The sequence below is a fragment of the Musca vetustissima genome, unplaced genomic scaffold (assembly GCF_032173495.1).
Source record: "Musca vetustissima isolate MV318-11 ecotype Yass unplaced genomic scaffold, APGP_CSIRO_Mvet_v1 utg14449, whole genome shotgun sequence".
In the NCBI taxonomy this organism is placed as follows: domain Eukaryota; kingdom Metazoa; phylum Arthropoda; class Insecta; order Diptera; family Muscidae; genus Musca; species Musca vetustissima.
In genome coordinates this window covers 300,619-444,797 of record NW_026883145.1, presented here as the reverse complement: position 1 = coordinate 444,797, position 144,179 = coordinate 300,619, and the positions used below count along the sequence as shown (strand labels likewise).

The 144,179-nt window shown below is 33.5% G+C and overlaps 2 protein-coding genes across 2 annotated transcripts; one reads left to right on the top strand and one right to left on the bottom strand.

Annotated features, from left to right (window-relative positions):
- Nucleotides 1-8,224: 8,224 nt before the first annotated feature.
- On the top strand, nt 8,225-9,589 carry LOC133329904 (homeobox protein bagpipe). The gene is made up of 2 exons (XM_061538363.1): nt 8,225-8,645; nt 8,763-9,589. The coding sequence occupies exons 1-2, from the start codon at nt 8,225-8,227 to the stop codon at nt 9,587-9,589; spliced, it is 1,248 nt and encodes a 415-aa protein (XP_061394347.1).
- A 45,579-nt stretch (nt 9,590-55,168) lies between these two features.
- On the bottom strand, nt 55,169-124,543 carry LOC133329903 (retinal homeobox protein Rx). The gene is made up of 3 exons (XM_061538362.1): nt 123,571-124,543; nt 55,822-56,000; nt 55,169-55,696 (listed from the first exon to the last, which is right to left on the bottom strand). Exons 1-3 carry the CDS (start codon nt 124,541-124,543, stop codon nt 55,169-55,171), a joined length of 1,680 nt encoding a protein of 559 aa, XP_061394346.1.
- Between the last annotated feature and the right edge of the window lie 19,636 nt (nt 124,544-144,179).

Here is a 144,179-nt window from a genome sequence, read left to right as displayed (position 1 = left end):
TTTATGCCGTACTGTGAAAGGTACACCATTATCTATTCAACGGTTTTAAGTCTATCAAATCTATTAGCAGTACACTTTCTGTATTAAGCTCCTGACCTACTGATATCACATAGTTTATTTGTTTGAAGAGGATAAATTATTTTGTTATTTATCTGGGTGTAAAGGACTCTTATTTACCATCAACATAAAATTGTTTTTAATGCCGCTTACAATATCTGCCAAAGATTGTTCCCCACATTTGAGTTAAAAATGTTTGCATAAGTTTTCCATTTGGGGTTCCTTACAATCGCATACATCCACTAAGAATCACTTGTTAGAATTGATGATTTGTTTGCGGAAAATATTAACTTTGTCATATTAAATTTCATTGAATCTGAAATACACTTGCAGTTATGAATGTTATTAAAAGCACCACTAAAAGAAAATATTTGGAGAATCAAAAAAGATAAAAGCATTTCAAGTGTACAATTTAGGGTGACATATGTATGTCGAGAGGGGCGGGATGGAATACGAGAAAAAGTGAAGGACATAAATGACACTCAAATGGAAAAAAATATTTACTTTGAGTTTTTTTTGTTTTTGGTCAAAAGTTAAAGACAAGTGCATTAATTGAAAATGATAATACATCATTAAGGAGCTACCGGATCCGGATATAACAAACAAACAAACAAACAAACAAGAAAATACAAACACACACAGTAAACACATTGATTGAAGTTTTGGGAATGAATTTACCCAAATGAAAACATTACAATGGATGTTTTGCGCTAAGTAGTCTTATTTCGAGTGAGTTGTAATTTGGTCGAATCGCGTGGATTACGGGAACATTTTGACATCCGTGTGTTTGTTTGTGTGTGTGAAAACAAAAAAACCGAACAAAAGGTCGACATACTTTTGGCACACGTCTTTATCGCATTAAATAGTGTCATGATTCCGTTGTAATCGGATTTACTGCTAGTTACTGAATTCTTGAAAACCCCCCAATAAAGGATAACATCAACACAAGTATTCAAATCAAGAGCGTAGCAAACACACACACATACACTCGTAAACGTACGTTAAATTTCCTGTTTAACTTAAATCAAGAGCCCTACAATCATCATCACCAACCAGTCATCATCACAATTTGCAACTAAATTCAGATTTGTTGGAATCAGCATCAAGTCATGTGGAACCGTCGTAACACGAATGTCGTTGGTCCGCGTCATAACTACACCCAATACCCAACTAATGCTGTTAAATTCATCTTGTCCTCGTGAGTGGTGTTCGATTGTGTGAGTGTGTGCCTGGTATAAAACAGTGTGAATTATAAAAATTCAAAAACAAAAAGGAGAGGAAGCTAACCTTAGCCACCGCACACAATGGAAATAATCGTATCCTAATTACTCAAGTATTATTGAGAGTCATTGAATTGTAACGTAATTAACAAGTAATACAATGACGGAGAATCAACACCAACATCAACAACTGGCACGCTGGTTGTAATAACACCAATAATGTCGACAGGAATCAGTAATAGTCCAAGGTGTGTAGTGATTAGAATAGATGGGTATTAGTCGACTTGTTAAGGCTCTTCATTCGAAACTAAAACTATAAAAAATAAAATAAATATTAGGAATAGTATAAACAGACCATTACGACTGTACATCATCCCGTAGAAAACATAATATCCAATATACAAATTGTGTATTTTTTCACAATATCCAAATTTATACATTATTTCAAGGCCAGTTTCCCTTATTCGTGTAAAATTTCGTGACGATCGTGTCATAATTGTGGCCCCTAAAACGACTAGAAAACTAATAAGAAATTATTTCCCCAAAAAATAAACTTTTAATACCGAAAAATATGTGCAGAACAAGCTAATATGCTAATACACTGGACTGATTTAACGATTCATCAACGCCGAAACGACTAAATCCAGAATTAAAAAAAAAAAAAAATTGTAAAATATTTGGTATCATTTAGTGATTTTTGTTCCAATGAGTACAAATTAATTAACTACCTCAATTCAAAATTCCACCAGTAGTTTTATTCCAAAATTCTGGAGTCCAGCTCTATCCGTTCACACATAATGTACAAAATATAGTACCATTTAGTACTTTTCGTACACATAAATACGAATTTCCAAAGCTGTCTCTAAAGCTCAATCTTCAACTGTAATCTTAATTCCAATTTTTTCAAATGCATTACCATTAGTACTCTTCGTAACCATAAGTACGAATTTTCTAAACTACCTCAATCCTGTACTCCTGTAGTAGTCCTAATTCCTGCTTTCAGGATTTCACCTCTATACGATCAACTAAATGCAAATAGTACCAAATTTAGTACCATTTATTACTTTTCAACAAATAAGTACAAATTTCTAAATTTCGTCCAAATATTCGATACTATTTGAGTAGGACGAATTGTACTCTACTGCCTAATGTACCTCAATTTCGGCGGTCGTCACTTTATTGCATAGAGTAGAGAATATTTGTTTTACACTTGATAATGGGAAAAATGGGTTGGCTGATGTTTGGTGAATACTATGGATGCAAAGAATTTAATAGACCAATTCGCAGATTTTTGTAGTCATAAGTCTTAGAAAAGAAACTTCATATTGAACAAATATTGGCTATCTAAATACTGTAGCGTGACAATCATCTAGCATCACAAATATAAACTGTAACATTGAATCCTATTAAATCATCCCCTGTTCTAAATCGAATGGTACCGTAAAAAGGCACACTTCTCTCATTACATATCACAGCCAGCTACCACACACAGATTGTCGCACACAATAATACCTCGACAAAACAAACAACATTCACACCGTGCGAAAAGGTGACCACAAAATCAAACAAACAAATAAACTGAAAAGAAACGAACCAATAACCAACCACTCACTGTTGTGATCGGCCAACAATGACGATTCATTCAAAAGAAAGTTTCTTATTTTTGGCTTGTAATGAATTGATAATGCCTTGAGGCGACAAAAGTTATGTGTCCTCGCCACGGGATATCGGAGACAATCAAAAGCCACAAAAAGCATTCAAATGCCAATAAAATAAAACTTATTTTGCTCGAAGCAATGTAAGAATTCGAAATTTGCAACATTTTGTCAATTAGCAGCGGCCACCCGATGAGGTCCTTTTGTCCTTCTTTCTTGCTCAGTAACAAAATGACACGCGGCGGTTTATTTGTTCGTAAACCATATTATTTGTTGAGTTTGTTCTTTTCTGTTAAAGAGTTCCATGAAGTAGAGTAGTAGAAAGTGTTTTGCAAGTCGATCAATTTGAGTGGAATTGAAGCTCAGTAATGGTGCCGTGCAAAGATGTTTTTCACGCCCCAAAAAAACAGAAATAATTCCTTCCAAACCAAACATCCAGAATAACCTTTATATGGGATACACATATGTTGAACAATTGGGGGAAAAAATTAACCTTATATTGGGGATGTATCCAAAGATACCCCAAAGTACCTAATTTTGGTTAGCAGATTAGACAACCAATACAACTTAGTATTTTGTAGCCAAAAATATATTTCCGTTGAGAAATGTTTCCGAAATCCATAAAATACAGTATATTGTGATATGAAGATTTACCACACAATGGAATTCCATAATATCAAATTAGAGCAAATTCGGTTTATCGACATGTCTGAAATTCTTTAAATACCGAAAATGTTCGTTACTTATAAACACCACATACTTTTTAAGTGAAAAGTAACCTTTCCAGGCCACGTCTTCTTGGAGAAAACATGTATGCCATAAAATTAAACTTTTATAATATTGTTTGCAGCAGAACAGACAAAAGACAGGTGTTGTCTTAGAACCGAACCTATATGCAAAATGTCGCGGTGATAAGTCTTTAACTGCGGCCTGTAATGTGTTTACAAATTATAATGGACAGTCGCGGACACACAATAAAGAAACTGACAAAAAAATTGGATAGTAAGAAGATTTTGAAGATTTGGTGTACCTCTCATATAATGGGTCTTGAAATTTAACCAATTTAATGAAAAGTGGCTGTTTACGTCTACTTGGGTCTATAAAGCAACATAAGAACAAGTAAAAAGTGTCAGTCGGTGTTTGCCGACAGATATATACCTTCAACCTATGATTTGCTGAGGTCTTCGGAATTACACACAGCTTTTATTATTCGCTTTATAATAAGTATATGTTTTTATCACGGATGCTTATGATTTAATGTTGATCCAATCAGTTATTCAATTTTGACCCTTTGTGAGGGAGGTACCTGAAGGAATAGACCGATATTCCCATCTTCGAACTTGAACTAAGTTTGGAAGAAATAATAAGATGTGCAAAGTTTGGATGAAATCGATTACTCCCTTCGAGAATTATAGTGCGCACCAGCATTCCAGACAGACGGACATTTGTCGACTCCAAATTTTCTGAAAAGTTGTGCAAAATGTTGTAGAAACATTCAGTGTTAATCGGACAAACATTAGGAGTTTGATGCGCCATTTACATAAAATCGGTCGAAAATATATATGGGAGCTATATCAAAATTTAAACCGATTTTGAGGAAACTTAGCACACATAATTCCAGACTCATTTCAGTACGCTATGCAAATTTCGTGCAAATCGTATGAAATATAGTGGCTTCGGTGCACCATCTACATAAAAAAAATTGTCGAAAATATATATGGGAGCCATATCGAAAACTGAACCGATTTACAGGAAACTTAGCACATAAATGGGAGCTATATCTAAATCTGAACCGATTTTCACAAATTTAAATAGGGTTCGTCCTTGGGCCAATCAAATCAGTTGCACCAAATTTCATCCAAATCGGATTATAAATGCGACCTGTACTTTGTTTACAATTTAACACCAACATACATTTGAGTGTTTTCTATAAATTCTTATTCTCTGAGGTACTTGGTTTTGAACACATTTCATCAATTCGACTTGGATCGATAATTTTTTGTCGCTTTACAAACTTTTGGGCAATATCCTCACAATTTATTAATTTCGAATGTTCCGATACAACAAAGGGTATCTTTATTCGAAAACCGACAAAAATATGTCTTAAAATATACCATAACAAATCGTAGCGTTATGTCGGTGTTAGGACGTTGGTCTAACACTTATCTAATATCAGTTTCCTGTTCTTTCTTTAAATATGTATTTGTATGTTTTAATTGTCTTTTTTACATTTGAAGCTCCTCCCAAAAATTTTCAACTCATATTTTATTATTAAACTCGTGTTATTTTTTTGTAATATTAACCAAATTTCTTTAATGTCATTGTGCTAATTTAATTTTCGAACTACTTTAATGGCACACATAAGTATGAGTTCTTCAGCAAATAGTCGTTCTAAGATGTGAACTCAACGCATTACTTTTAGACAAAGTTAAACTCTCTAATAATAAAATGTATTATTCTTGGGTTTTACTAATTCCTACATTTGTTTACTCATTCTCATTCTCATCACTACTCAATACTCACTGCCCGTTTTATTGGCATTCATTTCCATTATTTTCTTTACTCTCTGTTAACACTTAATTTATATTAGCATGCCTCCATCCATTTTACGTTCCTCGGAAATGTTGTTGGCTATTTATCCAATCATCTGCTTACTTGTCTCGACACACTGCATTGCAGCCAATCATCGTCATGAGTGTTATGCTCATTCACTCATACCAACTCATATATCGTTGAGAGTTGGAGTGTGCGTGCGTCGGTGGAATGAGTGCTTGTGTGCAGCATCTTTGAGACATAAATCGTCTTCTTGAATGGAAAAATATTTGTGGGCAAGTGTTTGTTAAGCATGAAATTGTTGACTAATGAATTGTATAATGGCGCCATTGTATATAATGCGATTTTTGTTGTATTTATGAGGTATAATTTATTATTATTAGGAAGAATTTTGTACAAACACATATAGATTTTTAGTGAGATGTATTGTATGTAGAAGAGAAGTATGTTTTTAGTTTATATGTTTATGAAAATTAATTGACAAAATGTTAATTTATAAAATTAGTATTGTTTTTTATTATTTTTAATATAAATATATAAAGAAGTCTGCCATTAAAGCATGTAATTTGTTGACTTTTTATAATACTGCCCTAACAACTAAGATATTAAAGTTTAATTTTCAAATCTTTCAAACTCCCACAAAAATGGTCCAAATTGAACAGACGACATTTGTTTTAAAAAAAGATAATTTTAAAAGGTTTCGCTTCTTTTTGAAAAAATATAAAAAGGATTGTAATATTTATACATGAATATACATTTTTCACCATAACTTTGCGTTTACAAGTGATAGAACAGTCGAAGACAATTAGGCTCATTTCCGAGATTCTCTAACGTTTCTTCCGATTATTTTCCGAGTAATCTGCACGTACTCTGAAGGGAATTTAACTCTGTAGGCTTTTTACAAAAGCAAAAAAAAAAAACACATTTCATCTTCGATACTCTCTAGTTATGGAAGAAAATTCGGTTCGTTAAAGGAAAGATGAAATAAAAGCCCCCATTCCTATATGCTTAATTTCTTTATATAAATAGAAAACATAAGTGCTTGTGTTTATTTTGCAGAATTTCGATTCAAATATCCGATAAATGTCAGATTTTTTTTCGATTTTTGAAAGTATTCAGATTTCCTTCCGAATTACGGATCAAACACCTAATAAATTTACGCATTTCGGATCATACACCCGGTAATTTCCGAATTTCAGATAAATTGCACGATTTTTAGAACTTCTGAAAAAGTATGTATCGAATGTTCCTTTAGAGTTTATCCGAAATTGTAAAATTGTCTACCAAAAAAAAAAAAAAAAAAATGTTTGTAAACACGAGGCAAAAGGTTGGTATGACATCAATAAACTAAATTTAGCATCACATTTTCCATTAATTTTTGCATTTATTCTATTATTCGTTAAATTTATAAATTAAATTAAATTAAATTACATATTTCACTGATTTTTCCTATAGTTATTTGGTGTTCATTTTTATGAGCATTTGGATTTAGAGACATATGGATTAGAGACACTTCCACTTGCAATTGGGTTTAATCAGATAAATTGGTCTGTATAGAGACCACAGGCCTTTATAAAGATAAATTGCTCTATAAAGAGACCGATTGCAATGTATAGATGCCCCATGTCCAGATGTCTTTATAAGGAACAATAGAGAGGCATGATAACTCCTCACTAGAACATCGGAATCGGCATAAACAAGGATTATTGACTTCGGTCAAAAATTACCAAAATGGTGGATCTTTGAAAAATATTTTTGAAAAATCGACTACTTTTGACCACAAACCAATTATTTTGAAATTTTCACTAGAAATGTGATGGGGAAATTAGTTTAGGTTCGAATTACATTTTTTGAAACCGAAAATGGGGGGAGGATCCTCTTCGCAGGAAAATGTCACACTTTTTATAATTTTAATTTGTTAAATTTTAAATAATATATTTTAAACGGAATAGCAAACTGTTTTCATAAATTCACCCATAGTTCTGTATTGTGCATTTTATTTTTGAGATGTAAAACTGTACTTATTTTTTGGAATTTGATGTCAACAACTGTCCAACATTTTATAAACAATTCAATTGTTTTATAAACAAGTCGACAAGGATTCATATCCTTGTCATTTTTATTCTATGCAGTGGCAACAACAACAAAACTCTCTAAATTTGTGACATTTACTTATTACTCAAAAGAAAAAAACAAAACACAAGACTTAGCTTCTAATTAATCCCTTGAACGACTCAAATTTAATTTAAATGGCACTTGTTGACTTCTTGTGGCTACGACAACAAACCGCCACTGGGCTAAACGGCTAAACAACCAACCAAAATATTCGACTCAATGAGCAAAACACAAGGCCACCTTCCGATACGAATGTGCGCACACATGGCGCTCTTATGGCAACTCACTCGTTTAGCCATGGGGTGGATTTCGAATGCAGTACACGGCATTGCTGGTGCGGGGCAGAGAGTGGTTAAAAATAGAACAACCTCTTCGGTATGTGGAGGAAAATCTACATTTCATATGGCATTTCTGGCTCAAGAGTATGAAATGTTGAGTGTTTTCCACAGGGAGCCTGATCGCTATTTAAACTGTTCGGGGTCAGAGAAAAATCAACAATCGCAGTGTTCTCCTTGTGAAGTGAAGTTCGTTCACGGAACAACAATTTGGATAAACAAAAAAAAAAAAGACAATTTTAATAATTTAAACAAAACAAAAAAACATTAAAACAAAATGTTAACAAACATGGAAAGTGCAAACAGTGCCATATCCGGTATCGGTAAAGTGCTTACCACTCCCTTTTCGATCAATGACATTTTGACACGCAATCACGCCAACGAAAGACGTCTTTCACGTACCGATTCGGAATTGGAGTTGTCCGCCGTGAATATGCGAAGTGAAGAGTCGCGCTATAAATGCAATCTATCGATGTCGGATAATGTTTCAAATCCCAGTCCATCGGATATAAAAATTGAGTCGTCAATGAAATCCAGTAGTGGATACCGATCACATTTCTATGCAACAGCCGCTGGCAGTTTGGATAACAACAACCATGCGGATTATATGTCACACAAGTTGGGCTACTTTGGGGCAGCGGCGGCTGCTTTGGCCGGTGGACGTTCTGAATGTCCATTGGATATGAGACGTTGTGCTAGCAATGATTCCGGTAAGTTGAAATCGCCGAAAAAAGAAAAATAAAAAGGAAGCCATAATCGGATTCCGTTTTTTTCTCAAACAATGTTGACAGTATACTTATGATTTGTTTTCTTTTTTTCTATTTTAGATTGCGACTCGCCACCTCCATCTTCGGGCAATGCCAGTGGCCATTATACATCACCTGGAAATGATGGCTCGTTGTCACCTCTTCAAGATGACATGCAATCTGGAAGCATGGCCCGCAAGAAGCGTTCTCGTGCAGCCTTCAGTCATGCTCAGGTTTTTGAATTGGAACGTCGCTTTGCCCAACAACGTTATTTAAGTGGCCCTGAACGTTCCGAATTGGCAAAAACTCTGCGTTTGACTGAAACCCAAGTTAAAATTTGGTTCCAAAATCGCCGTTACAAGACCAAGCGTAAGCAAATCCAACAACACGAAGCTGCTCTAATGAATGTCGCTGCCAGCAAACGCGTTCCCGTACAAGTTTTGGTTAGGGAGGATGGTACCACCGCCTATGCTCATATGTTTCCTCATGCCGCTGCTGCCGCCGCTTACCCACACGGTTTGGATCCAACGCTATTGAATATATACCGCCATCAATTACAAATGGCCTATGGTGTCGGAGTACCACAAATGCCATTCCCCTACTTCCCCTATCCACATGCAGCACCAAATGGAAAAATTCCTCAACCCATTCCACCACCATCCGGCGGTCATGGTGTCCCCTCGCAGCCACTGAATAACTCAACCAGCCATTATGTGAATCATTCGTCAGCATCTTCATCACCGACCCACCTAAATCACTGCACACCGAGCTCAAGTCCCAGTGGCAACAACAGCCACTCCACCCCCAACAATACTTCCGCCGTCAAATACGAATTGTCATCCATGGACCAAGATAGTGAAACTCAATCGGGGTCCGAAGATTGTGAAGAAAATGTTGAAATCGATTAGAGAGGGATGCCAATCGAAGAGGGCTAGTAAAGTGAAATGGCAATGACATTTGTATTTGCATGTGATAGAAAAAGTTTTAATTTTATTTTGTAAATTGTTTTAGTTTTATTTTCCATTGTAATTTGTTAAGATTAGTGAAATTGTTTTTTTAAGGGAACCAACGTTCCTTGTTTACAGCTAAAGGAAAAAATCACCAAAGATTAGTCATGTAAGGTTTCGTTAAGTATTCAAACGCTGGCTTCGGTGTTTGTGAAAATGCAGTATTAGTTTATGTTTTTATTAGTATGTCATAGGATAGATATGTAAGAACAAAAAGTGTTAAAAGAAAAACAAAAGAAAAAACACGATTGAATTAAAACAACAATAAATATTGAAATCGAACATTAAATCCAATATGATTTTTATTGCAAGTTGCTTAACGTAACCATCAAGGTTATCGGAAGGAATGGATCCTTGGGTTCCATCTTCGGAGTTGATTTATGTTTGTAAAAAATATTACAATGTGAAATATATTTATTTATTTTTTTAATTTTGACTCCAAAGAGCGCCTAAATTAAAAAAAAAAAATTAGGAGTAGAGTGATGGATTCGGTGTGCGGCCTTAATCACAATTTTTGATAAAAAAAATGAATCTTCTGCCAACATGCCAAGATAATTGAAATTTATTGACCAACCTGAATATGTTTCTCAGTGAAACAAATCAAGATGATAAAGCCAGTTTGTCCTTTAGGTTTGGTAAATATATTTTAGGTTGAGCCAAGTTTTGGTCAACGTGCTAACTTTTTGGTATTTCCTTCGCATAATATTACAAGTTTTTTCTTCAGCTAAATGTAGGTACCAGAAGGTGTGGTCTGAAGATGTCTAAAGACATAATTCGATAATACACATTTTCTTTTAGTGAAGTGTCCGCTACTTCGTATGCGGATATGGAATATTCTTTTGTATTCCATAAATAATATTTTTTGTATGGAACTCGTGAATAGTGTATAATTTTTTGTACTATTATTCCGAATTCCACCTCTAGTCAAGTTTATTACCATTTAGCACTCTTCATACACATAAGAACTAATTTTCGCAATTTTTTTCTTATACGCAATTTCAATGATATTTATTTTAGGAAAATACCTGCAAGTTCCATATTTACTACCATTCAGCACTTTTCGAACACATAAGTACACATTTTCAAGAGTACTTCCATATATCAATCGTATCACTAAATTTAGTACCATTTAGTACACATTCTAAATGCGATCAATTCTACATTCGCGATCAATTCTGCATTCGAACAGTAACTTTAATCTCAAATTTAAGAATTCCAGTACTATCAGTTCACCCAAAAACAGATTGCATAATACTTGGTACCATTTATTACACAATGCCATCACATCTCAATTCTACAAATTTTATAATAATAAAAGGTAACAGCAAGTGTTGTTGTACAAAAATTTTGATTTTTAAAAACATAATTTGTCAAATTCATATTGACACATTTAGTACACAAATCACATCTGCAATTTACCTTTTATAATTGTACCCAAATCCAAGTTTTATTAAATTTAGTGCCGTTAGTACGTTTCGTACATAAGAATGATTTTCTAAAGCAGTCTCAATAGCTCAATCTTAGACTTCAACATTAACCTAAATTCCAAAGGCTAGGTTTTCAGATGTATCTGTTCACCAAAAATTAAATTGTACTTACTGTACAATGTTCGTACAAAAAAGTACGAATTTCCGGTAAACTTAATTGAAATTTCAGGTTTCCTTATATATCCGTTCAAACAAATTTCACACAAAAACGAATGTAAAATATTTTGTACCATTTAGTACTATTTGTTCCCATAAGCACGAATTTACTAAACTACCTCAATCCTACACCCCAAACATAATTTGAATTCCAAAATTCTGGAGTCCCGCTCTATCCGTTCATACATAATCAAGTTGTACCAAATTTAGTACCATTTAGTACACATACATACTATACTTCCATATCTCAATTCTATACTCTAACAGCTATCATAATTTCCAGCTCTCTCCAACTTTCTTTTTTTATACGCAATGCGTATTTGGTTAACATTCATTTATTTCACTTTTAAGGTGAATAAAATCGTACGCATGAATTAAAAATAATTTTATTAGTTTCAAAGTTTTTAACAGGATTGTACTGTAAATCAAATCGAAAAACTTTCTTGAAGTATCTTTGTTTTTTGTCAAAAAATCCATTTTATTTTTTGAATATAGAAAAATAAATTTTTCACAGAGAAATGGTCTTTGGTAGTTCAGCGTTAGTCGGTGATTTAGTAAGTATTGAAGTTTAACATATTTCTAATTATGTCAATATCTGTTATTTCATTTTTTTCAGCAATCAAATTCATACATGGAAGAATTATGCAAAGCAATACATCCCGATATGGATTTCGGAACAACGTGCGTCAATTGGTTCCGTAATGCCACAACGCATTGCACACATTTAATGGTCAATTTTAAGGAACCAGTTTTCTCCATGTGGCATTTATTCAAGGCATTCATTTTTCCAGAAATAAATACGGAATTGATTTCGAATCAAATACCAATGCGATTCCATCCCAAGCATTTAACCCTTGATGATTGCCAATTGCTGTTTATAGACATTGTCGAGGATTATGTCCAGAGAGCGCCGCGTTATGCAGCCGAAGCGAAAACAATTGGCATATTGTGGAAAATAGTATATGGCGTTGTCGGTATTATGTTCATGTGCTCGTTGCTGTTGTTTGTAAAATATCTACATGGCAAATATGCTTCACGCAAAGCAGTGATGAATTTTCAACATTCATCACAGAAGTCGCTAGATCCTTCAAAAAACTGTATGCAGGCCATTGCAAAACTAAGTTTAAATGTTGCCAAATTGGAATTGCGTAAGTTACGTGTACTTCCAATAGCCCAACCCGATGATCTTATTGCAACCGATGGTTCACCTGTATTGGTGATAAAAATTAAATCGAAATGTGAACTTTTTGGATCTACGCAAAATACTGTGGATGCCGAATGTAGATTGTATCGTGTATTCCGCCATGATGGCAAAATTATAGGAGAATACAAAATACAGTCCATTGTAAAAGCTTTAGAATTTTTGGGAAATTCTACAAGGAAATTAAGGTCGTTGATGGTTTTTGAAGACGAAGATGATGCAATCATGGAAAAAGACGAAGATAAACCTATAGACATTTGTGTGGAAGAAATGAGTCCAAGGAAGAGTAATAGTTCACAAATACCCAAAAAATTAAAATCTCCAACCACCAAAAGTAAGAGAACCACATTTTCAGCACCAATTACATCTGGTGTGGAGAATCTGGGTAGAAATTCGCCACGGAAATTCTCTATAGGAAAGACTACTGCTACTACTTTTCAAAAAAACTCACCAAGGAATTTGAAACGGTAAATACTATTTAGAATAAGTTTATTTTGACATGTAAGATGATGTTTGAGGGTTTTATTGTGAAAATTTTATACTTTTTGTTATATTTTATGTACTTGATTTAATAAAATTGTTGGATGACGCTTTGCGTTCACATGGAACTTTTGTGAAATTGGGATATCCTAAAACTTAAAATTTTATGATAGGGGTGATTTGTATACATAAAAAGTAATCAAAATTTTGAAAATATAGTTCTAATTTCAACTTGAAAAGCGCAAATTCTTCCTTTGTGGGGTTGATTATGGATCTTCGTGAAGTTTTGGGGTGGAATCACTTTCTGAGCCGATTCAAAAATAAGGTTCTCACAGGACCTCATATATATACCCGTCCGCCAACTTTCCATACAGGTTTTAAATGTGGCGAGATTTTTAACAGACCGTTTATCGGAAATGTTAGAATCCACGTAGGTTGTCAAAGGACCTTTACCATATTTCATATGGATGAGGATTTATCTTAATAATGTTGCAATTTGTCGTTTATTAAAATACTAAAATATGCCCTCTACTTCGTTAGCGAATGTTTTCACAGAAAACTGCATATGTCAGAAGATTTAATCAACCTACACTAATATCCATTTAACTGGGATTTAAGAAATATTAGATCGGCAGGGTCGAAATAAACATAAATGAATCCAGGTCTTACAAAGGCCTAGATTCAAAGGCCTTATAAAGGTCTTAAATGAATCAACGCCTTATATAGGGCCGGAAAAAATAATCTTAAATATATCCATGCCTTATACAGTTTAGAAAAAAATCCTTAATGAATCCACGCCTTATATAGGACCGAAAAATAATCTTAAATAAATTCTCGCCCTATATAAACCTTGGTACGCCAAATTCAAATCGTACCATATTTAGTACCTTTTAATATTTAAATATAGCTGTATGAATGCTTGCCATAAGATCGTACGGCCGTTAAGGGAAACTACCTGGAAGTTTTTTTTGCCGAAAACAAACTCTCTTCCTAAACCTGAAGTCACAGATGAAAGGAATAAGTTTACCTATGATTGGAAACCCCGAAGCAGGAGCTGTTTGATTAAACACGTTTTAAAAGAGTTTCCATGATTGGAAAGAAGGGAACATCGGCATAACTGCATCTGAGGGGTTATACCTTAAATTGTACAATATAGTAATTGATGGTTCTTGTTTTGATCGAATTTCATATTGACTTCAACTAAAAATATTTATTTGAATATTTCAACGTATTCATGTAATAAATTACCAACAAGAATCACCCGAATTGTCTTAAATTCCATAATTTTGTTCTCATCATTTCTATTGTGGCTCAAGGAACCTAATCCGAAGGATTGTTGCATATCTGTTTCCTAATATATGTATGTATGTCCATAGGTACGAGTGTTACCCTGCATTGGATGCATGTTTATGAACCGACTATTAGGAGATTTTAATATTTGCTGATTTGTCTGGTATTTGCACTGCAAAATGTTTATGTTTGTTTAGATAACTTGTTGTGATTTATGGAGAGAAAATGTGCGTGCGTGTGTGAGTTTATTCACACAACAAACTAAATAACAACAAATGTTGTAGTCTACAAAAAAGAAAACGGAAAAAAAACGAAATTTCAAAATAGAATAGAGAGATATTTTTGTTCATCTTAAGCATTCTTTAGATACTTTTCAAAAAAATATTCAAATTACTCAATTTCAAATTAAGAATGCTCATACAAAAAAGGAATGATTAATTTTTGCAATAGCACTTAAAATTGAAACTTTTAAGTGTCGCTACTTAAGAATAATTAAAGTGCTTTTGTGCTTCTTTAGAATGCGACTCGTTGCTACAGACTGAAAGCTAAATAGCCGTACAAGTGTGGAGAGGGAGTTTGATCTGCGGCAAGTGGACGATCATTCGATCGACCGAACTTGTACACGGCAAACAATAACAGCCTTGACCCATCCAATGAATGAATGCTCGAATGGAATGGAAACACTTAAAACGAACTAAAAAGCTACTTAAGTTGAATATTTTTTTTTTTTTTGGATTTCGCATAGTCTTCTTCAGGAGCCCTACAATCCATACCATTCATAATTAGCCATTATTAGATTCTGGACTTTTGTAAGCGCAATCGTTTGTGTTTTTTTTTTTTGTTTTTCCTTTATTGGACCTATAAGAGACACATCTGCATTTTGCAGTGGAATGCAATGCATTTTTTCAGTTTTTGTTGAGCAAACGACCATCATTGAAATGCCCAGCACCATTGATGTGCTCCATAAATCGTTTTTAAGATCTTTTGAATTTATTAGAATTTTTCCATTCAATTGTTGTTGCCGTTTTAGACACACGAGAAAACACACTCACACAAACACATGCTCAGCTACCATTCTGCCTGTTTGTTGCCTTACTGATGTTGTGAAAAGCTTTGTAATTTTGCACATTGTTCAGTGATTTAAGTTTCTTAGATTGCCTATTGTTTAAAGTGTTTTGATCTAATTTAAGTTATCGTAAATGTATACAGTACACGAATGTACAGATCGTTCAGGGGCGTGGAAATTGAAGGGGGGATATGAAGATAAAGGAAAATATGTTAACAATATAGGTTTTGAGATATCCAAGCTTTTAGGTGTGGACAAGTTCAAATATAGTTAAATTTTATTTGTTGTAATCATACCCTCCAACATGAGATTGGCATTTACTTACTTAGCTGGCTTGAAACAGAACATTTGTCTCATAATTCTCGTTCGGTATTGAAGGGATCCGAGAGGCCTTTTCCAACTTTAACTGCTGACCTTGTACCAGTTAAAGTTAGCCTCTTAATTATGCAGGAATACCGAACGCAGACATGGCTTTAAACAGCTCTGAGCGGATTGGGCCGTCGAATGTGGTTTTTAGACGACGAATAGATGGAATGGATCGATGGATTTTTCGTGGGTCTTTTCCAAGATTTGGAGCAGTGTGAAAATCTGGTCTATAGTGGATTTGCCAGGTATGAAGCCGCATTAAAAAGATCCAATAATATCATTGACCATTGGCTTCAGTCGTTTACACCTCATGCTGGATAGCATTTTATATGCCATGGGAAGGAGACTAACTCCTCTATAGTCGGCACATATCGTCTTGTCGCCTTTTTGTGCACGGTATACATTATGTTGAGTTTCCAATCATTACATGCATGCATTACCCTAGCCAAATTGTACTAATCAGTTAAACTTAAATAGTTTGGCACTTGATGCTTTATTGTTCTTCAGCAGATTAATTGATATTCTGACCTCATCTTGGCTAGGTGGTATACAATCTATACTGTCTTCTCTAATTGATCTTTGCAAAATCTTCTTTCCAGATTCTCAATACGTTGTCTGTATCTGTTTCCAGCTAGATAGGAATTTTTTGTCCTCTACTTCTGGCACCTCCCCTTAATAGTTTACTTAATATAGATTAACTGCAATTATCGGCTACATAGGTCCATCATCTCTGTTACCTTGTCTCCCTAACAAACTCACACAATTTCGAAAATATTATAAATAAAAAAATGGTCCAGATCGACACTAGACCTGGTTTAACTCTACTCTTATAATTATAATTGAGAATAGAATATCCTATCGTATAGTCGGATTCATCGGACATTGAACCTCTCCTTATAGTACATTATATACTCAGTAAAATATTATTTACTATTTACCAATTCCCCTCCTTGAAAATAGTTAAAATGTCCTACTGCCCATGTCTGAAATTGAAATTCGCATATTTTACCATACGGTCTGATCTGTTTTAATTATTTTATTTATTTAGTTATTATTTTCGATTGCTCCATAATACTTGGATAATATTCTCAATCTCAATGTACGAAAGCAAAAGTATCGATCGAACCCATTGAATAACAGCTGCCCCCAAAAATAAATAAATAGACAAGTGACTATGGCAAATAGAATTGTTCATTAGTACTTGTACTCGCTATTAATTGTAAATTAAAAGCAAACACTAGGCGAATAATACATACACATGTATATCAATGTGCACATACATATTGCGCTGGAGATGGCCATAAGAGCAGGAAAACATTATTCAAAAAAATAATGGCAAATCATAGCGTCATTTGATTGCGAGACAGCTTAACGGAAATTACCATTACACGATTTAAACAGACAACTAAAATTCAATTAGAACTAGAAATTATTCAATAAAAAAGTGAATGTGGTAGGGGGTAATTATTCAAAACATTTGTGTGGAGGTGGCCGTGTTAGACCACCCAAATAATGTTTCCGTTTCGTTATAATTCCGCAATATTTCTTACTCCGCTGTGTTGAAGTGCGATCCACGAGCCCTGCGCCACTTACTGTCTGCGCTAAATGGCACTTCAAACTGTCAAATAAGACGGCGACAATGTCTCGTTCATTGATGAATTCGATTTGATGTATTCGCCCTGCCCCGCCCTGTTAGTTTCCCACAAAACATTCGCTCAAGTGCACCTCATTAAGTCTGATTTGAAATTGTGTAAGGATTTGTAAGGCTAAAGTCCTTCAATGCCCAGCAGGGGTCTGGTGACATGCAATGGTCAATCCGCCAACAATGAGTGTCAAGTAGTTTGTGGCCTTGTTTGTAAAAAAAACATTCACACACACACACACACACAAATCTGTCTGTCCGGCAGCGAAAATTGTCTTTAATGTGTTTCAAAACATTGAGAATTAGTTTGAATAATTATTTTATATAAAGAAAAAAATCTTATTTTTTATTATGTGAATACAGTCTTCAAAATTTAATTTCATTATCTTATACATTGTGCACTATTGTAGACATATTTTAAAAAAATAAAGACTTTTTAGTCCACATACCGGAAAATTGTGACTTTACTTGCGACTAGGGTCATCATCCATTCTGTATTTGTTTATTAAAATACAAAATTCTATAAATATAGAATAGCTCTATTCAATTCGCCAGACTTATTGGTAGAGAAGGAAATAAAACTAGTAAATTTCTCAAAAAAATAATTTGTGTGGTCTTCATGCTTGTGCATCCCAGGAAGACCACCCAAACAAATATAACCGCGATCGTGTGTTATTTTCCTCCAAAGTTTCGCACTGAGATTTCGAGTAGCAACTATCTAGCCGGAACCACTTAATGTCTGCAAAATCTACTTAAAAGTCTGAAACTTGTCTGTGTCCAAATGGACTTTCCATAGAAGGATGGCAGTGCAATTCATCAGTTGTTCCACACCATTGTCGCATGTCCTTCACAGCGCCATATGTGGCCGTCTGGTGACACATTCCGACTGACCACTTAACCGTTTTTTGGAGTGCCAAGTGGGTGGGCCGTTGTTTGTTTTTAAAACAATTTGGTGTAATTGTTGTGTAAATATGTTTGTAAATAAATACGTATATTATAATATTGGACAAATGTAGTGTGTGTTGTTGTTGTTTTTCCACATATGACAATTCGTCACGAATTATCATTAGGTTCATTAAATCAGTTTGGTCCTGGAGTACCGTATCAAAATATATTGTTCAAGGCTTCTACAGTTTATTTAGTAGAATTGGCTATCCATTTTTCTGTGAAAAAAATGTTGCACAGTTGTTAGTTAAACTTCATCAGACAGAAATAAAATACCAACGGTGGGACGAATTGAAGAAATTGCTCATTTCCTGATAATTGATGTTTTGTTTAATATGTTGAACGAATATTGAAATCAAAGCATTATATTAATAGTTTGTGTAAAATTCAGAGTTGAATCAATCTGTTTGAGACAAATTTTAAATAAGAAACAGACAGCTAATATCCGGGATATAAGAAATTTCGGAAGCTATGCGGAATCCTAATATTTTTGCATTAAAATTTCCTAGCAGAATTTTAATGTCATGACCAGGGCAGCGATCATATGTTGTTTCTAGGCGCTCATCTTTGTCTTCGGCCGGAGCATGGGCGCAAATAAGACTGATGTAGGAGAACTTCGCTTTTATACCGATTATAGCAATTCGCTCATCTACTGGAGTGAATCTGGAGACGATGTCTTTTATTCTCTTGGTAACCATAAATCCGCAGCCAAATTCATGTCTCGTTTCATGGCAGCTATAATACAGTGCGCAATCTTTTGATTTACTTACGCCTCACAGTGGGAAAAAATGCATATCTAGCGCGCAGAAAATCAAAGTAGATGTTTTACTGTATGTTTATCGATATTTTGAATAATAATAGATTTATAGCCTAGACAGACGACAGCCTTAATTTGCATTAACAGCCCTAATTCAAATTAACTTGCACATTATCCTCATTTTTATGTGTTGTTAATGCACAAAATCAAAATGAATTTATACTGAATTAAGCAATTTCAGTATGGCAATGCTGTAGAAAATAAATTGATTGTCAAATTTGTTTACGTTTACGAAAATAAAAATTAAAAATAAAGGCAAAATTCAAAATTTCTTCAAATTTGGAGCTGTTTTATCTTCATTACGGCTGTTAGTTTTCCTTCCTGCCATGTATCAATTTCAAAAAGATGTAATCCTAAAAATATTTTAAACAAATGTCAATATTTTCTCCCTACACACGGACAAACAATAGTTTTGAAACAAAAAACTGGTTCATAAATGCAGAAACTCTCGTCTGTCAGGGGTAAATTTTAATTCCAATTAAGAACTTTTTAATGCAAATTAAGGCTGTCGTCTGTCTATGGTATTAGATGGACAATTTTAATTATTTTATGAAAAAATTTGGTAATTTTTTTTTATTAACCCATTAAGCGGCGATTTTTTTTTAGAAAAAACTTAAATTTTTAGGTGAAAATTACTATTTTGAAGCAATTGAAATATTTTATAATAAGCAACATTTTTCTTTATAACTAATAGTACTCCTAAAATGGAAGCTTCTTTTAAAAATTCCGAAACATTTGGAGGGTAAAAAGTGGGTTAAGGCCAAACACTATTGTTATTATATATATCTTTATTATTGTTAATATTACATATCTAAAACATTAAAATATATATATTTTACAAAATTTAGGCGTTACTTATTAAATACTAATCACATTAAGAATCCGAGTTTTGATCTGAATTAGTTGGTAGCATTGGATCCACCAGTAGTTTAAGGACTTCTTCAGATAATGGCTTACTATATCGATAGTTAAGAGATGTACTACGAGACAAACTTGATATTTTTGGATCAGAAGAAAATAGCAACCTATTGAAAAGATCTCTCATTGTTTCTCACGACTAATTTTTCTGGTGTACAGTTCCCTGTAGTTCCGAAAGTCCTTATATCTGGATTCCACGCCTTCTTCAGACAACATTCCTATGGGCAAAGCTGCACATTTAATTATATCAGCTCCATGCACTAATATTTTGTGTATGCTTGAAGGAATATAGAACCAAGAATATAACTCCACGAAAAGAATAAATGTTTCCTCAGTAAGTTTTTTAAAAGACTCTGCGTTAATAGCATATCCACATGACATGGTTGAAAGGATGATACTAAAATGTTTAATTAATTTTTCATCAACACCAGTTATCGACGATGCCAAGCCAGGTTGGCTAAAAAAACGCCTAGCAGTATTGCCATCGTTTGTTGTTCCGGATACTGACTTACGTGTGTCAACAATAATGTGCATTTCTTCCTTCAAATCATTATTGATACATGCCTTCCTTTCTTCGAAAAGTGGCCGATCGGAGCTATTAATTTCCCACTTTTTCAAAACCAGTAGGTATGAAAAGTGCAATATACATTCTAAACATCTAATCCTTGCATGTAAGGTAGACATGCCGTATTCGTATAAGTTGATGTTTGGTGTTAGTGACGAAATTTTGTTGTAATCATTCATTACTTTTGGTGTTATGTGCTTATAGCGAAAACCATAAATGTAGTTAAAACCGTGTATATATGAATGGTACACCAATGATATTTTTCAGGGTTCATAAAGTGGACCCTTTACCTGCGGTATTTTAGAAGACTCTTACGTTGTAATTTCAATTTTTATTTAGAAAGACATTTGGAATAAATGTATATTCAGTGCATGAGTTTAAAATCAACGTTTGGAGCAGCTTACTTAAATACCCTCATTTTCATACTCACACCCAGTACTCTGGAACCTTAGGATGGACATTTTGAACTTGTTTTTTTCTTATCTGCTATGCTGTGATCTATTCCAAGTCATATTTGATGAATTATATCAAAAAAATTCACAAATTTTTAATTTTATTTGAAAAAAACCTTAAAAAAGCTTCCTACACAAAATTGGCATTTTTTCAAAATTGCCATAAATCCGAGAGTCGCAGGAAGTCGCAGGAAAAAATTTAGTATGATGTTCTAGACAGACACACAAGAAAAATAAAACAAAAATCAAAGCTGAACTCGACTGCACTCCATACTAAACCCTTATTTTAATTGAAGGAATTAAAAAAAAACGGACCTTACATATATTTAGCCCGAAACGCCTAAATTAAAATAACTTATGTGTTATATAACTATACCATTTAATTAAATACCAATACTATATATCAAAAATGGACAAAATTTTATAATAATATATTCACAGAATGAACACGACTACCGCAATGTTATAGCTAAAAAATGGCATTTTTAAAATTGGAAAAATTTTCTATTTTAAATGTACCGTTATTCCTTTCTAGCTTATTAATTCGTATTATTTTATACGGACTTAAGTACTTTCAACACTCTACTTTAAAACTGCATTAATGTTATAAAGTTTCCTTCAACTTCATTTTTTGATTTTCTGCGCGCTAGATCGGTATTTTTTCCCACTGTGCGCCTGTCCCTTCCCATCGCATTTCCTGTAAGTCAATAATATCGGCTTTGTACTTCTTGAGTACATCCGCTAAAGCGAATACTTGTCACTTAAAATTGGATGGGAGTTATGCCAAAACGTGGACCCATATTAAAAATATTCAGCAAGAACCCAAATTGGTTCGGGACTTTTATATAACGTCTATGCGTCTATCTGTGCCAAAAATATATTTAATACCAATTACATGCCAAATCCTTCAACGTGTTTTTATATCCTTCACTTCATTAAGGATATATTATTTGAAAATCAATTAAGTAATTATGATGTATTGATAAACGAGTGATAAAAGGAAAATTGTCACAAAACAAGTGATTGTATATTTGGATCGCCTTAATGAAGATGGTGGGTGGGTGTGTGGATAAATGGCTGACAGCCAATAGAAAATTCAACTTTAATAACATCTTCTAGGATGTTTCTTTTTTCGCAACAAATTTTCTCTTTATTTCGATAATTCTTTTTTTCTACACGCTCAAATTGCTGTAATTCTCAGCAATTTCTTGGCAATTCACAAGGAGTTTTTTTTTTTCCAACAACAACCTGATAAAGAATTCCTCCCACTTTGTTAGCTTGTGTTTGGGGTGAAAAAACCCCCCCAACGTTGTCGTTACCGTCATCATCGTCGTCATTTCTTTTCACTAATAACTCTTCGAAAAGTGTAATCATTTCTCCACCTAACGTCCTTTAGTTATGCCAATGCCACGACTGGGATGGACTGGAGGTTTGACTTTAGCAGCAATTTCCAATTTCCTTTCTGATGAAGCACACTGCAAGAGCAAATTATATGTTTTCTGAGCAAAAAAGAAGAGAAGAAAAAAAGAAAAGATGAAGAAGAAGAAAAAAAGTAATAGAAAATTGTGTTGATTGGCCTTCTTTTCATGTGATTATGCTGAAGAAGTTTTGTCGTAGTTATTCTTTTTTAGCTCTTCAAGAACAAGACCAAGTAGTAACGAAGGAGAAAACAGTTTTGTTAGGTTTTTTGTTCTCTTTTTCCTTTTTCTCAAAAGGACACACAAGGACACAATTTAGAGATTGTTATATACCGCTTACGAGGTAATTTGCCAGAACTAAAGGAGGGGATTAGGGTACGGTTCATGAATTACTTTAACCTTTAACAATAGAGCATTTACAGCTAACGTTTAGATGATTGCGTTGAATGAACTGAATGATTATAAAAGGAGGGGAAAATGTGTATATTTTTGGTGGAAATTAAATTTTGTTGAAAAAATGTTAATGTTAAGTTAAAATATGGTTTATAATAGTCTGTTTCTTATGCAAATGTCGGTAACGGCGAAATATCTAGAATCTGTATTATTTTCAATTATAATAAAATAGATCAATATGCTTTGACGACATTTCTAGAATTTGTAATGAGGCTTATATTTTGCAATACATAAAAGCCAAATAACACATTATACTTTTCTACATCCCAAAAAATCGATTACAAATTTTCCATGGCAATTTCATTCACCCAACGTGTATGAAACGAAATCTACTTCCTGATTAAATCAATTTACAAAAACCCAAACTCACCACTTAAATATTCTCAAGTGATAAAAACGAAATCAATTCAATTACTTAAACTTTAATGAGATTTCGCTGCACGCGATGAAAATCACGCGGTTCGTATAAATAAATTTAAACAGAACCACAATTAACAACACGGTTGGATGGAAACTTAACGCCAAACAATTTGTTTATAAACTTGTAGTTTACAAAAAGAGAATTTTTATTGGAGTACATTGTCGACAGACATATAGACATGACATCTTCTGGTGATGCAGGAAAAAAGAAAACAAAAAATATAAATATTGGTGTGTATGAAAGAAAGATGTGTTAAATGAGTTAAACAGTGTGGTGCAAAACTGATGGAATCTTTATATAATAATTTCAGAATTAAGTAAATACAGTATTAATCTGAAATAATATCGGACTACATAAAACATTATCATTGCTATCGATGCAAAGATCAACGACAACACTGTCGGTATATATCCTCGGAAATTCACACAAAAGTCATAGTTATGTAGTTACATAGTTATATTGAAAATTAACATATGCCCGCTAACCCGTTAGCAAATGTAAGAATTATTTAAACACGCTTAAATATCTTTTTGTTTTTACAGACAACTGCATATCAGTCTACACACCAATATTGACCATAATTAAAATGTTAGTACCATTAGTACCTCATATAATACGTATTTCCAAAACTATCTCCATATTTCAACACTACACACCAACTCTGATCTCAACAGAAATTTAGGTCTATGCTAATTTTGGTGTCATTTGCTACATTTCGTACTTATTTTAAAAACTAAATCAAATTTCATAATTCGAACTGTATGGTAAAACAAATCTTAATTTTACAAAAATTCAGTATCACTTTGGTACATATTACTATAATCCAATAGAAATCATATTTCTCAATTTTAGGATTCCAGCCCGATTGAAGCAATATAAATGTATTAAATTTAGTTCTATTTAGAACACATTACAAAAACTTCATACATATCCCAATTCTACACTCCAACAGCCTAATTTCAAGATTCCAGCTCTATCATTTCACCCAACTTGGTACAATTTAGTACAAATTAGTTTGAGTGTACACAATTTCCTATATACCTACACATCTACAATGATCCTAACTACAAATTTCAGCTCGGTGTACCCAAAATTCATATTGTACCAAATTTAGTACACAACAATATCAACAGTGACCCTAACATAAAATTTCTTCCAAAGAGATTAGTACGAATTTTTAAAACATCGTATATCCTACTATCCTACATACAAAAAATGATCCTAACTCCAAATTTCAGGATTCCAGCTCTATCGATTCACCCAAAATTCAAATTGTACCAAATTTAGTACACATAAGTATGCATTTTCACAACTACCTATATCATACAACCATCGAAATCCAAAATGTATCAAATTTAGTACATATTACACACATTTCCAGAACTTCTACACATCCCAATCTTATACCCCAAAAGTTCACACAATATCAAATGTCATATATAAAATGTAAAATAAATGTAGCACAATTTGGATTTATTTGACATTATCAATTTCCATCCTACACCAGTGATCTATCCAAATTTCAAGAATATATAAATCCAAATTCAGTGACATTTAGTATACATTAGTATGCATTTCCTAAACTATCCATACCTCAAATTATACACTACAACAGTAATATATATTTTTTCCGTTTTCAGACTCTATCGGTTTACCCAAATCCAAATTGTACCAAATATTGTACCATGTAGTACTTTTCGTATACATGAGAACACACTTTCAAAAGCACCTCCTTATATCGATCCCACTTCTCAACCTCTATTCCAAAAAATCATTTGGTACATTTACTCTATTCTCCATCAGTGACCCTCATTCCAAGTTCCATGGTTCTAGCTCTACTGGTTCGCCAAACACAAATGGTATCACATTGTGAACTTTTAGTACTTTTCGTGCCGTTTTAGTACGAATTTCCAAAAATCCTGCCTTAAATTTCAAGATTCTAGCTGTAAAAGGAACGATAAATTTAATAATCATTTCACTTTATGATGGTGGGTATAAAAGACGCATGAATAGACCAAGTACAACCAATACTGGAGGTGTTAAAATATCAACGGTTTGAAAAATTCTTAATCGCATTTCGCACAATTTTGCTCCCAACTGTACTGCACTCCCAAAAACACAATTTTTTTAAATATATGCAACTACTTATGTACGGCTTACCCGATTATAGAGCGGTAAATATCTCTTCATGTCCTTATGCAACAACAACAACAACAAGAGCCAATATGTGATGACTTTGTGATTTAACCCTAAACCTCCAATAAAAAGAAGGACAAAAACAACAACGAAAAAAAAAACGATGTGAAAAATATCACAGTTTTTGTTTATACAAAACAGAGTTTTATAGTTAGCAGCATGTAATGGAATCCTAAAATTATTGTAACCATAAACCAGATACGCACACACACGCTCACATATGACTACGTTGAATAGCATCCTCATCATCTACTGTACTCATTATCCCATAGCTGCAGTCTGAATTGCTGTCATTTGTTTCTACTCCCTGCAATGAATTTGAATATCAGCTTCACAGAATCGTTCATTTGTTGGGTGGTGTGTGTGTTTGTGCGGTATCAACAGATTTCATCCTGTTGCTGGTGCTACTGCCTCCGGCTTTTCCGATTGTTTGGAAAATCATACGTGCATGCATACCCAGCTCAGAAATAATCAACAATTCGAGGCATATTTGTTTATACTCGCAACCCGAAGAGGTCCATGAATGGCTGAAAAGAGTTAAAGAGCCAGGCGGAATGGAGCTCATTTGTATGATGGAGATTTACTTCGGGGCGTAGAGTATGACACTTGGAGGCACTGAAGTGTTTGTTATGAATGAAGCATCCTGTAAAACGTGGGATTCGTAATCATTTATTTTTTGTTTCTTGTTCTAAAAATGTTTAACATACCGAGCGCCTGTGAGGTTAAATAATTTGTTTATGCTTTCAAAATGCAGGAAGGATGTGTCTAATTGAGGATGTGTGGAGAGGTGACTTTTTGAGAAATTATTTTTAAATTTACAACATAACCACAGAACTACTACTTTGAAATTAGATTTGTTTATAAAATACTGATTCAAATATCTGGTGATTTTATAAATTTTGTGGTTGTAAAATAAAATAGATTTCAAAATATTTAAAATACCCTTCACAACATCTAACATAAATAATGCATTTTTTATAAAACCCGAAAGATATCTTAAAGCTCCTTTACTATTTCCTAGTATTTAAATATTAGTTTTCTCCTGAAAAAAAGAAAATCCAACTCACAAGCATTTCACACAAAACACCTACAATTTTATTTTGGAGAATAAAAACACCATTTATTCCAATTAACAACGAGGAAATTATGGCAATTTAATGAAAATAATAGAAATGTTTCAACAACCATTTCAAATTAAAAATTACCACCCACCCACCATCCTCCTGCTGCCGCTGCTGTTCTCCTCTTCTCTCCCCCCCATTCAAATGAGATAGCAATTCATATTAATGCAATCGCTCACTCATAAACCCAATAGTGACTGACAGCCACGTATTATTTCCCCAAAATGAAAACAATCCGTTCGAATATTGTTTTTATTTTTGTTGTTGCTGTTGTGTTTTACAATCAAAATTGTGCGAAGAAATGAAATAAACGGCCATAAAAAATATATTTATCCAAGAAAACACCTACTTTTCGGAATTGTTTATACAATTTGACTTTTTCGAAAATTAATTTACTTTACTTTACCTCCAACGATGCCACCCAGCCATCATCCGCCATTACCTCCATTATCCATATGTATGGATGTGTGTTGCTGTTGTCTATTTATTTCGGCTCACTCGTCCCTGCCTCATATACATGCATATTCTTGTTTTAATTTATTTCACTTTAAGGCTTCCTTTGAAGAAATACCAGTGGCACCTCAGCAATTAGTCTCCGAGTTTTTGTTTTCGCTTAGAGAGAATAAATAATAAACAAATATGCTTGGGCTGCTCTTCTGATTGTTCTACTTCGTGTTCCTGTTCCACAAAACAATAAATCTATTTATTTTTCTTTTGTGTTTTCTAAATACAGGTATTTTAGTGTTTGTGTGTTTAAGGCTAGGGGAAATAATAATTTGGGTGGAGTGTGATTAGATGTACGACGTAGATTTTGTCGAAAAACAAGTCCACGTTCATTGTTTTTATTAGGTTTCTATGGTATTCTCAATTTTTAATTTCGAGCAATTTAAATGGACCAATTGGAATGCATCTATATAATAAAAAATTAAAGTGACTGATTGGTTAACTTAACGATACATCAACACCCAGACGAAAGGTCTAAAGCTAGAGTCTTGAAATTTGTGGTGAGGGTCATTCTTAGTCCAAATGTGTCACAAAAAGTACTAAATACTACTATTTGGAATGGGGATCACTGATTGAGTGTAGGATAGATGTACTAAAGGGGTTTTTTGGGAATTCGAACTATTAGTATCCTCAAAGTACTAAATTTGAAAAACTTGAAATTTGGAATACGAATCAAGGTTGAGAAGTAGGGCCGATATAAAGAAGTGGTTTTGAGAGTGTGTTCGAAAAGGACTAAAATTGGTACAATTTAAATTTGGAGGTACAACGTCAGAGAGTAGAACTGAGATATGTGCGTACTTTTGGATTTTTATATTAGTAATTAAAGTACAAAAGTACGTAGGAAGTGTACGACAAGTACTAAATCGTACTATATTTGGTAAAATTTGCATTTGGGTAAATCGATTGAGCTGGAACACTGAAATTTGGAAATAAGATTACTATTGGAGTGTAGGATTGGGGTATGGTTGAAGTTTTGGAAATGAACTCTTATGGTTACTTAATGGCACCAAATTTGGTAAAATTTGAATTTTCGGTGAACCGATAGAGCTGGAATTCTGAAATTAGGATCATTGTAAGATTGGCGTATGAAGGAAGTTTTCGAAATTCGTACTATTGTGCAATAAATGGTACCAAATTTGTATTTAGGTGAACCTGGAATCTTGAAATGATTTGATTTTGGATAATTGTTAGGGTGTAGAAATGGGCTACGTAGGAAGTTTTTGAAATTAGTACTAAATGTAAATTAATACACAAATTTGGATTTGTGTGAACCGATAGAGATGGAATCTTGAAATTTGGAATTAAGATTTCCGTTGAAGTGTATGTAGAATGTTTGGGAAATTAGTACTAATGTGTTCTAAATTATACTAAATTTGGTACTAATTTAATGTTATTATTGGGAAAAATTTATATTAATATGTATGTAGGGGAGAGGGGGGCACCTTTGAACACTTTTTACTTTCAAGCCTTATACAATTTTTTATTTTATAATTTTTGGTTTGTTATATATTTTAACTAATAGGTACATGTAACCTTTAAAATGAATATACATATGACATACTTTAAGCTTGATAAATATATTTTATTATTGTTTTAATGGACGAAGTCAAAGGGTTGGCATTTTTGAACGACATGGTTTTTTACAGTGTTTATGTTCAAATATGTATGTATTTTATTCATACATATCAGAAATGCATTTATTCATTAAAAAAAATATACAAAATTTTCAAAATTTAAAAAATTTAGATCTAAATTTATTAAAACATAAAATGACTTAAAAACAAAAATTAATATGGTGAAAAATACAGTTAATTTCGTAATCTTATTAGCCCATTAGAAATTTTGAGAAATCGAAGCCAAAAGTTCAAAATTCCGTTTTTTACTCGAGTTTAATGGGCATGTTCAAAGGTGCCCCACCCATGGCATTTTACGGAAATTTATAATAACTTTTTTGTAATAAATATATATGAAAGAAATTACATTAGTTATGTTTGAAATGATTGTTGGAATGCAAAAAATTTGTTTGACGAAAGAAAACTATCACAGAATTGTTCCTGTGCCCATACAACCAAATGAATAAAAGTTTACAATGACACTGCAAAAACATGGTCACCCATGCACAATTTGTCGACAACTGAAAAAGCAAGCCAAAGTGGTTTACGCAGATAGAGAACAAGATTGTCATATACAAAAATGTGGTTGCGGGTCGGAAAAATTTTAAACCAAGATTTTATGAGCGCTGTTCAAAGGTGCCCCACGTTCAAAGGTGCCCCCTCTCCCCTACTAAATTTTGTAAAATTATGATTTGTGAAACTTATAGAGCTCGAATCATAAAATTTGGAATTAGTTTAAAAAAAGTACTGCAAGAGTACGAAAGGTAGCAAATGGCACCAAAATTAGCATAGAGCTAAATTTCTGTAATCAGCATAGTTATCCAATATGTTCTCCGTACATATACATATGCGATAAAGGGTGTCATACCACTCATTCAATAAATCGGTTCATCAATAACCCAACGAAAAAGTCGATGCGATTGCACATCGTTAACAACGCAGTCTACTCTATTTAACACTTCCCTAACAAATTAAGAGCAATTTAAATGTCTTATTACATGATGACAAAAACAACAACAGCAACAACAATTTCCAACATATGGCTAACAGATTTGAATAAAGTTCAGTAAATCTTTCCGCGGCTCGCTTAACAAATTCCACAATAGCTGCCGCTAGTTCTCGTTGGTGTTGTTGCTGCTGCTGTTGTTGTTGAATTTATTTAAAAGGCAATTTGTGTCTAATTTAACAAACTCAACTGTTGTTGGTGATGGTTGTTGCTGTTGTTGATTTTTGGTGTTATATAAACATTTGTTTAATAAGAATTTTCACTAAACAAAACACTTTATGGTTGTTCTTCTTCATCATCATCTTCGTTTTTGGTTTTGTCTTTGCCCGAAGTGTAGTGCAGTGCAGTTCATTTACATGTGAATTGCTTGTTAACGGCATTCATTGGTCATTGGCGTATTAAATAGATCCAGCGGGTTTGGGAGGCCCCAATATGTGTTGGAAATATAATGACAATGTGTGCAACATCGAGAAATCCGACAAAAATATAGTTTGGCTATATCTATACTAATAAAAGTGTAAAGTGATTGACTGACTTAACGATTCATCAACGCCCAGACAAAACGACAGAAGCTGGAATCTTTAAATTTGGGGTGAGGGTCACTCTTAGTCCAAAGGTGTCGGATAAGACAGGGTTTTTGGAAATTCGCACAAGAATGGCACGGAAAGTACTGAAAGTGGTACCATTTGTATTTGAGGAAGCGAGAGAGCCAGAACTCCTAAATTTGGAATGAGGGTTACTGATTGCGTGTAGGATAGATGTACTAAACGGGTTTTTTGGAACATTCAAACTATAAGTATCCGAAAAGTACTAAAATGTACTAAATTTGGTACAATTCGCAGCGTATGAACGGACAGAGCTAATACGAATCATGGTTGAGAAGCAGGGCTGATATAAAGAAGTGGTTTGGGAATGTGTATTTACGTATACGAAAGGTACTAAAATTGGTACAATTTTAATTTGAAGGTACAGATGGAGTTAGAATCCAGAAACTTTAAATTCACATTACCGTCAGAGAGTAGTACTTTTGGAAATTTACTACTAATGTGTACGAAAAGTACTAAATCGTACTACATTTGGTAAAATTTGGAAATTTGGATTGGAACATTCAAACTATAAGTATCCGAAAAGTACTAAAATGTACTAAATTTGGTACAATTCGCAGCGTATGAACGGACAGAGCTAATACGAATCATGGTTGAGAAGCAGGGCTGATATAAAGAAGTGGTTTGGGAATGTGTATTTACGTATACGAAAGGTACTAAAATTGGTACAATTTTAATTTGAAGGTACAGATGGAGTTAGAATCCAGAAACTTTAAATTCATATTTCCGTTAGAGAGTAGTACTTTTGGAAATTTACTACTAATGTGTACGAAAAGTACTAAATCGTACTACATTTGGTAAAATTTGGATTTAGGTAAACCGATTGAGCTGGAACACTGAAATTTGAAAATAAGATTACTGTTGGAGTGTGGAATTGGGGTATATTTCTAAACATAGTATTGGGATATGTAGGCATTTTTTCGAAATTCATACTGATGTGTACTAAATTTGGATTTGGGTGAACTTAAATACTTAAATTTGGAAATATGAATTATTTTGGACTGTTGAGGTAGGTACATATGGAACATTATATTAATGTATACACCTAAGTCTGTTTTTACACGGTAGATTGGTCCCAGAAGAAGCCGTGTAAAAAAAACGTGTAAAAAAAGACATTGATCTTATACATAAAAGGAATTCCCCTAAATTAGAGCTATTCACATTTGCTTTGACCAGTAAACAATGTTTGTACGCGCTAAAGGGGAATTCACTTAAATCTTTAAGCTAGTATTCGCAAACTATCGATACTATCGATGGTTTCAGCCTTTTTACTTTCAAAAATACTTGTTTGTGATATGATCATACTTCGCAAAACTTAAATTTGACAAAAAAATTTAAGCACATAAAATTTCAAATCGTGCTAAATGGAATAAAATCGTCCAAAAAAAATTAAAAATATTCAATTTTCAAACCGTGTACAAAAAGACCGTGTAAAAACAGACTTAGGTGTACTAAATTTGGTACAGTTTGGTACACCCAATAGGGGTGGAATCCTGAAATTGGGAAATAAGATTTCTAATCACACATATGTGTACTAAATTTGGTGCAATTTGAATTTTGAGTGAACTGTAGGTGTGCTGTAATCCTGAAATTTGGAGTTAGGCTCACTATTGGTGTATGTAGAAAGTTCTGTAGTTATGTGTAATAAATTATAATAACATTTTGATAAATAGTACCAAATTTAGTATAGAGCTAGATTTATGTTGCGGTCATATGGAGGTAGTTTTGGAAATAAAATGTTCGATATTGGTGTGTCGATTTCTGTGAAAATAAGATAATATACTCTTACATGTTTTAATAATTTCTACATTGGCTAACGAAGTAGCGGGCATAGTATCTAAATATAGATCATCCAAAATTTTAATTTTTTCGTAGTAAATTTTAATAACATTGTTTACAAAAATACATGAACTGAAAGAAAACAAGACGGACGCGCATAAATCGACCCATAAGAGGGTCCGTCCAATTTGAGTTTTTTAAAGGCCCATGATCTATATTTGCCATAGTCCCATTTAAAGCATTTTGAAGGTCATCGATGCGATTTGCAAAAGAAGTGGATACGATTTGGCATATCGAGCTACGAAACGATGAAAATACCTCCTCTCAGAAAATTTTCAATATGTAAAGCACAAATTCAACGAAGTGAAATTTTTGAAATTCACAAACCTAATGAATTGGAACCTATAATAAGGCGCACTGATAAATTAAAAGTATACAAATCCAAATTATTTAACTTTTTTGGAATCGTAATAGTTTACATTGGCCCCATTGTGTCGGAGCTTCAAAATATCCCTTAATCCGTCAATTAGAGGCCATTGATTTTCGTTTATTTGCTTGTTGTTGATTGTTTACACTTGGCCATCTTGAATACGCTGACAGTTGCAATCGTTAATGTACTCTCAATATTTCGATGACTGTTTAATAGCTGCGCCTAAATACGCTGCTTAAATAGCTGTCGACATATTTCCTCTTTGCCGGGGCTGCCTTTTTCAGTGCATTCCATTTTGGCCATGTTTACACAATGTTCAGAAAATGTGCATTTTTTGGGTGCAAAAATGACAGCGGAAATTACTTTTTATTCAGTTGCGTGTCAAATAGTAAAAAAACGACAATAATAATAACAACAACTGGAATCCGTAGGAGAAAATAAGCAATACTTTTATGGAAGTGGATTGTTTACAGGCTATTGTGTGGATATAAAACATTGTATGGTATATATGTATTACAATTCTTACTATATTTTTGCCATGAAAACAATTTCAAATTTTGCTAAATTAGTATGAATATTAGAATTTAAAAAAATATTTCATTAAAAATACACAACATTACGCAAAAAATAAAATGTTGTACTTATTGGCAATAGAAACGATTTGATAATAGTTTTCAGCAAATATACTCTGCCACAACGACTTGTTTTTCCTTAACACATCCCCAACGATGACCTTTCAACGGCAATCGAACATTGGAATTATGATGATTTAATATGACGTATCCATGGAAAATTCATTTCATAATTCAAATTTGTTTCCCAAACAATGGAAATAAATACCATTTGTTTTTTCCCAAAATTGAACACAAATTATAACACATTAACAAATTTAATGACTTTTTCAATGATCTTTTTAATGCTGTTCCGATGTCGATGGTCTATAAGTGTTATGAAAAACGAAAAAAAAAATCAAGAAAGAAAACCTATTTGAACCGAAAGATAAGTTGATCTACTCCGCCACTTCAACGCATTGAAATGTTCGCTGAAGAACACATCAAGTGCGTGTAGGATGCTGCTGCTGCCGCCTTCTGGTCTTTTTAAGTTTTCACCAGACATCTTTGCTGACTAAGTTGAAATCTTTAAAATTTAAGAGTTCTTGTTTTTTGACTGGGGATATATATTTTTTATTTTGGTAAATTTGGTATTATCCCAAAGGTGTGTAGGAACACACCTGATTGTTTATAATTAATTAACTTTAATATCTTTCTAAACAAATTGGCCATAAATGCTTTTTTTTGAAAATGTTATTAAAAACACTCCATCTAGTTTAAGTATATGTTCCGTTGTTATTGAACGCTATTAAAATGCTGAAACATGAAATTATTATATTATTGCTAGGTCAATAAAACGTGTTTTTATTACGCTATTTATTTAGGGGACTTAAAATAGACATATTACTAACACGATGTTTTGAATAAGTACAACAAAAATGAAAAGAATAATTAAAAAACTATTCAATTTTCTATTTAAGGGCATTATATGATGCTGCTTTAGGTTTTACGGGAAACAATACGCAAAAAATATTCAATAATATTTTGGAATTATGTACGAAGGACGTGAAGCAGCCAAAACTTATGCAAGAGCTGTAATAATTTAAAATATATCAGTGGAAATAATATTTAATAAAACCAGTAAGGAAAGTACAAAATTCGGACGTATCCTTCGTCTAAGATTCTTATTGTAACCTACATCGATTTAAAGCAGGCATGCTCGGCCATATACGCTACCGTAACTGAGGGTCGATGGGTAAACACATTTTCTCTTTCTTTCTCTTTACGTCAGTCGGTTTTAGTGGTGAACCTACACACACTCTCTCAATTTAATTTTGATTTAAAGCAAACATAACAAATTTTATTTCTAACGCTGATGATCAGATGACATTAAATACACAATGTATATTTCCGTATTAAGATATTTCAGACTTAGGGTTTTTAATAATATATGAGAATCCGAACCGATATAAAGCAAAATTAACGCACGTGCTGTGGAAATTCATTTCAACGGATAAACATTCATCTACACCGATATCAAACTATATAAACGTCATACTAGGCTCAATATTAAGTTCTGTGAAAATTTTGGTTGAGTATTTGGTGCACAATTTCATGAAATCGGATGAAAATATATATATGAGGTATATATAAATATGAACCAGTTTGTGGTAAACTTGACATGTCATTCTACACGTTGTTTAGTACGCTGCATCGTCTTATTCGAACAAACGTTTGGTATTTGGTGAAAAGGAACTATATATAAATCTGAAAAATTTTAAACAAAACATATTATACGTCACTCTATACTCAATGGGGTACGCTATAGAAAAATTTGTCTGAATCGAAAGAGCCTAAGAACGAATTTAGCTTATATCTAAATCTGAACCGATTCCCTCTAATTTCAATAGGTCCAATAGGTTCGTCCTCTGCCAAAATTTCACAGTGAGAATTTGAGACTATAAGAGGCCACACACCGATTGCCGAGACAAAATTAGTTCTTCACCATGCTGAACTAGGAAAATCTCAACGGAAAATGGAGAAAATACTCAATGCTGTCAATATGTGGAAAATATATATTGAGGCTCAAAACCTAGAGTTGAGGCACAAATTTGCAACAAGCCGAAAACCAGCGAGATAAAAATATTCCATATAAAAGAGGAAAAGTGGTTGCTCCGACAATCCAAAGTTAAGAGCATATAAACTTGCTGAAATCGCAGATAAATATTTGGAAAAGATATGTAACCCAGAAACAATTCGAAGAATTTTGCGTAAGCTTGCTCTTAATGGTAGAGTTGCACTGAAAAAGGCATTCATAAACCACAAAACCCGAAAAATTCAATTGGAGTTCGTCCAGGAATAAAAAAAGGTTTTTTCCATATGTGTGCATTCTGTTATTTTTTGCTGATGAAGGCAAATTTAACTTGTTTGAGTCGGGTGGACCAAGTAAGGTATGACACAAGACGAAAAATACTGTGAACCCTAAGCACACAATTTCGACCGTAAATCACGGAGGAGACTCTATAATGGCATGGGGCTGTATGAGCGCTGTCGGGATTGGGGAGCATATTTAAATTTTATCAAATTCCACATCGGTCGATAATGTTTATTTTTTATTTTATTCCATTAATTATAAAATATACTTTAGACTGTGACTCACTGTATGTAAAACATAGCCAAAGCATACAAAATACCGAGCATGGTGCGAGACCTTTATATAGAGCATAGTCAGATCATATTAAAACATTTCTGGGAAGAAACTTTTTAGGAATCCGAAATATAAAATTACAGCCCCTTCGCGGCAACGACCTTCAAATTACAGGGACCTTAATTCGGAGGCTATAAATATATCAAAACCTATATCAAAAGTTTTCTGCAAACAAGGTTCTCATCCACCAATTTCAGCAACTTCGATGGGAAAATGCGGCCAATACCGAAAATATGAGTAACGTTATGTACCAAAACCTGGACAGATATATCTCATTTGCAATACCAAACCTCTTACAGGTATTTGTATCTGACATACGTCTGTGGTATAACTCATTTCATAATTGATTGATTAATGGGAAAGGTTGCTTTGACCTTGGTATAAAAGAACATTTTCAAAGAATCAAAGGTACTAACAGAAGCAAGACTAAACCAAATGCTGAGTTTAGATTGTAAACATTAAATCTCATAAATAATTTCCTTAAGCTGTCAATATCCGAAATAATAATACAACCAAGACAAAAAATATTCACATAGCTGTAAACAGGCGCAAGGATTTTAGGGTCGGATGAAATGCGCTCACAGATTTTTTACTTTTGAGAAGGGATATTATTTTATTAAAATTCACATTTCATTTTATAATTTTGATTTAATAAAAAAAATGTCCAAAATTACTATTGAAGCGGAAACCATACATTTATTGCCCCTCCCCTTTCATTAAAAAAAACAATACCACCCCCACATTATAATAATTTTCAATACTAAAGCATCATTTGCACAGCACACAAACGCATCATTTTTGTTTTTAATTTAAAGAAAAATAATCATTGAATTTCGAAATTTGTTGTACTCTTCAGCATTTTTCATTTTTATTCATTCGCAAGAAAATCATTGGTTTTTGTTGTTGTTTTTTCATTTGTTTATCAAAATGGAAAATTAAAACGTTTATATTCGGTTTTCATTTTGTGTTAATTAAATGGTTGCCTTGATTACACCAGTCAACACAAATTTTCAAAAAGAAAAAATAAATAAATGAAATGTAATAAAAACTCCCAAATTTCTAGCTTATGAGTTGTTCGATCGTCAATCATATCTGGTTCACAAATAAATATTATGTAGACCAGTGTTTGATGGTGTTGTTATTTTGCGTTTTGGCTCAACCATTTCATAGCAATTTGTTAAAGCTCCAATGAAAAGTGCAGATACAACAGAGCATAAAGAAGCCAAAAGCCATCGCAAACAAACAATGTGGGTGGTCCGTGAGTTGTTGGGTGGTGGTGGTGTAGTTGTTGTTATTGTTGACGATAGTGGTGGAAATTTCAGACATCCAGTGGTAGTAAAAGTTAGTTTGTTTTTGTTATTTTCATGATATTCTTCATTGTGAGGGAAACCACCACCTCAGACGACTGAATGATGTGGATGTGCATGAAGAACAAAAAAGCTAAAGATACTTGCACAACAAATAAAAACAGGCTACACCACAGCGAGTATCATTATTCTAATAAACACAGACACACATGGTCATCATACGTGTGTAATGGCATTAATTAAATGATACATTTAAATTGGGAGGGGAGGTATAGGGGTGTATACATAAAGCCAAAATCGTGTGTAACGAAAACAAGGTATCGGTTGAAACGACAGTATCAAAAAGTGCCGAAAAACGACCATTCCTTTATTTCACATTCCTTACATCGATCATTTCACCTGGTCCCGTTTGAGTTTGAAATATATTTATATAGATCTAGTCATTCAACTCTACAAACCGAGACAAATATTTTTGTTCAATTCCATGTTTGCTATGTATTGTAATTATCTTATTCTTCAACCTAATAATCTCCGCTCGTATTTGTATATTTGATTAATCGATTCCGAACTACCAATAAAACAACAATAGCAAGCACTAAATATCTTTTTTTGTGGATTCATTGGCATAGTCAAGTTATAAAAAACTTGTCTTGAACAAATAAATATTACCCAAAATCATTGAACAAACATATCAAAGTTTTAGTATCGACAAATTTGTTATTTCAAATCCACAACATTAACCGCACCTCATTACTGGAGATTGAGTTGAACGGATGGGCGGATAAACGGCCGGACGAAAGGAAGGTTAGATGAATGAGTCAAATTCATTCAATAGAGTTCAATTAGCCTATTTGTGTGGTCTCAGATAGACAGAATTCAGTGGCGACAATTAGGTCACTTTGAAGGACCTATGTGTCCTTTGGTCACAATTGTTGTCAAAACATAACACTTAACACAATTTTCGTGTGTGTGTGTGTGTTTGGGTGTAATGTACGCATGTCAAGTGCAATTGCGGCCAGGACCACCAATAAGTGTCTAGACTAGATGATGTCCACTTGTGGGCGTTGTCGAGGTGCCAATGTTTTCATAATTACAAGACACAACATTGTTTGGTGTCACATTTCAGTCGGCAATGGTTGGATGGACGAAGAAGAATTTGTTAATATTATATTGTAACTGCTCGAAGAATTTCATATCGTTTTTTTTTTTGTGAATTAGAATTAAAATGTCTGAGAACGACTGAAATGTCCCCGGCCTGAAATATACATTGAATAAAATCCTCATTATTTTTGTTAACCTTAATTTTATCAAATTTTCATTTTTTAAGCAGTATTATTTAATTCATTAATTATAATGCATTTAAAATAATAAATAAAATCCAGTGAACGCAGCAGTATAGTCGGACGTGGCCGACCATACGATACCCTACGCAACTACCACGGAGTTCCAACTTTCTGAAGATCTTTATTCCGAGCCTGGGCAATATTTCGTGATATTTGTACCCTCTTGACCGACTGTAGGTCAGCAGCACCTCTTTCTTACACTGACATATTTTCCGAATATTACTAACATTCAGATTACTTGTCCAGATTTCCTTCGCCGTGGGTTGTGTTGTGATGTTCGGCTTTCATTTGTGGCCTATATATCGACTCCAAAATTAAGTTTTCAGTCCATTTCATCTCAATTTCATACCTGGATCCTCATGGACATTTTCAAAGCGATCAGCGCTATATTTCCGCCCTCTAGTGTGGTAATGGGTTCCAAAATAATATCTAAATACGTAAGCACCTGTAAATATTTAAGTATAACTTCCACATCCGAGTACATACGAATATATAATTGGGATAAATTTAAAGGTCAACCACTCCTCTTGGATATTCTATCAACTTCTCGGGTCCATGCTTAACCCTAGTCTTTGGAAAAAAACATATTTTCAAGATTAAGAAAAACATACTAAATTATAAAATTATGGTCCTTGCAAAAAATGTTTTCAAGGAACAAAACAACCTTCTCTATTGGAAATCATAATTTTTAAACTAGTCCTTGAAAAAAATATATATTTTTAAGAAAACAACTTTAACAAACAACTCTGGACCTGTGAAGTAATAATTTTTTCTAATATAGCTTAACGATGTTTGTACTTGTCATTAGGTAGATTCCCTGTAGTGGGTATTCAAAATGCCTTAAATCGATCGTGACCATTACATGTGGTCTATACAGCTTGAGAATAAGGACAAACCGTTGACATACATTATAAATTACCAGTCACAATGATTTTTCACCTTTCATAAACTCGGAAAGAGAATTTAGATCACCTTCGATTAGAAAATGTGGATAAACCTTCAAAATACCAAAAAGTGTGGACCAATATATCCCATTTTCAATTTTAGTAATGCATAATAATGTTAGACAATCTCCTCCATGAAGGAGTTTAATTTTTCCTGATCGCTCCGCAAAATGAAATAAATCATTAAATTCTATATTTCCTTTTGTTTCATCATTCATTGAACTCCCCTGTTCGGTCAATGAACGAAGTGATCTAGACCCACAATTCGTCAGCAGTTATGTACTTTTGTTTCGTTGGATTTCATTTAGTAAAAGTTAGTTTGCAATTATAAAAATATTGGAATAATATTCGTGTTTTCTTCATTTGGTGTGGCATACCAATATTCCCATTTTATAACTCGGAAACTCTTGAAAATTGACCGGAACTTTCAAAATACAGTGTAAAAACAGCACGATTTTCGGACCACCCATGCAAACCAGTTTACAAAACCAAAGACCACAATATACCAGTTAAATGCCGCAATGTCAAAAAACGACATGTCCTGCGACATACCGACACATACCGCATCATTCACTTCAACACACTATGTGGTGACGACATTGTCGAGTGGCCGCGACTGTCTGTGTGAAGTGAATGTTTAGAAATCAATTTGTAACAAACAAAGAAAAAACAGGACATTAATAGCAACACACTGGTGACAATTTTAACACAATCCGACACATCGTATGGCTAGTGCCGGAGGCATTTGTTTGTTTATAAAATAAACATACATACATATAAACAAACTGCCCCTCATTTAAACTGTAGTTTGGAGTTAAATACAAATTGCCGAACTACTAGGAGCCACCGGTGGTAGTCGGGACATGACAATTACAAGAGTATTGAGGCGTCATTTCAAGTTGACTAAAATTGTCGTTTTTGGTTACAGTGGCAAAACAGTGGACCTCCCAAATGTAAACAAAGAAACAAAAAGAGTAACAATTTTTGGTTACAATTACATTCCCCCTTTTAATAGCTGTAATTGGATCACTTCTGTGTCTGAGTAGAAGATTTTTGTTTTGCTTTTTCTATAGCCTAGGTCCTACAAGCAGACGACTTAGGCAGCAAAAATAAATGTTGGAATATTTTTGAGACTGCAAATGTCAATCGCCATAGAATTCGTTTATTTGTTCAAAATGTCAATGGGTTATAGAGTAAACAGATTTTCCGCTACACATCTGAATAAATAATATTTTGTAAACTGTGTACAGTTAGTACTCTTAGAATGGAAAATGAAAAGTTTTTGGAACCAATAGAAAAAAATGTGAAGAAATGAATGCTCTTATTTTAGAAATATATATTTATACTAATAAAAGAGTAAAGTTATTGACAAACTGACTGACTTAATGATTCATCAATGCCCAGACGAAAGCGCTGAAGGTAGAATCTTAATGTTTTGGATGAGGGTCACTCTTAGTCCAAAAGTGTCAGATAATGTTGGGTTTTCGGGAACTCGTCCTAGAACGGCACGAAAAGTATTAAAAATAACTAAATATGGTTATATTTGTGTTTGGCGAACCGATGAAGTTAGAACTCTGAATTTTGGATTGAGGTTCATTGGTGGAGTGTAGGATAGATGTACCAAAGGGTATTTGGGAATTCAAACTATAAGTATCCGAAAAGTACTAAAATATGCTAAATGTATTACAATTTCGTAGCATGTGAACGGATAGAGCTAAAAATCTGAAATTTGTAATTTGTAATGCGAATCAAGGTTGAGAAGTAGGGTCGATGCTTTTGAAAGTGTTTAGTCACGTACACGAAAAGTACTAAGCGGTACTAAATTTGATAAAATTTGAATTTGGAGGAACGGATGGAGCTGGAATCCTGAAATTTGAAATTAATATAAATCCTTCGGAGTGTAGGATTGGGATATGTATGTATTTTTGGATATCTGTACTTATGAATACGAAAAGTGCTAAATTGTACTATATTTGGTACAGTCTGAATTTGGATGAACCGATAAAGTTAGGAAATTTGGAATTTGGAGATTTTAAAATTGGGTAGTAAGATTTCCATTGGATTGCATGACGTAGGTAGTAATGGAAAGTTGCTTAAAATTGTCTATAGAATAATCCTAAGGGGTGGATTCCCCAGTGTGTATGTTTTGACGTACTCCCCATATAATCCGGTCCGGTCTATTTTCATTATTTTCAAGGTATTTTGAAGTTCGTAACCCAGATTTCTATTGTAAGTGCCTGTATTTTGGTATTTAATTTTATCTGTGCTGGATCCTTTAGTCTATTCCTATTTCCCTATTAAAAAATGCATTATCCAAGGCTTATCTGTACACCCTGATTATCGCCGATTGTTTTCTTTTTCGCTAGACAAACATATAAAAAGCTACAATTGCCATTTATGTAGCGCGAGTGTTTGTATGTTTTTGTGAGCCGCGTGTTTGGCACGCAGGCATTCACAATATTCACTTAGAAGCATTAGAGGGAGCAAGCAGCAGCATCTGTTTACATGTAAACGTAGCTAGATTTATTTGTTTTATTAGTTTATTTCTGCTCCACGGGACATGGAAATTAGAAAATTGTTCGAATTTATGGCGCTTACTCGAACTAACAACAATTTCTTTGCTATTTGACAAATTTAGGGCGCTTAAAAACAATTGACATTTAAAATGATTTAAACAAATAGACAGTCACACGGAAAAGTAAAATGGAAAAACACTTCCAACCACATTTCCATTGTTTGTGGATACTTTTATTTTAAAATGGCTTTTACTTGGATTTTAGTAGTGGTTTTACTCAAAACAACACAGGAGAGGAAAACAATACCAAAAATATTGGAAATTGATTTTAACTATGTAAACAATGTTAAAATTAGTTTTTTGTTTCGTTGCTACCCTTTATCGTTTCGTACATTTAAAATTAGAAAATACCTAAAAACGTACTTGCAGTGGTTCAACACTCATTTATCCAACAAATATTCCACCGCCTAAGACTTCTTAAATAGAGTCATAAAATTGTCATAAACTAAAACATAACAAAATCAGGACGACGACGACACATGTTCTTGGGCCCTTGGCGGTAGCTAGGCAACAAATCCTTTTTTCTTCTACTTCACCCATTAAATGTTTATCTTTGATTTGCATTTTCATTGTTTATCCACCAGACAAGATGAATCTTCGTCGAAGGAGTTTTCTTTACTGTTCCTCTTCCAAGGCAAGGGTTTGTTTGCTTTGACTGCATTTTGTTGTTGGGCTAATGAGGGGAGGACGATTTTTTATTTGTTTTCGATTTGACTTTGATGCGGCAATGATGAGCGGCACTTTTGGTGTACTCTGATCCCCTTTGGTTGTTGGAGATCCACCATCAATTTATTTTTTATTTATTTTTGTGTTTTTCAAATTAGTTGGCGCACAATTGTGCGCTGTCCGTGTGTTCACTTAATATCGCATTACGAGGATTTTTTGCTTTCATTTTTTAGGAAAAGTGTTAAACATATTCAAAACTTGTAACTGGGTGGCCTAGATAGGGCTAATTATGTGCAGCAGTGGTATTTATAAAATAATTAGGAAATTTTTTTCGGTGTCCTTGAAGGTAAGTAAGTAATAGGTGGAAGCTGAGAAAATTGTATATAAATATTTGCAATATATGTTCATTTTTTCACAAAGTTCTCATAAAATAGCAATTATTTTGAAAATTCTTGACTTAATATAGTCCCCATAGATCCTCTATAGCGGCTATTTCACGTATTTAAAAGTCGAACTTCATGGTGTAGGGTATAATTTGTTAAATTTAAATTGACATATATTTATTTGAAGACCTATAAGTAAACTAAAAATAAAATAAGTAAACTAATAATGTTCCAAATTACAGACACATAGGTTAGAAAACTGTAGGTTTATTCTGTAACTTTTAACAACATTCGATATTGTTTAATTTTCTTTTGTTATTGTAAAAACAAACAAATGAAATTGTTGTAAAATAAACAATGTCGGTAAAAAGTTACAGAATAGGCCTACTGGGGTAGGAACTTCAACATACCGAAAATTAAAATTCTATTTTTAATCGTTGACCTAAATAATATCTGGAAATTAGTTTTTTATTAATCAGGAATCCAATGTGCCAAATAATAAAATTCGATTAGAAACCTAATAATATCGAAAATGTAGGAACTGCGGCGAGTGTATCAAAGCTTGGACCTAGACAATTTTTATATAAAAATGTTTTTTTTTTGATATATGTATGTCTGCCTTTATGTACCCTTTATACCAGTTTCAGCCATATTGGCAAGAAAAATATGTCATTGCGGTTGTATGACACCAACTGATATTACAAATTTCCGCTACGAACATTTTTTACCACATGATAATCACAAAAATTTATCTTAGAGTCAATTCTGTAGAAAAACCAGCGCAAACTCCCTAAATAGCGGATTAATTAAATGTGCCAGTATTCATAATTAATTGTTGGAAATTTTTCTACTCAATGGGAATCCAAAATAAAAAAATAAGAGTCAGTTTGTTTTAAAACTGCATACTCTCCAAAATCCATATATGGAGGTTATCCTAAAGAAGTGGTCCAATATTGATATTTTCTAATAAGAAAAATGTCTACGCTGTGTAAACCCAAAATACTACATTACACCTGATCAGGATGAAAAACGTACCCATAACTCTCAAGGCATCGTCATATGGGAGCCACCAAAATAAGTGGACCGATATATCCCATTTTCAATACCAAACATCATGAGAGTGGTCATAAAATGTCAGCTCTTTCTTATTACAAGCGTAGTCGAGAGTATACAGACGGACGGACAGGCATGTCTATCATTTATAAACACTGTTGGCCAAAACTAAACAATTGTATGAACTTTTTTTCAGCCTTTTCGTGAGCCTTTTTCAGAAATAAATAAGTAATTTATTCACTTTTAAAAAGCCCTACAAACAAATGCCACACTGAATTTAAAAACAAAAGTTTAATAAACACAAAATGTATTTTGTAATAAAAAACAATCTATGGAAAACTAAATTGACCCAATTTTTTCATGGTCAAAACGTTTTCTTTTAAATATTTTTTTATTGCGGCAGCACACCTACGAGGCATTGAATTTATAATACGTCCAATGTGATCCTATTCCTATATACTATTCTTCGCATCCTAATCCTTTGGGAAGAGATTATTTTTGTTAGTTAGATATTCCAAAGATTTTTCTATATGACGAAGATCTGATGATTGTGATGTCCATTATAAAACCCTAATTTTTTGCAAATGCAACCAAACCATTGACATGTTTCGGTGTATATTTGGGGTCATTATCATGCTGAAACATCCAAGCAAACTGTATATTTTCTTCAGCTAAGGGAACTGTTTTCAACACATTTGTATAAACAATCCGATCCATTACATCATAAATCGCGTGAATAGATCGAACTCCATAACACGAAAAATAGCTCAATACGATTATTGACCTACCTCCATGCTTCCCAGTACCCTTAAAATACAGAGACATGAGCCTTTCATTTTATGGCCTCCTCATGGTAATTTTTTCGTGTCTGAGCCTTTAATATTTTATTTTTTTTTATCGCTGAGTCGGATTCCAATTAATATGAGCTTTCGAGAACGTCGGATTGGCTTTCGGATTTCTTCAAAAATAAAAGATTTCTGGGTTACTAGATCTGCTGCAATAGCTCCTTTGTTCTTGGTTATATGCAAATGACCCTCCCAACAATTCTGTTGAACTCTTAAGTAGATATATTTTACTGTTACTACAAATTGTTGATCGGTATGAACTGATGATTTTATTTTTTAAAAGTGAATACAAACATTTCAAAAAAGTAATAATAATACTCAATTAAATCAATCTTACAGTTCGTGACCACGTAGCAACCGACTTAGGGAATATTCATATTCACCAACAAAATATGCACATGAAATATCCCCGTACAAGGTGTTACAACTCTTCTAAACTAACAATAAAATTGCCTAATGTATAAAATTTTAAAAATTTTGGTAGTTTTATTTGACCGAATTTCCATTCCGTAAGAGGCTATTTGTATATAAAACTATACTATTTGCTTTCTGGTTTACTTTGAGTTTTATTACCATCTACTACTCATTTTATTACCACCACTACTCATTTAGAAAAGAAAATACTCACTCTTTCATTAGCACTCATTTGAGTTTACACTCATACTCAACCCTCCTTAGAGAGCCACACACTCACTCACATATGTCCTTAGACGGCGGCATTCCAACACGACACAATAAGTAGTAAACATGGGCCACATATAATTGGTTAGATAAACAATTCTGTCAATGATATTGTATATGTCTTCGGTGTTGTTGTTGTTGTTGCTTTCCTTTTAAAATTCTTTGGAACTTAATTATGCTGCGCAATATTTGATGTTTAATTTGTTGTTGTCGGTCGTTGTTATGCTTCCAGTTTTGTTTTACGATAGAATGCCGTCGTGAACATTATTATAATCATCCGAAATGGCACAACCAGTGGATTCCATCAGGTGTTTGTGGTTTGCCATTATTTATGTATGACGAACGAGTACGTCTACGTTTAATTTATGTTCTTCTGGCGATGACTTACTTTTTCTCCCCTCGCCGGTTTTCTTGTGGCATCAACATATGGACTCTCTGATGATGGACTTATTTTTCGGTGTGGCATGTGGGTGGTCCACACATCATCCATGTGTAATAACCCCATCCGTAACCCCAATATTTGTTTAATTTGATGTCTTCTTATTTTATTGTTCTTCAAACACCATCACACGTACATGCATACATATGTATGTGTGTACTATATATGCATATTATGAGGGGAGTGAATGATAGGTGAATGAATTTAAATGGTTTTTTATTATGGAAATTGTTGGGGTAGAAAAAAAACATTTTTATTGTTGTTTGTGGCTTGTTTGAATGTAAGCGATTATTGCAGTAACAATAACAGATTAAAGTTGCAAAGATTTTGGAGTTGCTGCAAAGATTCTGTCGTACATTTCTATGGGGGTTATAATTTGTAAAGCTAATGATCGGTTCTTAATTGTCATTCGTGTGTTAATAATTCATTGCCATCTTATGTTGTATAGGGTTGCCAGCCTGGCTGGATAGTCCATCTTGTTTATGCTTGTCTAGTTTCAAGCTAAATATTGATTTGTTCAGTTAAATTGTCATTAATTATTTTGTATTTAAGTGGAGTAATTTGACAATTTATTAAAATAATGCTTGATATTTCCATAATTTACCAACCGCCTTCCCAGTCTATTAACTCGATTTTGTTACATAGCGCAATTTACAAATAATTGAAAATATATTTATTAAATTTGATCCTATATGAAATATAGCAAAATAAATTACATACAATTAATCTTGATCTCTCTTGCAAGATTTTGATAGAATCCTTGATGTCAATTAAGATTTCATAACAAAAAATATTTTACTGTATATAAATAATGAATCAAATTTATATTTTTTAGCAACATTTTTTAAGCCACGAGGTATTATTGGGCATACATTTTCGTCAGAGAGAATCTATTTAACACGCACCATAATTAAAGTTTCTTTAGATTCAGTTAGTTTTAAGCTATTTTTAGTATTTGTAATTCTGGGAGCAAACTAAATAGGTTCTGTTGGGAATCCGCTTATTAGTGTATTTCATCAATTCTTATTACCTCTGAATGAGAAAAAATCTTAAATATGTTGTCTACATTACACTTAACCAATAGTGGTATCATAAAATCTTTAAGAGAAGGTAGTATAGACATGGTTATGGGTCTGTTAATTTGTATTAATCTAGTATTGCTTTGTTATTCCTTTTAGAACGTAGAAATTAAAAATAAAATCAACATAAACTTAGCATACATATATACCCTCATTAGGCTGATGGTACAACAAAATCCGCAATGTCTGATACATTTGTGGCGGAGTCTTTTGGAAGTGCACACCAAATCAAATTTTATTCACATTCAGATTGCATTCAACTTGATATGTCAAAAGCATTTGTATATTATTTTAAGGAATATTTCAACAAATCCAAATGAAAAGCGGGAAAAACAAAAAAGTGATTATTTTTTCAACAACACAAACCCATCAACATGGTGAACAGTACATCAACAACAACATCATCATCTTCAAAACTACTGGCCATTTGAGAAATCATTTAGCAGATTAACATGAATTGGAGGAATATTCCAAATTCTTGGCGAACGAACGAATGATTTATTTTCTCGGTTGGCGAAAAAGAAACAAAGTTTTTCGACATATTTACAAAATCAAAACAAAATTCAAATCAAATCAGATCGAAACCAATCAAATCATAACGAAACAATTATTTGTTCAAGTCAAATGTGTCGTTCGTTTCGTTTTGTGGGGGGAGGGAAGGGGTTTGAATGTGGATCAAGGAAATTGAAATGAAATAAAGCAGTATTGAATGGAAATTCTACTCGAAATGCCTGTTAATGTGTTCCAATTATGAAAATATTCCCATGGCATGTGTATGGGTGAATGTTTTGTGTTAAAGGTCATTGTTCGCCCTCCCCACTTTATGTTAAATTTCCATTCACAGCATACTCATCCAGTGAGTGAGGATAACCTCTGTTCCCTTACCCTCCGATTGTACGATTAGGCTTAAGTTGACGTTGAAAAGTGTTAATGGAGCTTCTTGAGTAACATTCGAATGCAGCCACTTGACTTTAGGCGTCATTATCATCTTTGTGTCAGTTCAAACGTTTTCATCTGCTATGACTTCTTCGAAATAATGACACAATTAAGAAGTAATTATGATATGATATAATTTGGGAATGAAACAGTGAACGATGATATTTTAATTGTTCCCAATAATTGAGGAAACATGCAATACAGACAGGATTTAATAAAAATATGTAAATACACGAACTTGTGTAAAATTATAGATGAAGAATTTCCCACAAGTGATATCAGCATTTCAGCACAATAAAAATTCTTTATATGCACATATACGTAATTGTAATAAAAACGTATATCACCTTTATTCAGTTTTTGTATGCTCCATATCCCTTCAGTTGTAAATGCATCTCATATACAAATTCTAAATCAAATAGTAAATACATTATATTAGGGTCGATATAAATATCAGTATTATAATTTTCACCTTAGTGCTCCTTATCGTACTGTATATATATTCACGTTCTTGTACCCGTGGTGACCGATGCCGAAAAATTTAAAGAATTCGTAAACTGCAAAAACGTAATACATGTGCAGTCAAACTTCCATAAGCACATGCAGTGACAGTAGCACTAAGTTCCACTTCAATAATTCAAAGTCGCCATAAATCGAAGTTTATTGGTCGGAATAATGTTAACACGAATTATGGAAGTTTGACTGTAGTTGAATAATATATACATAGTTTCTAAAATATATACTATTTGAACCTATTCATTCTGGATGTTTTTAAACCCTTCATTATAAGGTGAAGTGTATATTACAATTCTCTTTCCGTTTACAAAATTTTGAAGGATTTGTCGGAGACCTCAAAAAGTACATATATTCTTGATCAAAATAAAATGCTATGTCGGTTTAGCTATGTCCATCTGTCCGTTTATAAGAAGCCTATCCCAAAAGATTTCACACCCAATGAAAATTCAAAAAATAGGGGACTACCTTAAATAGTTTACCAAAATTGACCATTTTTCAAAGGAATATATGCTACACAATGCGAACCCAAAATTCCAAAATACAGCTATGACGAGATGAGCTAATATCTTCCAATTTTATCATCAATATGTTTGTAAAGCTCAAATTATTTTTCTTACAAAATGTTTACATGAAAATTTCAACAACTATTTGTATATAATCGGGAATAATTCTCAAGTTTATAAACGCTCGCAAAATTCTGGACATAGAACATATTCTTTTTACACAGCTTGGCACTATGTTCTGAAACTCAAAATGTTTGAAAATTTATTAGGTTTGGGGAAAAGAAATCCATTATTTTTGTATGAACAATAGGACTTTATGGCACATTCTCGGAATGTCAGTTTTGGGCCAAATATGCACCGATTTATTGTATGATGTGTTGCCATTTTAAAGGTAACTTCATAATGCCTATATCATAGGAATCCTGCTCTCTATTTGCAAAAAAAAAAAAAAAAAAAAAAAACTCTAGAAGTCGATATTCACAATCCTCCCTAGATACTATTTTTTTATCATTAAAGAAATTTAGCAATGCAAGAAAAAGATGATCCATTAAAACTTCTCAACCAAGCTCCTGAAGTTTCTGACGAGTCACTGTAGATGTATGTGGCCTAGCGTTGGTGGAACATGACACCTCTCCTGTTGGCGAATTCTGGCCGTTTCTGGTCAGTTGCTATATTCTAACTGTCCAGAGATCAGAATTTAGCCTTTGGCCATATGGATGCAACTCATAATAAATAATCCCCTTCCAGTCCCACTATATGCATAGTAGAACCTTCCTGACCGTTAGTCCTGGTCTGGCCACCTTTTAAGGTGCTTCACCGGTCTTTGACCACGATCGTTTTTGCACAGGGTTATCGTATGTGATCAATTTCTCATCTCCAGTCACAATCCGTTTAAGAAATGAGTCTATCTCATTCCGTTTGGCCAAGGCTTCGCAGATGGAATTGGTGTGGCAACCAAATATCGAGCTTTTTTTAAATCCAGCTTTTGATAAAAAAATAAAATTTTACTGGTAGTGCAAAGCTCAAAGTCCTCAGATTTGAAATATATTACGATTTTCCCCTCTACCTGAAATGGATTTTTTGCATAAATGGAGATTTTATATGGTTCTTTGAGGTGGAAGGACATATTTAAAAAATATTGTTTTCAAAATAAGTCCATGTTGAAAAATAGCTCCTAAAAAGGCCCCTGCAAAATGAACACATTTTGGTGGTCCTAAATGCATTCATTCCATTTTATGGCATCTTCCCCATATAAAGGCGCAAAATCTTTTCCGCATGTTGAAGGTTCCAGCTGAATTTTCCTTGCGGACTATCTACATACAAGTGGGATAAGAGTTCTATTCGTAGTGGTGGGGCTCCATCTAGTGATTACTTCCACAATTCACAATTTTGAAACATAGATGTTGATTCACAATAACATGTTACAGACTGCTAGGAGGTGAAAGTCTTCGATGAAAAATAAATAGATGCCAGTGGAGAGCTATCAAAGGCTACAACCAAAAAGTTATCTCTTGGTGGCACTATAATAAATAGTAGTACACAGGTTTGCCGGTAGAGGGTCTAATTTAATCACATTTAGAAAACATGGAACCCCCGATTCTCGATTTAAAATTTTCAAGAATTTCAATGGGCTGGTAAATAAACACAAATGCTTGATAAGTTTTGTAACTGTGTACATATATATTTGAAGTTTTAAAAAGAATTAAAATAAGTTACCAAAGTGTGTTGTTGTCACTTTCTGGCTCTCGTATGACGAAGGATAATTGACTTCGCACCAAAATTAACAAAATGACGGTCCTATGATTTTTTGGAAAATCCACTTTTTTACCACAAACTAAGTAAAAACATAAAGAAAATCTTCACTGATTGGATTTATCCTAGTTCACAATATAATAAAGGGTTCGTGACTTAGCTATGTTGGTTACTACGAGGATCAGAGGTGAATTATTTTACACAGATTGTATTACCTGTTGTGGTACTATATTATTATATTAATTCTGAACCAGAAAATACCAAAGTCTGGTGGTGTATGACCGGAGGAGTACCATATAGATTTATTTTATAACACTAGCAAGTATCCGCAATTTAGTTTATGATTTTTTTTGAAAATAGTGATATTTTCCAATTTTACATAATACTGTCTGATAGAATTATTGTCTCAACCTTTTCTAAACCAACTCAACTTAATCCATAATATAGACCCCTATGCATAATATTAGGTGAGGTTCGACATTATAAAATCCTCCTTTTCGTTCAACCAACCAAAATGGTATCATGTATAAATCTACTCTTTAAGGACTGATTTACTAAACAGCACTTTTAGTCGGAATATTAAAACCAACCTTATAAAACACACAGATTTTTGCTCTATCTAAACCTCACACTATAGCGGTTCACATACCAAATTTCAATAAGGTAAACATACACGTACCAAATAAGTAATAAGTGTTCTATGAATAGTACATGTTAGAATATTTTTTATATTTATATATATTATATATTATATCATTTTAAAATCTAAATAGGGTGGCGTAGGAGATGACTGATACCTAGCAACAGCTCTGATTGGCTCTAGCATGGCAAAACGCAGGTTTCTTGGCCCCTCTTTCATCTCAATTGTGTACACTCCCCGCGATGTGAACTGGGGTAGCTACTTTCAACACCCGTGAAAATAGTGAGCTGATATGTGCCGTGAGTTCACTCTTAAGAACTATCAAAAATGGTTTGAGGCCGACCCTTGCCGACCCTCGGAAAACTCCACCTACTATGAAAAAGCAACGGAAAAGAAAATCAAACCCACAAATGTTGAAGACCCCCGAAAACTTATAAAAAACCACGATCTGGAATGTACACTTGGAATGTGCGCATGTTGAACAAAAAGACACAGTTTTCGCTTTGGCGAGTGTAGTCAAGAAGTACAAAGCCGATATATGATATGATTACGCACTATATTATAGTTGTCATGAAACGAGACATGTGGCTGCGGATTTATGGTTAACAGGCGAATAAAAGACCTCGTCTCCAGATTCACTCCAGTGGATGAGCGAATTGCTATAATCCGCATAAAAGCGAAGATCTCCTATGTCAGTCTTATTTGCGCCCATGCTCTGACGGAAGACAAAGATGAGCAGACCAAAGACATATTCTGACCATGAAATTAAAATTCTGCTAGGAGATCTAATGAAAAAATCGGAAAGGATAATAGGAAAGAGGAGGAACGTATTATAAATAAAAGAAAAATAACAAGAAAAACTTGGGCGTGAGCAAATCGAGATGTACGGGAGTCAGAAATAAGTCTGGAAATCCGACCAACGAGTAATATACTAAGCCGGAGGCTTTGGTGAAGAAGGAAACCTGGTGATTTATTCGACATCCCAATCCGCTTAGAGGTATTTAAAGCCATGTCTGCGTTCGGCATTCGTGCAAAATTTATACGGCTATACAGAATAACTTTCACTGGCTTCAATACCCAACATCCAGCTGGCAAATATCTTACGAGATTCAAAGGTGAACAGAAATGGCACAATACAAAAAAACAGCACATGTTATCTAAGTCGTCGAAAGTTACGAGGGGTAACAGCCACCTTCGAACAAAATGTGAAGGAGTCTACCAACGTGCTAGTGGCAGTAAATGGCAAGAAGACCAAGCTGATGGTATCAACGCGCAAGACGTCCAATAGATTCGGGCCAACAGTTGTACTTGAAAACTACAACTTTGAGGTAGTCAAATATTTCATCTACCTCGGTACCGCCATAAAGAAAACAAATGACATCAGTTTTGAAATACGGAGAATGATAGTGTTGGCCAGCTGATGCTACTATGGTCTAAATAACCAATTCAAAAACAAGGCCACCTCTCGTCAAATCAAAATCACACTCTACAAGGCGCTGATACTACTCGTACTGTTGTACGGATCTGAAGCATGGGTACTTGGGCAAGCGGCTGAAGCATCTCTTCGCCGAAAGATCTATGGGCCGATCTGTGTAGACGGTGAATATCGCCGCCGAATGAACCATTAGTTGTACCATATGTTCTTCGTCATCGATATCGTCAGACGTATCGAGCTGTAGTGACTACGGTGGCTATGGATGATGATGCCCAGCTCCAAAGGCATATAAAATCGAGCCCCTTCGAGTTTCACTTAGAAGGGACGACCACAAATTCGATGGAAAGATCACGTGGAGGAAAACATTTCGAAACATGGTCTTTCAAATTGGAAAAGCTGGGCACAAGACGACGCGGCTTATGGAAAAATGTTCTGTCTAGAGGCAGCCAAGTTATATAACTAAATATTTCAACCCTATGCAATAATAGCTACTCTCCTATCAAAGTTCATGATTCAAATTCCATTTGGACATCAACTAAATTAAATTTACTATGTATAGAACTATTTAAAACTTCCCCCTTGTTAATAGTACGAAGTTAAAAACCCGTCATATAATCTAATCCAAATACATAATTTCGTTATTATATATCCATGCTTCAATCCACTGCATATTGTACTAAACTGTGTTAGATTTAAAACGTTTGGAACATTTTAGTACCCTATCACCTTCTATTACAAACATACACTGCAATAATGACTCAAGTTTCAGTTTTTTCTAGTCACCCACTATCAAAGGTGCTAAATTTAGTAGTATATAGTACTTTACGCACAGTACTTCGAAACCATTTTCCAGGCATATAAAAACATGCTATATTAATTTAATATACATATAGTACATATATTTTTAATTAACTATTTATTTATTATATTTTTTGTGCTACAAGAATATAACATAATAAATTATATACTTATTTAATTGAATAATACACATAAATATGTATACTCGTATGTCTATTATATTATAAGTAAAATTATATGTGAATGGATAAGACTGAGAAAAGAAGCATTACACGTTGGAAATAATTGTAATATGTATGTTGTAATGTCATGGTAATTTGATTATAATACAGTAATTCAATACGATTCATCATTAGGAACATAATTCTATTCAGACATCAGACATGTAATAATACAGACATACATACATACATGGATATTAATATTGGCATATGTTTATTAACGACAAAAACCAATTAAGGACTATTAGGGAGGGAGTCAAAGGTTAAGCTTAAGAAACAAAAATATTTTATTAATATTTACATTGTAATGTATGGAAAAATAGGAATCGTGAAATTAGAGTTACAATAGTATAGACATATATGAGTCATTCCAAAAAGTAATCATTGATTCATATGAGGTTTTATTACCAAACATCGGCTAAAAGTGTATAACTACAATAAAAAATATTTTGAGGTTTCTCAAAATTTAGAGTTACAATCTTGTGGCATTTAGTTTAAAGATGCACAAGGACTCCATTCGATTTGATTGAGACAGGTAATCTAAAAAATAACCTACAACAGAAGCAAGCAAAGAAATTTCTTCATGAACTTTAGAGTTACTATGGCGAATTTGTCCTTCTGAGATTTTAATATACTCGCCAAAGGCTTTCATTCCCATAAGGAATTTTTCACACCCCCAAAATCCTGTTACACAGTTTTATCTTTATGAGATCTTCTGTTTAATAAACAATTTTCTATCTATTGACGAATTTTTTTCCTATCTAAATGGAGTTTGAAAATAATCTTTATTACGAGACTTTTGGAAACTATTTTACCTATAGCAAGTCTACTTCAAAGTCTCTTCATGAATATTTGTTTGTTTTTAAATTCTATCAAAACTTCATATCTTCAATTGCACAACGCGATTCTACGCGGAATGACCCATATGTTTGTAAACATTTTTTTATAATTCTCAAATTACATTTAAAAGGTAATAACATTCATAATTTCCATATGCATGTAAGGGCATGTCTAGCCACATTCAATTACAAAAACAAATCGAATTTCATATTAAATACTTCATTTTGGCAAAATTAGAAATCTGCAGATTTTTCTTCTACACGCCAGGATTCCTTTGCTTCTCCTGGTGACGATAATGTAATAGGGTACACAATTTCAATAATTTGATATCCTTTTTAGCCTCGACTGTTGTTGATTTGGCTGATGCTGCGTGTTGGTGGTTGATGTGGTGGTGATGATGATGATTGTGGTTGTCCTGCATCGGTATGGCTGGTGTCTTCATTGGAATCGTTAATTGTTGTGGGTTGGGAGTCTCCAGTTTCATTGCACGTGTTCCTGACTGGGATAATGTGTGGTTGGAGGTGTGGGTGAAGGAGTACTGGCATTGTACTGGGCTGCTGCTGTTGCACACTGACGATAGATCCTGTGAGCGTCGATGTTGTTGCTGCTGTTCCTGCTGATGTACCAAGGTTGCCATGTGTAAACGCTGCTGCTGAATGCCTGACTTCCGAATGCTGGTGAGAGTGGGGAGGCGGCTGGTGGTGATGTCGGCTGACTGGTCGGGTCTTTAAAATACTTAAATCATTAACATTTTCTAAAAAACTTTTATGAGCTGACAATTGTTTCACACTTTCAACATCCTTTTTGAGCTCCTCCATGTCCCGCTTTAGTTTGGCACGTCTATTTTGGAACCATGTAATAACCTGCAATGGCCGCAATCACATCACATCCATAGCATAAAATAGAAATACAAAATGAGATCGGGTTTTCATACATTAGCGATTTGTTTGCATTTGAAGGAATTTGATAATCAACTTTTTGGACTAACCTGAGCATTTGAGAGACCCAAACCGGCAGCAATTTCATCACGATCGGCTGGCGATAAATACTTCTGATAGAGAAAACGTTTTTCCAATTCAAAGATCTGATGATTTGTGAAGGCCGTGCGACTTTTGCGTTTCTTTTTGGGATTTGGCCGGGTGGCAAAAATGCTTAAGGTGGCAGGATCTGTAATACAAAAAAGGCGAACATTATGTATTAATGGGGTATTGAATGGGATATATTGAATATAATAACAAAATAAAATATAGACCGAATCAACAACCATCACTACTATAGCCAGTGGAATAAATCTTTGAAAATTTCGAAATATCTGTATTTCGTAATCGCTTATTTGGTAACAAAAGTGGATCACAATATTTTACAAAATACTTGTTTAGGGAAATAATTGAATTGTAAAAATAGTTGTAGCAGCATGTCATAAATGTGTTGTAATTAATTAATGTTGAGGTGTGATTTTTAGCGTGAATTTGTTATTTCCATTTATTTACTCGTTTGATCATTTCGATCAGCCCACAACGGATCATGGCAATTAAATCATGCCAAAGAGGCTGGCAAAGTGTTCATGTTTTTTGTTTTTACTGTTAACTCTTATTTTGTTTATCGACTTTTTGCGTTTAGATTAATTAAATATTCATAATTTTTGTTATTGATGGATAGATCTAAGTGAGTGACTGACGTAAACAAATGTTTTTTATGGGATTAGAAACTCGTTAGGTTATTTTGAAACGATTTCACAAGAAACTAAATCAATTTGATATCATCATCATGTGATTTAAATCATTTTAAGAAGATTAAACAATAGGGTTAGTATATTTTGTGGTCGAAGAGATAAACAAGAGAATAAAATTTTATTAACAATGTTATTCAAATTTGTGGTGGGTGGAAAATTCCTCTTTAATCCACAAGAATGTGTTTTACCATTCAATTTCCCGCCATATCACTTATAGTGGAAAATTGCGGCTATGGCCGCAATAGTTTTCAGTACGAAGATTTTTTCCCAGAGATAACTTAAAATATCAAATTAATGCTGGTTAAGCTAAAAACAGAGGACCGTAATATGATTGCTTCCATAAAAAGTGGACCAATATATATCAATTTTGGTATGTAGTTTTTCTAACCAATGTGAATTAAATTACAGCTAATTCGATTTAAAAAAAGTGCCAACATTCCCCAAAATACCACATAATGGGGGTACGGTTATATGGGGGCTATCTTAAAAAATGGTCCAATATATTTAATTTTTGGTAGGAAGAATTGAAACACAATGTGAATTCAAAGTACAGCCAATTCGGTTTAAAATCGTGCCCAAACATCCAAAATACCAAATATTGGTGGTACCGTTATATGTGGAGACTCTTTTAAAACCGGGAATCAATATTTACAGCCATTTCGGTTGAAAAACGTGCCAGAAAACAAATATTTGGGTGTACTGTTATATGGGGGCTATATCAAAACCGCTATATCCCATTTGCAATACCAAACATCCTAGGAGTAATGGCAATGTTAGTGCAAAATTTCAAAGCTATACAGGATATAGGATTTTCAGAATTTCTTTTTTAGAAAATATGAATATATTCTGAAAGTTCTCCCCTAGGGCCTTGATTTGAGCTAAGTTTACATACCACATCAATTTTAATTTTTTACAATATGGCGGTAATTTTCAAATTTACCCACTATTTAGAATTGTTTTTCGAATATTATGGATATATATTCGAAAGAAAGTACACCCCAGGGATTGAATTAGAGTTAGGTCTTAATAGTGCGTCTATTTTAGTTATTGTGAAATATAAAAGTTTGTATAACATCCTCACTGTCATCCGAGTCGAAAATTGTATGTGTTTGTATCAAAAAATCGTTTAAAGTCCATTTCATTTAAATTTTCATTTTCAAAATTAACCCTTTGGGGTTTGTACCTTTGCTAGGACACTTTAATATTTATCTTCATGCACATTTTACAGACATTTTTATACACTTCATTATGTGGCGGACTTGATTAGTCCTTGTATAGGCTCCATTGTTCAATGTTATTCCTGCTAAGAAGATGATTGTTCTGCTGCCACTTGTCCTAGATAATTTGGCAAACAATATTTTTGTATAAATATACAAAAACCACTTAGAAAAATGTCATCCTCCAAAATCTTGTTGCGCAGTGTAACCCAAATATTTTCCTACTGGTTGACCACACAAGCTTTAAATTACAAAAAATTAATGTATGAAAAAACATTATCCAATCGATAAAAAATAAGTTCACGATATACCATTTTTATGACTCGATTGCATGCGCACAAATTATTGCCTTACAAAAGAAATTTATATTTTATAGATCAAATTTAAAGTCATTGGACTAATCTATTCTCTCAAGAAACGAAGAAAATGATTTTACTTTCCATTCACACGAATGTGTTACATTTCCCTAGAAAAAAGAAGAAAAAAACGAACACCAATAGCACCGGTAGCAGAAATGATACAAAAAAACAATTAGAGTCATTTGATTACATCGAACTGGTAGTCAATCACATAAAGACGTCCGTCCACTCGTATGCCTGTTTACTTCATTCACATGCCAGCAGTATTCAATTTCATGTGGGGGTTAAATAAGAATCATTTAACTTGTAGCAGCAGCAGTTTATAGATTATGTTGGCTGGCCAACCGTTTGATGGAATCAAATCAAATCGACGAATTAAATAGAAACGCCGAGGAACGTCCAAGCTACGAGGTGGTGGCATAAAACACCCAGCGTTGGAATGCCTAACACTTTTATGGTTTTTCATTATAATCCATATCGGTTGATCTTTGCCGAGTAGCGAAGAGCATCAGAAGAGAGTGAGAAAATCGGGTACGCGTGTGTGTGTTTTTGGATGGGATTTTTGTTGAAATATTTGTTTTTGGCATGTTTTCAGGTGATTTTTATTAGCGCCTTTTTTGTTGTTTCTGCCTTTAATTAATCCGTATAATGGAGGAAAAAGCTCATCCGAAATTAATAACTCGAAATAAAAATTTAATTTGAAACAATTCACAAAGAATTTGAAATAAACAATAGAAACAAAGCAAAAAAAAAAAAAAAAAAAAACAGCAACACCATCATAGCCACAAACGGAAATGGTTTAATTATCCAATTGACGCTTGGCGATTAGCTAAATAGATTTCATTCATATCCAACCATTTAAATCCAACAACAACAACAAAAGTAAATTAAATTAGCAAGTGTTGTAAAGTTTTGGTGATTGGGATCAGCGTTAAACTTTTGTGTTATGTGTCTAGTATAGAGATTATTTGGAAATTTAAATCTAAGCCAAAGAGAGGTATAGCAAATGTATGAAAACACATTTGCTATACCTCCTTTTGGCTTAGATTAAAATTATATTATATATATATATACCTGACTTATGTAATTACCGATGATACTGAACGAAATATGTGATCGATATTTGTTGTATGATATTTGATTCAGAGAGTATTAAAAAATAAGAAAAGGAATGTAGTCATTGAAGTAATTGTATCCAAATTGTATCATCCAAAAATGTGGTTGAAAGATCTTTTTTAAAAAATTTTCGACGGTACCTTTGAATGACCTTCAAAATACTTTCTTATGGAATTCCATATCGATGGATTTGAATGCCTGTCAAACATTCATATATTCTGTAAAATTATTTCGATAATATTTATTAAAATTCCACGATGTCCTTTTAAAAAGTATCTTTAAAATAAGTAAAATAAGAAATCGATAAGACCACTTTCGATGTTGAGGTGGGTTTGGTAAAAATATTACGATATACTTACGGACATCCAAACGGATACTCCTTTAGCATCATATCAAATTTCAAATAAAAAAAAAAAAATTCTGAAATTAGTAAAAAAATGGGTTTCTGGTCCATAGTGCTCAAATGCCTTTTCGGTATGTTTAAAGTCCTCGGTCCAATCTGACTGTCTGTAATTTTATATTTCGTTTTCTTTTGGCAGCAATTTACCATGGAATAACCCCCATATCATGTTCATCTAATGGTGAAGCTCTGGTGACCGCTACAACCTTAATTTTGATCGCAATGAAAATATTCGGGTCTATCAACATATGTATATTTTATGATACAATATATTTTGGAACAAATATATGATCTCGTAATATTTATTTTCGTGTACATCAAAGTTCTTATTTGTTAATTGGTTATTTTTTGACATTTCACTCGGCCGAAATAAGATCTCAAAAATTCTAACTAATTACCTTTTATTAAAGACTAACACATCACACAAAGTCATATCATCAAATCTAAATCAAGATAACACACGTACGTACATGACCAGCCGGTCAAGAGCACAAAGGTGAATATCCACACCTTTAGCAGAAAAAAGGGCTAAGTCATGGCTTAAGTTAATACATTAAACCAAAAAGAGCAGAACAGAAACGAAACGAAAAAAAAAACACAACTATGAATATCTCAATTAGTAATGGCCTCTCAGAACGCTGTAGGAACATTAAGTGAAACCTTTATGTTTGTTGTTTTTGTTCTGTTAACATGGCCAAATTGACATAATAGATTTTTTTGTTTTGGGATAACAAATATAAGTACTCACGCACAAAAGTGCGAAAAAACAAACACACACACAATGAGAGTATTTTAGAACCAACAAGATCCTCATTAGCCATAAAGTAAAACGTACACCAAAGGAAGTCCAACAAAAAAGTCAATTCGAACTCGCCTACCACTCTCATTGTGAAAAGTGTGGCACAAGTTTTGTCATTGTTCTGCTAAAAAAATACCAAACACTCGCTCTTATGTCCTTAGCGGGTGTTTTTCATCCATTGCCTATGGTTATGATTAGTTATGCTCATCATGATGGTGATGATGACATTATTTCCATTTTGTTGGTTGGTTGGTCTTACCAAAAAGTCTATGAAATGTGACATAAGTTTCTGTCAAAGATCTATTGTTCCTCCAACCATTCATCGTCCTAGTTCATGTCTAGGTGTATTGTTTGCCTAGGGCATTGCGTGCTGCTATTGTCCTGCGCTGTAGTGTGAAGAATTTGTTAAGCAGATGACATTTAAATTATGACCATTAGTTATGGCCGACTCATCCACACCGGCAGCAGAGGTAGGGAGTAATGCCGACTGGTAATGTGTCATTATCTGAGAATAATAGGTAATTAAACTACAACAGAAGTCCAAATGACATAAAAGTTTTTGGTTGCGCTAAAGAATAAAAATGGTTTACTGTCATCCGTATAGTTCAGTAAGTAAAGAATTGTTATATCATATGTGAAGTTGAGAGTTAATGATGACGTTTTGAAGTTTATCAGAAATATTAAACAACATAGAAATGCACAATGGATATTCAATATGGGAGCAATTTCAAAACATCATTATTTAAAAAGTTCTCCGTTGGAAAATGCTGCCGAAGTCTTTAAAATCCGCTTATCCTTAAAACTTTCTGGGAGTATTTGAAATGTATGTACAAAAAATCAAATTGCGAGGAAACTTGGCACAATAGTAGTAGTACTTCCGGAACGAAGTAGTTCATTGTAACTTTTTCAATAAAGAAACGATAGGAACAAGATCGAGTTCTTTTTCTGATCTCTTTTTCTGAACATTAATTCGCTTTTCAGAAGATGACAGATTGTTAAAAATATATACACATGTGTTCGTCAATATATTATTGTGTAAATAATTAAATACATGAGTTTGTAACGCCGCGAAATATTGGTCTAAGATCCACCTATAAGTATACCGATAGTCATATCTCGACTAGCTGAGTCGATCTAGACATGTGGTGCTTACGTATTCATATATTATTTAGTAACCCATTATCATACTGGAGGGCGGAAATATAGCGCTGATCGCTTGAAATTTTCCATTACGATACCGGTATGGCCAAGGACAACGCCTATAATTTTCTGTGATGATCAGATAATAATATTGGGATGAAGTGGACCGAAAAATTAGTTTGTTGTGTTTTTTGAGTCGATCTATACCCTACTATTGGAAGCCGAACATCACAACACAACCCACGGTGAAGGGAATCTGGACAATTAATTAGAAGAGCTGTACTGAATATTAGTAATATTTGTTGACCTGTAGTCGGTCAGGATGCTGCAAATATCGCGAAATATTGCCTAAACTCAGTATGTAGTACCACAGATTTTCGTGTAAGTTGTGTAGGCTATCATATAGGTTTTCATATTGTACATGTTCCTCGCTTTTGTTACAAGTAAATTTTATTACATTCATGAGAATGCCACTATTTTTTCAAAAAAATTTTAACATTTTATTAACATCACAATTATTTTCTTACTTCGCTCTAATTTACCACTATTTACGCTCATATGTCCTCTCTATCTCTCATTTTCACAAAAACAAAAGTATTCCTCTAAAGAAAACATCACCACCCAATCAATATTCATTGTTTGGCTGTGTTTTGTTTTGGTATCGGTCTCCACTTCTCACCTTACTTGGTGTATTTGCAACCGTTTATTTGACTACTGTTTCTGTTGCTAACAACCGCCTAATTTCCACTCACTCGTTTGTGACTAGATTTGCATGCTATTGCTTCCTTATTTCTGACACTCTTACCGACCTCTTCATTGGGGTTACAAAATTCGCATATGTATTTTCCAAATTGTTTCGATATAAGTGCTAAATACAATATATAATATAAACAATATCAAATCGGCCAGAACCCTTATATGGGGACTATGTGGTATAATGCTGTTCATACTCTCAAAACGGAGACCTTTATAGATGTTCCGCAAAAATGTCCCGGAATAATTGTAGCGTACCCCTAAATTACTGTACGAATTTGATCTTTACTGGTGTCAATTAAGCTTTAGCTAAAAACGGAATTCTGGCACACTTGTCAACGATTTTTTAATATCAACTTACATAAAAATATTGACATCTAGTCCTATAATCAATATTTGATGATATATTAATTATAGTGCTGAACTATATTCTGCAGCATGATGTCCTTATTACAAGATGTTTTGGAAACGAAAAATGACAACTTTTTTATGAAAGTGTTGATTCCAATGTAAATATGGGTGTGGTTAATCAGAAAACACTAATTAACTCAACTTACAACGTTATGTATTTGTAACATAAAATTACTAAAAACGAAATACGCACATGTGGTATTTGCTCGTATGTACATTTGATGTAGTACTATATAAGACCTGCCACAAATTTTCAAAATAATGTAACTATAATTGGCAATTATGAAAAGTAAACAATCAGTCATTAAAATTTTCGTAAATATGCCCTCCACTTACAAGTCATGTTTACATTGCACGTTCTTGTATGATATTACATATAGTCGTTGTGCCCTCGATGTGCATGACCACCAATCGCTGATTTTTGGTAACTATTAATTTTTGTATGTGTGTTTTCCTATATGTAGGTCATATTTTTCTTTTTAGAAGTATCTCTCCTACTTTGGCCACATCAATGTTTAAACGTTTTGTTATTGGACAAATATGGCTTGTGGAGTAGCTTTCGGCCTCGTTTTTGTAATATCATTTGCTCTGGTCGATTTTTTTTTCTTAGGTGGCAAAGATGCCTTTTGGACAAGAAATAATAATGGCGTACGAGCCATGGGTTTGTTTGCTTGTTTTTGTACTCCCTACCTTGTTTCCGCAGACAATTAATTTAAACTCCTTGTTTTTTTCATTCGTTTTTTGCATAAACAGCTGCATAGATGTATGGCCGTTGGCCAACCGGCATATTGGTGTTCGGTGTGGTTCAATGAATATCCTCCTCCTTTTCCCTGTATTTGACAACTTGTTTGGCACTTTTTGTTGCTGTTGTTCTTACCTTGATCTGAGTCTGGTTACTGGCTGTTTGTACAAGTAAAAAACAAATTTTTATATAATGTTGTTGTTGTTGTTGTTCTTCTTCTTCATTATTTGTATAAACAACCACATAACCAAAACAATTTATCTCCCTCCCTTTTGCTTTTGTGTGTTCTTTTTTGGGGTTATTTTTTATTTATTTTCGCTCTTAATTTTTTGTTGTTGTCGATGCGCATTAATGTATTTTTTGGTTATTGTTTTTGTTGTCGTTGATGAATTTCGCCCATATTAATGACATTATTCTTGTTGTTGTTGTTGTCATTTTTAAACGATGACAAAAATATCAAAATGACTACCCATTGACCGAATGTGTGGCCTGTGGCTTAATAAAAAACAGCAAATTCTTTAATTTCTGCTGGTTTAGCTGTAGGTTCTCCTTCAAAAGGGAAAGCTCTCTGAGCGGCAATAGTCATAATGAAAGGCTGTGCAAGACAACATAACTTAAAGGGTTTTGAATTGACACATATTTTTGGGTGATATGAAATAACAATTAAGTTTGACTGGACAAAGCAAAACGAATTTGCCAGATGTATAAACAAGAAGTTTGTTTGAATGAAATACAAGTGTTTTTTGAGGGGAAATTCTTTATGGAGACAATTGATACATTAAGTAGATGAAATAAGAGGATATACAGGGGAAATAATCTTTTTTATTAATAATGTTTAATAATATATTATTTCAATATCCGGTACAAATATTCAAAAACCCGGCTTTTCCTTCCTAAAAATTAGTTAATGTTTATGTTTTTAGAAAATAATTCGGACGAATCCGACAGTTATTCGTAATAAAGAATTTATACACAATATTTTGAAACACGTACACATAGATTTTTAGTGACATGACAGGATTAAAGTTGAGAAAATACAATTTAAACGTTAAAATATCGATTTCTCGTCTTTGAGGACCCCGCCTAAAATCTTATGGGCGATATTTTTGTAGTATTGTGAGGTATTGTGTGGATAAAAAAATCACATCTTGTTATAGTCGGAGTCCGGTTCAATTACTTAAGGACGAAAAGAATACATAAGTTATCGAGTTCTACAAAAAAATTCTCATTCGATTTTACTGAAGAAATGTAATTTCAAATAATGCTTTTAATAACTACAAATAAAGATATGAAGCTATATTTCCATGTATAATAAAAAATATCGAATATTTCATTCTGGGATATTCATATACTAACCAAAGTCTTTTGACCCAAAGTTTCTTGGAACGAAATTCCTTTCTGTCTGGCTATTAAGCATGATAATTATTAATTTCTATTCATCGGTTCACGCTCTATGTTAACACTTCCACAAGACGTCAAAATTTGTAAAATGTAAATTTGATTGTACATGATAATATTTTTATCAAATCATCATAAAATCAGAAAATGATGTATTCTGGGCCACTACTTTAGGTACTCGCCCGAATCCGAAGTGAACCAATCGGTCTAAAAATGCCCTTATTTGAATTGGTAGTTACTTTATTAAAGCATACATAATAGGTAAATGTAGGCTGTATATTTGCATGCACGCATGCGTTTTATTCCAAGAAATATGTTTGGATCTCAAAAAATCTCGTCTTGCAGTATTTAGTTTACGGTTCAAAAAATATGCAGAATGACATGTTATACAAAAATGTTCTTCAGTCAAATCGAATGACTGAAGACGTGTAATCTCAAAATTAATCTGCAATAGCCGCAAACAAAAATATACAATTTATTCTTCATGACCTTTACAGTTATCAGCAATAAATGCATCACACTATAACTTTAAAATTGTACCTATGGTGAATTTGTCCTTCTGGTTTAATAAGGAGTTTCCAAGGAGTTTGTTCAAATAATAACTATTGTACTTTATCTTTAGAAGAGTTATAGTACGTCAGATTTTCTTAGAAGAGGTACACTTAATTTCTTATTAATAGAACAGAACTAGCTTCAGAATGATTTATATTTTAGTTATACTATTTTCTATTTAAACATAACTCTTTTTTTATTTTGTTTACCTTCATATTTTTAATAAATATTTATAATCATTATAATTTTATCTTAACACATTTTAAAGCTTTTATTTTCTTATTAACGTTACACGCCAAATTGCATTACACACATATAAATATAACATGCGTTTTCTTAACTTATTATTTCTTAAGAAACTATCGTGTATGTATAAAGGTATGGTCGTGAATATGAAAATTAATAAGAGTCGGTATTTTGATATAATTAAAAAGCATCGAGATCATGATTATATAGTTAACATTACGGCAACTCAACCTGAACATGGCGAAACGTAATAAAGTGCAGTAGCGAAAGCTTTTCGGAAAAAAGGAAACTCATTTATTTGATGTGTAAACGCCTCTGAAAAACTCGTAGGCGAAACATCGGATGTTAACTAATTCGAACTGAATTATAAAAATAAAATATGTGCTATGTAATAGCCCTTTCTGAACATAAATACTTGTATATTCCAACCCAAGGCATTTAATGGAATTTATGATAATTCAAAGAAATAACACCCAAACTATTTGATTAATAGACATTAATTGAATTTAGACACGCACACAATTCACAATTGCCAGAGCATAGACAATTGTTGTTGAATAATTTGTACATATGTATATATCAAGATATGTATGTGTATATTTCGAAATAATTTCAAGTGTAAATTAATGACAGTCCATAGGTTTGGAATCTCTCTAGATACTCATGTGTATGTACTAGTTAAAATGTTTAAGCATAAATAATGCAGACGTGTTAATAAACAAAAAATACAAAAACTTTTATTCACAACTGAAAAAAATCAAAACATTTAATTTCTTATTTTAGTTAATAAAGTCATCTCATAGTTTTATTGTTGTTGTCAACTTGTCAATACCATCAGCGTCTTCTGCATTTGAAGGAAACAGCACAATGATTAATGTTATTTTTTGTTAATATCAAAAATATTGAAAAATTAATCAAAAGTGTCTTATCATAATCAGCCAAAATGTATAATCCTTTTTTTGGCTGTACATTAGACTGAGCTTCGTTCATGGATAATTGTGAGGTCATATTAAATAAGTGAAACCAAATTTCTAAAATATTGGGCAATTGTGTTCAATCACATCGATACATTCAGAATATTATAAGATTTATAATTTTTCAAACTTGTGTGCAGATGAAATCGGGAGCATCAAAAACTATTATCCTAGTTCGTTAGTTATTATTTGGTTTCCAACCAAATTATTTATTAACATAAACATCAATCCTTTGTATTTTCGATTTAAATTCCCATTACCTCAAGCCCACCCAGTTGTACAAAAAATATCAATTGTCTGCTATTATATAGTTATATAGGTAGTTACTTTGTGATCTAGTTACTTCATACCCCAAAAAGGAACTCAAAATCGACTGTTGGATTTTTTTGTCAATTGAAAAAGTTGTCTACGCACATCATACCAATTCAGTAGTTACTGGTAATGCAAAGGGTAATGAATCGACTATCGAAATGACTGTATACTGGTAACGCAGGCAGGGGACAATTGACTTCCCCAATGACATACCCATGTTAAATTCACCAGCCTAGGGCATGAAGTGGTAACTAGTGGTACTTACAGGTAATTAGTAAAATATCTAGTTCATCACCAGTTACTCGAACTACTGGGCAGCTATGCTTGACATAATTCACACACACATACACACAAAACAAAAGAAAGCGTCAAAACACAAATCAAAAATAACAAGAAATTGTTATTATGTTTTATTATAGCCATTGATGATGACAGCTCGGCTCAGCCATCAGCTAGCGATTATAATCGTCGCTTTGAATCAAACAAAACGCTTCGTTCGACAATATTCTCACCAATCGATATTAAATGGATCTCTTTTGTAATTGTTGAGGCAGTTGAACAAGTTCCCCCGCTGCTGTGGTTTGCTACCACGGTCGGCGGTAGTCGGTTCCTATTATTGATAAGACATTAAAAGCAAATTTGTTACCAATCACCAAAATGACCGTTTTCAAAGACTTCTGAATGCCCATAAATATGTTGATCCTTAAGATAAGAATCTTTCACACGCACTCCCTGCTCACACCACGCCACACCACAGACAAAAGAGTAAAAGACAACAGCGCTCAATACTCGACTCGATACATTTTATGATTCTCTTCAACAAGATCATCGTTGTTATGCCGTTCTGTTCTGGAAGCTGAAACAAATTTATTTATGGTTTGGACGGGATAGTGAACGAGGTTAGCGCTATTGTTGTCGTTGTTGTTAATTACGTTTTTATTGCCTTTATTGTTGACGGTACGGTTTGGGAAATTGAATTTTATGAGGATTGAGATGAAAAAATGTTTCTGGAATTTTAAGTAGTTTTAAAGGAATTTGTGGAACTTTGTTTGAAATTTTATACAAAGGAAAAGAACAAAGCTTCTTGAAATTCCAAATGATTTGTGATGATGGAAATCTCTTTATTTCAAAATTTATTTTGTTAGACGTACCCTGCACCATAAGACGGAATGTACATTAAATTTGTAGTTTTGCTGGCAATGCTTCTAAAATTTCGTCCGAGGCCTCATAATTATATCATACACAACTATGTTATCGGGGTATTGTACATTTGAACGGCCCAAGAGTTTTTAACGCCGTGAATTATTGGTCTTAGACCCACCTTTAGTAAACCGATCGCCATATTTCGACTAGCTGAGTTGATCTAGACATGTGTGTCCGTCCGCCCATTATAACTTGTAAACACGATACAGGCCATAGTTCGGGCAAAAGGTAATCCCTATTGTTTTTGGTAATGTGCGGTTAATATTTAGGGAATGAAATGGACCAAAAGCTTAGAGCGATTAAAAAAAAGACTTTTGTCTTGACCCGAACATGACGAAGATTTACACAGAGAAATGGGTCTGACCATGGAATAAGCATGGCTATTTTAACATTGGTCAACAGTTGTCTACGTATTTTTGATTTGTTTGGTATTACCATTACAACACTAAAGGGCGGCAATGTAGCTCTGATGCCTGTGAAATTTTACATGATTTCCGGCTATGGCCTACACCTACAAATTTTGTTAATCATCAGATGATAATTTGGGAATGGAATGGATCAAAGCTTTTTTTCTGTATGGTTCTTAGTCTCTATAGGAATCACTAATGTTAGCCGAACATCACAAGTTTTACACGAGGAACGGATCTGGGCAATTATTTCATTTGGGGTGAGGTGGACCAAAATTTGAATCGTGATTCGGAAAATATGCCAGGGTAAGAAAGAGGAGTTGTCCATCTCTTATCTATTAAGAAAATGCAAAAATTTCCGAAGTATCGCCCTGGACCGGAATATAGATCTGCAGAAAATTAAAGTTCGATGATAGTTGTGTAGGGTATCATATGGTCGGCCCTGTCCCATTATACTGCTCACTGTTTTTTTTATAGTCTTGACTAGAGTAAAATTGTATGTAGTTTATGGCCATGTCCATCTGATCTTCGATAGAGTAACCCTCGTATAACGATATTGCCCACATTAGGCAACTTTAAGTTTTACACCAATCAAATGGCTGTAGATTTGACATCTCGAGCTCTTGGAAGATAATAAACTCCTTCATAAATAAATTCCACTATAGGTCAATGTTTGGATATATCCGCCATATAAAAGTTCCACTCAATTTAAGGTATTTTCAGGTATTTCAAACCTCATTTTTCAATGTAGTAATAGTCTTTACCGTCGTACGAACAATTATTAAATATTTCGCCAGGTCATGGAGCTGAGAACTTTTTTAATACATCAAAAACTTCTCCAAATCTCATCTTGGTTTCTAAGCTGACCGAATTTTGTCGGAACATATAAAAAAGCCATGAAAAAATCATATGCCGCAAACGACCTTCATTCATTCAAAAAATTCCTGGGAGATTTTGTATGTTAAACGATTAAAGACATGACCGACGGCTAAATGGGGGTCCCGGTTATAAAATTTGCTAAAAGGTTTAATTACTTGGACACAAATATAAAAAAAATACACACATATACACTCAGGATACAGATTTCGAATATTTCCATAATTGAGAGGACTAGTCATAACTGAGTTGAAAGAGCAACACCAAACTGACTTCAATAAAACCTACCGGCATCAAATCATAAATGCCGACATTTGAATGTAGTCATATTTCATACATAAAATATTTCTCCAGCCGGCCGGGCCGTTTGGTCGCTCAATTTTGTTTCGGCCTTTTGTTTTTTGGGGGAAACAAACGTTGCAATAACAACAGCAACAAAAGTGGCGGCAACCATTATAAGCAAATTGCGTTTTCCAGAAGCTCGAAAGCATAATCAAAAACTAATTTTAATCCTGATGTGCCTCCGTTGTTGGTGTTGCTAACGTCTTTGCTGTTACGGCATGGCTTTTGTTGTGGTTGCAGCTCCTTCCTTCACTGCTTCATGTTCGCTCCTTCCATGCTGATGATGATATGGAATCTCAGATTAAATTTTTGAATATTCCAACAAGACTCAGTGAACCCATACACACAGGCTAATGCCGTCACTTCATTCACTCATACAACGTCAAAGCCACTTAACAAATTGAAGAACGCCAAAATTTTACCACCAGCAACGCTTTTTCTCACTTTGTGGTCATAATCGAAAAAAAAACTGCAAAGAAGAAACACAAACAGTTTGTAGCGAAATTTTTTATGAAGTCGGTTGTCAGAAGAGTGTGTTTCACCACCAAGAAAACCTTAGCCATGAACAAAAAACATGGTAATAAAAACAACAAAATTCTGACCACAACAATGTGCTGTTTTTTTGTTAGTATTCCCAGTCGGCCGTTTTGTTTGGAACGCTCATCTGTTCATGATTTAATCCTTCAATTTTTTTGGTATTCATTGCAAACGGATAACGTAATTTATTCTATATTAACTTCATAAGAGCAACTTCTTAACGAAATACTTCCACGGATGATTCAGTCAAACAACAATTTGTTGTATATGCTGGGGATGGTTTCCTAATGTGACAATATTAGGAATATATGTATTGATTGTATCAATCATATATAGACTCAGTTTTTTTACACATTTTACCGACTGTATATGTAGCTTAGATGCCCGCAGGCGATGATTTAAATAAAAATAAAAATCCTACCATTAATAGTTCCACAAGCGTAGATTTTTTAAAATGATTTTTTCTAACCATAAAAGTAAAAGTACCGACCATATGAAACCCTACACAACTACTAAGGAACTCTATCTTTCTATGGTATATATTCCGAACCTGGGCAACATTACACTATATTTGTCCTCTTGGCCGATTAGAAGTCAACCCCTTCTCTTCATATCTTGAAAATATTCATGTCAGATCTCATTTCCTGTCTGATGTTCGATTTATAATTATAGTTTCTAAAACGACTAGAAAACTCCATTTCATCCCCTAAATATCATCAGATCATAACCCGAACGTCATGGAAAATTTCATAGAGATCAGCTCGAAAGTTTCGCCCTCTAGTGTGACAATGGTAATACTAAACAATATCAGAATAGTTAGCACCTGAAAATATGTACGTATAAGTCCCACATCCGAGTACATACAACAACATAATTGTCAGATCTTTGTCCTCCAGGAGTAAATATATGCGCAATAGAATACAAAATTTGCCATTTTTTACATAAAAGTCTAAGTCCCTTTGACCCGCTAAATATTGACCAATCATCATGCTTATTCCTTGACCAGATTCCTTTCTCTGTGTTAAATTCATATTCGGGTCATTATTGTAGCCTCTAGAGCGACAAAAAAATAGAAAAAATAAAGTTTTGGTCCAATTCATCCCCTACAACATAGTTGTGTAGGATATAATAATCCAAACAATAATGGCCTATAAATGATGATCTAAACAGTTTTTCCAACAATCAATAAGAAAAATTTTTTAAAGAATTGTGTACGACCATCAACAGACCCATAAGTGTACATTTTTTGAAGAAGTTTCCTATATATAAGTTTTTAGTATCCACCAACAGGCCAATAAGAGAATTTTTTTATGTATAGATCCACGAGATTAAATTTTAAGCAAACATTTACAAAACTACCTACATATCCCGAAGGTAATATTATCTTCATATTTCAGGACTCCAGCTCCTCATTCTTAATTTAAGAGTTCTAGCTCAACCGTTTCACCAAATACAAATGGTACCATACGTACGTTTCGTGCCGTTATAATACGGATTTCCAAAAAAAAAAAAAAAACAGTCTTATCTGACATCTGTGGACTAAGAGTGACTCTCACCCCAAATTTCAAGATTCTACTTTCAGCCGTTTAATCAGTCAATCACTTTACTCTTAAATTAGTATAAATACATATTTTACATATATTGTCTGTTGGGTATCCATCCTCGAAAAAACATTTCGCCTTTATTTTGTTATTTGCCAAAATAAAAAACGGCCCGAAATATCCCAGATACCACATATCAATAAACAAATGAGGTAAAAATTTAAAGCTTCTCTGTTTTGCCGACCTTTCATAATCTCATCAAAGACATTGTTGGCAGTTAGTGGCCTGTCGTTTCTGGTTAAAATTTTTGTCGCAAACACGAACACAGAGAACTTTAATTAGAGAGTTATAAATTTGGGTATTTGGGCGTATGGTCAGTGGACCACCAACAAACACTTCTGTTGACTTCTGTTTTGTTAACGCGTCTTTACTGTCTTTTGTTTTGGGGCCTTGGCGAGGACAACGAAATATCACATTAGTGTGTCGCGCATCAATGCATTTCGCATTAACAAAAAGAAAAAAAAAAACGACGAAACATTTCGTAGTAATTTATTAGCAATAAATATTTTGTTTTACACGAATGCAACGAGCTATTCGTGCGTGCATTTAATGCTAAAATTAAATATCCATATTCCCAAGTGCGGAATGTGGTATTCAACATTCAGACATAATGTTTACATCTTGTAAACATTTATTGCTGCCATTAATTTAAATATTGTACAGCGATCACTCAAAGGTGTTACTTATGAAACTCCTTTTTGATGTTACTTGCCTGTTTCAGATGGCGTATCGGCACATTCCCACCAAAAAAGAGAGGAACACTGTCCGTCCGCCCGACAATTCATTTCTTAGTCACATTTCATTCAATATTCTTCATTGTTGGCTTCTCAGATGTACATTTAGTGGTGTTTCTCATTTTTTTATTATTGCACACACGTATGTTTTTGCTGTTGCTTTTGGAAACATTTTTGTCCGTTCTGAGGTGTCTGTTTGTCTGCCAGTCCATCTCTCTGTTCTTCCGCCCCATTACATCGAGTTCATTATTCAACTAATTTAATATCTTTTGTATCAGCCTCTTAATTGTTATGTGTTGTTTTTTGACACTTCGTTGATTGTCCGTCGCTGATTATACCCGACTGACTGAATATGGCCCTTTCTTAATATTTCAGTTGCACATCTGCAAAAGATCAAAATACAAATTTCCGATGATGTTTAACAAGAGATGGCCAACACCTGATAACCTTCACCGATTGCATGTCCACTGGGAAAAATCTTTCTTGAATCGGAGGCAAACTTAAATATGACCGAAAATAGTTTACAGAAGTAGAAAATGAGGAGTGCTATACTTGACCCAATTAACACCCCAAAAATACCAATTTACATACAAGAGTGGATAGAGTCCTCAAAAACCCTAAAATCGACAGGCTCAAAACAATTAACCATACACAAATTTGTAAATTACAGTTAAGCCTTTCGATTTAAAATAATGTGTGTATTGCAAACACACAATATTTTAAATCGAAAGGCCTTTTCATATCGAGTTATACAACCCTCGGAACATTTAGCAAATATTACGTTTTGGGAACTTATCAATATCCAATAATCTATGTCTTCCAATAGTCATACAATGACATCCTTCCAAAGGACTCATCTACTCCTGAAACCAAAAAAAAGTACAAAAGTCGTTATGTTCGGTCGGGTAAATTCTATATTCTGCCAGTAGGTTTTTTATCTTCTGAGACAGACATGCAAATTAGGTGAAAACATAGATCCATATTGAACATTTTCCGTGAATAATTGTTTTATCCATAATCCGGAATGCCCAATTACAACCACTTCGAGAAGAAAATTCAGATAGAACCTTCAATATACTAAAAAGCAAGGAGCAGTATAGTCGTATTCCGAGCATGGACTATATTTTTTTCTTACCCTAACAATTCAATCATATGATTCAAAATTTCTTGTTTTTTCACAAATGACTTGGCTCATTTGGACCAGATCCCATTCCCCATGAAAAAATTGTTATGTTCAGCTTATAATTATGTTCTCAGAAAACCTGACAAAAAATAAATTGTTCGCACTTCATGTACAATTACCCGCTAAATACTGGCCGATTTATATTAAAACATCCATGCTTATTTTTTGGTCAAAATAAAGTTTTCGGACATTTCATCATTTTAATCTTTGGCCAGAACCCTACATGCAAAATTACGATGCGATTGGTATATAACTGTGTCCTGTTTCGTGTTTACAAATTATAATGGACAGACGGACGGCACACATGTCTAGTCGAAATATGATTTGGGGTAACACAAAGCTATAATACCCCGACAACATAGTTGTGTAGGATAAAATGAGGCGGAGTCTTCACATGAGGCATATTTCAAAACACCTATCTATTTTACATAGTTTTGGGAAAGATGTATTTTATAATCCGCAATGTCTACTTAAATCCCGATTGTGTTGGAAATAATATGTTCCGAATATAATTGTTTTCACCCTTCAATATCGGAATGCCACTTCACAGCCCCGTTGGTGGGAAAATGCGGCTAAACATTAAAAAATACCAAAATAAGACGTTAACGTTGAATGGAGGACATACGAATACGTGCCATCAATTTATCCTAGGAGTAGTAGAAATATATGTGCTATCTCTATCGGGATTCCCACCTACAGACAGTCGGACGTGGCTACATCAACCTATAATTTTATTCTGATTAGGTCGGTTCTGGTCGAATATTGACATAAAATAATTTTATCAGAATAAAATGATGGTTGATGTAGCCACGTCCGCCTGTCTGTAGGTGGAATATATTGGTCAACGTTTTCATATAGCCGCCCTAAAACGTTAAAGCCTCATTTTTGGCATATTTCTGCCACAATTTCCAGCAGAATTTCAATTCCGGGCTCTTTTAAGAAATTGCCAACATAGGTCCAAGTTTTAAGGTCCACTATTTTAATTTTTAATTTAGTTTTCTGGATTGGCATCTCCAAATTCCGACATCATAAAGGCTATAATTAATAATAATTAAGATAATTGTCCAATGATACATGTTTTGCACATTTGAAAGGGTATAACATCTTCAGTCATGCGGAACATAACGTCGTTTCCTTTTCAATACAATGACATTATGAAGATTTTTTCCGTATTTTCCAACATGTGAAGCTGTAATTTGACATTTGTAGTAAAAAAAATTTGCTGAAAATTGTTAGTATTTGTCCATGTTTCGATATATTTTGATTCTCCCGAAGTGGCAGTAATTTGGCATACCGAATTTTTGGTACACAAAAAAATTATTTGATCCATTTTTCACGTAGTTCTTATATGCAGGCCTGGCAAATTTTAGAAATTGTCATGGTCATACGCATATTTTCCAAAAAAATTTGTCTACAGTTTGGCATTTCGGATTTTTGACGTGTATTAAAAAATTAAATAAAGGTCCCGCTTCATTTGACGTATGCTTATAGACTCATTTTCCAGGCGATTCATTCGTAGTTTATCATTTTTGAATTTAGAATCGTACCTCATTATAACCTCAAATTCTCACAGTGTATATATTTTTGTAAATGGGAACAATTTTGATGGTGTTAATAAAAATTTAATTGATATTCAAAGTGACAGTTAACAAGACAACAACAGACCACTAAACATGAAACATTCATATAACGGTCAAGTCAGTTCAGTTGCGTGTAAACGTTGTTATGATCTTGAGTTGCGGAATTGGTCAAAATGCAACGGACGAACAAAGCGGACTCAATGACAATATAAAATTTTATCAATCTAAAATCAAGCAGACCTGCTTGCAAAGGCTTATATGCAAAACTTCACTTCAGTTTTTGGGCAACAGGACAAGAAACCTACAAGAGCCAGCAAAAAAAAACCAACTGTTGTCATTTATAGAGTACTCTTCGCGTAGCAGGTTCTTCTCAACTGAAAGTAATTGAATGAGCGCGGAAGCACGCACGCACGCGCATTCGAAAGCGTTGAAGTTGTGACGGCGCTTCAAGCGTTACAACTACAAATTTTAAATTACACCATTCAGTGGTGTATAATCAAGGCGCATTTTTAATCAAACGTTAATAAAAACGATATGAAATGGAATCAAATGAAATTGTGGACCGACCTTAAGGGCAATTTAATGAGGAGACTCCCCAAAAGAAGAAGAAGAAAAAACAAAAATTAAAGGTTGGAAAACCCTCTACAGACAATAAATGTTCAGTTTTGTTCGCTGGCTTAATTGTGTGTCTGTCGTTCATTTCCTTGTGCATTTCTCCAATGTTTTAATTTGGGTAGGGGGGACAGGGAAATTACCCATGTTCCAACTGTGGCTATTTTAGTGGTCACCGTGGTGGTGGTGGTGGTGTGATGTATGTTTTGTTTGTTCTTTTAACAAAAATGTAATTAAGTTAATTTTATGATGTTTTTAAATCAATTGCCTCCAGTTGTACGAGTAGAGGTAGGTAGACAGACGTTTGTGCAGAATGATGACGATGAACGACGTTGATGCTCTGGTCTGATCCTAATGGAGGGCATGGAGATATGGAAGTGTTTACTAAATGAGATGATGGAATGTCTTAAGTCACGACACGATCAATGCTGATTGAATTGAATCAACTTCACTACAACGAACAAATTACAAAACGGCAACAAATTTGGGCGGCCAGTTCCAGACTCCAGGTTCCCTCTTGTATTTGGCTAAATCAAACATTGTTATTCATTTCTCCCTTGTGTTGTTGTTGGTTGGTTTTGAGAGGGAGAGAAAAACTTAAACATTTTGAAGTTAGCATTGTGCTGGCCGGTTCTATTCATAACTTAAATATACGAGAACAAAACCATGACAACAACAGCAACAACAAAGGCAAGAACAAATTAATGAATACATTCATGCCTCCTTCTTTTCGTCTGTGAGTCTTCTTTTATATTTACGCGCTTGCGCACACCACTCAACTTAAATGGTTAGCAAAATGTAGATCCTTTGCAAGGAGTCGGATTGTGTGTGTGTCGCATTTGAACGACAATGATGATGATGGATGAACCAACGGACAGACAGACGAGGTAACATACAATGCTTTGGACAGGCTGAGGAACTCATTCACACTTAACCTTAGCACTCAGTGTTACTACTGCTTAAGATGGGTTTAAGGCTTCATCATTTACTAAATTTTAGGATACAGTGGAAGGAATAGAAATGTTGCATAAAAATGCTCTCCACAAATTTATCAATATCTGTATTTTGGGTACGTTTTTTCATATATAGATCAGAAGCATGGGTTCTTGCGCAAACAGAGGAGGCAGCTTTTGGAGTGTTTAAGAGAAAAATTATCTACGTGCCGATCTGCGTCGATCGGAATATCGGCCATGTAGTGCGAATGGATGAGGATGACCCAGTTCTAAAGGTCTTTCCAATGGAAAAGTTTGGCTTATGGAACAAATATTCTGTCTCGAGCCAGTAAGTAAGGGTAAGTTTTTTGAACTTAAATGACTCTAATTTGAAAGTTTTGAGTCCTCATGGGGTTTTACATCTTCGTAGCAAAAAGTATAATTATCTGTCCTCCATTTGGTATAGTCCATATATATAGGTTCCATCAATTTTTGTATTTAAAGGATTTCGGCATTTTCAAGATTCCATCTCAATTTTGGTACCACGTCTGCCTGCCAGTATGTCAAATATATTGGATTGGAGTGATTGTCATCTCCAAAATTCCATAACGACTGATTATTTTTCGCAGATACATGTTTTCCACATTTTGGAGGGTATAACATCTTCAATCATGCTGAACTTAATACAATGAAGGTTATAGCCATATTTATTCAACATATGGGACTGTAATTTCGAATTTTGGTAGCATAAAAAATTTTTCGTAGAAATTTTTCAGTATTGGTCTATGCTTCGGTATAGCACCGATGGTACCTGAGAGTATGTAGTTTTATATTTCGTTTTCTTCCGACAGAAATCTACCATGGTATAGCACCTATATAAAAATAATTTGGTAAAAATTACTCACGTTTCAATATAGCCCCCATTAACAGCTGTCGTTCCATGTTCGAAAGTTTGTATTTTTGGCACAGGTAAATCCTGTTTGAACATATCTCCTTTAAAGGTCCCACCCACATTAAATATTAGGTTGGGGAAAAAGAAATTATTTTTTGTGTAAATGGTTTTAAACTGTTATGGTCGATTTTTTGCTTCTGGACGATGTTACGTCAACTTCGATCATTTCTCCGATTTTATCGACATTTTCGACGACCGGCCTATCAGTGCGAGGTGTATCTGTAACATCAAAAATTCCTGAACGGAATCTACGAAACCAAAATTGCACATAATTAGCTGTTGCAGCATCGGAACCACAAACACCATTCACAATTTCAGCCGCTTGGCTTGCTTTTTCGTCTTTGTCAAAGAAAAATTGTAAAATGTACCGAATTTTCTCTTTGTTCACTTCCATTTTTAACACCCTGTAACTCGCAATTGAATGCACCAAACAAAACACAGCAACATAATTTTTTTACTGCGAGAAATCCATCAATACCGCCATCTGCCGAAAAAATAAAGGATTTCTTTTTCCCCAAACCTAATATTTGGACAGGTGTCTACATGTCTTCCAATTCATGGCTTTAAGATGGCCCTATGGGTTTTCAGGGGAATAAATATATATTGAAATATATTTACTTCTTCATCGATCTCCAATTTTATATGTAGTTCCTTCTACCTTCTTCACCACTGTGGCAATTCATGCCGTCTTTAATTTATTGAGATGGTAGGCAAAAAAAGACCTGGGTTGGCAACATTAAAGCAAATGCAGCAGCGTAGAGGCGGCCAAAGAACAAAGTGTCGGCATTCTTTGATCATCGCATATAAAATACTATGGCCACGCCCTTTAAAAGGCAGATTAAACGAGATGGCGCTCTGCAAACGTATATTTAAAGCTTGAGAGCTGGCTTGTGGTCGTGGTGGTGTTTCGATGGATGCCTGGATGTATGGACTTTTTGGCGGCACATACACGAAGGAGCCAAACATTCTTGGCAGTTGCCTGCTTGCCGGTCAGACAAGTCTCTTTGTGGCCAATAAATAGAATGTATGTCCATATATCCTCCCGATTGTTAGTCCGTCTGTTTGACTGTCTGGCCAAGCCATTGAGGGCAATACAATACAAGTAATTCATTGCAGCAATCATCCAAGATCGACTAATATTTGTGTGTAGATGGTTAATATTTTTGCACAAAAAAAGACAAAGTGGTCGAAATCTGTGAGGTGGCCTGTACAGACAAACACCCGAACATACATAGCCGTGTATTGTGTTTTGTAATGCATTCTGAATGCAGTTAGTTAAAGCGCGTTAAATATGCTTAACATTGGGAAGCAAGACTCGAAAGTGCCGGTGATGATTGTAGTGGTACTGCTGAAGTTATAAACTTTACAAAGCGTTGCGATTTTTTTGTATCTACATTCACAAAATGTGGATGCTCTTCTCTTGTTATGTTTGGTACTTTGTATGGTAGTCAACAATATAATTTTCTCATTACAGTGGTACAGAAAATTTTGGTTAAAAATTAATGGGTTGGATTTTTTAATAATAGGACTAAACGGTTGGGATTCATTGATTAAGAATTTGCTTACAGGCAGGGACCGAAAATAACAGTTATTTTTTAAAATGCGAACAAAAAAATCTTCATGTTAGAGACATGGGACACTAATAGTGTCATATACCAATAGAAATTAGGATATTGAGTGATCTTGAAAAACATATTTGTTAAGGATTATTTTTTAACGAAAAAAATAAACGTTGATTTTTAACTGTTAAACATGATTTTTATTTTTTCCGTCAAAAATAAAAGTCTTTTTGGGATTTTTATTTTTTCCGTCAGAAAATAAAAGTCCTTTTGGGATTTTTATTTTTTCCGCCAGGAAATAAAACTCTTTTTACGTAAAGATTTATACAACTTGTAATCAGTTATAAAATTACAATTTATAAATCTCTGTCCTTATTACAATAAGTGTACACATAAGAAATCAAGATCAAAGGTAAAAAATATTTGTTATAAATTTTTAAAAAATAGTCTAGTGTACCAAATCATGAATATAAATTAAAGAATCATTCCCCAGACTATTAGGTCAAAGGTTATATAACTGGTACCAATATATATTTACGTAAAAAGACTTTTATTTTCTGACGGAAAAAATAAAAATCACAAAAAGACTTTTATTTTTGACGGAAAAAATAAAAATCATTTTTAACAGTTAAAAATCAACGTTTATTTTTTCCGTTAAAAAATAATTAATTAAAGTGGATTTTTTTTTTAGGTCACATAATAACAGTTATTTTTTACCTGATTTGATATAAGTTATAACCGTTACGGTCCCTGCTTACAGGACATTCTTAGCTTGCGAAATTCGAAATTATTTAGTAATAACATATTTTACAGTGTAATAAATTGAACGGCTGATAACCAACTATGTTACCACTGTTCTGACCAACAGTTTGCACAATTAACATTGTTTTTATTTATTCTCCTTGTGAATGGCCAGAACGGTGAAGAGAATTTAGAACACATACAGACGATAATATATATATTTAGAAGTGTTGCTTTATTATACAAACTACAAATTATAAGAGCTACGAGCGGCGTTATGCCGGTTATGTAAACATTCGGTCATTATCATTAAAAAGAGATCTAAGTGCCAACAGGGCTTTTTAACACAACTGTGTAAAAGAAATACTATGATAGTCGCAGATATGTCTATGTTTTTATGCCATACACAACTATGTGTCAGGGTATTATGTAACTTTGTGTGGAGTCAAGAGATTGTAACGCCGTGATCGTCATATCTCGACTAGATGAGTCGATTTAGATATATATATTTACTCGTGAAGGGCATAGACACGAGCCGTTGATATTATGTCCAAGAGTAGTGGTTGACCTTTTTGTCTGGATATTTAGTCGCTCTAGACGCCACAATTACAAGCCGAGCATCACAAATTTTCCATGGGAAAGGCGATCCGACCAACTAATTTGAATGACTGTCTTATAAAGAATGTCAATATGGAGCGGGTCAAATGAACCAAAACTAGTCTGTGTAAAATAACAAAATTTTATTTTCATTGAATTTTTTTTTACTTCGGCAAAACATGATTCGGAAATGGTGCCGCAGTTGAACTCTAATCGGTTAAGAGAATGCCAATATAACGAAATATTATCCAGACTCGGAATATAGATCCGCAGAAACGTTGAGCTCGGTAGAAGTTGTGTATGTTATCATATGGTCGGCCCGGTCCAACTATACTACTCCGCTCACTGGTTCTGTATTTGCTATGTTTTACACATTTTTAAATATGTCAAAATTAATAAGAGGGGGCTATGATATCCCCACGCGAACATAAAATTAAGTTGGGGTTTCATTTACCTGGAATCTTAAAAACATCTACTTAGAGTCACTACTTTTTATACATTTATAATTTTTCGAAATTTTGACGGTTTTTGCGAATATTGGAAGAGTATTGCAGCCCCCATATACCGGTACTCTTCCCATATTCGGTATATTAAGGCTTTCTCATTGAACAGAAAATCTCCCTATCGAAAATGATCAATATTGGTCCCTATTGTAAATGTTGACCAATATTCGGAATTGTGAAGCTTTTATATTAAGAATCACCAATATTGGTCCACATTTTAGGGTAGCCCCCATATAACGTAGCTCCCACGCTTCGTTATATTTGGGAGTTTGGGTATGTGTTTTTGAACCAAATCATATCCTCATTGAGCAGAAAATCTTCCTACAAAAAATTAACAATATTGTACCCGCCATATGGTACGCCCACCAGTCGGTATTTTGGGATGTTTGGTCGAGTTTTACAGTTTAATTTGATTTTACAGTTTCCTTTGGTTCTTCCAGATATATTTCTATTTTGACGGAGATTTTTTTTGTTGTAATGATGGATATTTGTACAAATATCACAATTGTTTCCAAGGTGTAGTCTTTTTTTTGCAATCATAAAAAGGGTAGTAATAGTTCAGAACTCTAAATGGTCTGGCCAGATTTGTGTTGCTCTGAGAATATATATAATATAATAAGATTTGTAGTGAAAGTTCTACGGTAAATGTCAGAGCTTAAAAAATTTAAAAATTTAGAAAACATTCATTTAAAAAATTAACGACCAGCTTTCATGCCCTTTAACATTCATAATTTTCGACGATTATTTATGTTTTTTTCATGAAGTATTAATTATTTACATGCCAAATTAATGTGATGTGGAATTATAAAAATAAAATGCAAATTCGGTTATAAATAACTCGTTATTAATTGCAATTCAATTAGCGATATTGGTTTAATGGAAATATAAAATATGAAAACGTTTGTGAAGTGTACTTTCTCGATTTATGGGCACCTCCCCCACTCTCGATTTTAAATGTTCTCTCCTTAAGTCCTTAATTTCCTTAAGTTATTAACGTGAAATTAAGAAAAACAACAAGGAATATTTCCAAAGTAATGAAAGTCTAAGTTCAAATAACTTTTTTGTATGAAATTTTTTTTAGTCTATTTTGAATAATTGTAAAACTATTTTTTAGTAGGAATGTTTATCATGAATAAATGGTAATTTTAAACTATACCTAAACAACTTGAGCTGAATCTATTACTATTCGACCTAATTATATTTCTCCATTGACATCATAATTTCCATATCCCTTCAGACTTTGGTTTGTAAACATTGGTTGAATAATTTTTAATCAAATTATACAAATCGTAAATCAAATTGAAATATTTTACCACCCACACTGTATTCAAAACAACAAGACACATACATTTGCTTGTATGACCCTAATGCATTCAGGTGTAATCTTTTGTTCGTCCTCTGGATCAAATGTCCAAAAGTTAATTTACTTCACCATCCACATTCACGTCTCCTAACGACCGTGTTATACTTAAATTAGAGAGTTCGGCAAAATGCCTTTGATCATTTTGCGTGTTTGTTACGTTTTAAGCATCATCGTATTAATAATGTCTATAAATGAAATCAAATCTAATTAAATGCTTTCAAATGATTCACTGGACTACACAGATACACACTCACAACCCTATCATGCCTACTATACTGTAAGCACACAAGACCTCTCACAAACACACACACACTCTAATCAAACATCAAATCAGTCAAATTTCACTGTGTATGTTGACCATTTGACCACTACCAATCTTATCAACGCCTATCATTTTTTTTCTTTTGGAATGTGTTAGTATTGATTATAGCCATGACCAAGTAAATTGCTGGTCACTTCACATTGTGGTGGGACGTGGAAGTGATGCCCGTGTGGATGAAAACCAGTGGCGTTAACTTTTTTGTGACAACCGATCAAAGAATTTCTTTGATTTTTTTCATCTATTCTCCAAACAACCCCACTGTGACAGCATTGTTTACTTCTTCTTCGTCTTTTTAGTTGGACTTTTGCCCAGTTCTTTGCTTCGTTTCTCTTCGCTCCCCATTTGTGGCTTTGTATCGTTAAGATCTGGCTTAATTTCTATGATTAGTTCGGCATTTTTGCCTTTGATCTTTGGTATTCTGAGGTGTAAACGAAGTTAAGTCAATGCGGTGGCAACGAAGAATGATCAGAAATATTGCCTTCCATAGCTATGGGTCATCGCTGACTTATTTTCTGTTTTGTATTTTGTTTTTCTTCTTTTTTTAAAGGAGATTGTTCTCTTCAATGGTTTGTTATTGTTCAGATCATTGTTGGGCTCAGTTGAGGTGGTAATTTAAGTCAGTGCTGATATAGTTTTGGTGTTAACAGGTAGTAGATTCCCGTTGCACAGTGGGATGTTTTGGAGAACTAGGGGAAATTTTTGGAGGTTCATGTTATTTATTATAAGAATTTTAAAATGAATATTAATTATCGTATTAGAGCCAATTTGTTTGAAGAACATGCCCAAAATATCAATAATGTGGAATATAAGTGGTATACCCCAAACCATGGACGAATACTTATAATTTTTGTTAGGGAGATTTTCTACCCAATGAGAATATACCCTAAGAATTAACAAAATGGCGGACCTTTGAAATTTTGGTAAATTCGACTATTTTTGATCACAAACTATGTTAAAAAATAAGGAAGATCTTCACCGATTGGTTCATACGAGAGCTATACACTCCAGAGAAACGTGTCAAAATTTGGAAACGATTGGATTATTCGAGAAAAATGCGTTTGAAGTTTGAGAAGTCCTCTTGCCGTCACTTCATGCTAGCATAATAAATCGGCTATATCTTCAAGATTTGTTGAGATTTTCACTTGAAATTTGGGGGGGGGGGGGGTGTCCCCTTAAATGAATATTTTCATTTCATTTTCATAATTTCATTCATAGTTAATCATCCTTATATTCATGAGAAACCCACTATATTTTGCAAAAAATGTAAACATTTCATTAATATCACAACTATTTTCTGACATCGCTCTACTTTACCACTATCTGCGTCCATCTTTCCTCTATTTATCTCCCTATCTTTTTGACGAAAACAAATGTATTCCTCCCAAGAAAAAAACACCACCATTATTCATTGTTCGACTGTGTTTTGAGTGTGTGTGCATGCCTTTGATTCTACACTTCAGACACTCTTACAAAATTCGCATATGTATTTTCCAAATTATTTCGATATCTACGCTATATACAATATATCTAACAAGTGTTGATACGAATAACAAGCCCAACTGAAAGTACTGTATATGGTTTTCTAATGCCGGAGAACATGTACATGTAGGAAAATAATAATAAACGAGACATAACGAATAAGAAGAAAACATATAAACAATTATATAAAAAACGACAAAAAACGTATCCGCCATAAAAACCTTCTACCATCAAGCACACACACTTTAAAGTTGTTTTTCGCTCTCTTTATCTCGTGTTCTCTCTCCCTCTCTGAAAAGAAATCAGTATTTAAGATTTTATGAATTGTATTCATAAAATACAGAAATCCCGACATTGGCAACGCTTTCTGAACACTATTCATTGATATTTAATTTTTTTGGTTTATGTGTTTACTATCGAATGGTGGTTTGACCAGAAAAATCTATTTCTGAACCGTTGTACATCGCTAAATTGATCAAAGAGAATTTTTTTTATGATTTACCATTTACATTACTTGGGAGGAAAATTTAGATGACTGATATATCTATGCCTTCCTTCTACTTCTATATGAAAATATTTCAAATTTAATTGAAATTCGGTAATAAATTCGATAGAGAATCCCATTTTAATTTATTTTAAATATGCTTTTGGGATACCCTCATGGATTCATATTTTTATTATATTTTATTAACATCTTATAGCAGAGACATATGATAAATTGGACTAAGCGTCTTTACCCGTCACTACAAAATGGATGTATTTTTACTTATTGACCCTATTGTCTTTTCACGTTGAGTCAGATATATGTTAATGTTCAAAAACACCCGATCTGAAATAAATCTAGTAATTTTCTACTATTATTTCTCGTGGGGGGTTTCTTGAGACATTCTCAGTTATTCTTTTCTCGTTGTTGCTTTGACCGTCGTTATTATTGGATTTTATTTTTCTTCTTCGTACAATTAATTTCAACAAATTGTTTTCAAATCATAATTAACACAATATACTTCCATGCTAACATCATTATTTTAAATACAATAATAATTGGTAGAAAAAAGGAAAAGAAGATGATGACTGCTAAGATTTTTTACAAGGTAGTGGGGGACTATACAGTTTTTGACATGATCATTATAATTGTGTCATAGTCATTGTGTTCACTCAGCACAAATACTGGTCTTTCTGTGTGTGGTATTCCATTCTTCTCTAATCCTATCCAATTTGTGAACTGTGTGTTTTATTTTGCTGGTGTAATTTTATTTTCATTATTTAGCTTGTCGTTTTGTGATTTGTTTCCACTTTTCAAATTTATACCGCAATGTACTTTTGAATTTACTTTGGTTTCTTCTTTTTTGTTTGACTTTGATCCCATTGTCGGCTACTTAGTTAGTGATTACAAGTGATTAAATTAACAATGTTATTTTATTTTAGGTAAGAGGCTTGTTTTTTAATTGTGTGAACTTCAATTACGGTTTGTGTACTGCTCATAATGGTCAAGAGGAAATGCTTAAAGTGAAAAGTCTCATTACCATCAATAGTTTTAAAATTACTTCTTAAATAATCCAATTTATTTGTATGCATTATTATAACATAGGTTATGTTACAATTTCACTTTGTTGTGATTGTTTCAATGATTCCCTAAAAAATTAATTATTTAATTAACATTACGTTCAATATAATTTTAGCTTTTATAAACTGAAAAATTCTAGATATTATTTTTATGCCTCACGATTAAATGAATGAATTTTTTTTAATAAATTACCACAAAACCAACATTATTTTCAATATTGATTTTTAATTTAGAATACTTCATCAATATCCAATATTGCTCCCTTCGCTATCTGGGTCGATACAACAGCTGCAATCATGATTTATATTTGATTTGATAAACATTGTTGTAAATTAATCGGATTTATGTCATCAGCGTCAGCACTTCGTACCAGGTTCATTAGAGTTAAGTATCCAATTCATAAATGAATGTCTATCAATTTTATAAATTATAACCATGCTAAGATCTATAACAAAACCGGGGCTTACAACACTCGCATAAGTGGGCTTGTTTGCTTTAAGCTGCTTCTACTTTTCAATTTCGTACGTACATTGGCGTTTAATCACCCGTTTTAATCGCTTTCTGATATAGTATCTGCAGCAGCAGCAGCACCAGCAGCCTACAAACTGCATGCAGTGCAAACAACGCATGCGTAACGAAGACTACATCGAAAACACGAACAACAAGAATAGCAAACGACTGCAATTCAATTGGACTTAACCAAGTCACATTACAATTTAAACTCAATCCGTACATAAATTGTTAAATTTATGAGAGCCAAATAAAAACAAGTCACGGGGCAGGTCTTAAGCATTTAATTAAAAATTCATTTCATGACCGCGTATTCAACAACAACGAAATGGCGGCTATACTAAATAAGCACGAAAGAAATACCCACTGTCGTCGCATTTTCAATTTTGACCATAAATTCTCAATGAAATTGCTTAAGTATTTGCACTATAAACGCCTTGTTTTAAGTATCTTAACCAAAAACAAAAAATATGCATGTGAGGCTAATATGTTTGACACAATCATTTTTTTAATGGCAGGTCTTTTGTCGTTCTTATATAAAATGTTATTTTTAAATTTAAAAATAAAGAAGGCCTAATAAATGCATATATCCCATATTTATATGGGATAGTAAGCTTGTACACATTGCAAAAAAAAAAAAACAAAAAATATCCAATGTTGGAGCCAGCTAGGATTCGAACCTAAGTTCCATGAGCAATACTATTGTTGCCAGACTACTCATAGTATCGAACCATCATGTCAATTCTGATGGTTGCGTATGAAAATTTTCGAACAATATGCTCGATTGAAATTCGCTGATTCCGTTTCATAGCAAAACTTAGATAATTGAGCTCGTCTCAAAAAACCGAAAACAAAAATACATTCTTCATAAGGGGAAAATTTTAACTATAGTCTAAACAAAACAACTCCTAAACAAATAGAGATAGACATACAAATTGTATGCAGATAAAGTTCGAAGATGAGTTACATCGCCCCACGTTTAATGATTGTTCCTAAAATGTAACCCAGGGCTTCTGGACGATTTTGGATTTTTAATTTTGTATATAATTTCCAACTGAATTATTCTACATACATTTTTGGACCAGAAACCCCCTTACAAAAATAGTGATAATAGTGTAACGAAAAAATAATTATCGGGAAATTTCAAAAATAAAAGACACGTATATAGATTTCTCGAAATGCTTTCATTTTAGGTAGATGGTGTTATTGGCAACATTATTGACATAAATGTGAGCAATATTTTTGTCTAACTCTCTGAAGGGTTTTTTTGGTCCCCTCTTTCTAATATTCTACAAAAAGTTTACTATATGTCTCATAATAGATCAAAACTCGAAAAACGTCAAAAATCTTAAAAATATGAAAACTCATTATAAAGTTAAAACCGATCTTATTCCGAGTTTGTAGCTATTGCAAAAAAACAAAAAATATGCAAATTCTCACTAGATGTCGTCTTAAAAAATTTTTGTATGAGTTAATGAACAAAAGAAATCGGTATATATAATATATAAAGACGTCTATTTAGGATAAACAATTGAAAAATGTACCCATATGTTTCATAGAAATTTCCCACAATTTTTTTCAGTAAATTGTATGCAAGTAACCTAATTTTTCTTGCATAGTGTCAAAGAATGAAATATTCTACGCCAAATTACACTATGAGTCTCAAAATAAACTATTAAAATTCAATAGTTTTTTTTTTCCAAAAATTTACAATACAAAATTACCAATATTGTTAATTTAACACCATGCAGAAATGTGTCAAAATCTTCAATAATCCTGTATCTCTAATTTGAGTATATCACCCTTTTCCCAATATATTGGAAACCGCTCCAATATATTCTCAGAAAAAGAATATATTGACGTATATTGAACATTTCTGTGTCTAAACTCCTCAATAGTTAGAAAATTGGGCTGGACTTTGGCAAAACATGAACCCACAGTTATAGTTTTCTGAGCAGGTGTGTGCTAGCCTCCGAAACCCCGTAATTTCAAATTACATCCTTTACGGTTGGAATATGCGGATAAAAGCCTCCAAATACCGAAAATTGGACGGGCCATTTGTATGGAGCCGATCCCAAAACATGAATTTATAGGAATAATTTAATGCGCAGGTGTGTGTCAGTTTCCAAAACCCCGAAGTGACAAATTGTAACTTTTTCCAATTACCGAACATTGGGAGGTTCGGGTATATATGATCTACTATCCTCCCATATATTATAGCACATAATTATTATGGGATTTTATTATACTCACCACCGATTCCCATCCCAATAACATGAGATCAAATTTTTAGCAATGCAATAAACTTACCTGTAAATAAAAAGTAAATTAATAGTAACTTTTTAGCAGGAAGAAATAAATAATAAAAAAACATAAAATATTATTTTAAGATCGTTATTTTAAGTGTAAGCGCACGATTTTATTCTCCTCAACATTTAAATACATGACATACAGAAATCAAAAATCCGAAAAAAATGTTACAATATTTTGTTTTTATGCCACTTTCGTGCACAAGCCCTAATTTCACTGATCAAAAAAATAAATACGTTTGGAACTTTTTTTTTAAATTTTACCTTAAATCGTGTAAGTTTTTATTAAGAAAAAAATATTAATTTATGAGTTGCAATGATCATTATTGTCCTGCATAGAGAATAATGACGTAAAAAATAAGGAATCAAAATAAATGTCAAATTTGACATTTTATACAAAAATCAAAGAAAATTACTTTTGAAAGTTGCAGGAAACTTCTAAATATGCCTGTCAAAAATAATATAAAAAAATTATTCAAAATAAAGGTTAATCAAATAAATGATATAGGTATCTAAATTAAAATTCCAGAAGTTTAATCTATATAACGTATATCTATTTTGACCTATGTAAAATATATTTCTACAGTATATTTGTATTTCTAAATTTAAATTTGTATTTAAAATTCGTAAACAACCTACTATCAATGTAGGTCCAATTTTTTTTAATTAATTCCTATGTAACGGAGAAATTGGGACGCAATTATATTTTAACATTAGTTAATAATTCCATTTGCTGTAAAATTAACGGTATGTGGACGTTGTTGCTCTTTGTTTGGTAATTAGATTTTAATTAAACTAGCCAGCAATGGGTTCAATTAATTTGATATTGTAATATTGTATATTCTTGAATATGAATGTTAAAATAGATACGTTACTACTATTTGAATACTAATTAACTATTTGAATACGAATCCACTTTTAATATCGTATTCTAATTTATTTAGGAATCACAGCGGGTTTACTAAATACCACATCTTTTCATGTGGCAATTCGAAAGATTTTTATATTAGCACAGATCCGCAGTTTACAACATACAAACATATTATTCTCTCTGTCGGTCAGATCCCATTTTTATCAAACTTGTTGTATCGATAAACATAAATTTCATATCAAATATTGCCAATATTGTTAATATTAATGGTGAACAGTGTTTTCGTTGGAAATTATTGATTTTATTTTTTGATTCTTTAGAAAATTGTGATGAAATTCAAAAAATGTTATTAAAATTCTAGAAAGGAAACATAGAATTTTTTTTGTAATTAGTAAGAAAGAAGGTTATCATGGATTTTTTTAATCACAAAAATATTCAGCATTCTAAGCGATTTTAATCTCAACTAAAATAGAACGATGTTCCTATCACAGGTTAGAGCCACGACCATTTCATTCTATGTAAAAATGTATTTTATTCTAATTTTTTCAGTAAAAGTTTTTAACTTACTTAAATGTGTGTTTACACTCGTGAACTGTTTTTTTTTTTTTGTTAATAACTTAAATTAATAATAAATGGAACGTTAAATATTATAAATTACTTATATATATTTTTAGCAAATTATTTTTCAACTTATTCCAATTTCAATTCTATTTTGTTATACAAATGTTTAACATTTTGGTTTATAAGTCCCTAAAATTCCTTGCAATATATAAACATTATTATCGTCCCAAATCTACCCCCTATAAAGTATTATAAGCTTTCTTAAAACACAGTGCAACCCTGTGAGAATGTCCAGACAAATCATTGCGGCTTGTAAACATGATCATATCTTGTGCTCAACATTTGTGTAAGAGATAACATTTATGAGGATATTGAACAAAACGATACAAATCGATAATGATACTAATGGCTGCCTGCTTGGCTGACTGGTTGGACGATATCAATGAGATTGACTTGTGCTGGCAGATATGGATATCCTGCTGTTGACTAGTTGCTTGCTTGCCATCGTGTGAAAGGCGATCACATAAAGCGTTTTTTTTTTTTTTGCATCGGAGTAGGCAAAATACATTTCCTTTATATCGCAGCACCTGACTTAATCATTAATGGCTACAAATCGTCAGCAATTTAATGGCACCGATGCTCAACTCAATCTAAAGTTGAGAATAAAACGTCATAAACTGTGACACTCGTCCGTCCAATGGTGCAATGGAAATGTTGCTGACTGCTTGCTGCTGGTGGTGGGGGACAACTGATGTCTATTGTCGCCCATCCATGGGTACTTTTTTCTTCTTGCACCAAGTTAAGTTGCTGGCATTTTATTCAAGTTATCCCGTTGTGCCGCAAACTACTGGAGATCCGCTTTAACCACTGATGAAAAACTATAAAACTTACGATTTTATAACAAGGCGGCATACGATTACAAATTAAATTGCCTGACTTATGGCTTGCAGGCCACAGCCACAGCGGCTTATGGCAACAAGCTGTTTCTTGTCCTCGGCGACCGACTGCCCGTATGGTGCAGCGTGATGTTGCATGGCGTGTATGTTGAATTTTTACATCATGTTGCCGAACACTTGAAGTTGCTGGCAAATACTAAACATGTTTGGCTGCTGCCCGTAAATTCAATTAAAATGTGATTTTGCTTGTTAGTTTTGCTGTTGTTGTTGTTGCCGTCGTTGTTGAGAGAGTTGGTTTAGTTCTGTTGCAGTTTGGTATGGGTGGACACGGTGCAAATCTGTCTGACTACGAACTGTCTGACTATTTTGTGATTTTATGAGAAATTTATTATTGGGATTATATTCTAATATATGTATATATGTTTTATGTAGCACAGTTGTTGTACGGCTTGTAACGGCATTATTGACATTTGTGCTTTATATGATTATTTTTATTATTTTAGTTCACAAAATAGACAATCATTTAGTTTGGGGATAGATTAAACAATTGTAACCATTTGTGGCACAATTATTAGACAATGGGATAAAAAAACTATTGTGTTTATTGTATTTATTTGTTTGTTTGCCGTCCAATATATTTAATGTTATACTAGCTTAGCTTAGTCAATTATAAAAATTAAAAAAGTAAAATGTGACAGTTTTCGATTACGGATTGGATAACTGTGTTTAAGAATAATGACAATAAATAAGGATTTATGGAGGAAGAAACTGTAGTATTTTCGAATTATTATTATAAAAATGTGACATAATAATCTACTCACAACGACTTAGGTGCCTAAAAGGGTACATAGAAAAATTACTAAAACAAAACTGTGGGACTATAAAAGTGTTCGCTATAAATGAAGTTCGTTACAACCGGTGTTCGTACTGGACTATATATATACAACAATTTGATGTAGAATATTTTTTTCCTAGTGGGGAAAATTGGTACAAACTCGAATAAGATCAGTATGAACTCTAAACTGAGTTTTTTATTTTTAAGATTTTTGACGTTTAGTCGTTTTTCGTCTATCCCAAGGCTCCGAGGCTAATAGGAAATCTTTATAGCAAACATTTTTGTAGAATATTCTAAATAGCTATAACCCCGTTTTTAATGAGTTTTTAATCATTTCTGGAAAAGAGGAACGAAAAGAGCCCTTCAGAGAGCCGACTGAGGGTTAACGTGTGACACAAAAATATTCATATATTCCGTTTCAAATGTCTTGAAAATGGGAAATATTGTCACGCAGTTTTAGGTTTCCTCCCGACGTAATGTTTCAAAATGCCGATAGACGTTTGTTCTATTTTTAGACCATATATTATAACTAATTAATAAATAATTAAAAAATTTCCTTATAATTATATTTTTGTGTTGCAGAGTGTAATCTTCAAATATTGCGATCTCTATCGTGACATGGTTAAATCGGCATAGAATTTATGGTTATATATGTATTTACATTACATTATCTCTCCGGAAGGTATACAAATGTGAATTGACATTAATTAATTTCTTCTTTCTTGGTGTGCGGGAATAAAAGAAACCACTGGGAAGTCAGGCCTATACAGCGGACAATACCATTTATTCCACTTTTTGGCACATTAGAAATATTCACCATTATTTGTATTATCGTGTTTGTTTCTAAAAATTCTCAGGCATTATAATCTTATTTTTGGGAATTATCTTTACAGCAATTGGCACGAACCTTTTCTGGACAATTGTCAGTTTGTGCGGGATCTGACGAGAACAAACCACATTTGCGATAAAATGTTCATGCAAATATTGAAAATACAAGCATGCCTCTATTTGACGGTTTTTAGCATAACGATCTTGGGTTTATCAGTTCGCGCATGACATGAATGTTTTGTTCAACATATTTCAAATATTATATTTCAATACTTATTGCGCCATAAAAGACCCACTGCTCGGGGTTTAATCGCGCAAGTTTCCAAATAGAGTCAAATGTTAAGAGACCACATAACTTTGACTGGAACTCAGAGGCTAAGACAATTTTTATTATAATATTTGTTATTACTAAAAATTTCTTTATGTGTTTTGTCTGTTTAATACTGTTCAATCTTGTTAGCAAAGTTTTTGTGACGATTCTAAATCGTAGGCTAGTACATCCACAAAAATTATAATAACCAACAAAAGAATTATTAACATAACAATTCTCGGTCACCTTTTGTTAAACATTACAACCCACAATGAAAATAGAACGTGGGCTTATAAACTGTACTAAACAGGCTCAGAAGCTGAATACAAAAAACAAAACCTAAACTGGAAAAATATGTGGCGTCGAAGTGCAGATACTTATTCATCCTTAACAAAAGTTGGCCACTTTAATGCAGACTGCTGCTACTTCTTTCACAGACTGTTTAAGTATAATTTAATAGGGTATTTAACAAAAAATAAAAAAAAACGAAGTACTTGTCCTACCACCATCTCATCCTCACTCAATTGAGATGAATCAACTATTTAACATAACAAAAGGAAGTGATGAAATCATTAGTAGCGTCTGTGCTGGACAATGAATGTCTCCAGCAAAAGAAGAATGGCTGGCTGGCCCGTCGTATTTGTGTTAACATATGTTATGAGGGTTTTTCAGGATTACAAATATTTTACTTCCGTTTTCCCTTGGTTTTCCTCTTCAGTTTAAGTGGCTACTTACGTTTGTTTATTTCCATTACGAAAATTGTAAAATTTGTAGACTCTCTATTGAACATCGACAATCCTTTAAGAGGTCATGTGCTAGTTTTCCCTATTTTGTATTAATTTGTTTTGGTTCAACCCCACACTTAAGAGAGTAGCAGAGATAAACACTTGTAATGCGTTTTAATGTCATGCATTATTGCCTAATTATTTTCCATTCATTATTTTGTAAATATATAAACATATGAGTTTTAGTTTTTTTTTCAATTACACCTAAAAACAACAACAATAACATTAATATTACACCGAGAGAACGGAGCCTGAAATGTGCCCGGAAGGAAGTATGGTTTCCTTCTCATTATAGAATTTTCCCACTCGGTAGTAAGTTTGAAAAAGTGCAGAGACTTTGCTGTACTACTAGGATTTTTGGAATTGCAAATGGAATATATCGGTCCACGTGTTGGTGGAGCCTCCACATAACGGTACCGCTAATATTCGGTATTTTGGACACGTTTTTCAACTGAATAGGATGTAATTTGGTTTTTTGGGATCTTATTGTATAAAACATATCCGTACCAAAAGTTTTTAACCCTCCAAAAATTCGGTACTTTGGAGATACTAGACACGTTTTTCTACCGAATTAGCTATAAATTGGTATTTTGTATTATCATTGGGTGTCAAATCTCGCTACTAAAACTATTAATATTGGCCCATTTTCAGGGTAGGCCCCACATAACGGTACCCACTAATATTCGCTATTTTGGAAACGTTTTTCAATCAAATTGGCTGTAATTTGGTATTTTGGGTTCTCGTTATAAGGCATATCCTTTTACGTAAAATTATTAACATTGAATCAAGTTTGAGGGTAGCCCTCATATAACGGTACCCTCACATCTCCGCTCTGAAAATCTCGATCCTGGTTTTGGTATAGTCCCAAATTAGGTATTTTTCTCGCGTCTTTTTCGGTATATTGATAATAGAGCTTTCTCCTAAGAGCCCTTATTAATTTAAATATTTTGAATGGAGGGTATAAAAAGTTCAGCAGGGCCATTGTTTTTCATGTTTTTTTATTGATCATACCAGACCCTTTTTGATGGCCCATAATTATTGTTAGGATTTATTGGTTTTTGAAATGTGTGTAAAAATTTAGTTTGAACAAACAAAAACGTCGGTAAGTACGGCCCGGCCGATCTTTTTATATGTGGTGTATATTTAATATTTCTATAAAAAGTCGGGACATTTATATGGAGACAATGTCCTTGTAAATTTTCCGCAGGTAGGATGGTTATATTTTTCGAAAATTAAATACTAAAGTACACTACCAAAAATAAAAATATTTTTCATACATTGTATAATTTGAGATTATGTATTTCCTTTGCCAAGAACATTGAGTGCAATATTATATGAAAAATGCCGAAAATGCGGCTGCAAGCCACAAAATACCGACAATTGGGTGAGATCCTTATTGGTATATGTCAACCTCCAAATCACCTAAATATATTTTTCGGGTGAGAAAATGCGATGTACGCAAGTCTTCATAAACACGGTATGCATTTCGGTTGGAAAGTGCTGCTAAATCCCTCGAAACTCTGAAAACTAGACGCCGTTATACCGTTATATGGGGACTATACCAACACGAGGACCAATATATCAAATTTTTAATGTCAAACATCATGAGAGTAATATCAATGCACGGACATGGCTAAATCGATACAGGATTCTGTTTTATATACTTTATGGGGTCTAAGATGAATAGTTCAAAGTGTTGCAAACGGAATGACAAATTTAATATACACTCAACATTGTGGTTGAGGTAATAAAAAATAACCTTTTATAGTTGCGAATGCGTTTTCCAAAACAGCGGTACTTGTAAACAAAAATACTACCAGAAGCATTGAACCCATGGATGCTATTAATTCGACCTATTATATCAGCACAAAGCGAATGGCAGAAATGCTTCTCAAACCTTAAATGCGTTTTTCTCGAAACAGTGTTTTTGCAAATGTCGGGCACAATAACTATTAAGTCAATCCGTTCCAAATTTTAAGACGTTATTCTACTTCTTCCTTATTTTCTGACTCAGAAGACTCCTTATTTTCTGACTCTGTGGCCGAAATAGGGAATGTTTCACAAATGAAATTTCATATGTCCGTCATTTTGATATTTTTTGTGCGATAATGATACCTTAATTCTTATGGATATAAAATAAAAATTTATTCAAATAATCCTTTATACAAAATTAAATTGCTTTTACTAAAAATTGAATTTCTCTCAGTGTACATTTCATTTACTTTCTTGTTTATGTATTTTAAAAAACAACAACAACAGTCAGTCAAATTACTTCCTCGATTAGATGGCAAGAGCACTGGGTAAAAGTGATTTGTAACGAAAGAAATACGAAAACAACACTTGAAATTGGCGTCCATTCCACTGCCACTGCTGTTGTTGTTCTTGTTGTCGCTGTGCTCATTGTTGTTGGTTACTTGAGCAGATGAGGAGGAATATCAACCATAATTGGTTTCCGTACTTGACTTATTTGCCTCGTCTATGTTCAACTTCATTATTACAAATCTTGAAAATCTTTCTGGATGACGAGCGGTTTGGAGACTCCATCAATGTTGATTTATATGTATGTATGGCTTTGTGCGGAAAATACATACAAACACACACACATACATACTTACAATATACCAAATTAAAATGAATGAATTGTAATATAATTGCGGTAATTAGTGGAGACGCAAACTCTCTAAACAAGCTGGCCTATTTTGTGTGACTGTCTGTCCGTTCGTTTGTCTGTCTGTCTGTTTTGTCCATCAGTTGCTTGATTCGATCATTTTTCCAACCGACAATGGTTTATTTATATGCATGCAGTCATAACCACTTGACTAACTGACAGTTTAACTTGATTGTATTGCTGTTGTAGTGGTGGTTTGTTGTTGCTGTTTGGTGTAGTGTTGTCTACACGAATGAAGTCTCTCCATTTCCATATTTATTATTGGGTTACCCTTTATTTTCTTTTCGAATGAAAATGAAAGAGGAGATAGCTAGCATTTTATTTATCAAGTAGTTTATCTTATAGTTGTAGTTGTTGTTGCAGAATATATGTAGTGGTGTTGTGGCATGCTGGTGATGGTGGTGGTGGGTAACCACCATTACAATTTTCATTTCCATTGGAGCTATTAAATTATCTGTTATCAAGTATTTATATAAACATTTATGACATGTCAGTGGCAAGAAGAAGAAGAAGGAAGGAAAGAAAGAAACACAAGCAGCCGATGTAAAACCATTGAATAGAGGAAAACATCAGCCTATCCAGCTGCTCCATCTTGACAATGGTAATTACAACGTTGTAATTACCCATTACAATTGTTTGGAAAATTGACTTTTTAATTATAAATTCAAAATTAATGAAAAGTGTAATGGTTTTTATGGACAAATATGGCTGCCGCGATTTTAAACGATTATGTTTGGTATTTATGGACTCTCACTTCATTCAATGGCTTTACTTAAGTATACTATTTTTGAGAACTCTTTGGAGATGTTATTTTTTTGACTTTTTATTGATAATTGTGCTGTTCCTTATTTAGGAGTTATACTGGGAATTCAGAAATATTGAACAGTTCAGTATTTTAAAATAATTTTTGAATATTTCTCACTTCTTCGACGTGATTTATATACACATTTTTGTATTTCCCTCAGTCTATTTTAATCAATTTGGTAGTATTAAACTTTCATTACAAAATGAGAAATGATTTAATGCGAATGTTTTCACTTTAAGCGACTAACATTTAATTACAATTACCAATTAAACTACGGAAACTATAAATCAAAATACTTGATTAGAAGTAATAAAAAGAGGTGTACGTATTTACGACTACTCACTCATTACTTAATTCATTGCCATGGTAATGGCATGAAAATAATTCACACATTTTCTTACCAGTAGCAGCAGCAAACTTTCTCATAAAATTTGGCAACTTAATTAAGTCTGTCTGAGAGTCATAAAATTCAAGTAAGCCATAGACGAAATTATTGCGAATGAGTCATAAAATTACATATTCCTAATGTTTAGTACGTTGAAGTGTATAATTAGTATTTTTCAGATGATAAAACGCATTCTGGTATTTAATTACAATGATGTAAAATTTAAAAAAAATAGCACAAACTGCTAGGGCTTCACAATTTTGGAGAATACGTAACTATTTTATAAATTTCTGGAGAAAACTATATCTATCTCAGTCTTATGGCTAATGAGGGTATATACTCTTTGAAACGGTGAAAATGTGCCTCATTGAAATATTGAGTTTAGTTTAACGGAACAAATCCGTTTCAAAATATTTAGAATTGATTTGCAAATGTCAGCCCATCTGGCCGGATGGTGTGCACGATAACTCTCATCCAAACTTGTCACACCTTAATATGTATTCCAAACTTATTTCAAGTTCGTAGATAAGGAATAATGGTCCACTCCTTCTGGTACCTCCCCCATAAAATGGGAAAAATTGTGCTAAAATAAATGTTATATTAATATGCGAACGGACTATCCGATTAGAACCAAACTTTGTACAACATATTATCTTTAACAAGCCTAGATCAAGTCAGAAAATGGGACCCAGTGGTCCGCTCCTTCTGGTCCTTCTCCACAAAGGGTCAATATTTTCAATATTTATAAATACAATATCAGGCGAATGGAATGTCCGAGTAGAATCAAACTTTGTATAACCTATTATCTTTACCAAGTCTATATCAAGTCCGAAGATTGGACCCATTAGTCCACTACTTTTGGTACCTCTTCAATATTTCCTTTTGGTCAAAATTATCAATATTTATAATACCAATTTCAGGCGAATGGAATGTTCGATTTGAACCAAACCTTGCACAATATATTATATATTCCAAGCCTAGATGGAATCCAAATGTGGAACCCATTGATGCACTCCTTCAGGTACCACCCCCACAAAATATTCAAAATTGATCGGACCTTCTTCTGATACCTCCCTCACAAAATGTCAAATTTTTCAATATTTATAAATTCCATATTAGACGAAAGTAATGTTCGATTTAAACAAAATTTCTAAACTTTATTAACCAAACTTGTATAGTTTATAAAATAGAAGCAAATTGAATAACCGACTTGATCAACATTGAATCTGAAACCTCTTTGATAAAAACATACCTTATATAAAGTGAATAATAAAGACTGTGTATAATTCCGAAGATGCTGACACTTTTTTACTTGTTGTATAACAATTGGGTGGAAAAAAATCTCATCTAGTGGTATTTAGTTTACGATTAAGGAATCAAAATTTGACTGAAAACAATAACCTAAAAAATATAAAGCTTGTTCTTCATACTTTGGGGCCACCAGTGGTGGTGGTGTTCTCTGCAACGGAAATTGTAAGCCTCATTGAAATATTGTTAATAACAATGGATGTCATTCTGAGCTCTTCATATACTGGTTTAATAAAAAACATTTACACATAACCAAAATAGCAAATTCTATGTATTTTTTAATGATACATACCTTCATTCCACAATTGGAAGGGATGTCAAATATTTCTCCTCCAAAATAATTGATTTCAACACACAGAAGGAAGCAATAAGAGAATAGCAACAAGTCCCTACAACAACTGCAGCCATAGTTATTTCATTCGCAGTGTTGACAGTCCTTCTCTTCATTAATATATTTACACATCCATTATTAATGTTATTCCAAGATCTACATATCGCCATACAAAATGAACTCTTTAAGAATTTAACACATTCATTAAATATGTTATTTATATGCAATCGTATAAGATTTCTTGAGTGTCAAAAATCGTTTCTTAATATTTTATTCGATTACAACTGTAAACCCCAATACCAAAATTTACAAACTCATGTTTGATGACAGCCAAAAATCTCCAAAAGAAATCCATGTATGTAAATGTTTTTATGTCAACACCATGTCAGCAGCACCACTATGCCAACAATTAGTACCCACACATATGAATGTTCCCTGTTGTCTCCACTATATTTCGTATTAACACTTCAACCAAAACATATTGTCCCCAAATTTACAATAAAACCAATGTTCCCTTTAGTCGGAAAAACAAATTTTTTGGAAATGGGAAATACAAGAGGTGTGAAATGATTTAGTGGCAATAAAATCGTTGCCAACAATATTAAATAATAGATACAGCAGGAGGGGTGAACTAATATCGGCCACACGAACAGAATCTACATCAGTCATGATGGCAAACAAAGTGATTAAGGGATGGTGGAATGATGAATAGCAACATTGATTTATATGTTTATACAACAAAAATAGGGGGACAGTCAGTGGGGTGATAACTTTGATATCACTTCAGAGCTCTCAGAAAAGGGAATCGAATAAGGGGATTAATAAATTTGTAAACGAAAAATTAGTGTCGAAAATACATATCGGACCTCCAAAACATAAACCGAAAAAATGACTTCCAATGGATTATAATTTGCCCCCATAGTGTTACTGTCACAACATGGGCTTCGACTCAAAGAAAATTTATCTTATGGAAGTGGGACTTAAATTTTAACAGAATATATTCAGGATATTTTTCATGACCCAGTGAATATGTATGTATATATTAAAACGATTGGATACGTTTTAATATTTTTGCTAAATGATAAACATTTTTTTATCCATCACTCCATTTGGTTCACCCTATCACATAAATAGTACAAACAATTAAATCAAAACCACTTCCCCTCCTAATGCCAACATGACCGCAATGTAAATGAATCTACAGAAAACAGCTTCCTGGCATTTTGTCTGCTTGTCAGACCACGCGCTGGGACTGAGAGTTGGGGGATACACAATGTGTTTAACTTTTGGACGGACTGAGTGACTGCCCGACTCTGTTTGCTGTGACACCCGTTTTTCATTGTTTGCCAACATACAACTGGAATGAAAAAGTCTGCCATCGCAGCGATCAAACAACAGAAGCTATGGAGGCGGGTGGCAAACGAAGGTGCAAAGAAAATAGGAAAAAAAGAAAAATGGTTGAAGATTTTCCAAATCACTGACTTTGGTATGTTTACATAGTGAGTAAAACGGTTGTGTTAGATTTTCGCGCGGATAAAAGTGAAAATGGATTCGTTACGCTTATTTTTTCTTTTTTACGAATTTTAATTTATTCACTAAAATTGTTGTTAGAGCCATTTGCTTAACGGATAAAATATTTTGACTGAGAATAGTGTAAGGGTTATTTAGGAGTTTTTATATGTCATTTTTCAAGTTATGAAAACTGTAGGGTGGGCTTTCATAGATTTGTACTTAAAAAAAAAACTATCATTACATTCTGCCAGCAACAATATTTTTAATTAATATTAACATAACATTGTTCTGATGAATTACTTATTATTATTTTTTCAAATCTTGTTCTTATTCCTACAGCCTTTTATTTCCCTTATTTACATTAAAGGACCTTGATTTCTGTTATTTTTTGCCTGAAACCAAATAGCTTTAATGCCACTCATTCATTGCGTTTTATTAGATGTCATACACACTCATATTTATAATATAAGAAACGTCTTGGCAATCGTGGCCTTAATTAGGCATGATTTGGTTATAAATAACATAAACGCGAATAACTTCCCAAGCACGAGACATAGTTGTGCAGTTACTTTGCAAATTGAAAGAACTGCATCCATTGCATTTGTTGTCCACAGTACAGCAAGTGGCGTATGCCACTTGTTTATTGGACCCAATTTATGGTACTTGAAATTACAATGACATTTGAACTTTGCTTCGAAGTTGATTGCAATTGTATAGAAAAATCGTGACAGAATTCAAACAGATTTAAATGTTGGATTGAAAAATTTTGGAATTGTAAATGCAATGCAGTATATGAAGGTGATAGGTAACTACTTGGATTACAATCCATGAAAAAATAATAAATTATATTAGTGACGAGATTATAAAAAAAACTTTTCAAATCTTTGTATATAAAAATGAAAAAAAAAAATGCCTAAAAAATTTAATTTGTGTGTAATAACCCCCCTAAAACGAAACACCTCGATTTTCAATATGATGAGGTTTTCGGTATGATAAGGGCCTTAGCCTAAATTTCCGTTTTCTCTTGGCAGAAATTTACTATGGTGTAGCCCAATCGATTTTAGGTATTTGGCGGTACAAAAATAATCGGCCCATACGTGTTTACTTGATCTTCATAAAAATGTGTAAGGGAGTGTTTTCTACATCCGGCAACGTCATAACTTTTGTCCACAACAAATTTCTCAATAAGGGGTCACTTATTGCCGTTTTTTATATAAGGATCTTTTGTATACCCTCTACCAGATGATGGACATTTAAAGTGGCAGGCTATTGGTAGGACAATTTGTGAACCGAATTAAAGCTAATTCTGTTAAAACGCGACCATAATAGGAATACCTTTACATGGAACCTTTTCTAAAAGAGGGCCCGATGTGAATACTAATACTGGGGGCAGTTTAAAAAACAATACCAAAACATCCAAAAAGTTACAGCAATGTCAGTACAAATTTAAAAACTATAATTGAAAAAATTGGGACAATCAGCGTGTCCTGGGAAAGAGTCTGGGTGAAAATGACTGAGTGCCTATGATCCAGTACTAACGAGGTGAAAATGGAGCCTTCAAATATCCAACTTTTATGCTTTATGGTTTACTGTCAGGGTCCCGACTGTATCTGAACGGAGCGTTGTTGATACCTGGTCGCCTCAACAAGTTTTAATGCTTAGTTGCCGGCTCCATACCATGGTAAGAGGCTATGCCATGGCCTATCTCAAGTCATCACTCAACAAACTTCTATGGGACCATTCTTTTGCCTCAACAAATCCGATTACTCTCGTTGATGTCATTGGCAAGCATTGGCAAATATTAATCCACTGTATCAAATGAAAAAAGTCACATTTTCATTAGTCGTATTACGGGAGATGGAGCCACTCTCCCAAATAGATTTCCAATAGCAACGTTTTGCATAAAAATATCGGAGAATAAAAATAAATGATTGTTTTTACCCTTCTTCCGAACCATCATAGAAACATTAGAAATAATTATCCTATAAAATTTAGGACAATATTTAATTATTTTTAGTCGAAGCGTTCTCCGACACTTTTCGACCAAGCGAAAAAAATCTTTATTTTTATTTTTTTAGTACTGTATATATTTTTTAGTACTGTATACATATATTTCAAAATTGCATTTACAGTTTTCCCATGGTTTTAATTTTCCGCCATCTGACATTGGCTGTCGAAACATCTTCATAATTGCTACAACTAGTTTTATTTAAAACATTTCCTAACTATTATAATAATTTGTTCTGCTGTCCAAATGCTCAATATTACCTCTATGTAATTAGTTATGATCATTCAAATATTTATATTTGCTATTTTTTCTATAATTTATTTATAAAATATTGCAATCGATTTGAAAAAATAGCTATTAGAATACAATGTTATGGTTGACTCTTAAATTAGCAGCTATAGGACGTAAACGATGTATGAGGTAACTATGATAATTATGGAGTTTTCGAGATGTTCATCGTTACATTTTGAATATGACGTGGATGTTAATTTCAGGAGTGAAATTGGAAAATGACACCAAATTTTTAAAATCGAATTAAAACTGCCGTAATAGAGTTGAATATGTTTTAAGTCCACAATTTGGCAACCATATTGAATTTTTTGTTTATGACACGTGTTAGCCATTCTGAGACTTGTCCACATTTTACGTTTTTTTACACTTCCTGCGTAATTTATGCAAAATCTATAATTTTGATATAAGTTATTAATTTAAGCCTTTTATTATTTATGTGTCGAATACATGTCAAAAGATCAAAGAGTTTAATACGATAGAAAAAAAAACAAAGCACAAAAACAAGAATTAAACTCAAAGTAATTATTAAACATCCCTCCTACACAAAATCCGACCAAGCGTCGTCATACGTTCGAGTGGGGTTAGTTAGTGCAAAAGAAACAAAAATACAACAACAGCAACAGCGACTAAGGTTATAACATCCAAAAGTTTAGCGTGGCGAATTTAATTGCCGGTATAGTCAACGAGTTAAATTTAAATTGTATGCTTAAGCGGGCGATAAGTCAGCCATCCGCTTGCTGCACCACCACCAGCGTTATAGCATTACAAAGACCACAAATACTAAGTTAACGACTTCGTTCGTAGCCGATACGACGTTGTAGTTGAATTGCTTTATGACTGCGGCATATTTTGGCTTATTGCGGGGTCGAACAGGTTCAAGCCATTGGCGCCTCTTAACAATGTGTGGTTTTAGCCTGGTGTATACTGGAGTGTGTGTGTGTGTGCGCGCCTTGATGTATAAATCACATTCACACCATGAGTCGCTGACTCGCACGTGGGTTTTACGTGTGACCCATATCCATATTTGCTATGTCTGTGCGGAGTTTCCTTCTTGTTTGCGTTTAAATTTCATAGAAATGAAAACAAGAAATTGCCAATTCAAATGTTATACTCAGTTACATGCGAATGAATGTGTGTGTGTTTATGTGCGTTGTTAGCGTCATAGATCTGTCTAGAATGGTAGGAGGTCATTGAGTTGCAATTTATGAGTTCCGCACACCACATACCAAACTAGAAATTCACCATGTAATTCTATTTTATTTTTTTTTCAGTTTTGGATATCCTCAAATTCAATGGGCCCGTTTTTGTTTTGGCAGCGCAATTTAAGTGCGTTTCCTATTGCGTGTGATTAATGTTGGGGTCAAACGCAATGCTCACAAAAATAAAATAAAAGAATACCGTTCCACGGTTTTATTGCCAAAAGTATGCATTCACCTTTTTGTTGCATTATAAGTTTGCAATAATACAAAGTTTGTGTGTGAGGATATAAAATTCGTCTTGCAGGCCTCACAAGTCGTCGTACCCTCATTATAATGAAGTCATTATCAAATGCGTTTTGGTAAGGAATGCCCTTTTAAATGTTTGTTCGTAAATATTTCAAAATGTATTTGCCTGGAGGGGTTATCCATTATCATTGAAGTCAATTTGAGTTTATTTGATGTTCTTCCTAATGACTTAACGCCTTTAGGGCTAAGCATACATTTCGCTGAGTACTTACAAATTGGCGTTTTTAAACGAAACGAAAAATGGAAGTGTTTTGATGATATAGAATTTTAAAAACAATACTAAATATAAAAACAGAATGATGAAATGGGTGCACACTGTGTCTTTGGGACAAGTTTCTCTCAGAAAATTTGGAATCTGTGCGACTCCCTGTAACGGTTATGTGCAAGAAGTGCACATTATATTATTTAAAAAAATAAATAATATAATATTTATAATATTTAAAAAAAATAATAATAATGTTCAAATTATAGAATATGGTAAAGAAGATCATATAGAAAACCTATCAGAAAATAATCAAACATACAGCCAATGCAATTTGTTCAAAAAGAGTATTGGAATTATTTTTTTAAACTTTTGGTATGGAACTTTTCTTTTCTTTCCAATAACAGTCAGACCAATCATTCTACATTTTCTATTAGGTCTTTTTATCCATTCTCAAATTACTGACACTCGGGAGAAAATGGATAACACAATTTTCAATGAATATTTTCATTCGTAGTTAACTTTGAATACAAAAAAAAAAAAAAAAAAAAAAACATTAGAAAGCCACAAAAAATTTAAACATTCCATAAATATCACAATTATTCCCCTACTAACTCGCTTCCTCTCTGACAGAAACAAATGTATTCCAGGAAAAAAAACATAACCACCATTCATTGTATGACTGTGTTTTTTATCGTTCTCCGCCTCTCCTCATAGTTTCATTATTTCAGGCACTCTTACCGACCTCTGCATTGATGTTACAAAATTCGCATATGTATTTTCCAAATTATTTCGATATATATGCTCATCAAACAAGTGTTGATACGAACAACGAGCCCAATAAAATGTTTAGCCTTATGAATTGCATTCGTAAAATACAGAAATCCCGAGATTGGCAACACTTTCTGAACACTATTCATATAATACACGAAATATTTTTCTGTGTACTACCCTTTACTAAATATCTTTATTAAGAGGTATCTTTATATGGGAGTTAGGGCAGAACATGGATCTATATAAAGAAGTTTTGCGAATGATTCATTGTCATTGATGACCCTTAAGTAATAAATTTGCTGTAAGAGATTCTATTTGCTATAATGTTCATCCAATCAGAATCTACATTCAGTTTAGAACTTTTCGATTTACTTAATTTTCTCAGTGTAGTTATGGTGTCATAAACATAAAAGTAACACCATCCATAATGTATTCGGTTATGTGAGCCTCATACACTCATATTTTTGCACAAATGTGTGGTGGATATCGTCTCAGTTTATAGAACAACTACCGTTGACGATGGTACGACAACATCATCGCCAACTTTTATAATGGTGATGATGTTGCTGATGATGATATGGGAAATTATTCACAGCTACGCTACAAACAAGGTAGATACGATGTAGAGTCACCGCATTGACTGACTAACCGAATGACTTGTTATTTTTATTCATTTCATGCTAAGGTTACACTGATCCGTTATTACAACCATGGCCATATTTCATTTTTGCCATTCTATGTGTGTGTTTTTCCTCACATTGACTCATTTTGATCGATGTAAATGCTAAGCAGAAGTGTTGCTCCAGTGTCTTTTGTTTGCGGAAACAATCACATTATGATTAGATGTGATGCGATGTGATGAGTGGAGCGGAGTCATGGTAAGTCGAGCGCAAGGCGACTAGACGAGATGAAAAGTGATCTGCAATGGCAGAACATTAAAGGTGGGCACACCTTGCATTGGATTCGTTTCAGTACAGTTGAAAGTTTTTTGTGTGTTTTACTTTGTTAATGTTGTTTGTGCAATTTTTTTTTCATGGGGAAACACTTGAATGTGTGAATATGTCTTTTTTTGGTTTGATGGAGGGGATAATGGCTAATTTGATTTTATATACCGTTACAGGACCTGTTTATTAGAGTAGTGTTTTTTTCATCTGCGACAAACTAGTGTACGATGAATGATGTGTAGCTAATTGTCAAAATGCATTTATTTTCAGAGCATTATAAAATAATGAGGGTTTATTATAAATTGTGTAATGTCTTTGAACGGAAATGTATGTTTGTGAAAAAAGAAGAAAATAAATTATTCGTTGACGAGAACAAATAAGAACATAATAATAAATCGAAAGAATTTGGCTGTCGACTATTAGAAAATAGAACATTTTCTGTCATGTGATATTTTATCCTCTGAGAACCAGAAATGACAGGTTACAGCCAAAATGTGATTTAAACCTTCAAAACATCTAGAGTCGGAAGCTAGATCGAGATATTTTAAAATCTGGAAACCAGAATTACAAAATTATAACTACTTATTTCAGATAAATGAAATGTCGTTCGGATCGGTTGGTCAATCGATTTGAATCTACAATTGTCTGCTAGTAGGTCGTTGGATTACTTTAAAATAATGCTGAAAAATGTCAATATCAATGCAATGGTAAACTCTGTACACCAAAATACCATCTGCCAAAGTGTGTCTGGCAGTAAATGGCAAGGAGACTATGCTGATAGTGTTAACGAGCACAATGTCCAGTAGACTCGTATAAACTGTGGAGCTTGATAATTACAGGGATTAGAAATTGTATCTACTACGGTACCGATGCAGGTCTATGAGTGTTTGAGAGAAAAATTCTTTCGAAGATAAATGCTTCGTTCTGCGTCGACGGTAAATGCCACTGACAAATGAACCACGAGCTATACCATTTTGCACCGACATAATCAGACGTATGTGTAGAAATTTTAACACGCCGAAAATTAAGTATGGAAAACATTAAAAAAGGTAGACCTACAGTTAGTCACAGTCAAAAGTGTCCCCTTGTTTTTTATCACAATTTTCAGCACTACATTTCAAATTATCTCTTAGAAATTTGTCCATCTGACCCAAACAATTTAATTTTGCTTTCATCAGCAAAAATAACAGATTTCCAAAATTCAAAATTCTTTTTTTGTGTTCTTGAACGAGCTCCATTCGGATTGTCAGATTTTTTAGGTTTAGGTTTTTTCATTGTAACGCCCTCTCGATTTTTTATGGGTAAATTTTTTTCCAGATATTTCTCGGCGATGCACAGTGGTCCAAGACGCCAATCTAGCTGGAAAAAAGTCATAACTTCTCTTCGGAAGCAGCTAGAAGTATGAAATTTTGGAATTATGCATTTCTTATTGAAAGCATTCTTTGTACCAAAAATGGGCGTTGTAGGTAAAATAGTCGTGGAAATTTTTATGACATTTGAAAGAATATGAATATCTATGTATTAATTTAGAGGTGCCGAATATCCATTTTGGCAATATGTTGAAGGACGACTCGAGTTTCGGGCACCTCGTGCTCAGATTGAAAATATGTATATTTAAAAATTTCTAAAATAAAAATTTCTTTGTAATAATTGCGAAATTTTCAGTAATAGTTTCAAATTTAACATACAACAAAGGAGACCCCACCACCAATAGATATATTGCACTAATATACAAAACAACATAAGAATATTAATATATATTTAAAATAAAAATCATTTATTTAAATCATTCTACATCTACCTGTATGAAAGGATCTAAAAGTAAGGAAATATCTTCATCACCTAATAGTTCTTCATTTCGATAGCTAACAAATGGCTTTGGTGAAAAAGATGAGATTAATGGATCTGATGAGGCACTTCTGCTGTTACATCGGATAACTTTATTCCATTACTTGGGTAGCACTTTTCTTTAGCTTCTAAAATTCTATAATATGATGGGTATATATCCGCGTTACGGATCTTAGCACCAGCACGCATCGCATTATAACTTGCTTTTGTATATTTTCCATCGATAAACAGACGTAATGCTTCTTCATCTGTATATGGTACTGGTTCCTTAGATTATGCATCAACATTTTTTTTTAAATTTTAGTTGCTCTCGTTGGAGATTCATTTATGTTCTTTAGAATCGCGGCAGCATTCCTCTTGCCAGACTTATAAAGACTAACGCCAGCAGCGAAAATTAGTTTCTCGGGTGAACATTCACTAACTAAAGTCGACACTTCCAAACGCTTCCCTTTTTCAGATTTACCTTAAAATTCAGATCGAGGATCCCTAAATCCTCTGGAATGTTAATCACGTTTTCAGAAGGAAGACCAAATACTCCATTTAAACAAATTTTATTATAGTCTTCAAAATATTTCTTTGATCTTTTTGCTTTTATCCACCTTTTGTTAATTGAATACGTTAATCTTCGTACAGCTAACACAACATTATTGCAATAATCATCTGTTATAGTTTTCTGTAACCCACTCTTAGCAAAAAAATAGCTAATGACAGCTTTTACACTTTCTTTGCTTTCCATTTCGGCAATCCACACATTATATACTTCTCTCCGTGTTATGGGTATGTTATCTATATATGTATATAAAAAGTTTACCGGTCAATAATTGCAGCTATTTCTTTTTTTCATCTAAAGTGGACACCACACAGATAAACAGGACACAATTCATTTCACGGGAATCCACGGGAATCCTATTTAAAAGTTACTCTAAAAACCATAAACTGCTAAATTTTGCTACACAAAACACATATTTTCTCTTACCAATTATTTTGCACACAGAACATTTAAATTCGACATTTATTTACAATATAGCTTCAACATACCTGACATGATGCAATGTAAAAAAATTACGACAAAATTTTTTCTTCTTTGATGTTACGAACAGTTCAAATGTGATGCTGACAATCGACAGGCCTGCTAAAACAACAGTGATAATGCAATTGTTCATTTCCAAAACATCATAACAAAGCAAATTAGAAAAAAAACAAAAAAACTGATATACAGTTATGAACAGTGGACTGTTATCTAACGACTACCAAACAAATTATGTGAAAATTGAAACATAAAAAAATTGACTTTTTTCCAGCTAAATTGGCATCTTGGACCACTGTGCGATGTCAGCAAGCTTTCTATACGCAACATTCGAACCAAATTTAATCCAAATTATAAAAAGATACTACACAAAATGTAGTCTTCAGTTGAGCCCCGCACAACTATAACACTGTGATACAAAACAAAACAAAAATTTTTTTCAGGGGTTCTAATGTACCAATTCTGTTTAGTTGGAGTCCCTGGACCACGAATATACCTTTGGTTTTTCTGGGTCACTTCGAAAATTAGTTTTATAACGGTAAATGTAGGAAAAAACGTGGTTCCATAGATTTTCACTTTGAAACGCGTATAACTTCTTTTCTTTCTAACGGATTTATATTATTCTTTTTTTTCATTCGAAGAGTAGAATTTTTTCTTTCAAACAAGATATATATTTGGTAAATCGGTTGAGGATTGGCTGAGTTACAGTGGTTGAAATGTGAAAAAATACGCATAAAATGACAAAATTTATTTTTCTTCGGGCTGTACGAAGAAATTATGATATCAAGCCCTATAAGTTTTATTATATTACGGGAAAGACAATTAAATAAGCTTTCGAAAATGAGAAAAATCAAAAAAATCGGTTAAAAAATGGGCGACTTATACACAATTTTGTATTGATTACATGCATATTCTCTAAAGGAAATATGGGTCTATCTCATTTCCTTTTGCCCGTTACAAACAAAATGTGGAAACGAGGAAACGAGATATACCCATAGTTCCTTTAGAGAATATGCATGTAATCAATACAAAATTGTGTATAAGTCGTCCATTTTTTAACCGATTTTTTTGATTTTTCTCATTTTCGAAAGCTTATTTAATTGTCTTTCCCGTAATATAATAAAACTTATAGGGCTTGATATCATAATTTCTTCGTACAGTCCAAAGAAAAATAAATTTTGTCATTTTATGCGTATTTTTTCACATTTCAACCACTGTAACTCAGCCAATCCTCAACCGATTTACCAAATATATATCTTGTTTGAAAGAAAAAATTCTACTCTTCGAATGAAAAAAAGAATAATATAAATCCGTTAGAAAGAAAAGAAGTTATACGCGTTTCAAAGTGAAAATCTATGGAACCACGTTTTTTCCTACATTTACCGTTATAAAACTAATTTTCGAAGTGACCCAGAAAAACCAAAGGTATATTCGTGGTCCAGGGACCCCAACTAAACAGAATTGGTACATTAGAACCCCTGAAAAATTTTCGTGTCGCACAGTGTAATTATTTAGCATGTAAAAGCGTTGTGATTATATCGATAATCATTCATAATTGAGCTTAGCTAAATATTGAAAGCTAATGGCGATTCACTGTAACTATGGATGAGCATTTATTGACGTTGTCGCCTTTAATCGTAATTAGAACAACAAGTAAAACCAACAACAACGACAACAAAATTTGTTCAAATTCTGATTATAAAATGGAAGTTTCTTGTTATTCGCAACTGATAATTTTTATATCCGATAGTAATTAGTCACGCTATATTTACCTATGATTCGAATAAAATACCAACATCGTTATAACAACACGCACACAAATATACAGACATACATAGAGATGTATATACTCGTATACCTAAATTTTTGTTTTGTGGAGGTAATAATGGATGTCTCACACTTCAAACGCATCATTGGTAATATATTTAATTTTTATTCGGTGGTCATTTAACGATATTTACCTACCAAAACACAACGACAATAACAACACGAACAGCTATGCCGCACTTATTCCACTTGTAGTTCTGTGCCAATGATAATCAGACATGTCATGGACTCTCTCATAATCACGAGACAGAAACAAACACCAAACCAAAAAAAAAAAAAAGAATCAAACAAAAACGAAATATTCATGTTCCAATTTGAATAATCCCTTAAATCAAATTAAATATGGACGAACCACGGACAGACTTCTAAGTGACTGGTTAATCATGGTTTTTGTTGTTGCTTTTGTTGTTTCACTCGTCCGTCCATTCATACTCGATGATAAATGGCCAAAGCTATTACACGACATGACGTGATGTGAGCTTGAAGTGAAGTAACATGACATGGCTTATTCATTAGGAACGAAAATTGTGTTCAATGTTTACACGAAAATTATGACAGAAATTTAAAACTAATTAGCCAATGGATGTGTACACTTTTATAAATTATTGTTTGTTGATCGGGAAAGGGAGTATTCGGATCGAATTTACTTACTATGTGGTTATATGATTGATTTTTCTTAAATTAAAGTCATTTGTTTAAATTTTTATAAAATACAATCATAGGGCAATGGAGCTACATTAGGGACTAGTTTCATTTCAAAAAAAGAACGAGAAAAATCAATCCGCAATGTGAACTAGATTGCCCAACTCTAATCATTACAAAATGTCTCCGGTAGCGGCCCTAACATAGTTTTGGTTCATTATAAATCCACAAAACGTAATCAGTGGATATATCAATTCAGGGAGACAGAAATTTTGCAAGAGACTAAGTAGAATAATGCATGCATGCACATCTTAAAATGCGAGAGCTACTATACATATGTATTCGGGTCTTATAACGAAAATTAGAATATTTATCACAAAATATTTTATACTGCTTCTTAAAGTGATCTCTAATATGATTTTTACAAGCGTTCAAATTAATTGCCGAAACACTTTTTCTACACCGATTGACACATCTTTCAAACATGGATTTTTAACGCTTCGACAACATCTTTCGACTATGAAAATCGTTGGCCCTTCATTATAATACCCTCGCTAATGAGGTTATATTCACTTTGCTACCGCAAAAATGTGTCTTATTAAACTTTGCCTTTATCGGTCCACTCCTTTCCTCCTCCTTCCCCACGAAGAGTCAGTTAAGTTAAGCCAATATCAAGTGAATTGAATGTCTGACTTTGTCAAATCACTCCTTCAGGAACTTCCCACATAGTATCAAAAAAATTAAAACGACAAAAATGTCTATACCATAGAAACCCACCACCCCAACATCAAGCACACACACTCCAAAGTTGTTTTTTACGCTCTCTGGCAACAACCAGTATTTATAGTTTTATGAATTGCATTCATAAAATGCAGAAATATCTGTCGTCCACACCGACTGACTCTTTTTTCATTTCTTTCTTGATGTCTGGTGGAAAAAACAAGTTCGTTTTGGCCCGTCAAACATGTGCTGGATTTAGCAGATTTGAGAGAGCTTGAAGCATCCTGTAAATTTTATGTCTTCCCTTTATCTTTTTTCGAAATTTTCCACAGACTTCAGGCAATCAAATTGACAGAACTGAGCGTCCTACTTTGTCCAAGCGGAACAATCGTCAAATTACCAGTTTTACCGAAGAAACAGAGGACCATTTGTTCGGAACCAACATTGACACAACCTAGTATCATTATCAAGTCTAGATTAAGTTCGAAGATGAGACCCATTGGTTTACTTTTTCTGGTACCTCCCCTTGTCTTGTCTTTACTGATGTAACAAAAGTGGTGACATCCACAAATAATCTTTATCGATAAATTCTGATTTAATATACAAAACTCCTATTGAATGATTGTATTATACCCTTTAATCCAAAAAATGATATTAACAACACTAGGCAGTTTTCACATGGTTTTACTTTGCATGGTACTGTATATTTTTTGAAAATTCATTCACCAATTTTGTTAATTATTTAGGTTTTTGCTCTCCAAATATTGTCCATTATATTAAAGAACTTGTTTATGTATAGGGTCATTTTACAAATATATCTCTCTGTGGATTTAAAATTTTTTATTTTATTTATTATTGTTCATATTTAAAATAGTAACCAAACACGAATGAAATGTACTTTTTCAAATTTAATTATGTTGAATGTTGTTGCATGGCCGCGGCGGTATTGTTTTGTTTTTTGTTATCTCGTTACTGAATTATCGTTCATAATGCGCGCTTTTAGCCGTAACATTATGGGTCAAACTTGAGACTTAATAATATGTTTTACCTACTGTAAATGAGCTCAAAAAACTAAACTAGCAGTGCAGATAGGAAACTAGCACGCAAAACTAATAATGTTTTTTTTTTTTTTTTTGGCTGAAGGGAAAGCGAGGGGAACGATATGTATGTTAAATTTGAAGAGAATGCCACAGTGGTTTTAATAAGGTGTATTGAGTTTATAAGGCATCATTTAGCATCTTACACACATAGCTTGCCCAACAAATTATTTTGTAATTCATCTCGAATTTGAAATCAAATCAATATTTCCTTTATATATGCATATTGCAAGTGGCAAGTCTGCTGTTGCACTGTGTTTTTGCAAACTACCAATCATTTCGTTGCATGTAAGTCCAACCATTTGCTTGCTGATTACGCGAAGGCTTTTTTCATATTTCCACTCCTCGTCTGTACTTGTAGTTGACTGTACACTCGTCGTAGCTGAACTAATTGGACCTATTTAACAGAAAAACACCAACAAAGGAGACTCCAATTGTTGCAAAAGGAGATTTCCAGACGATATCACAATACATACGACATACAGTGTATACGATTGACAGACTTGCTGTCTGTGTTTGTAGCATTTTTTTTGTTTTGTTTTAGTTTTGAGGTTTGCCATAAACGGCAAAACTATTTCCATTTGTCTGTTTCTTTTGCAGATTTTAATTTCACCTTTTTTCCAGTCACAAAAGCGAATAAATCTAAAACCAGCTAATTCAGATAAAACAACAACTAACTATCCATTTGTGTGGATGGATGGTTGGATGAATGAATGAAAATTTCCCCTTTCTCCCCAAATTGGAGAGCTTAACTGGGGTTTGTCTGATATTTGCTGGTAGGTTCTTTTTTATATTTCAACGTAATTAAATTGTAATTAGGGATGCATCCGCATTTGTCTGTTTTTTACTTGCTTGTTTTATTCGATTCAGATGGTTCGACAACCACTTGTAGGGTCCCCCCAATCTAGATTTTCATCATCTGTGGCAGTGGTGTTTTCAAGTCAATCTCTTTCTGTGATTAGTTGTTGTATCTTTTAGTTTTCTTTTGTGTTCGCAATTCATTCAATGTTGTTGGTTGTTCACTCATTCATTCGTTCACCTGTATTTTGGTTTTCCATTTTCACACAAATGTGAAATGTGAATTGTGTTGTAGATTTCGTTGATACAACGAGACGAAAACAACTTTTATAACGTTTAATTAGGTTTAAATAGCTGGCAAAGTGTAGGCTAACCAAATGCGACAAGGTGGAGAGAAAAACAAAAGAAACCGCCATTACGAGTGCAAAAAAAAACGAAAAAAAAATAAACAGAGAAAACATGAAAAATGTGTTACCATTTTTAATGTTGAGTCGGAATTTATGATTTTTAGTTGAGATTTCAGATTGCAAAAAAAAATGTTTAAATCTTAGCAGATAATGTTATGTTATTTGTTGTCATAACTGTTTGTAGGCCTACAAGTTTAAATTGTCATTAACAATGCGAACAGAAATCATTGGTGTGGTACACCATTTTAAGTTCAGTTTATACACGATTTTCTTTTTTTCCATTTTGCACTATACAACACATACTGTATGGGTTATTTCGGGACAAATTTCGAATAAGAGACATGTTTTTGCAAAATAACAATGGGTCACCTTGAAGCTTTTTTTGGTGGATGTTAGAGTTTACAGACTCGGTTGTAGGAAATATATTAAGGCCTTTATTACATTATAATCAGAAATATATTAAAGCCTTTATTACATTATAATCAATTATTACAATATAATCAAAACTCAAAATGAATTCTTTAATTATAAAAGAAATTATTATCAGCTGGTATATTAAATAATTATTAAATAGAATTAAATATTTATATGTATTTGCAACCAAGTATCATAAAATGTATTATCCAGTTATAATTTCAAGCCACTCTTTATTGAGAAATAATTAAAACTAAAGCAATTAAAACCCAAATTTAAATGGTACAAAATAATTATTTCATAATTTTCAAAACAAACTGTTCAGCCTTGTCTCATAACTGTGAATGGCCGAAATTTACGAACTTAATGAATATTCAAAATAAATTCGCAATTAACTTTCTACTTTATACAGTTCTATATTTCACTAATTGGGTACTATTTTAATTAATGACAACAAGAATTTGCTAAACCGAAGAAATGGGTTTATTTATTTTTATTTATTTTTTTTTGCAAATTGTTTTTAACGAGACCAGAGTTTTGAAATGTCGAAATCAATTCTTATTTTGTCGATGTATTTATTAATTCAGCCATTCAGCTGGTAAATGCAAATTATGTGGCGTCTATTTAATTTGTTTTTTCTGTGTTATGAAATTTAAAAATATTATTTCGGTCTAACATAAATAAAATGATAGAAAAATATAAGGAAGAATGTACGACATTTCTTCCTTGCCGATTGTAGCAAAATAAATATTGATATTTTCCTTATATACAAATACAATTCTAACTATTTATATATTTATCTTAATAACATAAAAGTTTGGACAATTTAGAAAATATGAATGAATGAACACTTTTAATACACATTTCCAAATGAACGAAGATTCAAACATTACATTCGTTCATTAAAAATAATTTAACAGTTTTAGAACTTAGAGTATTGTCAGATACACCAACCCTTAAGGGCAACCCCACACTCCAACACATATGATACAAGATTTTCCGATCAAGGATCGAGGGAAAGTAGAAGAGAACGACGAAAAACATACGAATGTCAAAAAATCTAGTCTCGTAATATTTAGTTCCTGAAAATAAACTTTGTATAACCTCCACCATGAGGATGACAATAAAATTAATGAAGGCTTCTCGGAGAAGCCTCCATTAATTTTAGATATTTTATTGATAGGTGCTGATTGAAATTCTCAAAATATCTAATCGTAGCGCTACCGTGGGGCTATAATAAAACGGAAATCAATATTCAAATTTTTGGTATAAGAATACAATTATAGCCATGTTGGATGTAAAACGTGTCCAAAACCCTTAAAATACCGTATACGGTGACGTACCGTTATATGGGGACAACCCTGAAACATAGGCCAATATTAATAATTTTTGGTTCAGATATCTGATATGAAATCACAGCCAGTTCGGTGAAAAGACGTGTCCAAAATCCTCAAAATAACGAATTTATATGGGGGCATACGTTATTATTAATAATTTTTTGTTCGGATATTTGTTATTCAATGAGAACCCAAAATATCAATTAACAGCCAATTCGGTTGGAAAACATATCCAAAGTCCCCAAAATACCGAATATTGGGGGTACCGATAAATGAGTGGCTACAACAAAGCATGGACCGAAATAATCCATTTTCAATACCAAACATCCTAGGAGCAATGTATGTGCATAATTTCAGAGCTCTATCTAAAATATTGTCAGACAGACAGAGATGCGTAAATCGACGTAGAATTTTATATATACATTGTGGGGCGTCCGGTGAATATTTCGAGGTGTTACAAACATTCCAACTTATAGTGTAGGTTATAAAAATATTTCTCATTCGATTTATATGAAGACATGTCATCTCGAAAATGAACAGCAAATAAGAATATAAAGACTTTTCTTGGTGAATTACAGTGTCTACAACAAAATATTCAACAAGACCTAAGGCGAAGTAGGCATTCTTGGTTCTTTATATACTAGCCAAGGCCTTTCGTCCCCAAAAGGAATTTTACAAACCCCCAGACCATAAGAGTAATTTTGTCGCAAATATTAAGAAAAGGTAAGATTAATTTTGCCCATTACCTTGTCAAATAATGAATTTGTAATATTTTGTTCTCAAATTTTAACTGAATCCAAGCAATACTAGTGCCACTTTATATGAAACATAACTTTTAGCTATCAATATTCGCCGGTCATCTAAATAAACATCACCAAGTTTTTCCCATGATACAAAACCAAACTATGCTCCAACTAGTCCCCAACCACATAATAATGATTTCATGTTATTAACAATAAGTGGTGGCCAATAATGATTTCCTTTTCCCTCTGCATTTGGTGGTGGGATCGACAGCGGCTCATTGGAAATGAGGTGTGCACTTTATACACCAAAGCGCCTAAAGTTGTTTATATCGCATCGCATTATTCACTTCGACAGATCATTCATTCATTCGTTCGTTCGTTCATTCATTTGCAGCAGATCAACAACAGCAAACAAACATGCAACAATACGTCAAACAATAACAATGGACAACATACCATCGAACCAACCAACCAACCAACAACTCATAATGAGAATAATCGCAATAAAGTGAATAAGTCTAATTTGCAACTTGTTTTGTGGTTAATTAACAATTGATCAAAGAGCAAATGCCGCCGTCGCCATCAGAGACGGAACTGACCAAGAAAATGTTGAAAACATAAAGGTAGGCTAGCTAGCTAAGGTGTACAGCGCCATGAATGTATGTAATGTTATTTTGTCTTGTTTATTATTTTGTTTGATTGAATATGTCTTGAATGAATGAATGCGCACGAATTAAATGTCACAAAATAATGCCCAGCAGCCACTTAAATGGTGGTCAGTTTTTGTTGTCGTTTTTGCAATGGCCTTAGGTTACCACAAGTATTTAATACTTATAGCGAAGGTTTTCATTTTTTTTTTTTCATAATATAATTTATTTATGAAGACCTTACATTCACAAATTCATAATGAAATTAATGATTACACAATGCAAGAAAATCAAGGGTTGGGGGTGGAAAATTCTGTTTAGGGATGAAAGCTCTTGGCGAGTATATTAAAAAAACCAAGGAGGACAAATTGGCCATATGTCAAAGCTTTTAAATTTATAATTCATGGAGAAATAGCTTTAATAGCTCCTTCTACCTCAAGTCTGTGTGCATCTTTTTCGTCCTTATTTACATGAACTTAATGTAAATACCTGAAGACGAGATTTTCTGACCTCAAACATTCTACAAAAATGTCACTCATAAGATTTTAGATAGGGTCCATGAAGACCAAAAATCGAATAAAACCGCAGGTATTTATTCATTAATAATTTCATATATATTATTCATTACACTGTGCGATTTAAATTTTTTTGATAATCGTCTGGAAATTCCAAAAAATATGATAGAGGGGCAAAAAATAGAAGACACGTGTATCGGTATTTTGAAAGTTTACATCGGGCGGTAACTGATTTACTGATAAAAATGTGAGCAATATTTTTATATCCTCAGCATTATGAGGGTATATGGCTCATCGAAATATTGGTTTTAGACCCCATGTTTCTTTGGACCAAATCCGTTTCAGATTTGAATTTGAAGTCAATTTACTATTAATTTTATATCATGCAAACGAACTATCCGAATTAAACCAAACTTTGTACAACTTATTATGGTTAAATCATGTTCAAAGATGGGGCCCATTGGCCCACTCCTACTGGGATCATCCCCACAAATGCTCAAAATTGTGCAAAAATTAATTTTATAATATCATGCAAACGGACGATTCAATTTGAACCAAACTTTGATAAAAATATTCTTTATATAAATCGATTTATAAAAGTATGTAAAAACGATCAGTAAAATCTGATGTTTTTACATAGTGTTATTATAACACATGAATGCAAAGAATTCTTTTTGCACATACCTAATGTGTTGTATGCTTTAATATAGTCCTACCAGTCCAATTTTCTTTATTTATATTGTGAGAATTCCATTATAACCTTATTTTGCAAGCCCTAAGTAAATATTTCATTGCAAGGGTCGATCCATAAACATTCTAAACTAGTTACTAGAAAATCGTTCAAGGCATTGAAACCTTCTCAAACTCCAATGTTCGCAATCTTAAAATGTTGACAAATAATGCGCCAAAATCTGATACAGATACAGGAAAATATCAATACAAGACTCAATACCAATCACAGTGTGCCTTGTTTTCTTTGAGAATTATGAAAATAAAATCCAGTAGCAATTTCAAAATCATCTTCTACTTGTCTTTATAAAATGATGCGGTTACAGTGGTCATGCTCTGCCGAGAGCAGTGATCAAACACAAAACCTTTTTTAATGCCGCACACGTACTCTTTACTCATTATGAGGTATTAACATAAACTGCAAAACAGCGATGCTGTGTATGAGGCTACTACCGACAAACCAATTCAATTTCAATTCAATTTTCATTTTTCCATCAGTCCGTCCGTCAGTTCATTCGCAAAAAAAGAAGTGCTGCTACCTCTGAAACCTTGAAGTATGCCTTATTGCTACTGTTGTACACATAGCGGCGTTTCCAACCGATTTACACGTACGTGCTGCCGACAAATTCAATTTATCCAGAATGTGCAGTCGTCATTCTTGCAATCAATAGCCGCATAATCACAAATGAAAATAAATGAAACAGAAAAAAAATGTTTTCACAACATCGAGATGATGGAGAAGAAGAAGAACTGGAACTGAATACTGTAGTCGGGAGATTGCAGAAACAGTAGCTAAATAGGTAAAATTATGCGATCGTGGTTGCAATCACTATGGGGATCAATTGAAAAGGTCTCAAGCATCGTCAAACTTAACAAGACAAAGCTCATCGACGGACGTAAGTAAGCTGTCGCTAAAGCTCAACTCAACTGAACAATCACAACTCGAACCGTTCGATGATCGACATGACTGAATGGTGTCTCAATTCACGCTCACGTCCCATTGTTGCATGATCAAAGACACAGAAAAACGCAAAGAAACCGTTTCCCTAGTTTTGCATAGCCGTTGTCAGATTTACGCAGACTGTGTCGTCCGCGTCACATACTTAGTTCAATTTCTGGGGTGATTATGTCGCAATTGCCAACCAGATGCAGTCATCTATATTTGGTCTTATGAATGTAGATTGTGAAATCACTGTGTGACGGGTCTGACGAAGAAAAACAAAACATGTGTTTTATTATAAATATACAATAAAACATACGTAGATTTATATCCATACGATGTGGAGTACATTAAATTAGTATTTTTGTTGGTAGCTCCAAATTCTGGTTGCCAAAATTTTGAAATCTGCGATGTAATCCCTTCTTGTCATATATAGACAGTGTATAAGTCGTATTTTATAAAAAAATAAGATTTTTAAAATAATGTTCTTTGTAGAGTGCCATTGTAGTCGTCTTTAAAACATTGATTTCGTTTTAAAAACTCAGTTTTTATATGCATGATACCATACATATCGATCGACACCATGGTGTTGATGTCCTCAACACATTCGGCGGCACGTTGTGCGACGTTATCTGATCGCTTAAATGACCCCCGACTACCACTGCTGCTACTTCTGCCACTGTTACGCTTTAACCAGAAACTCATCAATATATTGAGTTCAATCAATAAATTGCTGGACTCACATATATCTCTCGAAGCCAATTGTCCATACATATGGACGACGACGAATATGAACGACAATAACAACATTGAATATGCCAGCCAATATGGTGGTAATACTAATACTGATGATTTGGCAATCATTGCCAGCTGTTAAGCATGGTGTCTGTGTTTGTATTATGGCACAGATTGGGGCATGATAAATCATTTTAATCTCTAAATATCACTTGCGAAATTGATTTTTAGTTTTGGGAAGCTGTTTGTAAAACATTGTTGCAAGATGTTGTATTTTTTTGGTAACTTGTTTAATATTTTATCCACTCTAATAAACTACAAGAAGCAACAAAATCGATCCCTTGGTGAGTATATTCAGACAACAGAAGAATATAGGTGATGTTTCCTGAGTTATGACGTGCTGAATTTGTTGCTAGTAACCCTACAATTTATAAAAACTAATGCTTTATATTCGAATGGAATGTTGAATGTTTTTATAAAACATATCGTCCTTGTGCATTGTTTAGTCCTTTTTTCTTGTACTGCGAACTAAAAACTATAAAGCGGCATTTTTTTTAAATTTTCCATGAAAATGTCGCTCTAAAGACAAAAAATAAATATTTTGTATGTTTTCATCATACATTCTGAAAAACTGGCGGATTCATCTAAAATATTGACCATGCATATATCGCGAGAGACAGATCCGGACAAAATTTTGATCAACCGATTGAATTTATATAGGATGAAGTTTCAACTTGATCCAGCGATATAACAATAGAACTGTTTTGTTGTTTTTTATGAATTGAACGATATTCGCTTATATTGTTTTAGCACGGGATCCAGTTTTCTCTTCGGCAAACAATTTATTCCATTTGATTAGCCATGTTTTATCATTGAAATTATTTGGTACAAAAATTGGGTTTCTTATACGAAAATCCAATTCAAAAATTTTAGGGGTACGGATGAGTCTTCTGCGAATAAATTTTATTAACGTATGTGGCACAATGAGGTACACATCTGGTCAAAACTGAAGCAACTGAAATTGCAAACTAAATAAAGCATCTGTAACTTTTTTCAGAAATAAAAAGGTAATTTATTCCTTAAAAAACAGAAATAATAAACGCAAAATTTATTTTGAAATAAAAAATATTCTATTAAAAACTAAATTGACCCAATTTTTGCTTTATCAAAACTAAATAAACTTTTTGATTTTTTTCCTATACATAAGCGCATTCTTGCAGCACAACTACGAGAAAATTAATCAAGAAATGTTAAATGTTATCTTTAGGTTGCTATAAAACCTAGATTTTTGACTTCCTTAACCAACCTTGTATATTTGAGGTTATTGTCATGTTGAAACACTCAGCGAAGGGAACCATTGCATTTTCCATCACATGTGTATAAACAATCCGATCCATTACTTCATAAAGCTTGTAAATAGGTCGAACACCATAAGAAGAAATTGAACACCATGACCCGCCTTCATGCTTCCCAATACCCTTGCAATATTGAGGCCTGAGTCTTCTATTTGTAGGCCTTCTCACCGTAAATTTATTCGTGTCTGATCCTTAAATATTAAACTTTAGTTCATCCGATAACATACTATTTCTCCACTGAATCGGATTCCAATGATATGTCTTCCTGATATAATGATTATAACGGTAAAAATAATTAAAATTTCAGAGTCATCTGTTTGTACAGAAGAGTTGCATTAGTTTTGTTCAAGCAAAAATTGAGACAATTTCCTTTTCCATACATTATTATTTATTTCAAAATGAATTTTGTGTGTTTAGTAAATTAAGTACCCAATTTAAAACTGAAAAAACAGAGGGTCTCTTTATTTTTGAAAAAATTATACGGAATTTATTATCATTGCAGTTTTTGTTGCTTTAGTTTGGCCACTAAAGCCTGGTAAATATTTCAGACGAATCCAAAAGTTCCGTATAATGCACAATTTATTCCCTACCTATTAGTTGATTTGAGATTTACTGAGCAAGGATCGGGTAAAAGTGGAAAAGGACGAAGAAAACATTTGAATATCTGTCTGTCGCCTTTAAAGATCTTATATGAAAATTTCATCTGGTGGTATTTGAGTTCACAGTTTAAGAAAGTAAAGTCACAAAAAATGCGCAAGGACTCGGGATAGAAGGAGGATATACTATGTAAAATATTCCTTAAAAAATTAAACAAATCATTAAGCCATATCTAAAATACTTGATGAATGTTTCGAACATTAATTTGATGTTTTGTTTAAAATATTAAAACTTAAAATAATCTAAATTTATATTAACAACATTCCTCTATGAGAAATGCCAACAATTAACCAAATGTTTAACAGACAAGGAGTATACACAATAAAATTTTTAAACCCTATTCTTTCAGAAAAGATTAAATATTTCCCATACAGATAACCATCAGTGGCCCTGTCTTGAATAAAAAAAATACACCACACTCACCTTGATCTTCATCGAAATTTTTCGTTGACAACTGGAATAAAGCATCCAATGGCGTATCACTTGGCATTTTTGCACCTTTCTCCGTTGTGCTTTTATTACTACCTTCCGATTCGGTTTGTGATAGCCGTTCATGTAATTGAGATTGTCGTTTTCCATTACCATTATTATCATCCTCACCATCGCCTTCATCATCTTCATCACTACTGGCCACATTAACTTCAGGTGAACAACATTGACTTCCACCTCCCGAACTAGAATCTCGTGAGCCGCCACGTTCTGAACCATCTTCAGATGGTATAATATTTGGATCTAAAGACATTTGTCGCAATAACTGGGCCTGGGCATGGAAATGTTCCTGTATTTGTCGTTGATAATCCCAGGCCAAACGTTGTTCATAATGCAACAGAGCTGGTGGGAAAAATGGATGAATGGCTGGTACAGTTGAAGGTAGTTGAACAGGAGGCGGCAGGCGAGTGGGATCATTCCATGTTGGTGGCAGGACTTTTGGTAAATCTAACATTATTAGAGGATTTGCGGGTGCACCAACAGCCGTTAAGGGTAATGGCAGGGTGTTTGGAACCATTACGGAAACATTTGCATTGGGAAGCATAATTGCCTGAGGTGGTGGTGTTGCTTTCCGTTCACAATTTTTTGTTTCATTCGCCTCTTCATCCTTTTTCCCCAATATATCCGCTATGGAAAAACTTTTAACACGTTCGTTACTTGATTTACGCCGTTGAGGCATGGGCGCAACAAATTCCCCAGCCTGTGATGTCTCCAGTGCATTTTTAATACGCTTTAAACCATTTTGCAGAGAGTAGTGTAATTTAGCGTTGTTTGTTAATAAATATGATCTATGCATGGGTGGAGGACTGGGTGATCCCACCGAGATCTCTGACATGGCAGGACTGCTGGAACGTATCATGGTCATTGATGGTGGTGATGGTGATAATTCTTTCAACAAGCCACACATAAAGTTATTCACAGAAATAAAAAATCACTTAATATTTTAAATGAGATAATTTGAATTTAATTTCAAAATAATAAATTATTTCACTTCATTTTGTGTCAATTAAAACTTAGCATTAATTTGTTAATTGATTTTGAATAATGGCAATAATTCCTTTACGTCACTTTTATTGTTTTTTTTTTCTCTTAACGCATTTGTCCAATACTTGAACAGAAAGAGCAACAACAATTACACATATCACGTGTTAGTTTTAACCAGTTTTGGTTGCATCTGTCAAATCAACTTTTCGCTGGTATTACAAAATTGCGTCGGTAAAACGTGCGTTTTGTGGCAAAGCAAAAATGGCTCGTGGCGCCCGTGAAACTAACGTGAGAGCAACTGCTGGTAAACGGGGAAGCCGCATTAACACACTGTTCTTGTGAGCACGGAAACAAAAACAAAAACACAAAAAAAAACACTGAATGATGAAAAAACTGGTTTTTGCCTCGCTCCCATCAAATAAACACCAACAGATATGAAGAATGACAGCAGTGGCAGCGGAAAATAAACTCACCCATACATTAAAACATCCAAATGCCTCTCTCTCCAAATGTGTACCAACAACACACTCCCCCCATTGTTGATACGTTTGTGATAGCAGTAAAATTGTTGTTTATAGTTACACAAGCTAAAAAGAGACAGCTATAGTTTCATTGGTGATTGCATTGTTCAATGCAGACTCTTAGAAAATGCACCAATCACAGGGCGTGAATCTGTACCGGGGGTTATTCTCCTTGCTGTGTTGGTATCATTTCAATAAATTTAGCCAAAAATTGTTTTTTCTTTGGTATTTTGTTGATTTTGCATTGTTGTTGTGTATTTTATAGCTGTCATCGTAAACGTCATCAATTTTTAGCAATTTGACGTTATGTATTTTTTTCGTTGTTGTTGCTGTTCATTTTTCAGAACAGAATGTGTGTTACTAATAGTGTACAGTGGGTATAAATATTAAATATTGTATGAAAAACGTTGTTGTAACCTCGTTTGTTATCAGCGCATAAGCAAAGCCTCAATCTTAAGCAATTTGTAACACAAATCGTTAGAAATTAGCACCGACTCGATTAAAGAATCTCGGGAACCTTCGAGTTCTCAACCATCTTGGTATTGCTGGGCCAGGGTATGGAAATGTTCCTATATTTGTCGTTGATAAACTCCACACCGAACATTTTTCTAGGTGAGAAAAACGAAAGAATGGCACTGGTGGCCAAGACTGAAGCAACTGAAATTGCAAACTGAATAAAGGACCTGACACTATGAAAATAAACATATAGTGGAAGTTTTTTTTTCTTCAAAAATAAATATGTATGTAATTTATTTTCTTTTATAAAACAGAAAATCTGAAAGCAAAAAAAAGCTAAATCGTAACTAACGCAACTTTTTAATCTGTTTTTTATAAATAAGCAAATTTTGCTGGTAATCGACTGCTTAGCCATTAATTTTGATTACGTGGCATTGAATTAAAAAATGCTCAATCCTTGGGTATACTATTCCTCGCATCCTCAATCGTTGGGAAGAGGTTATGTCTTCTTGTTTGTGAATCTCTTTCCTATTTTGCTATTTATGTAACTCCAAAGATTTGTCTTAAAGGGTCAAGATCTGATGTTTGGCTGGGCTTTATAAAATCCTGATTTTTTACTCCCGCAACCAATGTTTGACAGTTTGAGGTTATCGCGATATATTTACTTCAGCGAAGGGAACCATACCGTTTTTAAATAGGTCGAACTACATAAAAAGAAAAACAACCGAATACCATTATTGACCCACCTCTATGCTTCACAGAGCACTTGAAATATTGAGTCTCGAACCTTTAATTTTTTATCTTCTAATAATAAATTTTTTCGTGTCTGAGGCTTTAATATTTAACTTTAATTCACACGAGAGCATAATTCCATAATGATTCGAATTGCAAGGCCATCTTGCTCTTCGATTCATTTCAGAAATTAAAGGACTTTCTTGATAGTTTCCGGGCATGTAGGCCTGCTATCATAGCTCGTCCACACCTATTTCTTGAGGTTATATTCAACTATAACCCTCTCACCAATTTCGTTGATATCTCAAAAGGGTATATTTTACTGCTATGACAATTTTTTGATTAGTATGGACTGATGTTTTTCGTGACCTCCCTCCTTGATGAACTGTCACTACTGAACTAGTTACATAAAACAAAATTATTATTGGGGAAATCACGGATTTATTTATGGAATATTTCTCGGAAATAATATTCTATGACAAATGCTTTTTTTGTTAATAAAGTACTCGATTTAAAACTGAAAATACTAACATGATATTTTTATTTTTGAAAAAGTTATACAAGATTTATTATGCTTGCAATTTCAGCTGCTTTAGTTTTGGTCACCAGTGTATGCCAATTTTTGAGTTATGTGCGATGATTTTTTGCTGGTAATGTTGTCGAAGAAAACATTTTACAAAGAAAATAGTTTTTTCATTTTTTCAGCATTCTATATTACCTTTCAATAACACATCAAAATCCACACAAAAATTATTTCCCAATACCCACTGTTATGCGATTATTGTTTCATGACATATACAAAACTTTAAACGAAAATAAATGTGCGTGCATGTGTGTCTGTCCATTTACCATCATGTTGGAATTCGTAGCCATTGTTGTTCGTAGCTATTGCTGCTATTTTGGCGTCTTGAGATATATTAAGTTTTGTTCCACTCGGTTGCCTCCGTTAATTGTCGTAATTGTGCCGCCGTCGCTTACATGCTTCTTTGACTTTGACGTTGTTTTTGCTTTTCGGTTTGTATTGTTTCCTTACGATTTGGCCCCCATCTCTTTATCTTTATGTGTGTATGTTTTTTGCTCTTTGGTAGTACTCTTCTTGCATTCGGCAATTTTCGTATAATGTTATCTTTGTCTTCTTTAGAATGTATGCCGAACGAACGAAGGAGAGACGGAGCAGAAGTCCTTTTTAGTGTTTGCCAGCAATTGTCACTAATAACGAGTGTCTAGTTTTCCGATTTCTTTGCTTTGCGCGCCTGTCATTTATGTATGGTGTAGTTGTGTGTGTGTTGTTGCCTTTGTCGGCTATTTGTGGCTTGATGTATTTGCTGACTGCTGCAATTTGCAAAACTGTTTAATTCTTGAGCACACACACACCGAGACATAAACTCACGCATTGCAGACAAAAGGTGTCGTTTACCATCCCCCCATTTTAACCATTTGGCAGGCAGTGTCCCCCCGTGCTTGTGTTGAATCCCACGTCCAATGGAGGGTATTGTAGTCATGTATGTAGTATCGCTTGCTGGCATTGTTTGTATTGTTTTTGTTCTTTTTTTTTGCTGTTGTTTCTTGTTCTTTGTAGCTGTTTTTGTTGTTGTTGTAAATGTTTAAATTGATTGCAGTAAATCACATTTGTTTAAATAATCTTTTTTGAAGTCAACCGTTCACAAGTCGTTTTTCATGTTTAATACAATTTGTAAGTTATACATTGCTCGTGTCCTATACACACACATACATACACACAATGGTAAGCTTGCAAATATGCTTATGTATTTGCTCAATTTTTAGTAACTTGTTTTGTATTTTACTTTTGTTGTTGCTGCTTTTGCTGCAGTAGGCAAACACTCCCTCTTGTTTTTTGGTTGGCATAACATTGCCGTTCTGTCGGCGTTTTGAAGTCCTGTTTGTCTTTTCAAAAAGCTTGAGCGGTTTCTTTTTTGATCCCTGCCGATGTCGAAGTTAATCATCAGAAGACAATGACGGAGTTATGAAAAAAATCATCGATGGCAATTGATGGAAACAATGTTATTTACGACCAATACAATTCTTAGTTAGATATTATTAATCTATTTATAATTATGAATGTGGCTGATGACTAAACGTGCATTTATTGATGAAAATGCGATCCAAAAAAAAAAAAAAAAACCTTTTTCTAGGAAATATAGCCTTAAACGTCAAACATTGAGTGGCATATTAAAACAAAATAGAATTATAACCAGACAGATATCAAAGATAATTACCAGGCTATGCCTATGGGTGACGAATGTGCCCGTTAAATGCCCTACTACTCTACTCTGGATAGGGGCGGCGATTTTTTTTGTACGAATCTAGGAAAATTTCGCTCATCGACAAGAAATCGATAGTCTCATTGTTCTTTTCCACTTTCTCCTTTACTACATTACAGTTACAGTAAAGTGGACCAAAATTAATCACAATATATAACCCAAAGTACCAAATTACATCCAATTTAGTCAGTCCAATAATATTATACGCACTATATATTGTCCCTCCTCAAGAACTACCTCACTGTGCTGCTGATAATAACCCAATGAAACAATTCTTGCCGTAAAAATAGTTGAAAAACGTTTGAGTTTGCGTGCAAAACTGAGGTGCAGTCTATGCTGAACATGCAAATGTCATTTAAATTTGCCAAGTAGTATTCTGACGCCTCAATATTCCCTACCATCTTATCCATTGTTTTAGTAAATTTTGTACGCAATATTTTTTCCGCCATAAATGCAAATACGGCGAATACTAACCTAAATGAAATTATGTAAGGGCAAGTATAAAGAACAAAAAAAAAAATCATTTTGGGATATTTTGCAATCATTTAATTATATATATCATATTTTATACATTAAGGACGTATTCTTTTTTTCTATTCCCAAAACATCACTATATAAAACTTTGAAATGTTTACAGTTTAATTCCACCCACTGTCACTGAGGAAACATCGTTAACGTTTTTTGTCTCTGTATTTATTTAAAATCAAACAACAAAAAATCACAATATTAATTGCTGTTTACCTAGAATAACACTATAATTTATACATATTTTTTTCTTTCCTTCCAGCCTTTTTGACATGAATGCTTAAACATGTCGTAACATGAAGAGCTACTTAGCAGTGGCTAAAACAAAGTCTATTGTATGTAAGTATACACATACTCGTATGTGTATATACGGCTTTACAATATTTACATAAATATTTACTTACTTACTTGCCATGTGCATTTAGTCAATATTTAAACAATGAACGGCTGATGATGAATGAACGCTGTTCATTGTCGCATTAATAACGTGCCATGGAAGGTTATTTAAATTGCGGCTCGCATGAGACCCTTTTTAGTCAGATGTCCCCCATAGAAAAATAGAAAAAAACATTATGGCAACGACACTATAATTGGCACGACAAAATTCAAAATGCATCCTCATAAAATTACAACAATTGATGTTAAATAAATATTTGATAATTTGCATTTGATGACATGAAAGGTGGTAGATTGCTAATGTGGAACAGTGTTGTGAAATGTTGAAATTTATAAGGAGAACTAAAGTGAAAATTTATAAATGTTCTTTATTCACTATGCTAAAGAAATATTGAGGAGTCATTATTCTAATGGATAAAGGAAGCAGCCGAGAAAAGGCTCGAAAAAGATGGGCCAAACATATGGAAGTATGAACCCAGAACCACAAATTCACCAAAAGACAAGGTTTTGAGTTATGGCGTGTTGAATTTTTAGTAGTTAACTCTAAAATACATAGAGAAAAACGGTATGTATATGGCTATATTGACCTTCAGTCAAATCGAAGAAGGAATAATTTTGTAAAAAATATGCTAGTTCTATGTCGAGTCTCTGTGTATCTAGATAGCTAAAGACGAGATTTTTTGACCTCCAAATATTCTACAAACCTACTCATTTAAAAAAGAAGAAAGTACAAGAAAAACCTAAGCGTGAGCTGGAGTTAGGAGGAAGTCCTGAAATTCTACCAATGAGTAAAACTCCAAACCGAACTCTTTGGTGCAGGCGCATCCTCCTGTAGAGATGAAGGTAATCTGGTGACAGATTCAGACAACGTGTTGATAATCTGGAAGGAGCATTTTTCAAAGCTTCTGAAGAAGATGCCCCTTAACCAGTAAGATCATCTCTAGATTGTGTATCAACTAGCCGAGATTAGGGATAAGTAAATCGACTATTTGAGAGAAATAATCTCCGAAAAATCTACGGACTGATCTGCTTCGACGGTGAATATCGCTGTCGAATGAACCATGAACGGTATCATCTATTCTCGGACATCAACATAGTCAGACGTATCAAGCAGCAGCGACTACGGTGGCTATGTCATGTTGTGAGAATGGAAGAGGGTAACCCAGTTCAAAAGGGTTATAAAAGCGAGCAAATTGATGGTTCACATAGAAGGGGCAGGCCACGAATGCGATGGAAACATCAAATGGAAAACAACATTTCGAAACATGGTCTCTGAAATTGGAAGAACTGAGCACAATAACGACGGGCCTGGAAATATTTTTTTTAATGATCGGCTTATGGAACAAATAGTCTGTCTCAAGCTAGCTAAGTAAGTAATTAAGATATGAAACATATACCACAGAGTCCAAACGTGCAGCACATGATACACCATCAATTTCAGTAAAGTCAGATATTGTGAAATGCTAAGAAAACTTTGTCCATCACAGATATTGTGGTAATCCTGTTGGTGTTCGAACCCATCACCTTTTGAGAGCATGGTTGCATACGGTCCGCTTATATATCAGTGCGACATTTCTTTATATTTATTTTGGTAATTGATTAATAAATGAATGAGTAAAACTTCCACTGTGGCAATATTCAAAGTATTTGCAAATAATGGTGTTTTCATGTTGGTTGAAATAATTGTTGACATTTGTTGTTGTAGTTTTTTTTTGTAATATTGTCATGTTCGGTGCCATGATGTATCCTATAATTAACAGTTTTTATTAATGGAGTCATTGGTTATAGTTATAAACAAAAAAATAATAACGATAAACAAGCTATTTCAATATTTGTTGACAATATCGCCATAATGGTACTTAGTTTGTTTGAGAACAATTCATTTGAATGGACATTGAACAAAACTGGTCACGAAACTAACATTTTTTCCATTCAATAACAAATTAATAAATGATGATATTTAATAATTTTATGATTTATCTTCATAGGTCCTTTGAACGATACTGTCATTAACAACGAATATCACTTCCGAAAAACAACTTTTAGCTGGCATGATTTTTTTGCCATCATATGACCACAGTTTTTTTTTTTTCAAATAAAACCAGCCCTAATTGCTGAATGTAGCTCCCTTTCCTTTGTAAATAGAACATTAGTAAACTACAATTTGCTTATGTTTGCCATCCGTTTGCCATTGTCAATCTTAATTAGCTTTACTTTTCGACAATTTAAGGAATTAATAAAATCCCGTTTGGCAATTTGCCATGCCCATGCCGAAAGTGACAGAATTCACAAAATTTTGCCACAAACCCAATCCCAATGAAATGAGTATGGATGGCATGGAAAAATGTGTACAATTAAATTCTCATTCCAAGCGAGGGTCTATCAACCCGAATAAAATCGCCTCAAAGCAACGAAAACTCTTCAGTCTTATGTCGGCATTATTGTCAGCATTAACACACTAAAACATCCATTCAGTGTCAACAATTGCCGGGATGACAAATTCCCAGGAGGAGCGATCAAACAATGAGAGATCGAGGAAAACCCACTTCATTAAATTGTCATAAATTTTTTGAAAACATTTTCAGATACTTCAGCTGCTGTTGGTTCGACATTTTTCACCACAATCGGCATTCGCCACTCATCACCGACAACAAAACACACACAGCACACAAACCGAGAAATCAACCACAGTTGATGTTGTTGGTTGTATTGTGGAAATGTGCTGTCGTTTTGGGTGACAGGGCATGCAACAAATATCGGGGTTGATCACCACCACATTCAAGTTTCCGTTGTACGAAATGTCATTAATAAGTTGACACTTCAGATGGCCGTATAGGTTTTATTGTTGTCGTAATAAAGTCATTCGCATACCTTTGAAGCTATTCACTCATCGATACGCCATTGTATTCCTTTATTTGTTATGTTGTTGTTGGTGCTGTGTGACATGTTGCAGTACAATTTGTCACGCCCCTTCAAACGCTGTTTATGTTGATTTCCGATATCCATTGCAATCGAATATCTAGGGGCGCACAATAGTTGTCACACGCGCTAATATTTGTTTCAACCATAAATGTTCGGCATTGTGGGTTCGATGTAATTACAGTCATATTTGATCAAAAGTAGTAGAAACTACAAATGGAACTATTGATCAAGAAGTTTGAAGAACATTTATAGCTCGAATTAGGATTTTGCAGAACGTCTCTTTGCCAGAGCGCTTTATGAAATTCTAAAGGTTAAATAGAACGAATATGGATGACCCCTAATGATAATGGACCTTGCTAGATAATAGAGGCGTCTAGAGGGTGATCATATTGTAATCTGACAACCAGTAAAAGTACTAAAAAGCACTAAATGTGGTACCATTTGAATTTGGCGAACCCGAAAAGCTGTAGCAAAGCGATATATATCCAGATAAAATGAAACCTTTTATAAATTAAATGAACCCTTTTCCAAATTAAATGAAACCTTTTCCAAATTAAATGAAACCTTTTCCAAATTAAATGAAACCTTTTCCAAATTAAATGAAACCTTTTCCAATTGAAATGAAACCTTTTACAAATAGAATGAGACTTTTTCCAAATTAAATTAAACCTTTATTCTTATCTAAGGAAATATAATATTTGCAGTAATTTTAAACCAATATTTGAAAATTAAATCAAAGAATATTAACAAATATAGTTGTATGGCTATGTAATTAACATAAATATTCTTTAATTCGGTGTGATTTCATTTAATATCTTTACTACATAAAACTAAATAAATAGTAATACAAACTGGGGTATTTCTTGACATTTTAATAAATAAATATTTAAGAACAAGAATTGAATACCCGGTCATAAATGCGAAATACAGATTTGACTTAATAAATTGTTGATGATAAGGTAACTGCTTATCTTAATGAAGGAGTTCCCGACTTGCAGCTTGTGGGATTTTCAAAACCATGTCCATAACGTAGTTAGAACAATCTTGCCGAGTAAGCTTTTGAATACTTCGCTCGATTACATCAACAATGTTATGTTCCATTGAAACGTCACACAGCTCAGCTCTTGCACATAATTTTGTTTTTGAAAATGCATTTTCGATTGGATTTAGCATTGGAGAATAAGGAGGTAAGAATTTAAGGTTGCATCTTTTGGATTCGATCAAATTTTTTATGTCATGTCGCTTGTGTATTTGAGCGTTATTTTCCAACTCTGGATTGATTTTCTCAAAAAAAAATTCTATAAATAATTTAAATCTATCTGCATTGACACTGGAATTAGAAACGATTGTGTGATGTACAACTCCCGCGTTGTTTATTGCTGCAATTATAGTGACATTACGACCTCTGACCGTAGGCAACACAATGTGTGCTCTTGTTCCTTGTCTTGAACGGGCTTGGGTTCTTCGTATGTGAAGATTAAATCCACACTCATCAATGATTATTAATTTTTCTCCTTGTTGGGGTATCCATTTTGTAAACTCTTGAGCATATTTTTGTCTCAAGCCTAATGTTCTGGAGTAATTCATTCGTTCTATTTCAATAAAGGCCATCTTCAACGTAATTTTTAATTTCCGTAATCCATATTCTATGCAGCTTGTGGAAATATTTATTTCATTTTCTCTCAACAGTTTAGTTTTTATGGCTTTGAGGGTAATTCCAGGTTGACTTTCTATATAGAACTCGATCAGACCTAAAACTTGTGGTGCCAACAACTTAGTTCTATTTCCTCCACGCTTATTTTCCTTCAATGTTCCAAAATTTTGTTTGTAATTACTTCACATTGTCGAGAGTTTACTGTTTCGGATGTTCACATTAGCGAAGTATTCAAAAGCTTACTCGGCAAGATTGTTCTAACTACGATATGGACATGGTTTTGAAAATCCCACAAGCTGCAAGTCGGGAACTCCTTCATTAAGATAAGCAGTTACCTTATCATCAACATTTTATTAAGTCAAATATGTATTTCGCATTTATGACCGGGTATTCAATTCTTGTTCTTAAATATTTGTTTATTAAAATGTCAAGAAATACCCCAGTTTGTATTACTATTTATTTAGTTTTATGTAGTAAAGATATTAAATGAAATCACACCGAATTAAAGAATATTTATGTTAATTACATAGCCATACAACTATATTTGTTAATATTCTTTGATTTCATTTTCAAATATTGGTTTAAAATTACTGCAAATATTATATTTCCTTAGATAAGAATAAAGGTTTCATTTAATTTGGAAAAAGTCTCATTCTATTTGTAAAAGGTTTCATTTCAATTGGAAAAGGTTTAATTTAATTTGGAAAAGGTTTCATTTATTTTGGAAAAGGTTTCATTTAATTTGGAAAAGGTTTCATTAAATTTGTAAAAGGTTTCATTTAATCTGGAAATGCTAAATAAGTATCCGAAAAGTACTCAAATGTACTTAATTTTGGTACAATTTCGTAGAGCCAAAAACTTAAAATTTGGAATGCACGAAGTAAGGTAGATATAAGGAGGTAGTTTTGGAAATTTGTACTAATGTGTACGATAAGTACTAAATGGTACAATTTGGATTTTGGGTGAACCGATAGAGCTGGGAACCTGAAATTTGGAGTTAGAACACTTTGGGGGTGTAGGATTGGGATATGTACGAAGTTTTCGAAAATTATACTAATGTGTACTAAATGGTAGCAAATGTGGATTTGGGTGAACCGATAGAGCTGGTCTAGTGACATTTTTACGTTAATATCACTGTTGGGGTGTACGATTGGAAAATTTTGGAAATCCGTACTTATGTGTACTAAATGGTACCAAATTTGGAGTTGGGTGAACCGATAGAGACATTTGGAATTAGGATCGCTGTTGGGTTGAAGAATTGATCTATGTAGGAAGTTTTGGAAATTCCTACTAATGTGTACTAAACTTGGTGCATTTTATATTTTGGGTGAACCGAAAGAGCTGGAATAGTAAAATCGGGAAATAAGATTTCCGTTGGTTGTATGATATGGTTAGTTTTAAAAATTCGTATTTAAATTTGTTACCATTTGCATTGTAGAATCCTGATATTTGTAGTTAGGGTCACTTTTGGGTGTAGGATTGGGATATGTGTGAAATTTTGGAAAATTGTACTAAATGGTACCAAATGTGGATTTGGGTGAACCGATAGAGCTGAATTTATGAATATTGAAAATGTGGACCATTTGGGGGGGAGGTACCAGAAGTAGTGGACAAATGGACCAATTCGGACTTGATTTAATCTTGATAAGTATAATAGGGACTGTCTAATTTTTTGATAAAATTGCGATGTAGTGATCTTTATCACTGGTATGTTTTGCAAAGGGGCTGGCCATTAATCTTTTTCGAGTATTTCCAGGTTTTATGCACCTTGGACGGAACACTTTTCAGGACATTTGGAATATATTCAACTATACCCACCGCCTTATTATTTTCGACGGTTGTATTTGATATTGGGTATCATTTGCCGTAGCAATTTTTTAACGATAAATGGGTCAAGTTCGAACACACTTCTTTGTTATAAATCGTTTCAAATATGAGACATGAAACGAGCATTGCATACAATTAGAAATAGACTGATATCTTGTTCATCACTCATTTCAGTTGTAGTGGTTTTTACGAATGCAATTAACAGGATCATTGTATTATAGTGATGTGTAACGAAATGTCAAAATTGTATTATATTTTAATACCATTCGTTTAATACCATGTATGTATCAAACATACGCAGGAGTCCTTACTTGGACACAAAAATATCCTTCAGCTGCCCTCTAAGTGTAACGAATTAATTTTGTTCGTTTCATTTTTCATTCTCTCAGCGCAAGAGATATGCCGAGGGAGATCTGGAGCGAGAGAGTGATCGTATTGTTCTCAATATAGAGTTGGCAGTTTTTTTAAACAAATTTATTCAGTTTCAATAATCAACAACATGATCACAATCATGTTTGGTTTTTTTAACACACCCTTCCTACATACAAACAGAATTTATTACTATTTGTGTCTGCTATGTTGTTTGCTGATAATGATGATTTTGATGTTCATGTTCACTAATCCATCTGATGGATTGTTAAGAGTTCGTCATAGTGTTCGGTGTTGTACCTTTGTGTGTGTGTGTGCTGTATGGGTTTGGTTGTCGTTTCCTTTGGCTTGATGTGGTGTTAAGTGCTACGATCTAAATATTAACAGTGCAAAAGATAAAGCGATTTTACGCCTAACACGCACCTGTATGACCGACAGAATGAACGTATAAGTAAATGCGGAAAACCATTAACATTAAAAAAAAACATACATACATACTCACGCAGATAGATCTATTCAATATATGCCCGTTATAATTGACTTAAGGTGTTATGAAAAATACAAGTGATAAATGAAAGAAATAAAAAAAGAACATCAAAATATGTTCATAAATACGCTTGTGGTTTCATAGACGATATGCGGTTATTTTTAAGGGACATTAGAAGGAATATCTAGTGCCGAGGTAAATATAAACGCTTCATCAGTATCTTGTGGATACGAAAATCGTTTTACACTCATAGCTTCCTTGATGTGAGACAAGAACAAGAAGGGATTGGTCGTCAAGTCAGGGCTGCATCAACCCATCAGATTCACGTTTCGATCGGTGCACTAATTTGAGCCGATGTGGAAGTGCTCGCATCGCAGAATTTCAGGCAACCAAATTACGGACCTATTAGAAATGGCGGTCCTTCGTTCCTTCAATTGGAACAGTCGCCCATGACCAATTTTGGTAAATAAGGGACTAAATATTCCACGACAACTCAACAACTCTTGAAGATATAGGCGATTTATTGTTTAAACGCATTTTTCTCGAAGCAGTGTTTTTACGAATGGCGGGCACGATAACTCAAAAACTAATAATTCAATCGGTTCCAAATGTTGACACCTTTCTCTGGGAGTGTATAGCTATAGTATGATCTAGGATAAAGCCAACCGGTGAAGAAATTCCTTATTTTCAACCTAGTTTGTTGTCAAAAATAGGCGAATTTCCAAAAAAAAAATAAATAAATTAAAGGTGCGCCATTTTGTTAATTTTCGGTAATTCTAGTGCACACCAGAGCCAGGCATGTACTCTTTCTAACACCAAAAATAATGACTTTTCTTAATTCACCAAAAACCACAACAACAACCAAATTTTGCAAATTATTTTTCTTCTCTTAAAAATCTTAAGGGGAGGTCCCCTTAAGAAAAGTTGACATACGTCATTCGGTAATCTGCAGCCCAAAATACCGAATGTTATGGGGTACAGTTATGTGGTGGCTGGCTGTGGTGATGCGCTTTACCAAGCGAACCCAAAATGCTGAATTACAACCAATTCGGTTGGGAGTTCCGTTATATGAGGGCTACACCAAAACGTGGACCGATATATGTCATTTGCAATACCAAACATCCTAGGAAATTCTGCAATGCCAGTGCAGAATTTCAGAGTTCTATCATAAATATTGCGATGGTGATTTCAACAAATAGAAAATGCGTAGATCGACATTGAATTTTATTCTGACCAAGAATATATATATATATATATATATATATATGTATATACTTTATGGGGTCTCCAATGAATATTTCGATGTGATGCAAACCTTATGGTGGAGGGTAAAAAAGAAAAAGTACCGAATAAGAAGAGTTGTTATGGGGGTACACCAAAACTTGGTGTATTGATAATTTTTGATATTTTTTTTGTAAGGAGAATATCTACCAAAATTCAAAATATCAAATAATATCCAATTTGCTTGTAAAACTTCGTTAAACTCACCTACATGCCCAAATGCCGAATATTGATTGGTACTGTTATAGTCCCCTAATAACAGTACCAATTAGTATTTGGTAATTTTAAACCCTAAAAAGTGGGCCGATTTATCCCATTTTCAAGGCAACATCCAACAGACGGACTGACAAACGAGCATAGCTAAATATGTATAGGGTATTATTAAAATTTTCAATCTCAATTTTGCTAATTTTTTATCTTCCCGATCAATGGTTAGTTCTATAATACATCCAACATTAGCCATTTGTTAATATTGACTGACATGTTGACGTTTGTCAATCTATGACAGAACATATTACACTTCACTAGTGTCATTCGTATGTCAATATACATCTAATGTATATACATGTATATTACAATTTCTTTTACAAAATGAACTAACTGTCCATTTTTTCCTCCCTCTTTTGTTTAGTGCAATTAATCATGATTCATATTTAAATGATCTTTGAATCCTCACATTGACTATCCGATATAATCTCTACGTGCTATGTGATTGAGTTGGATTAACTGCTTAAATGCTAGTTACTAATGTTAGACAAGAAACGAAAAAATACAAGTTGTTGAATACTGTCAACATGTCATTGCAAATTCTAGATTCCATAAATTATCAACATAAATTACTACCTTCAAGCTGAAGACGAGTAAATCACAAATATTCCGTCACACGGACGATCATTTATGCCACACACAGAAACCCATTAAGACTCGCTCCAATCAACATGAAAAGGAGGTCGCTCAAAAAAGCCTCCTCGAGCGAACCCACAATGTGTTTTTATATTTTTGTAATGTTGGATTTTAGTCACTGCATTGACTTGTGTGATCATGTGTTTGAATGGATGATGATTGACAGGGTGAGGTGAAATACACCGTCTGTGTTTATTTATATTCCTCTTTTTGAATCATGCCTTCATTCTCGCTTTTTGTGTTGTCCCCAAGACCTCTGTAGCATTCTTATTGGGATTTATGATATAAACGTATATGTTGCCCCACCCTGTATTAACTATATTCACATATTGTAAGTGTATATCGTAATGAGTTTGCTGCGGCAGATAAAAACGCTTGATGCCAATTACTTTTTGTTGCAATGCGCAAAATTGTCATTTGCCACCTTAACTTTTGTGTGCCCATCAATGTAGCCGTATTCGCAAGTCTCAACTAAGAGGGAGTAAAGCAAGGAGATGGACTTAACAACACAAAACAAGACTGGGTAGACAGCCAGGTCTGTTGATATAAAACTCGGTAATGGTTTTGGGCTATATTAAAGAAGACGAAGACGACAATGATGGTGACGACCACGACGAGGACGACAACAACGACAAGGGAAAAACAACTGCCAAACGCCAAGAGATAATGGATACGATTGCCGAAGTCGATTAAAGTTACATGGCATTTAACGTATTCGTGTTTGCTGCACAAGTACCACCAGTGTGTCATGATGTTCTTTGTATTTACACTCGCAGACATTCCTGCAATGCGGCACTTATTGTGCCGCTTACGCTTCACTTACATATGGCCCGTGATCTACGCCTGAGATGGCTAGAATAGATTACAGATTATTGCCGGTATGGTATGGCTTCGTTGTGGGCCAGCATAAATTGCAGTCACATTTGCATGTGACTGGCGGCGGTGTTTTTGCCAAATTGCGTGTGATCTTGTTTGCCGCCAAAGTGGTAAGAAATTACAATCACCAGCCAACCAGCAATAGAAGAATAAATACGCTTTAACTCCTTCTAAAGAGCTGCAGTGGGTTGGCAGTATAATATAGTATGTTGCATATGTATATGTAGGGATGTATAAGTGTGTAGGAAAATATTTGTTCATACAGATATATAATCATATTACCAAACTATTATTTCAGAAGTTCCACTTATAAAATATATATTTTTTTTAAATTTAAAAAATCGGTCTTGAAATAGTTCTGTGAAGAACTTACTTGATACCTTTGTGTATGTCAAAAACAGACTTAACTGTTCTAACCGGAATCTAGAAAAGCCTGTATCAAAAACTGATGAGAGGATAGTTTTTTCTCTCAATAAATTTCCCATTCAGAGGTCATTCAAGCGCTCAAGACATTATGAACCTGGTCATTGTTCACATACATATAAAATATATCTATCCATTAAAGTAGAATATATCTATCCATCTCTATTGATTTTAAAAGTGAACGCCTAGAAGTGAATGTGGAAAAACTGAAGGGATGAATATCCAAATTTTACTTGCCAGGGCTAGGTGGTGAGGAAATACCAATATAACAAAAATACGAAAAACGAAACGTAGGCTTAGTTCTAGTTCACGGCCCGGTCGCGGAACCAGTTAAGACTACAAAAATAAGTTTATACTCTACACAACTATGTTGTGATAATATTATGAATTTGCTTGACCCTATGAGTTTTTAATACGCCCATGTTTTAGTAGAAGCTTTATATCTCAGTTTGCAGGTTATTTTTGAAATGACATGTATTTAGTCAAATCAAATGAGTAATATTTCCATTCGAATCCGATAGTTGTTGATAGATATAAGGTTTTCTGAGAAAGGGAGATTTCTCGTCTTTGGCTTTCTTATGACTAATACGGAAAAAATGTGTCTCACTCAAATATTGGTTTTAGACCCCATGTTCATTTGGACCATATCCGTTTCTGATAGTTTGGAGTCGATTTACGCATGTCCGTCCGTCTTTTTGACCGTTTGTTGCGCACAATAACTATCGAAGGAAGAAACCGATTTCATCCAAACTGTGTACATCGTAATATTTCTTCCAAACTTAGTTATAGTTTGAAGAAGAGGAATATCGGTCCATTCCTTCTGGTACCACCCCCACAAAATGGTTAAAATTGTGCTAAAAAATGTCGAAAATTTTGAATAAAAATACAAAATATTTTTTTTTTAATTTCGGAATAAAGCTGAGAAACATGAATGAAAACAAATTTATTATTCTATAGCTTCCAGACCTTTCCTCCAATTGAGTCATTGCCATACTTAAAGGTAATTCATAAAAAACGTTAAAGAGTGTTGAAAATTTCAAAAAAGGATTTGCTGCATCAATTGTTCCCATTGGGAAATTGAAGTAAGTTGTAAACCAAAAGGCAATGAACTTATGTTGCGATTTCTTTGGTTTGAAAATGTAATCATTAACGTATAGCACTCTGAAATTCTCATGCCAATTCATGGTGTTGTATTTTTTTCTGGTTCCCTATATATTGTAAAACTCAAATTGTATTATCTATTTTTTATTTCAAATATAATGTGTACAAAATGTTCCTGCCCATGGTTCGTTCTACATAAATCAAAAATGTCATATAGAACATGATACGAGTATTACGATACAATCAAATAAGCTGAGTATTGTATAATTGTACCACAGCGTAGATCAAGTCCGAAGGTGGGCCCCTTCTGGTACTTCTTTCACAAGCGTTCAATATGTTATAAACTTACAAATTTAATTAAGCAAATTGAATAACGGATTTGATCAACATTAAATACTAAACCACTTTAATAAAAAAAATATACCTCATAAAAAGCGAATTATAAAACCTCCACTTACAATAGGATGAGGGTATAAATCTGTTTGTAACACCACTGACAATTTTTTCCTCGTTGTAGAATATTTGGACTTCAAAAAATCTAGTTTTGTGGTATTTTGTTTACCGTTCATGAAAATTATAAAGAAAATGGTGATCGAGGACTCCAGATAGAAAGAGGATACTGTGTACAAAAATATTCCTTCCTCGGAAAAATAGGCTTTTAATTAGGAATTTTCCACCCTCTGTATAAAAATAGTGGTTCATAATATCCGTGCAATAAATTTTTTTAATTTAACAACTTGTATTATTATCAAAATTCCACCCCCGTGTAGCATCATAGCTGCATTTTGATATTTCGGTTGACCCTTATTTTAACATCCCGCCCGATATTCAGTATTTTTATAGCCCAAATATCGTTTTCTATACAAGAAGAGTAATTTGACATCCCGCGTTGTTGCTAACCTTTATCTGTAATTCGGTATTTTGTTTCCTCGAAAATAAAAAAATCCTGGCATCAATTTACCAACCAAATATTTAGCATTTGCACCTCATGGCGAATGGTATAAAAAGATTCGGATTGGTCCACTGTTTACTTTAGCACCCATATAGCGATACACCCATACAAAGACATGTATTTCCGGGATTTCATATTTTGGATTCTCATTAATTAGAAAATCTCCCTACCAAAAACTATCAATATGGACATAAGTTTCGGTGTAGGCTCCATGTAACGGTACCACCCTTTCTTCATTATTGGGGGATTTTGTAGGAATTAGCCATAGTTTGATATTCGATCTTTTCATTTAGGGTCAAATCTTCCCACCAAAAATGTATCAAGGCATAACAAGCTTCGATCTATTTTGAATGCCCACCTCGTGGGTGCAGAAACCGTTCGACTGAACTTATCGCTATATTTTCTTGTTTACATTTAGTTGATGGATTTTTAGTCATTTGGCTTTAAATCCAAATATTTGGACATGCCGAATTTAGAAGAACTTATCCTTTTAAACTTAAATATAGTGTTAACATTGATATTAATGAATTATTGCAAGTAAAGCTAAATTATTATTAGCAACAAATTAGATCATCATAGAAAAGTAAACTTAATTTATACATAATCAACACAAATCAGCAAAAACGTTTGAAAGGAAAATGAAACCATGAGATATTAATGCATTAACGGCAGTCATCATATTAGTCATTTCCCCATCCATTGATCTCAATGCAGTATGTATGTACTGTAGTGGGCTAATGAGCCAATCATTGTCATTAGCAAAAGTACTCGGAGTACTCATGAAAAACTATTCCTCATTACGAAAGGTTCGTAACACGCATACACACACAGAAGTATTTATTAATGCTTGTGTAAATGTACATTCTATAACCCCTCACGTGTAAAGAAACTTCTCACAAAAAAGGGGAGAGAAGCAAAAACTTCTCGTTGTACGTCCTCATGGAAGTCGTAGACATGTGGCTAAGAACACCGTCATCGGCTACGTGCATAACACACACGTAGTTCGTTATGGTGGTCCATCAAGTCAATCAAAGTGTCACTCACTCAATGTTGCTGCAAGGAATATCGAGACTGTTAACAAAAATAATGCAACGGAAAATGTTGAACTCGTTATGCGAACCAGTCGGTTAGGTTGAATTTTTTTGAACCATATTTCAGAAGTCTACCCTAGTTCGGTTACAAAATAGACCAGAAATTAATATTTGATAAAATAAATATTATACAAGTATTTAAGATATATTTAACGAGTTTGACAAAATTATCTAGACCATTTCAGAATTCAAATTTCTTGGTCATCTTGTATAACAGCAACGATAGTATATTAACAACGCATCATACATAATACATTCATTTAATATATCTATAATAAGGTAGTCAAAATTCCCTAGTCCTATTTTTATGGAAATACAATTTGTATCTTAATATACATTTTCAAAATCTTCGAATCTTCAACCGTTTCTATGTGTCGACACATGTGTGTGTGTATTAGTGCCTCGTCACTGATGCTGCGTTATCTGTGAGCTGAGGCCTTAAGGTGTCGGCTACAAGCTAATTGGAAGTAATGTTCAAAGAAGCCGCCAACAAATTAAGAATGAGTTACCAATTTAACGTTTATATCTCTATTGCAGTCGAGAGACCCCTCTTCTCGCCATCGACAACAGAAGAATTTTAACTCCAAAGAAAAGAGAAGACAAGAAAGTCAAAAGAGTACACAAGATATTTGCAGTGAATCAACAAAATTGTGCTTATGCAACAGGCACGCAGGCAGACAAATACAATGTACCCAGAATCACTCATGAAGCCAAAACCTAATGACTAATGATCTGGCGTCACATCAACTTTAAGACTTGTA

What these genes read in the sequence shown, in the direction of transcription:
- LOC133329904 (XM_061538363.1), top strand. Translation starts at nt 8,225, where the DNA reads ATGGAAAGTGCAAACAGTGCCATATCCGGTATCGGTAAAGTGCTTACC. An exon ending in TTGTGCTAGCAATGATTCCG is followed by an intron (nt 8,646 to 8,762) that starts GTAAGTTGAAAT and finishes TTTCTATTTTAG; the next exon opens with ATTGCGACTCGCCACCTCCA.
- LOC133329903 (XM_061538362.1), bottom strand. Translation starts at nt 124,543, where the DNA reads ATGTGTGGCTTGTTGAAAGAATTATCACCATCACCACCATCAATGACC. An exon ending in AAATTTCGATGAAGATCAAG is followed by an intron (nt 56,001 to 123,570) that starts GTGAGTGTGGTG and finishes TTTGTATTACAG; the next exon opens with ATCCTGCCACCTTAAGCATT. An exon ending in TGGGTCTCTCAAATGCTCAG is followed by an intron (nt 55,697 to 55,821) that starts GTTAGTCCAAAA and finishes CGGCCATTGCAG; the next exon opens with GTTATTACATGGTTCCAAAA.